The 131,011-nt window shown below is 39.0% G+C and overlaps 1 protein-coding gene across 3 annotated transcripts; it reads left to right on the forward strand.

Moving 5' to 3' along the window:
• Nucleotides 1-45,651: 45,651 nt before the first annotated feature.
• On the forward strand, nucleotides 45,652-119,735 carry LGR5 (leucine rich repeat containing G protein-coupled receptor 5). 3 transcript variants are annotated; one of them, XM_083365940.1, is made up of 18 exons: nucleotides 45,652-47,279; nucleotides 65,410-65,481; nucleotides 70,077-70,148; nucleotides 71,457-71,528; nucleotides 92,016-92,231; nucleotides 95,513-95,584; nucleotides 97,152-97,220; nucleotides 100,932-101,003; nucleotides 102,866-102,937; nucleotides 103,033-103,101; nucleotides 103,576-103,647; nucleotides 106,380-106,445; nucleotides 106,853-106,924; nucleotides 108,791-108,862; nucleotides 112,027-112,152; nucleotides 114,272-114,417; nucleotides 114,831-114,914; nucleotides 117,225-119,735. In XM_083365940.1, exons 1-18 carry the CDS (start codon nucleotides 47,074-47,076, stop codon nucleotides 118,313-118,315), a joined length of 2,721 nt encoding a protein of 906 aa, XP_083222066.1. In that variant the 5' UTR covers nucleotides 45,652-47,073; the 3' UTR covers nucleotides 118,316-119,735. The 3 variants fall into 3 exon arrangements, with proteins under 3 accessions (XP_083222066.1, XP_083222067.1, XP_083222068.1); XM_083365941.1 differs by having other exon boundaries at nucleotides 114,314-114,417; XM_083365942.1 differs by lacking the exon at nucleotides 108,791-108,862.
• Nucleotides 119,736-131,011: the final 11,276 nt, after the last annotated feature.

Raw genomic sequence — 131,011 nt, forward strand, 5'->3', positions numbered from 1 at the left:
TTCTATTCTTTCTTCTCCTTATTGAAAATTGAAAAGGGAAAATGAAATAAAACTTCACTCAGGGAGGAAGAGCTTTTTATGTTACAGATGTTTAAATTTTAAAAAAAATTCTCATATTAACATGTTACATTTTAATAATTCCATATTTGATTAAGACTGTTATAACTGCACATAGAATTTCCATTAATTTCAAATACCAGGCTGATCCATATCAAAATCTTTTACAATAGTTTTAACTGAGGAAGGAATAAATAATTTTATGTAGGTCTTCTTAATAGAAGGGAATATAATATGACATGATTAACATCTAGTAAATGTATTTTAAATACAAAAATGCATTAAAATATGCAAAGTACATATTTTTATTGGTCTGGAGATATGAGAAAATTAGACATGTAGGGGGAAATGCAGATGATTCTATTTCACAGGCCAAGATGGGAACTGTACTATCTATATATACAGTATACTAGATGTAAATTGCTTCAGGTTATTTTCTTAATGGCACCAACTGTCAAGCTTAAGTCCAAACACAACTCAGTGAATCCAATTGAGTTCAGTTGTTTATTTGCCTACATCTAACAGACATAATCTTGCCAGGCTAAAGGAATAACCTTCTAATCGAATAGATACATACTGGGAGATCCCAGGTGTGGCAACCCAGGCCCTTTTCCTCCCTTCCCCATTCAGTTCAGAACTGGACAATCTCCTATTTTGTGATGCCTCTCTGCTGGAAAGCGAAGATCCTCCCAAACCTCTTCTCCAGATGCACATTCCATCACATCTACTCCCACTTGGCTGATCTTGAAAAAGTTATGTAGACTTGAACCTAGTTGGAAACCACCAGAAAAACCCCAGAGCTTTGGTCCAAACTAGAAAGAAAGAAAAAATCCTGGAAGAAGTCAATGGCATATCACTTCCATATAGCAATAGCATGTAGATTTATATACTGCTTCATAGGGTTTTACAGCACTCTCTAAGCAGTTTACACAACATATTTCCCCCAACAATCTGGTTCCTCATTTTATTGACCTCAGAAGGAAGGAAAGCTAAGTCAACCTTGAGCCAGTTAGGATCGAAGTCTTGGCAGTGGGCAGAGTCAGCTTGCAATACTGCATTCTAACCACTGCTCCACCATGGCTCATAAAATCCAATAAAATCAGGTGGTATATCCTTACAGTCTCCAGCTGTGAAGCTGAACTCAAAGAAGACTTTAATTTTTTAACTTACTCCAGGGCTGCATTGCAGCTACCCATGCTTATTTAGAATAATATAAATTCAGTGAGACATATTACTAAATAGACATACATAGGAACAGAGATGTTTGGGTAAGAATAAAGGAGAATAAACACTCACAGAATACCAGACTCCACATAAATGGAGGGTTCATATAACCATAGACACATTTGTTTAAACTTTTGTTTACATGTTGTAAAGATTGGGTTAAGACATGCATATTCAAAAATTAACATTATACAATATTTTGGAAAATTTGTTATTCTCTCTTTAATTTGCATCACATTTTTATTTATTGAAATAAAAATGTTGTAATCAGATAATCAACTTTACATATTCAGTGTTGATGTGGGCATTTTTCCTAACCAGCACATTATTTACAGAACATTAGATTTGCAATACGGAATGTATAATCCTAATTTAAAGAAAATGTGGCTCAGAGGCTAAAGGACGAATACTGTCATAATGCAAAGTATGTCAATCTAAAGTCTAGCAATTTGTACCTCTGGGCCTTATTTTTAGAGGTTGTCACCACTTGAAAAAAGTTAGCCTTTGATTACTGTCATGACTATTTCTTCAGAATATGTGATGTATCTATCGTAAGGATGTATTACAGGCTTTTTGAAAGCCAGTCCAGCATTCTTTTAACCTCTGTCAAAAGGATCTTTGACATACCTCTTGCAGAACAGGATTGTTGAAATTGCATTATTGGCAGTGAATGTTTTGGAAGAAATCCTGAGTTGCTTTCTAATGGTTTCAAAGAATCATGAGTTCATTAACTATGTTTTTGCTTCTCTCTGAAGTTCTCATTAGACTGCTTGTAAAGGTTCCACCATTCAGCCTAGGAGTGAGATAAAAATACTGAACTCAAGAGCCCAGTATGATTTATGTGAAATGGTGATTACCAAGAAAATTCTTATGTCTCTGAAACCTCATACTCTTCATTTTTCGCAGCAACTTTTCATCACCCAGAATTTTTTCCCAATTTTAGATGTGTTTGAAAAATCTCTGTGCTTGCTAACTGGATAAAGTAAGGCTAGTATCCACAATTTATACTTACCTACCACAGCACTTTACTTTTATACTGAAACTGCATTATTCACTAAACATACACGCACATGCAGGCACATCCACACTGAACATTTTTCATAATGTTTACATAATCTCTATGACCAAAATAGTATAAGCAAGGATATAAATATTCAGCTTCACAGGTAATCCTCAACTTATGTCCACAATTGAGCCCAAAATTTATGTTGCTAAGTAAACATTTGTTAAGTGAATTTTGCCCCATTTTATGACTTAAGTGAATCACTGAAGTTGTTAAGTTAGGAACACAGTTGTTAAATAAATCTGGCTTCCCCATTGACTTTGCTTGCCAGAAGGTTGCAAAAGTTGATCACGACCCCAGGACACTGCAGCCATCATAAATATGAATCTGTTGCCAAGCATCTGAATTTTGATCACATGATCTTTGGGATGCTGCAATGGTCATAGGTGAAAGACTGTGAAAAACAGTCATAAGTTACGTTTTTCAGTGCTGTTGTAACTTTGAACGGTCATTAAATGAGCTTTTCTAAGTCGAGGACTACCTGATTATTTGGTTGTGTGGAAATTTTTTAACTAATCCTGGGTAATAAATGGACTTTTCTGTTTCCTATTTATAAACCAGCTAACAATGGGAATGTTAGGAGAAAATTTCAAAAATTGGATTGCTCCTCAAATATTAGTTAACCAGGAATGGTTTTCCCTTTCTCTGTCAGCCTTATCTATTTTCAAATGTTATAAGAATTAAATAAATATTAACACATAACCCATAGTCTAGTGGCTTTAAGAAAATATTTTGAAATATTCTATTTATAAATTGTATTAAATTTGTATACTTTAATTATTTTAGATTACAATAATAAAGAATCTGTCAGTAGATTATTATTGGAAGAGGAGAAAATTATCTAAATCCAGCTGCCTGAATTAGGCATTTCTGCTCCATGCTGCTCCATTTTTGCTGATGAAAATTATTAATTTGCTTTCTCTATTTGGCTGCCTATCTCAACTACATAACTTTGGATGGCTAAGAAAACACATAGACAACATAAAGCAAGATAAAAGCTGCAAAGCAACATTTTTTTAAAAAAAACCTTCTCGTAAAACAGTCTCCTCACAAAACTGTCACACAACACAGAACAGAACATACTTTCTTTAGTGGGTTCCAATAACATCCTGGCACAAAGTCTGAGAAAAAAGTCAGGTCTAGAAGGCCAAAAGACTTGATATTATTTAAATCTTGGGTGAGAGCTGTTCCATAGGGTGGGTGTTGTGACAAAGGTACACTTCTTGGTCCTACGAGATGATACTGCTTCACAGAAAGGACCTACATTGTGTCTGCTTTGCCAAGACATGATAAAACCGTTGGAGACAGGAGATTCTGCAGGTAACCAGACTCTGTGCAGGATTTTAAAGCTGGAAACCAGCCCCTTGAATTGCACTCAGAAGCTTACTGAAACACAGTGCAGTGCTTTTCAAGAGCAGTTCTACATAGCATACGTTATAATAGTCCTACCAGGCAGTGACTAAGATGTAGTGACCATGACCAAAGTCTTCTAACCCAGAATCAAGCATAACTGATGCACTAAATGGAATTTTGCAAAAACTGTCCTGGCCAACCTGTCACTTGCTCCTTGTAGAAGAACAACGAAAACAGGGGACAACACCCCCCCCCAGCCTCCAAATTGTGCACCAACTCTACTTATTACCAATGGAAGATCTACAGGTCTGAGCAAACCTAAAACCCATAGCCACTCAGCCTTGCTAGGGTTGAGTTGAAATGTGTTCTTCCCCATCCAGATATTAGAGTTTCCAGGCACTAGGAAAAAAACCTTGATAGCATCGATTGGGTAACCCAGAGCAGAGATATATAACTGAAAATCATTGATATACTGATAATTATCAACCCTGTGCTGACAAATGAGCTCAGCCAATAGGTACATGTGATGAAAAATCAGAGTGGGGGAAGAATCCTAAGGCACCTGTAGAACACAGAGCTAGGGCTAGACTTTTTCCCCTACCAACTGGAACTAACTAGAATTCTAAGAGGGAAAAACCAACATAAAATCATCCCCTAACTTTCAGCTTCTAAAGCTGTTTATTGGTGGAATGTAGACCATAGTTGCAGGATGGAGGGGCTTTTTTTCAAGGAAGCAAAAGAGACCATGAAGCTTAGAATTTTTGGTATGCAAGAAAAGGGAGAAGGCAGACGTCCCCTAGCAGTTTGCATGGTATGTCTAATACTTATGCAGATGACTGCTTTAGTCTGGTAAGATTTCTGTCTATAGGTGAGCAACAACAATGAAATTACACTGAAGTAACTCCTTGTGTCATTTTTGATTCCTTGGGCCTGACAGTTCAGAAGAATACCATAATCGATGGTACTGAAAGTTCTCAACAGAATAGGATAGCCCAGTTTGGAAACTGTTTTTAGCTGCTTTTAACACGATACGATCCCAACACTGGTAATTGGGACTGACAATCCTGTTAATGAGCAATGTGTTTGCAAAGTGGGATATCACATGACAATGCTGACTGCTGGGATGTTGTAATTGCAAACTGATTGCAATGTTCCCAAATTACAATTACATAACCACAGGGACACTGTGACAGCTGCAATTTTGAAGACTCATCATTCAGTGCCATCATAATTTTGAACAGTCACTGAATGAATTGAGTGGTTATTCAACAAGGACTATCCACAAATTTAGGATTGATTCTTCACATACAATAACCAACTAATGGTTGTTTGATGTATTGAGTATATTAATTTCACCCTTTCCGGTTCTGGATTTTCTAAAATTCTGAAATGCTTGATCAAGACCACATGAAGTTATCAAAATGTCAAAGGATTTTCCTGGCTACATCCCAGTAATAATTGTTGCTTCCTTGCTGTGTGATACATTTAATTGAATATCCTTATAAGTGGCAGATGTGCTCAAAACAAATTTTTCACTTTTATGATTTCATTTTTATAGATGTTGTAAAGTTGTACATTTAAAATACTTTGGCTAAAATATTTTATTATGACAATTGGCTAACATTTTATTCCCTAAAGCTGGAACAGACTGGGGTTTTTTTAAGTTATGGACAGACATGTTTTTTTTTAAAAAAGTAAGTATATGCCCATAATACAAGAAAATGTATAAGGTGTAACAATATTGTAATTTGAAATGAATGTTTGCAAGATAAAACAGAACAGTTCACATGGATTTGACTCATTATAGTTTTATACAGCAATAGGTAATTTAAAAGGTATATGAATTCAGACACTTCCTTTTTTGCCATTATACTCCAGATGTGCCAGATTCAGCTAATTGAAAGAACTGGTCTGTTCCAATAAAGTTCATTTTGCTACTCTTGCTTTACACAATACTGGCACAAATTTGTGAGGACCTCACAGTATGCAAAGTAATAGTTTCAATCTTCATGGAGTCAATATTCCCATTGACATCAATAAGATTTCAGCTGGCTATCAAAATTTAGGTCTTTTTTATGCTTTTTAGAAAGAACTTTTGGCAACAATACACAGATGGCTTCCATGAAAGAAATTATGTTTTCCTCTCTAAATGTGTTTTGAGCCTATTTTGGGATCTTGGACAAAAGTATTCTGTAGAACATCTGAAAATTTTGTACAGAATTATCTATCAGGCTATTGCTGCCAGAATTATAAAATTCTCAGTATATTTCATTGTAATTAGATAACATTTAATATAAATTAAACGAAAAATTATGATGTTATAGTATAATATTAAAACCGATCTATTGCTGAAATCCTCTGCACAACTAACTTCTCAACTATCATGTTTCCCTGAAAATAAGACCCAGTCTTATTTTGTTTTTGCCTCCAAAAGAGACACCTGGTTTTTCGGAGGATGTCTTTTCCACTCACTTCGGGCACAACAGCCCCGCCCAGCCGGCCCACTTCTTCTGCGGCCGAAGGAGCAGCTTCATTCTGCAGCTGAGAATGGAGCTCTGGCCTGCATTTCTCAGTCAGAGGCCTTTCCAGAAGGTCTCTGCAGCCAAGAACCAAGCTACAGATTCAATCCATCGCTCAGTTCTCGGGGATACAGTATCTGCTCCACTCCCCCAGATGTCTTTTATCTGGGCCTGCAAAAACGGGTTGAGGGGTTGCTGTGCTTTGATCCTAATAATTGTCCTAGGATATTTGTGTTGCTCCCAAAATTTTGATAGACAATTGTGTGGGTAAATGTCAGAAATTATAAGATTGTAAATGCTTGCAGCTACTGGAGTATGGTGCTGTTGTAAGTATTCTGCTTTACAGGACAGATTCTTTGACACTGGGATATATTGGTCAGATATGGGTTCTTCTGACCATTTCTCTGTGCTGCTTATCCCAGCATACAGGCCTTTATTACTTTATTACAGGACAGATTCTTTGAGACTGGGACATAATGGTCACCTAGGCTCTTCTGCTTATACCAGCATATAAACCTTTAAACCAACAGTGAAGCTGGTGAGGGTTTAGGTAGAGGGAGCAATAGAAGCATTACAAGATTGCTTTGAGTGCAAAGATTGGAGCATGTTTAAAAAAGGGACAACAAATAACCAACATATAAATGTAGAGGAGTATGCCATCACTGTGTCTGCATATATTCAAAAGGACACTGAGGATATCTGTGTCCTTAAAAACATTGTTGTGAGGGCTAATAAAAAAGCCATGGATGACATATGAGGTCCGCAAGATATTGATAGCATGGAATGTGGCTTTTAAATCTGGCAATATGCTGGCACTTAGGACAGCCAGAGTCCATTTGAAAAGTGCTCTAAAAAGAGCAAAGCATTGTCAGAAAGTTCAGAACTTTTTTCAGGACCTGATGAACACCAGGCATATGTGGCAAGGCATCCAGGCCATTACAGACTATAAGGTGGCTCCATATTGTGAAGGCGACACAGACTTTTTAAATAAGCTGAATACATTTTTGGAAGATTCGAGGCATCAAATAGCCTCATGTGCCCCATCCTGATGAGCAAGCGCTTAGTTTTGATGTTACCTCTGTCCAGAGAACATAGCTGAAAGTTAACATTCAGAAAGCAGCAGGCCCAGATAATATCCCTGGGCGTGTTCTTAGTGATTTGCACTTTCACCTATATTCGCTCACAGCTTGCCAAAGAAAAGTGAGGAGGGGGGATGGAATGCAAGGATAGGGGCAATTGCATCTGAACTTCGTCTGTTCCTGTGAGAGAGTGCTTCAACCCAAGAACACAGCAGGGAGGTGGACTAGCGTGGCTCGCTGGTTCCCATAACAATTTGAACAGAAGTGATTGGTGGACATAATGGACTGTAGATGGCCCACACGGAAAGGGGGAAATTAAGTATGCTAGCTTTTGCACAGGAAACTCAAGAGTTGGTTTCACTTCGTCTGTGCCTATATGGTTTATTCAGTACAGTTTATACTCTTGGTAAGTTTGTACTCTTGGTAATGTCCCAGGAGTGTCTTTTTTGGATCTGCCAACTGGACAGTTGACACTGAAGTAATATGCAGACTAGTTGGCTTGTGTTCTTACAGATATTTTCAATCTTTCATTGCAGCAGGCAGCGGTCCCATCGTGTTTTAAAACTGCCATTATTTTGCCAGTGTCAAAAACAGTCTTTGTTTATGGGTCTTAATGATTACCACACTTATATCCATCATTATGAAATGTTTTGAGGGGCTGATAAAGGACATTATTGTATCCAACTTCTCTCTAGCTTTTGACTTGTTTTAGTTTGCTTACCGAGGATGCTATTCTGTTCTCTATCTGAGCTTGGTGCACTTAGAGGAAAGAAATACTCATGTGAGAACGCTGTTTGCCGACTTCAGTTTGGCATTTAATACAATCATTCCTCACCTTCTAGTAGACAAATTGGGCCTTTTAGGCTTTAATACTCTTTTGTGCAACTGGATTCTTGATTATTTTTTGTTGATAGGCCCCAATATGTGCAAATTGAGACTAATATTTCTAACACCATTTCCTTGAGCAAAGATTCTCCTCAGGGTTGTGTCCTACGTCTGCTGTTGTTCACTTTGTTGATCCATGACTGTTGTGCAAGGTTTGTCACCAACTATATTGTGAAGTATGCAGATGATACAACAGTTGTGGGCCTTATTCAGGATGACAATGAGGGTGATTACCACAAGGAGGTAGAGGGTAGAGGGTTGGTGAACTGGTGTCTTAAATGTAGGAAAAACTAGAGATCATTGTCGATTTCAGAAAAGGCATATACAGCCACACACTCTGTATATTAATAATTCACCTTTGGAGGGGGTTAGCAGCATCAAGTTTCTGGATGTGCAACTAACAAGTAGGCTATCTTGGTGGCTCAACAGTGAGACATTGGTGAAGCGAGTACAGCAGCACCTGCATTTTCTGCATCACATAAGCACATCTTCCTTCCCCTGTCCTTACCACTTTCTACAGAGGGAAGATCAAAAGCATCCTCTCATATGGCATTACTGTCTGGTTTGGAAGCATCACTGCTTCGGACAGGAAGGCAGTGAAGACAGTGGTGAGGATGGCAGAAAAGATTATTGGCAGTTCACTTCCTTCTATCCAGGACATAGTATATAAGTGAAGCTTGAGCAGGATCCGCAGTATTGTCTGGGATGCTACATATCCTCTTCATGACCTGCTTTCCTTGTTATCTTCTGGGAGGAGGATTTGTGGTATCCGAAACAGCACATCTAGATTCAGTCACAGTTTTGTTCCATATAGCCCTAGCTTGATTTTGGGGGTGGGCCTAATATAAGACCTACCCCCCAAAATAAGCTCTAGATTTTGGCCGAGGCACACACCTAAAAATTAAGGTAGGGCAGGGGTGGAAATGTGGAGCTGCCCCATGCACCTCGCACCCACTTACCTTGCAGCCAGGCTTCTCCTCACCAGTCCATGTCTTCTGCGGCATCCCCAGACCTGCATTTTGCAGTCAGAGGCCTTTCTGGAAGGCCACTGCAGCAGAGAACCAAGCTATGGGTTATATCCATATCCATAGCTTGGTTATCGGCTGCTATGGCCTTCTGGAAAGGCCTTTGACTGTGAAATACAGGCCAGAGCTGCAGAATGAAGCTGCTCCTTCGGCCACAGAAGACGTGGGTCGGCTGGGCAGGGCTGTCAGTGCTGGAGGTGAGCGGAAAAGACACTCCCCCTGAAAATAAGACCTGGTGCCTCTTTTGGAGGCTAAAAAAAAGGTCTGAGTCTTCTTTTCAGGAAACATTGTATTAACCTTGTGAACTCTCAGGTTTCCTCTTTCCACTATGTATTCAAAATGGACAGTGATTAATATATTACATATGTGCATAGGATATGTATATATATGTATGTATATAGCATGTGTATATGTATGTTTTGTATGTGTATGGGTAGATATATGCTTTCAGAGCAGGCAACAGAATTTCATTTTTAATGTGTGCCAGTGTGCTCACAGTAAAAATGACAATAAAGGTTATCTTAACTCATCTCATCTCATCTGATGTAAAAGTCAAATCTGGAGAAAAACTGACTCCGTCCCACTTATCTGGGTGAAAGTGCCTTGGTCTGTTATAGCATTTCCAGATTTTTATGATCTGTGTTGACATCTATGGACCAGTGTGTGTCTTTCAAAAAATGTCTCCATTGTTCAAAAGCTACGGTAATTTGACTGCTAACAATTCCTTCTTTAAAAATGTCATAGTTAGACTTTGAAGAAGCAAGATTTGTATTTGCTTTTGAACACTGGTGTTGAAGAAGTCTCTTGAGAGTACCATAGACAACCAAGAAAGCAAACAAATGGATCATCAAACAAATCAATCCAAAATTCTCACTCAAGGCACAAATGACCAGGCTAAAATTATCTTACTTAGGACACATTATATGAAGATCCAGGTCTTTGGAAAAACTTGTTATGCTGAAAATGGTGGAAAGAAATTAAAAAAGAGGATGACCACCAGTAAGACCTGAAAGACCAGGTATGGGACAGGTTGGAAACAGATCATCTTGAAAATCAATTTATGTGGTCACTAAGCATCAACAATGATTTGATAACAGATAACGAAAAAGAAGCATGAGAAACATTGAAAAATATGATCATAAAAGCCCAGTTCACCACAATACCACTGAAAAAGAAAAACAAGAAATCCAAGAAGCCCCAGCATGGTTGCACAAAGATCTCTCTCATAAACTGAAAGACAAAAGGGATAAGTACAAAAAATGTGAAGAGGGACACATAATTAAGGCAGACTGTCAGCAGATAGCCCAAATCTGCAAAGACAAAGTCAGGAAAGCAAAGTCTCCGAATGAACAAAGACTTGCAACAAGTCAAAGATAATAAAAAAAGTTTCTTTCAACATATAAATAACAAGAAAAAAGTTAAGGAAACAGTCCACTAAAGAGAGAAGATGGCAGTAGAAAGTAGAGCTACTTAACTCATTCTTTGCATCGGTTTTCACGCAAAAAGAAATTATAGACCAACCTACCAAAAACATAAATGTAAAAGACAGGCTAGAAATAAAAATAAAATAAGCAAGAAAATGGTAAGCAGCCAAAAAAGCTAACAATCCTTGGTTGTATAAGCAGAGGCATAGAATCAAGATCACATTAGTACCACTTTATAAATCCTTAGTAAGACCACACCTGGAATACTGCATTCAGTTTTGGTCACATTACAAAAAAGATGCTGAGACTTTGGGAAAAAGTGCAAATAAGAGCAAATAAGATGATTAAGGGCTTGGAGACAAAAACATATAAAGAACGGTTGCAGGAATTGGGGATGGCCAGTCTAGAGAAAAGAAGGACTAGGGGTAACAAGACTAGCAGTATTCCAGTATTTGAGGGGCTGCCACAAAGAAAACAGGGTCAACTTATTTTCCAAAGCACGAGAAGACAAGAAACAATGGATGGAAACTAATCTAGGAGAGAAGCAACCTGGAATTTAGGAGAAACTTCCTAACAGTGAGGACAGCTTGTCTTCAGAAGTTGTAGGTACTTCATCACTGGAGGTTTTAAAGAAAAGACTGGACAACCACCTAAATGAAATGGTATAGGGTCTACTGCTTGAGTAGGGGGTTTGATCAGAAGACCTCCAAGGTCCCTTCCAGCTCTATTCTGATTGAAAAGCAATTTTATTGCTACACTTGAACATAATTTAGAAATCTATTTCTTACCTCTCATTCACTTTTAAAAATCAAAATAGCAGTGCATACTATTGCCCTTAATGCACTGTAGATCTGTAGTGTGTGCATCTGTGTTTCCAATACAGTATCAATGTATTTTTATTATTATTCTTGTAAAAAGTATTTTATGATTCATCATGAGATTATATCCACCCAAATAGATTTCTCTTTCAATTGAAATATGTGAAAAAAGATACTATTGACAAAATGATCTGGCTTATTTCCAGGAAGAATATTTTTTGAGCATATCCAGATCAAAATGTACAGGAAACATTTACAGAGCATTACCAAGGAATGAACTGAAGATATCGTCTTGATTCCCATTTCTCCAATCTTCCATTATTATGTGTTGGCTAACTTCCAACACATAGAGAGGGCTCCACATTTGGAAAAGCTACTATAATGTAAAAAAAAAGGCAAGGAGAAAGCATGAAAGCATCTTGAGATCAAGTGATGATAGGCTGAATTGTACCATTAAACAGAGTAACACTATTAGCTCAGGCAGGACACAATGGATAACATTAAATTAAAAGAAATACGGTAATTGATTATTGTTAAATGCCTGGAAGAGTCAGGCATCCTGTGGAGGTTTTATGATATTATGCTGAATGTGATAAAGTACCTTGGTTGATTTAGACCATTTTGATTTGGGATGTGACTCCAGCAGCAAAATTTCTTTGAATAATCAAGTTATTTTTTGATCCTTGTTTTTTCCTACCAGTATTTGAATACAATAATTAAATGGAAAGAAACGTAAGTTTATTTCACATAAAAGCAGGACACCAATTCACTGATTAGTAAATCAGTGAGAACTCTTAGGTTTATGTTCAAAAGTTAAAAACTCAGGCAAGGTCCCCAAAGTGAGATCTACTGCATATCTAACATAGATTGATATACTCTTTTCTTAAAAGCAATGAATCTGCCTCATAATTAAGCATCTGAAATAAAACTGCAGACATTAACACAAATTAATTAAAAATAGGAATATAATGCGACACGGAACGCTCTTGTATTTCTTTATCCCGTCGCTCCTTTAGACAAAGATAGAAAATATTGTCTCGAGAATATCTACAATTATTTCCCCCAAAGAGAAATACACGCAAAGCAACACTATGTAATCTGTTTCCTTTTTATTTAATAGTAATAATGTCCAGAGTATTATAGATAGCAAATAATACTACATAAGCCAATTTTAACTCGGTTTAACGATATTTTATTTTTTTTTAAAAAAATGAAAAATAGGCAAACAAATAAAATACGCCACCTTCTCTAGAGCATGCCGCCCGCGTCCTTTCTTCGGTACCTGAGCGCGCAACACTGCAACTCGCAGCTTCCCACTTTTGCTCCTAGCGGATTGACCACTACGACAATCGGTCGCCCACCCAGCTTCTTCGGAATTGCATAGTCTTGCATACGTCAGGCCGAGAAAAGCGGGAGTGCAGAGAAGTTGCTTTCGAAGAAGTATCCTTCTCGCGCTGGCCCACAGCGCCCCCTGGCGAGCTCCTCCGGCACTGCTCGAAGGGACCGCTAAGGTCAGGGGATGGTTGGCGGAGGGTTTTTGCTGCTGTAGTTAATGTCTTTTCTTTATAATGCCTGGCGGGAGTCCTTGCCACGGCGGAGGTCGCGACGATTTAGGTGCAGTTCTTTGAGCAATGTTCTCTTCATGCTTTTGGCAGCGTTGTCAGGAAGGTGGTTCAACTCATTTCGAGAGCAGAAAGAGTTAAAGCCTCTAGCCAGCGGACAGAACGAGCGAGTTGGCGAGAAAAGCAGTACCTGATGCCAATCAGTCTATTGTTTCTCAGTGACATTTTTGCTGTATCTGTTTTTCATTTTAAAACCAAAGAAAACATTTTCCTGGAAGTGGTTTCTTGGAAGAAATAAGGGCAAGTTTTCTGATCATTAGTTATATTAGTGGGCGCGCGGGGGGGGTGTCTTAGAGTAGAGTATCTCCACAGTGATCTGTTCCCCTAAAACCACAGTTGTGTGAGCTTGCTAATTTCAAACGTATTTCTTGTGGATGATCAAAGAGAATATGAAAGGAGATACGTAATTATTAAATGAGAAATTAATCCCAACCTTTAATGAGTACTAATGAGTACTAATTCTTTTAAAAATATTTTCAGTTTAAAATCTTTTTTGCTCTTTTAGTAGGTTTTTTCTGAACATAAACATCAAGTTTACATAGTTAACCACCTCTGACTTTGTTATCTTGAGAAATTACCACTGAATATTTAGTAACTTTTTTTTAAATTGTGGCACTGCTAACTAACTATACAGTTCTTAAATCCCAGAAGAGGAAAACTATATAGAATAGATTCTATGCATCAGGGGGCTGAATCTGGAGATGAAATAGAGTAAGATTGCCTCTGTGTGTCATCCCATGATGTAAGGAGAGATTCAACTTTGCTCCATCAGTTCATGGCTGTTCTCAGCACCTCAGAAATTTAAACATGGAGGTTCCTCCACATATATACATCAATGTGTTTTCCTCCTATCCCTGAGTGGTTTTTTTATCATGCCTGTGCTGCAAGACGAATATAATTGCTACCTGCACAAAGTTAATGCATCTTACTTTCTGTGCAATGTTTGGTTGTTATTTACTTGGGAAAATAAAAACACTTGCATTAGGAGAGGGCTCTGCTCTACTTTCTTCCGTTTTAGAAGAAGCAAGTGCTGTGTAGACAGCAGCCCGCCCCCTACACACACACACACACACACACACACCACTTCTCCCTTTAGGACTGGAAAAAAGTAGTATGTCTTTTCCATTATTCATGTAATGTGTTGAGTGCAGTTTGTCAATGGGCCAATTGCCCAAAATGGCAATAGTGAGAACGCAAGGAAAAGATAATGCCATTTTGGGCATCCCGGTAATTATTTCTTCCTTCCCAGTAGCCAAAAATCAGCAAAGAGATTTAACATGGGAAACACAAAGCCCCACAAGCATGCTAATGTGCATCAAGAGTGTATATGTGTATTAAAATACGACAAACAAGTTATCAGCATTTTTCTACCTTTTCAAGCAACAACCCTTCTCCCCCCCACCTCCCGTGGCCTGATTGCAGTACCACCTTGTACATTTGGGAATATCAGCCTGTTAGAAGACTTACTTCTATAACATTGATATTTGATTAATTAAGAACAAAAGGGAGATGGGACGGGATGGGATGGGATGGGATAGGACAGGCTGTAACAGCAAAATTCTGCTTTTTCTAGGAACCAGAGCAGAAATAGCCATGGAAGCACAGAATCCCCCAGCCAGACGGTGTGGTGGTGGTGGTGATGGTGGTGGTGTACTGAAATGAGCTAACTGAAGCTCTACAGATCACCATCCTCTCTCAGGGTTCTCCTCCATATGATATATGATATTTGCATATCATTGCAATCTTTCACTGGAAAATAACTCTTAGCTTCCAGATCTCTTTGATCTGGATAATTACAATATGAAACTATCAAAATAGAATGACAGTAAGAATAGCATTTCTAAAAAGCCTGTAAATATTAAATACTGAAAGCAATTGTCCCTCTTAGATTCATTTACTCTTTTCATGCCTTGTTCCTGAAGCAATGAAAACAAGACAGGTCTATACTTGTATTTGACTGCAAAATATTAAACACAAATTTATTTTTTTAAAGAGGGATCCATGAAAGCATAATTAGTTGATTATAGTTAATTTTATAAGATGCTTATAGTTAAGAAGCCGAACATGTTTTTCTCAAGAGAATTTGTATCTGTAATACCCAGATTATACTTTTAATAGCTGAATGAACAAAAATATGTTTTTAAAGTTATTTCTTTTTTTAAAAAAATCAATCGTACAACCCTCCGGAAAGAGTATCACAACATCATGTAGCTATTCCATTAAGGACTGTGCATGTTTTATTTATAATACTTTCTGGAAGCAATGTAGTTCATTGACAACAAATCTGAAAGAAAATCCCTGGGCAATTCGCAAAAATATTTACCTTTTCTAGACATCTTAGCTATTTTTAATATTTTTATGTACTGCGCCATTTTATATTTTCACTAAACAAGACTTGTGAGAAATTCAGGTAGTTAAATTGTTTCAGTTCATTTAGCAATTTTAAATGTCCATCAGTCTTCTGGAGAGGAAAATGACAAAACACTTAGAGCTATAGAAATACTGCTTTCTATACTAACATTGGCACAGCTAATGTGTTTGTGTCAAAGTAAATCATATTTCGCTTGAGAAAAATGGCTGCTGCTGTTTGGTCCTTTTGCTTTCCTTTCTAATTACATTTCATTGCAGTATAGAACTTTTAATTAAGTAATTGGTATGCTGCATTTTGTTTCTGCACATTGGTGTTCTCTTATATTACAAGGCACTTATATGCATTTCCCCAAGAAAGTTCCTGAACAGAAAACTGCAATTCCTATGTAATCTATGTTTGTTTATTTTGGTATGAATATGACTTGCATAATTGTGAGTATTCATTTCTGGTACACATAATGATATACAAATATGTGACATCAATGTTTATGATAATCTGTTCGTCTTTATTAACGTTCTTTATGCAAGTGTTTTCTAAACCATTAATCTATTTATTGTTTAGAATATATTGTTATATATTCTATAACAGTTTTCAAAAGTTGCTAGTACTGATATTATACAAAGGCTTCAATATCACACTGTTAAATTTATTTCATACAGTTTCTCAGTGCAGAATTATTTGTATTTTCATTATTAGCTATAATTTTGAGATCATTTGAAAAATATTACTTAGACTTACCTGGTACTGTAGGATGAGGAGATAGGAAGTGGCAACTTCACAGAGAGCTGGTTTTACTGAGTCATGCCATTAGACTTTCCAGCTTGGCACAAATCCACTCTGATTGCCATTAATTGTTCCAGTATTTCAGACAAGAGTTTTCCCCAACTGAGGAGCAGGAATACAAATTGAAAACTGAACTGAGCCTTCATTATAGCAAAAACTATCATCTGTAGGAGGTGGAAAATACTTGCTAATTACATTTCACTATTAAAAGTTAAACTATTTGAGAATAAATATATTGATTGTAAAATAAGACAATATTACAAAATATTACAAAAAATTTAGCCTACAAAATTTTGAATAATTTGTAGAAATATCAAAATGGGAGTATTTATTTTAGAAAATACAATAAGATTCTCTAGTGAGAAATTATGACCCCCAGAAAAAGTACTTTGAACTCAATTTCAAAATTTTGATGGCAGCACTCCCTCCTCATGGTCAAGTGATTGCATTATGAGTGTTGGCAACTGGCAACTAGCCATCTTTATAGCCATTTGCAGTGACCTGCAGTCACATAACCACAATTTGTGTTGGTTTATTTTCAGTTTTGGGCATAAAACATCCATTGGATAAAACAGATTTGCTTAGCAACCATTGTGTTCACTTAAAGACCTCATGTGCTGCCCTGCTGCTCTCCCTCTCTCTTTCACTCATACACACACACACACACACACACACACAGAGAGAGAGAGAGAGAGAGAGAGAGAGAGAGTTCAAACCCCCAAACAGGTCCTCAGAAAGCATCACGTTACACAGGTTTGGATTCTGATCTCAGCATGACAAGAGTTAGTGAGTAAACCAAGTCCAACAGGCACATATGAAGTCCAGGGAAACAATCCATGAGTCAAACAGGTCAAGATACACAACACAAGCATACAAGGGAGAGAACTGGACATATTGCTCCAGCAATGCTCAAGTCCTCAAGGTAAGTAGGCAATGATTGGTGGCCCTTCATGAGGGGTGAGGTTGCCTCTTTGCAAATAGTCTAGCTGACCAGCGTTGCACCTGTCTCCTCTCCACCCTAGTGTCCTCAGATCGGGAGGAGGTATGCACTCCACCTCCTCCTCGCTGTCAGCAGATGCTCCTAATCCTCACCTGGAACCTCCTGGTCAACTTGCTGCAGCTGTGGCTCACCTCGCTCAGCCTCAGCCTGTCACTTATCCGACTGACCCAGCTGGGCCCTGCTCTGTCACCCTAGCACTTTCCAAGCTCTGATCTGGGCCATTGTGCAACTCCATGCTTTCCTCTGATGACTCAAACTCATTCTCCTCCTCCAAATCTGCATCTGGAGAGGGTTCAGGGGTGGATCCCTGACAGCACAGCATTTTCTTAACAACTGCTGCAAAGAAAAGGTCCTAAAATTGAGTGTGGTCATGTCAAGATTCATGAAAAATGGAGGTAATTAAATTGTTTCACTTCATTTAGCAATTTTAAATATCCATCAATCTTCTGGAAAGTGCAAAAGACTCAGAGTTGTAGCAATACTGCTTACTAACATTGGCATAACTAGCATGCTTGTGCCAAATATGCTTAATAATTTTAATAATTTAAGATTGTAATTCTGAGCTCAATTACTATTGTAAGCCAAGGACTAACTATATATTAGTCCCTATTCTAAATAAAACTTCACATTCTTCACTTTATAAAATTCCCAGATAACACCTGTCCCAAAAGATATGCCTCTTTTCCCTTAGAATATGATACATGTTAAAATCCCATCCTGTAAATGATGAAGTAACAAAACTCAGCAGGAACGAGAGACGACCCACAAAAGAAATGCGATTTATTCAAAATACAGCAAACCAAGGCAGGAAAAAAGTCAGCGTTGACTGCTCACTGCACCCAACGCTGTTTATATAGCTAACCAACACAGTAACCGACACCATGCCCAACAAGCTAGCATCCGCCCACCTCCCTATATGTACACCACTCCTCCCCTTTCCCTTTTTGCCTCTGCTGTTCATCGATGCACAGCATGCCCTGTCCTTCCAGGTACGTACTCCTTAACATCTCCACCCTGAAAGTCACCCCGCCCCACCACCCTACACCATGCTAGCTGTTCCCCTCGTGGCCCCAGGTCTTGGTCTCCCCGACAGCCCATTATTGTCCCCTTAACCCCCCAGCCAAAAGGCCCCAGTGGCAAGCCATGTGTAGGCAGGGATTGGGTGTGAATCCCCCCCTATGTCCAAAGCGTCCATCCGTTGGTGGGAGAAGGAGGCCCAGAATGACAACCGTGCGCCGGTCTCCTTGCTGGTAAAACCCCCTGCGGGCATAGCGATACTGGCCGACCCGGTCTCCTCGCCTGCAGGGCCGTTCTGCGCAGGCGAGACTTCTGTGGACGGCCGAAAGTCCTTGCAGCAGCCGGCAACCCAGTCCACAGGGTCCTTTTGTGCAGGTACGGTCTCCGAGGCCACACGAGAAATCCGAGTAGCAGGCAAACCGGCCTCTCGGCCTGCCAGGCCTCTCCATGCCGGCGCAGTCTCTGGACGTGCCCGAATACACCGGCAACCGTCCAGCACAGGCGCAGTCCCTGGAGGTGCTCGAGGATGCCGGCAACCGTCTGGAGCAGCTTGGGAGCGTGTAGGTTGTCCGGGAAGGGCAGCGGCTGCCAGGCTGCTCCCTCGGCCGTTGGAGCCACTTGTCGGGTGTCTGGGAGGGGTGTATGTGCCAAAGGGGACTGTTCTGTTCCAGCCTACTACCGGCCCTGCAGAAAAGCCAGGGACAACCCCTTTACAAAAGGCAACAGGCTGGAAGTATGCCCGCCAAATTTATTTACACAAAACAGATCCAAAACAGAGCAAACTGAGCAAAACAAAATACGAACCACTAAAACAGAAGCTGCTCAAACGGTTGCCTTCACCAACCAGCCCTCCCACACATTCCCCTTTTAAACAGTTCAAGACGTGGCTTCTCTCTGCCTCCTTCCGAGGTGCCCCATTGCCTTCCTCTGTTTACTCCTGATTGACTGCCTCCTGCGTCGGGCGTCCTTGAACAGAGCCAGCTGTGGGTCATCTTCATCCATGCTGTCAGGCTCACACAGCTGGGTCTGATTAGTAACCAGATGGGAGGGGCCTGGCTGAGAGCTCTGCGAAGCCTCAGAACTGTCCTCTGCAGGGTCTCCAAACCCCTCCTCCTCCTCCTCCTCTGAATCATCCGACCCAACTGCCGAACCCACAGGCTGACCCTGAATCACAACAGGGACCCACAGGCATGGCACACTGCCCCTCGCTGAACGTCGAGCCTGCGGGGCTCGACAATACGGGCTGTCTGGGCTGTTAGCAATCCTCTTTTCAGCAAGGATAGGGAACAGCAACTTCCAGCATCCCTCATTACTAGTTGGGAGTGCTGAGAATTGAGCAATACCTGGATTGTTTCAGCAAATTTCTAAGGTAAAGATTTTGGGTCTTTTTTCTTCTCCTGTCAGATTCGGTATTCTCAGTCACTCCCTGGCTTATATTTGTCCTAGTCTGCTCCTAGAAATCTTGAAATGCCTCTAAATTCAGGGAAAAGCCATTGATATGGTCACAGGACTTCTATGGCTTCTCAGGACTGGATAGAAGTCACACTATGGAACTTGTGATCTTCTTTCATTTCTTAAGAAAGTAAAATAAGCAGCATTTATTGTTGAAGAAGTGTAGTAATCATGTTGCAAATAAAGCAGAAAATCTCCTGCTTACAACTTTTACAGAAAACGGGTTGCTCCTTCTAGCATATAATTGTTTGGTTGTTTTTTTTACATATTTTAGACCAGGGCTTTTCAACTGGTGGTACGCGTACCACTAGTGGTACACAAGTACCTGGCTGGTGGTACGCGTAGCACAGGTTGAACAGCATTGTAAAAAAAATGTAAAAAAAGTAAAAAAAAATGTAAAAAAGCATTTTTTTACTAACCTACTTTCAGCTGCATTCCATTTCTCCATTCACTTCTCAGCCTTCGCCACGCATTTGTGGGACAAAAAAAAAAGTTCCATGAGACTTTCTAACTTCTTGCGAGATCTCGCGAGAACTTAGAAAGTGTCACGGAACTTTTTTTCTTTTTTCCCGATAGTCCCACAAACACGTGGCGAAGGCTGAGAAGCAAACGGAGAAACGGAATGCAGCTGAAAGCAGGTTAGTAAAAACAACACTTGGGGGAGACGAGGGCATCTGGGCGGGGGCACCAACCTTACCCTGCATGGTGACAGGAGGGTTAACGGTGGGCGCAGGGAGGGCAGGAGGAGCTGCGCAAATCAGGCAGAGGGGAGGCCAGGAAGATTGTGAGTGCGGAGGCCGATTGTATGCGTGAGCAGGACAGATTCCGAGTGCCTTCTGAGCACAGGGCTTCCAAGCACCTTCCAAGTACCACACTCGGGACTTTCAAGTGCCTTCCGAGCGCCACATGCGGGGCTTCTGAGCACCTTCTGAGCACCCTGCGCAAAGCTTCTGAACGCCTTCCAAGCCCCCTGCTCGCGGCTTCTGAGTGCCTTCTGACAACCCCACTCAGGGCTTCTGAGCATCCTGCATGGGCGGCTTCTGAGCACAGCTCAGCTGTAGCTGCACATACCGAGCCTGGCTTCCAAGCGCCCTGCACAGGGCTTCCAAGTGCTTTCCGAGCCCCCCAAGCAGGGCTTCCGAGCACCCCACATAGGGCTTCCAAGCGCCTTCTGAGCGGAGCTTCAGGTGCTTGGAAGGATCTCGGAAGCCCTGCATGGGGTGCTCGGAAGCCTCGCGAGGGGGGCTTGGAGATGCTCAGAAGCCCCATGCAGGGGGCTTGGAAAGCGCTTGGAAGCCCCATGCCAGGCTTCTGAGCACCCCGCGCGGGGCTTCCAAAAGCCTTCCGATCCCCCCTCATGGAGCTTCCGAGCACCCTGCGCAGGGCTTCCAAGTGCCTTCTGAGCCCCCTGCTCGGGGCTTCTGAATGCTCCGTGTGGGCAGCTTCTGAGCACAAAACACAGGTGGCCCAAAAAGTCCTGCTCTCTTGCATCTGAGCCCAATACATGGGCCCATCTTTTTCCGGTTGTGCTTATAGTCAGAGATCAGGCCTCACACAGAGCCAGGCATGAGCATCTTCTCCCTCCAACCACGGCAAGAGAGCCGCCCAGAACAAGGAGGTCGGCACCAGCCCACAGAGGCACCGCCAGGGATACCTGCAGCCTCCTGCAGGCCGCGCTGACAGTGGCCAGAGTCCCGCCCCTCATGAGAAGCTGGAGAGGCAGCTGGCTGCTTTTCCTTGCTGGAAATGGAAGTGAGAAGTATTCAGCTTCAGGCACGGTTACTGAAGCTAAGGAACTGCCTTCCTACCATACTTCCACGTTCTTCACCTCTCTGCTTTGTTCCGCCGGAGAAATCCCTGTCTTTGCAACAGAGGCAGAAGCGATCGCTCTTTTGCAAGCAGGAAATCTTGCGGGTCTCCTCGCAAGGAAGAAAACCCCAGATGCGGGGCAAGCCAGGGAAAGAGTGTGTGTGTGGGGGGGAGATCCCCAGCTGCAATTCTCGTGCAAGATTTCCTGCTTGCAAAAGGGCGATCACTTCTGCCTCTCTTGCAAAGACAGGGATTTCTCCGGCAGAAGATGCCAGCAATCCAGGGTGGGGCTGTGGGCAAGGAAGAAAAACCCCTTCTCGGAGCCTCCGGGATGGGGGAAACCCCCTGTTCCACAGCTTGCCTTCTCCTTTTTTTCTGCAAGGGGGGGAGGAGGAAGGAGGAGGCATAGAAGCAGCGGGCGAGATTGCAGCCCAGCCCAGAGAAGGGGACAGAAGAGCCGGTTGGAGAATGTGTCTTTCTCCCCCCACCTCCAGAGGAAGAAGCCCCCCTTGCCTGTCCACCGCCCTGGCAGTGCTGCGCAAAACTGCCAGCCACACTACACACCCAGCCCTGGCGGGTCAAGCGGCAACCCTGGGCAAAGGAGGGGCACACGCACAGCCACCTTCAAGCATGTGCTCTCCTCTGCCTCTGCACGCGCACAGACAGGGCCGTGATGTTGCCAGTTCATTTCACCCCCAGCCGCTCCATGTGGTGAGAATGCTCCGCTGCCTGCCAAAACCAGGCTGGGGTCTGGGCAGCGTAGCACAGGACAATGGGAGGGAGGGAGGGAAGGAAGGAAGGGACAAAGATGGAAGGGAGGGAGGGAGGGAGGGACAATGGAAAGGAGGAAGGGACAGAGAGGGAAGGAAGGAAGGAAGGAAGGAAGGAAGGAAGGAAGGAAGGAAGGAAGGAAGGAAGGAAGGAAGGAAGGAAGAGACAATGGGAGAGAGGGATGGAAGGAAGACACCCAACCCAGTCCCATCCCCCTCCACCAGAGACCCACGGATTTCCCTTCCCCCACAGGCACCCTGCAACCTGAGTGATGAGTTGGCCATGCCCCCCCAGCCATTGTCAAAAAGTTGCAAAAGTTGATCACATGACCCTGGGACACTGAACGTCGTAAGTATGAATCAGTTGCCAAACATCCGAATGTAAATCACATGACCCTGGGGATGCTGCAACAGTCATAATTGTGAAAAATGGTCATAAGTCACTTTTTTCAGTGCCGTTGTAACTTCGAAAAGTCACTAAGTGAATTGTTGTAAGTCAAGGACTACCTGTACTTTATCATTGCTTTCCTCTTTTTTTGGTTAAACTTTTGACACCTTGCTGGGCGACTGGTGGTACTCGGATCTTGTCTTATCCTAAAAGTGGTACAATAGGTGAAAAGGTTGAAAAGCCCAGTATTACACTACTATCTCTTTTTAGTTTTCTTTCTGCTTGGTTTCTAAACTCCTTATCATCCTAGTAGCTCTGATCTTGCTCCAGCTTGTCCATGTTCCTTTTAATGAATTATGACCAGAGCTGGCCACAATACTCCATGTATGATCTAGCCAGTGCAGACTACAATGGGACTTTATGATCAGCCTGTGGTCTGGACACTGTGCTTCTTTGAATGAAGCCAAAGATTGCATTGACCTTTTTAGCTGTTTACATTATAGTGCTCACTCAAGTTTAACATCATTAGTACTCAGAAATCCTTTCCACATACTGTTGTTAAGCCAAGTTTCCTCAAAACTTTATATACACATGGGATCTTTCCCTATCCAGTTGCAGGACTTGACACTCATAACCACGGTTTTGTTCTGTTGAAATTATTTTGATTTTGTCCTCTGTAATGTAACTTAACTCTCTTAACTTGTATTTGTACATCAGTGATTTGCATATTTGTATATCAGTGTATTTTGTATATTTGCAATTTGTATATCAATGATTGCATGACTTCTGTAGATGCCATACATTAAATAAATACATTAGCTTGGAGGTAATTGTTAAATATAATAAGGTTCCCCACCATTTTTTCTTTTAGGGGATTTACTGGACTGGAGACACTATCCTGGTGATCTCACTCAACATTTCCATCCAGATTGCAGTCTTTGGGCATGTTGCAAATTAATCAGAATGCAATAACATCTAGAATAATTTTATATACAAATTAGTTAATACATTTCTATTGATTTACTGTTTGATAAATATATGATTATAGCCTAAATCAAGAATGTTAAAATTCTTCTAAATAGCATTTTAATATTGTATCATAAATGATTCGATAAACTTGCACTGCTCTTTAATTTGGATTCTAAGATAGTGTTTTAAAATCTTTCCCTTTCATGACATATAATAGTGCCTTTGAAGCACATATGTTAAAATTCCTTCTAAAAAGAAATTTAACTAACCCTGATAATTATATGAACTCTGATGGACTCAGTAACCTTGCACATAATGATAAAATAAATTAGATGTATTTAAAATTTTGCCTTCCTTGCCAAATTAAGTCCACTGATCCTTAAGTGATTTGTACCATCACTCCCTCAATTTGCAGTCCATATGTATTTAATATATATATATATATATATATATATATATATATATATATATATATATATATATATATGTATGTATATATAAAGCAATGCAATACAAAGAAGAAGGCAAATTTCAGATTTGCAGAAATAGTTCAAAAACAGAGAAAAAAATAAAAAATTTACATGCTTAGTAGACATGCAAAGCTGTCTTATTGTTAAGGGTATTTTGTTTTGCAGTATTCCAGTTTCCCAACATTTTTTTAAAAGTAAGATGGGGCTGGCTACCCAGACAGGAACCTACAAGGATGTTGACTGGTTTCAGTGGTGTCGTGCACAAAGAATCAGGACCTTTTATAAGTTTGCAACATAGAAGACTTTTTCAGGCCTACACTCAAGAATATGATCAACTAAAATTCAACACAAAATTGGAACTGGATAAGGGCCAACAGAATTCAGGAGGGGTTGGACTTGGAACACTTGTGTGAATGCTATGAATCTAAACTGATAATGAGTAGAACTCCGCCCCTCAGCTCCTCTTGCTCTTCTCCTACACGTGGTAAAGATTGACTGAGTCAGACAGACTGATATCTCGGAGTCCTAGTGGACAATCACTTAAATATGAGCCAGCAGTGTGCTGCGGCTGCCAAAAAAGCCAACACAGAGCTAGGCTGCATTAACAGAGGGATAGAATCAAGATCACATGAAGTACTAATATCACTTTACAATGTTTTGGTAAGGCCACACCTGGAATACTGCATCCAGTTTTGGTCACCATGATGTAAAAAAGATGTCGAGACTCTAGAAAGAGTACAGAGAAGAGCAACAAAGTTGATTGGGGGACTGGAGGCTAAAACATATAGGGAACGGTCGCTGGAATTGGGTATGTGTAGTTTAACGAAGAGAAGGGTGAAGGGTGACATGATAGCGATGTTCCAATATCTCAGGGGGTGCCACAAAGAAGAGGGAGTCAAGCTATTCTCCAAAGCACCTAAAAGCAGGACAAGAAGCAACGGATGGAAACTAGTCAAGGAGAGAAGCAACCTAGAACTAAGGAGAAACTTCCTGACAGAACAACTAACCAGTGGAACAACCTGCCTCCAGAAGTGGTGAATGCTCCAACACTGGAAGTTTTTAAGAAGAGACTGGCCAGCCATTTGTCTGAAATGGTATAGGGTTTCCTGCCTGAGCAGGGGGTTGGACTAGATGACCTCCAAGGTCCCTTCCAACTTATTATTATTCTTATTATTATTATATCTCCAGGCAACATTGTAGTGACCACCAGAATGTGACATTAAAGAGAGCCGGCTTACTGGAACACACTATTCTCTTTCCTGCAATATTATGCTACAGTTCACCCTTGTATTTTTATAGCATGAAAACCAGGTGATGTGTTGTATATAGGAAGGTCTTTGAAAATAGTTCTTTTTCAGAATGTCAAGCAAGATAAAAGAAAAGACAAACTTCTGCAGCCATCTTCCAGAATATTCCATATATCACACTTAAGAAATGCCTTTTACATTATTAAAATTCCAATCATTAAACCCTTCATCATATAAATAAAAATAATCTCCCAATTATTCCATAAAGTTGAAGATTATCCACTATCACCAGATTCCTGTTGAGAATAAATGGGGGCATTCAGTGAATTTTGTTTGTTGTTCCAATGATAACAATGCCTCATTTGAGAAGATTAAGTATATATTTACCAGACACAAGGCTCAAATAAGGCTAAAGAAGAATCCCAAATACATGTAGTACATGTATAATTTTGTACTAGACCAACTGCACCTTGGAAAGTGATCAGTAATGCTTTTAGACTATATCCATTTGATATATTTATCAGATCTGGCAAAGCATCTTTGCTTTGTTTGAATCATCAGTGAATTTGGAAAATGTTTTCCGAAGACATTAATGTAACATATGTGCTGGACGGTGAATATTATTCAAATGCATTTCGGAGTACCAATATTTTCACTCTGGCTAGAAGTGAAACTTCTTTACATATAGTTGGGCACTGTAATGCCATCTGCTGAAAAGGAACAGATTTTTGAATTGATAAAATAATTCTATTCTTACTCGATGCTTGTATTTTTGCTTCTAACCCACCACTTTCTTTTAACAGATGAAATTATAAAAATCGTTCTTAATAATAGTAGAAAGTAATCTTCTAATTTACATTTTTTCATTGCTTTATCACTTATTTGTTTTGCGTATCTATTGTAAGAAAAGATAAGACAATAATAATTTCCTTTTGACAAAAAATAGCCCTATATAATTACATTCCACATACTTCACCATCTTTTTATGGTATGTTTGGTTACTTTGTGCATGTCATGGATGTTTTAAATAGTTTTTTCATATTTTGAATATTGCTTAGAGTTGTGTCGGGATATATAATAAATAAATCATTTTCATATTTGAGGCTGTTCCATTCTAGTGCCAAAAGTTTGTGTACCAGCATAATAGTGCATATCATCAACTTTATACACACTATGCTTTAGATTCAAAAGCAAAAATATTGCTTTGAACATGCATGAATGAGAACATAACTCTGTCTGCATCTTCTTAAACCAAAGTCTTTTTCACCAAATTATGTTACATTACAGAGAACAGCTGTGTAATCCTGGAAAAAGGCATAGATGTTTTTGCCTTTACATTAAATTGAAGGATAGCAAGCCTATATTATAGGCCCTAGCATCAACATAAGTAAGAATGTAAAAAGATGAATAGAATAGAATAGAATAGAATAGAATAGAATAGAATAGAATAGAATAGAATAGAATAGAATAGGGAAGGGACCTTGGAGGTCTTCTATTCCAGCCCCCCTCTCAAGGAGGAGAACTTATACCATCTCAGGCAAATGTCCAATCTCTTCTTAAAAACCTCCAGTAATGGAGTACCCACTGGTTAATTGTCCTCACTGTTAGGAAGTTTCTCCTTAATTCCAGATTGCGTCTCTCTTTGATCAGTTTCCAACCATTGTTTCTTATCCTGCCCTCTAGTGCTTTGGAAAATAATTTGACCCCCCTCTTCTACTTAAAGTCATAAAGCGGCTAAGTACAAAGTGGTACATTTGCAATAAATTAAAATCATCATTTTTAAGTAAGAAAAGGCAATAGTAAAAAATACAATAAATATTATTCTAGCAGTTTAAAAGACAGACCACTGGAGGAAGAGGAAGAGGGAGGAGGAGGAGGAGGAGGAGGAGGAGGAGGAGAAGAAGAAGAAGAAGAAGAAGAAGAAGAAGAAGAAGAAGAAGAAGAAGAAGAAGAAGAAGAAGAAGAAGAAGAACCACCAAACCAGTGTTGATTCCCAATTAGATAAATCTTTTCCAGAATAATCTGTCTCAAACCTGATAAGAACATGTTAAAATTAATTGATGATATAAAACTCCTAGAGATGGGCCTCTGATATGTTGTAGTTAAAATGTCATGTAGCTTCATAGTGAGCAATTTTGCTCCAGAAGATAATATGTTTTAAAGATGAGTTTAACCTTTGTGACCTTAAGTCTATGGAAGGAAGATATTCATTTTTTTTCATTCATGCTTCTACCACTGCAGGTGTCAAAATCATGTAATATTTAAAAAATATAATACAATTACAATAGGGAGAAAGCAGAACTATTTAACTCGTTTTTTGCATTTGTCTTTACACAAAGGGAAAAAACAGTCCAACCTACCAAAACCAGTGCCATAAAAAACAGAATAGAAATGCAAGTTAAGATAGGCAAAAAAAATGGTAAGTGAACACCTGTCCAGCCTAGACGAGTTCAAATCACCAGGACCAGATGGATTACACCCCAAAGTTCTCAAGGAACTGGCAGACGTGATCTCAGAACCACTGAATTACATTTTTCAAAGATCCTGGAGCACTGGGGAACTACCAGAGGACTGGAAGAGAGCTGATGTAGTTCCCATCTTCAAAAAAGGGGAAAAAATAGATCCAGAGAACTACAGACCTATCAGCCTGACCTCAATACCTGGGAAGATTCTGGAAAAGATAATCAAACAACAAATCAGCAAACACCTTGATGCAAACAAAGTCATCGCTAAAAGTCAACATGGGTTTGTCAAAAACAGATCATGCCAGACAAATCTTATTGCATTATTTGACCAAGTGACAAAATTAGTGGACCAGAGGAATGCTGTAGATATAATTTACTTGGACTTCAGTAAGGCATTTGATAAAGTAGATCACAACCTACTACTTGATAAGATAGAAAAATGTGGGTTAGATGGCATCATCACCAGATGGATTCGTAGCTGGCTGACAGGCCGTACTCAGCGTGTGGTCCTCAATGGAACGATGTAAAAAAGATGTCGAGACTCTACAGTAGAAAGGGTACAGAGAAGAGCAACAAAGATGATTGGTGTAGTGTATTCCTCGCTGGAATGACAGCTGTCAAAGGCCGCTTCACATGGCCGCACTGACAGCTGTCAGAAGGCCGTCGGCCCCAACACACATGCGCACCCCACCGTTGACACTGACAGCTGTCAAAAGCCGTGCATGCGTAGTAACAGCCGCGAGCTGTCAAATACCCGGCTAGGATTACCCGAGTTCCCAGCTGAAGCGCCAGCCAGCTGACGGGGTTCCCCGGCTCAGCGGCGCATGCGCTATCACTAGGGAAATATCAAAAGCTGCCAGCTGATCATTGGGCACGGCCCCTCGGCGGGAAAACACCCGTCCCTGATTTGTTGTTTAGTTTGACAGTTGCCTATATAAAGGCTCGTTGTTCCATTTCACCCTGTCCGGGCTGAGCTAAATAAACGTTTGAACTGAAGCCATCGTCTCCCTCATCAATGCTTGAGATTTTGCACTTGGTGATGAGGGTGGGATCGCGGTACAACTGAGCTGAAGTCACGGCCAAGAAGGAACTCCGTCCCAGCCGCTCGATATCGCTGAAGTCACGGGCTAAGTCACTGGCTGAGGGCAGGACAACCTTCTTAGTGCCACGGTACTGCTGATCCAACATGGCAAATCTCGGTAATGTTAGAGAATTCGACGTCCGCCACCCTGAAGGCTGGGAGTCACATTGGGGCCAAGTCAAGGGGTACCTCGTTGTGAATAAAATCACCAAGGACCGCCACAAGGCCGCTGCGCTCCTATGCCTCAGCAGGCCAGCAGTGTATGATATTGCCGTGGGACTCTGCAGCCCAGACCCGATCGCCACAGTGCCGTACGCTGAGCTAACAGATCGCCTCAGCAAACATTTCATGCCCAGGCGATCAGAGCTGTATTGGCGACTCCATTTCGCCCACCATCGCCAGTAACCAGGTGAACCTTCCACTGCGTTCATCACCAGGGTCCGGCACACCGCTCAAAAATGCCATTTCCCGGACCTGGAGGACCGCATCCGGGATCAGGTCATCGCCGGCCTCCAGAACGAACGCCTCCAGAGGAAACTTGTGGCAAGACCCACAATGGACCTCGCGGAGCTCACGCTTGAGATAATGGCCTATGGGGACAGCCACCAAGAAGACCCCCCCAGTGTTCAGTGACAACCCCGGCGCCTCGGTCCATCAAGCCTGCGAAGCTGACCAAGGACCCCCGGAGACTGGCTCCGGAGTAGACGCAATCCTCTCCCAATTCAATCGGATGGCCACCGGTCGGGAAGGAAACCGTGGACAGAACAGACCAGCGGGCCCCAGCACGAAAAAACCCCCGGAAGGCAACAGGGCCAGATGCGCAAGCTGTGGCGGGGGCCACGCGAGAGCCACCTGTCGATTCAGGAACGCGAAGTGCCATGGTTGTGGAAAGACCGGCCACATCCGTTCAGCATGCCACAGTCAAAACCGGAAGACCCTCCACAAGCTTGACGAGATCCCCGCAGGTAGGATCAAGTCCCCCCGCCATCCCCAAGGGTCTGTAGGGTCCGTACTCTCCCAAACCAAACCCACCGCCACACACTTCATTCGTGCTAAGGTCAAGGCCTGGGTCAAAATTCAGGGGGTCCCTTGCAAGATGGAGGTCGACTCAGGGTCTTCCGTCTCCATCCTATCATGGGACACACTCCAAAAAATAGCATCTAAAAGCAAACGCCGCATCCCTTTGCAACCATCAAAGGTCCTGCTAGCAGATTTCCAGGGCGCTCCTATAGAATTAAAGGGACAGGCCAACCTAAAAATTCAAGAAATTCAAAGGGAACCTTTTAGCCCAGATAACCGAGCACCCCCGGACCAGCCTTATTGGGTTGGACTGGTTTGAAGCATTAGACATCCGCCCAGAGGGGACAAACCGCATTCAACCCCAGTCATTAGAGGGCGTCTGCAAAATCTTTGCAGATGTCTTCGATGGAACTTTAGGCAGACATACCGGCCCGCCTGTCGACCTCAAACTCAAACCAGAGGTCAGGCCAATCAGAATCAAGGCTAGAAGGGTCCCCTTCACGCTAAAGCAAAAAATAGATAAAGAATTAGATCGCCTAGTCGCCCTAGGAGTCCTAGAACCCACTGACAGTGGAACATGGGAGACTCTCATAGTGACGCCTGTCAAACCAAATGGGGACGTGAGGATCTGCGTGGATTATAAGGCCACCCTCAACCGCGCACTGAACCCCCACGCGTACCCCGTCCCCGCTGTCAGGGACGTCCTGTCAGAAATCTGTTCAGGCTCCATTTTTGCGAAATTAGACCTAGCGCATGCATTCCTGCAGCTCCCTGTCAGCAGAGAGACTGCAGACGCCCAAACTATAGTCACCCATCGTGGGGCGTTCAGAGTGAACTGCCTCCAATTTGGCATATCTGTGGCACCTGGAATTTTCCAGGAGGTCATGGAACGAACCTTAAAAGGGATTCCCGGAGATGCTCATACTTCGATGACGTGCTCATCACAGGAGACTCCGAAGGTATGCTGGCAGCCAGGCTGCACGAAGTTCTGAGTAGGTTCCGTGCAGCCGGATTAAAGCTAAAATGGGAAAAATGCTCTATCGGGGTCCCCTCTACTGAATTTTTACGATATTCACCCTACAAATTCGAAAATCCAAGCCATCAGGGCTGCCCCCACACCCAAGAATAAAACAGAGCTCCAGGCATTCCTGGGGCTCCTGAACTTTTATCACGCTTTCCTGCCTGGAAAGGCGATGATCGCAGAGCCCCTCCATAGATTGCTGGATAAGGGAGCATCCTGGCAGTGGACCGCTGCTCACAATGACAGCTTTACAAAACTTAAACAATTACTGTCAAGCAATACCACCATTTCGCACTATAATGAGAACAAACCCCTATGCATCGCTTGCGATGCATCCCCATATGGAATCGGAGCGGTACTAAGCCATATATCTAACGACGGCACACAAGCCCCTGTAGCATATTACTCAAGGACCCTCTTGAAGGGAGAACGCAACTATGCCCAAATAGATAAAGAGGCACTGGCCATAGTAGCTGGAATTAAAAAAAATCCACGATTATCTCTATGGCAGGCCCTTCACCATTTACACGGACCACAAGCCTCTCCTTGGGCTGTTCACGTGGGACCGCCAAACTCCCCAAATATTGTCCCCTTGCATGCTGCGATGGACTACTTTTCTATCCGCATATTCCTACCAACTGATCTATAAACCAGGCAAAGACATGTCCAATGCAGACGGCCTCAGCAGGCTGCCCCTGCCCCAAATAGACCCAGACCCAGACCCAGCAGGTCACATCCTAGCCATTCAGGAACTCTCAGAATGCCCGGTGACAGCTAAGGACATCGTGTCCGCCACTGGCAGGGACCCGATACTCAGCAGAATTCTAGCATGGGCATCATCAGGCTGGCAATCTATGTGCCCCGGCCCCACCTTCCAACCTTATTTCGTAAAACGTCACGAACTTACCACCCATTTAGGCTGTATACTATGGGGCTGCAGGGTGATAGTGCCACCATGTCACAGACCCAAGGTCCTCCAAACCTTGCATGACGGACACCCTGGCATCATAAAAATGAAAGCCTTAGCACATAGCTACGTTTGGTGGCCATCAATTGACAAAGACATCAAGGCACACGTAGCTGGCTTCTACCTGTGCCAGCAAACCAGACCAGCCCCTCCCCATGCCCCTATTCATAAATGGGAAACTACAAAAAAACCCTGGTCCCGCATCCACGTCGACTTCGCTGGCCCCTTCAAGCGACAAGTCTTTCTCATTATTGTTGACAGTTTCTCTAAGTGGTTGGAGGTTCTCCCGGTTTCTAGCACCATGACAAGTGCCACCATCCAGGCTCTAAGGGGGTTTTTCACGACACAGGGTCTTCCCGACATGATAATCACTGACAACGGGCCTCAATTTACCTCCCGTGAATTTCAGATCTTCACGACGAACAATTGTATTAGACACGCCATGTCGGCCCCCTTCCACCCGTCGACCAATGGCCTGGCAGAGGTCATGGTGAAGACCACCAAGGACTCCCTCCGAACACTCATCTCCGGAGACTGGCACCTTCGACTCGCCCGTTTTCTCCTCGCCCACCACACCATGCCCGTATCTACCACCAGTAAATCCCCCACCGAACTACGCTGGGGTCGCCGGCTAGTGACACGACTCGACAGGCTCCACCCTGACAGACCTGCAGCCGAAAAGACCATCAATCCGCCTTCAAGGACTTTCACTCAGGGACAAAATGTCTGGGCCCGCAACTATGGGGGAAGGGATAAATGGACTCAGGGGGTTATCCTAGAACAAACCGGCCCCCTCTCCTATACCATAAACATCGGGGGGGCTCACCCTTCGCAGACACACAGATCAGCTGCACCCCAGGGCACCTCTCAACACCCCTCCGAGGCCGATATCAGAAGAAACCGACCAACCTGAAAGTGATCACCCTGTTAACCCCCAAACACCCCCCGATCCACAAAACCTGCCCCCAGAGGGAAATTTCGCGGCAGACGAAGAGCCACCACTCCATCGCTCCAAAAGGACCCGACGACCCCCTGCATACCTGATGGACTTCGAGTGGGCCGGAGGCACACCGACAAACAACCAGTTGTAGTTAAACATGTCCCAGTTCCACTGTTCTATCAAGGGGGGGAAGGGGTGTAGTGTATTCCTCGCTGGAATGACAGCTGTCAATGGCCGCTCCACGTGGCCGCACTGACAGCTGTCAGAAGGCCGTCGGCCCCAACACACATGCGCACCCCACCGTTGACACTGACAGCTGTCAAAAGCGGCGCATGCATAGTAACAGCCGGGAGCTGTCAAAGTGGCAGCAGCTGGGAGCTGTCAAAGTCACACAAGCGCAGATCCACCAGCCAACTGACAGCCGCTAGCTGTCAAATACCCGACTAGGATTACCCGGGTTCCCAGCTGAAGCGCCAGCCAGCTGACGGGGTTTTCCGGCTCAGCGGCGCATGCGCTATCACTAGGGAAATATCAAAAGCTGCCAGCTGATCATTGGGCACGGCCCCTCGGCGGGAAAACACCCGTCCCTGATTTGTTGTTTAGTTTGACAGTTGCCTATATAAAGGCTCGTTGTTCCATTTCACCCTGTCCGGGCTCAGCTAAATAAACGTTTGAACTGAAGCCATCGTCTCCCTCATCAATGCTCGAGATTTTGCAATTGGGGGACTGGAGGCTAAAACATATAGGGAACGGTTGCTGGAATTGTGTAGTTCAACGAAGAGAAGGGTGAGGGGTGACATGATAGCACTGTTCCAATATCTCAGGGGCTGCCACAAAGAAGAGGGAGTCAAGCTAAAAAAACTATGGATATGTAACTTAAAACTACTTCTTTGTTGTTATTGTTATTGTTTACCCATACTCTGCTAGATGTTTTTGATTAGATTCTTCCCAAGGACTGGAGGCTAAAACATATAAGGAACGGTTGCTGGAATTGGGTATGTCTAGTTTAATGAAGAGAAGGATGACGGGGGACATGATAGCAATGTTCCAATATCTCAGGGGCTGCCACAAAGAAGAGGGAGTCAAGCTATTCTCCAAAGCACCTGAAAGCAGGACAAGAAGCAATGGATGGAAACTAATCAAGGAGAGAAGCAACCTAGAACTAAGGAGAAACTTCCTGACAGTTAGAACAATTAACCAGTGGAACAACCTGCCTCCAGAAGTGGTGAATGCTCCAACACTGGAAGTTTTTAAGCAGAGACTGGACAGCCATTTGTCTGAAATGGTATAGGGTTTCCTGCCTGAGCAGGGGGTTGGACTAGATGACCTCCAAGGTCCCTTCCAACTTATTATTATTGTTGTTGTTGTTGTTGTTATTATTATTATTGTTAAATTGAAACTAATTAAATTGAAATAAATTTTAAAAGCAAATAGACAAAAAATAAATAAGTCCAGATAATAATAATCAGTTCATTGGGCTACTCAAACATTAATTATAGAGTTCTAATTAGATTGTTGTCTCTTTTTTGCCTGCCACTTTTGTTAAAATCTCGTATTCAAAAAATATTTCCCCACCATGGATGTACTTGATTGAACAAACATCCTTCTTGTGATTGTGGATAAATACATTCATAGAGGCAACTGTTAACCATCGATCAACAACTCTAAGCCATTTGGTGAGGACAAAAGTGCAAGGCAGCCAAAATAAGCAGATACAATCAATTGGCACTCAATATTCACTGGCAGGCAAAAACTTCTTGGCGGGCACAAAAGGAACAAGAGGCTTTAACTGTAACCTTAAAACTCAGGATAAATTTCCAAAATCAGGTTGTTCCTTCAAAAAATGTACTGTTTCAGATACTTATAGATGTAGCTCATTCTGTGAGTGGAATGCTTGATGCACATCACAAAAATTTAGCAGGCCCATGTTGGAAGGGTTTAATGGAATACATTGTCTCATAAAGGAATGGATTTAAAAGCCAAAAAAGCAGTGCCTTGAATTTAACTTGGAAAATGATAACTACTCTTTTTTTTTTCAAGCAAACACTTAGAGATCGTCTTGAAACACAGACTTTTATAGGGTTTATGTTGCAATAACTGTAGAGAGAGGCTATCACATCATCCAAAAGAATATAAACTGGTATGTTCTTTCTGCTTCCTCTTCCCTTAAAACATAAAAAGAGGCAAGGATGATTAAAAATGAATGCTAAAGGTTAATGAAAGTTTGAGTGAACAGTGCATTTTACAAATGGTTAAAATATGAGAAGCTTCTTGAATAAGCATATATAACATATAGTCAGTGCTTTTTTTGTAAAAGAAAAAAAAAGGTGCTGGAACTCACACATGTCATACAACCCACCTTGCCTACCCTGCAAGGTTCCATCCAAAAAAGGTGCCGGAACTCCGTTTTGAGCGTTCTATGAGAAAAAAAGCCCTGCATATAGTTATGCTTTTCATCCTTCTTTCTATTGATAACTAGCACCTTATTCTTTTCCTCATCCTCTTTGGCCCTTTTAAGTTCCCAAATCCAGAAATCAGCAATTCAATCTACTTTCAACAAAAAGTTTTACACATGGAAAACATATTCCAATGAGTACCAGTGTGTTACAGTTGCACTATTGTCTTGTTTTTGGTGTTTTTTTTTGACATTTTCACAGCATAATCTACTTTCATGCCAACAGGTCCTGAAGATGGCATGCTACTGTTTTTTTTTTCTTCTTCTTCTGTTAACCCAGAAACAATGAGAAGAACCAAAAATCACTGTCCAGCTCCGCACTGCGTCAAATTTTTCCCTCTACTTTAAAAGGAAATATAATCAACTATTTTCTCCCCTCACACCTATGTACTTCTTGTGGAATTTTTACAAATTCAAGGCAGCAAACATATCCAACACACCTTCTTCCTCCTATTCTCCCACAACAACCACCCTATGAGATGAGTTGGGCTGAGAGTGACTAGCCCACAGGTCGGCAACCTGCGGCTCTGGAGCCACATGCAGCTCTTTGAGCCGTCCCATGCGGCTCCCAGGCCTCCTCCCTCTTTTTTTTTTTTTGAAAAAAAAGTGGCACTAAAAAAATTAATCAATTTAAACTTCTCACAAAAAAACTGGAAAAGTTTAAATTGATTGGTTGGTTTGTGGGACGGCCCACAAACCGTTTGTGGGACGGCCCACAAACCGTTTGTGGGACTACCCACAAACCTCTTTGTTTTTTTAACTGCACTTGGCAGAGTGGAGGAAGAGACGGGAGAACTAAAAAGGTGAGTAGGGTGGAGTTTTTCCCGCCCTTCCTTCTCCTCGCCATGGGAGAAGGCTCGCTAGCAGCCTCGGCAAGAAGGAAGGGACGATTTTCTTTCCCCCCCTTCTCCCTTGCCATGGCTAGCAGCCTCGGCAAAGAGAAGGAAGGGGCGATTTCCTCCCCTTCTCTCTGCGAGGCTTGAAACAGTTCCTCCATAAACATGTAACCGAATCATTACTTGACTCTTTCACAAAAACTAATACATTAATCTCTAGTTTGCACATTAGTTTCTAGCTTCATAAAAATGTTCTGCCCTTGGTTTTCCACTAAGGAAGCAAAGAAGACATATCCAAATTTTAAGGGTTTTATTTAAACTTCATTTGTGAAGCATGTAACTTTAACCTTGATAATCATAAGCAGCTAACATTGCTTTTTCATTTTGTGCAATTACTGTATTAAATTTGTATGTATATTTGGAGCCAATCTTGAGCTGACTTTACTACTTTTAATTCCTCCCTTCTGTTTATTGTGATATTTAGTTGTATAGCTAAAGCACATTTATTCTTAAAAGCTTTTCCATTGGTATTTTGGGTCACTGGACCTACTTCTTAACATCTTAAATCCAAATGTTATATGATTGATATTTTTATTAGGTCCAGTTTTCAAGTGTTTCCATAGCTATAAAATTCCTATCTTGTGAAGCTTCTAGAGCAGACCTTAGGAGCAAGTTACCACTATTATTGCAGAGAGGTTATCCTTGTTTGGGATTGTGGTCTTGAGTTGGTAAAGGGATTTCTAGAGAGCTGCAAACCGAGTATTTTATAAGGGACTTTATATTTCACACAGATTGTGCAACCCTTTAATAAATGTTTCAGACTCTGCAGGGGGAGCTCCTCCTCTCCCCCTGCTCCCCCAAGAGATGGAATTGCAGCTTCTCTTGCTTGGTGGGCTTCGGGAGTGGGGCAGGAAGACCCTTGGCTCCTTCCCTCCCTCTCTCTCCTCCTCCTTCTCACCCTCTGCTCTTGGATCAGGCTGTGAGGCTCGGCTGGATGGCTTTGGGTGGTCCTGGCAGCTGACATGGGATCTCTGTGTGTGCGTGTGCGCGCGCACGTGCGTTGTACATAGACCGGAGAGGCGCACAGGCCGGCGTGTGGGTGGGAGGCCCACGTGGTGTATATTTCTTCCCCTTTTTCCCAGCCCCCCCGCCCCCTCCTCGATCTGTAAAGAGGTTCCGTAACCCCGTGGGGATATTTGGGTGTTTTTCCCCCTTCCTCTCTCTCTCTCTCTCTCTCTCTCTCATCTCCCCTTCTTGGTGTCTCCCCGTTCTTCTCCGTCTGCACCCCCCTCCCCCGTGCTCGGAATCCTTCAGAGAACCCCTTCCCCATCCCCTCCTTTTCAGATTTTCAAAGGTGTATTTTGTTTTTTTTCCCCTTATCTCTTTGATTTTTCTGTTTTTCTTCTTCTTTTGCTTATAAATGAATAATAACAGTCACCAAATGGGAGGGGAAACGGTCTTGGAGCTGCCCACAGCCACCTGTGTGCAAGGCTGGCTTTTTAAAAAGGATTTTACCTTAAGAACCTGGGTAAGGAGGCGCAGGTGGGGCTGCCAGCCCCAAGGACTCGGGTAGGCAACCTTGGCTCTTTCATGACTTGTGGACTTCAACTCCCAGAATTCCTGAGCCAGCCATGCTGCGGAGAAATGGAGAGGTTTCCATGCTGGCTCAGGAATTCTGGGAGTTTAAGCCCAGGACTCATAAAACAGCCAAGGCTGCCTACCGTCACAAGGAGAAACCAGATTCACTTAACAACCTGAATACTAATTTATCAACTGCAGTGATAAACACGCACCAGAGAAGTGATGGGAAGAGGGGGGGGAGCACCCTGTTTCTTCTTCAGGCAAAAACTCTGTGCTGAAGCCGGATTGGGGAGGGGGATGATGAGGAGGAAGAGCTGTGATTGACAAAACCCCACTCTTTGGGAGTGGGGGCGCAGGATGGAGAGGAGGGCAGCTTGCCTTGGAGAAGGAGGGGGGAGCCAATTTTAAAGGTTGTCCAGCTAAAAGGGAGCAAAGAATCTGGGCTGGAGTGCCTTGGAAAGGCGAGCAGGCAGCGCATCTGCACGGGCTGGTTGGGCTTTCTGCAGGTTTTGCCTGCAATTAAGGCAGGGTGAGTTTTTTGGCTCAGGGGAGGCTGGGGGGAGGGGAAGCTGCTTCTGGGGGGACATGCCTGCTCACATAAGTGCAAATGTGTTTCTTCTGCATGGAAGCTGCTTTGCTGAAGGTTATATCTTCTTTCTTTCCTTCCTCTTCTACCACGTTCTTCGCCTCTCTGCTTTGTGCCGCCTCTGGGGATGGAGGGGGAAATTTGCTCTGCACCTTTTCCGTGTGTGTGTGTGTGTGTGTGTGTGTGTGTGTGTATGTGTGTGTGTGTGTGTGTGTTTGAAGCCTCCGTTTGCCTGCCTGGCAAGGCGGGGGAAATTTGCTCGGCCTCCTCTCCGGTGTATGTCTTGCTTAGGTAAGCTCCACTTTAATCAAATCCTGTTCTGCGCATGTGCGCGCACGTGCGCATGCGCACGCGTATTTTGCGGCTCCCAGGGGTTTTTTAGTGAGAGAACCGGTTCCAAGTGGCTCTTTCACCGATTCAGGTTGCCTACCCCTGGACTAGCCCAAAAATTACCCAGCTGGCTTTCATGGCCAAGGTAGGACTTGAACTCATGGTCCCTGCTTTCTAGTCTGGAGCATTAACCACTAGAACAAACTTGTACAAATGATACAGGAATTTTAATAGCTTGATTACAAAGAAGGACAACTCAGAAATCCCTGAATTCTGTACACATTTTTGGATTTAATGTATTTTTTTCTGGGGGTTTATCTTCAACCTACCCCTTCAAAACCTATGGGCATTTATTATATTTTTCTCTCTCGATATAACAAGACTAATGCTGTCATTTCTCCAAATGAAACTTCCGAATCAAAACACACCACTATATGAATGAGGAATTTCAACATCATGTCCTATTTCGGATACGTTGAAAGGTCTCAGATATTCTACCCAAAGTCTGCATTAAGTCTGCATAACTCACTTTTATTGATTAGTTAACTGACCTTATCGAAGTGGAGGTCAACATCTATATGTAAAAATGTAAAATAAAGATATAAAGATATAAAATTTATCGAGAACATTCACATTTGTTGAAATCTTTTCAACCATCACCTGTCTCAAAGGACACTGTGGTCAATGATGTCAAAAGCTGTTGAGATTTCACTGGAAGCACTAGTAAGGGCAATAGTCCTTCTTCAATTGCTTGCCTATCAGAAAAACCAATGTTACCTCTATGGTGTGACCAGCCAGAAACCTAATTGAAATTGATACAAAAACTAGTTTTATCCAGGTGCACTTCAAATATTTGGCCACCACCCTCTCAAAGTCTTTGGCCAAGAATCAAAATTCTGATGATGGTAATTCTTTTTGCCTTCAAGTCATTCTTGACTCTTCAGTTTTCTTGGAAATATTTTCAGAAGTGACTTGACATTTTCTTCTTTCTAGAGTTAAGAGAGAATCACTGACTTTGTGCCTAAGCAGGATTATCATTCACATCCTTCTGATTTATAACCTGCTACCTTTAACCATTAAGTAAAGTAGCTCTCAAAATTCTGATACTGATATTGATCTAAACTTATTAGAAAGAAATTGATCTAAAGATAGTACTGTATCTTCAGGATGAGATATACCACAACTCCCTCAACTGATTCTTTTCAATCAGTACTGCCAAGAAGAAACTGCATCTAAAGATGAGCAGTAGTACAAACTTGCCCAAATAATCTATCCTTATCCTCAAGAAGCACAAGCTGAAACTGTTTCCACAGCACAGGAAAACCACAGGTGTGCCAGCTTCCTATCTACTATCATTGCTAATGGTTTATCTATAAAAAAGTTAAAAAGTTCATAAATGTTGCTACCTATAGCACTAGAAGACCAGTCCCACAGGCTGCTTCAGTTCTTAAAATATTTTCCTAGGTAATTTCCAGCAGAAACATGCTCTAATGAGTTCTAAGTAGTGCTTGGTCATGTTTATTTTGTGACTTATGCCACCAACACTCTTATGTATGGCTGCCTGCACATTTCATCATCTATATTTCCTCAGTAAACTTTGGGTTGGAGAATCATGGTTGGGAAAAAGTGTCAACAGATGGCCAGATTCCAAACCTTCATTCATCCTGTCTTTCAAAGAGTCTGTTCCCTTATTTTCTCAGCTTATTTGATGAATTTTTAGTTAATTTGATAAAATAATCAAGATACACTGAGACAGAGATCAACGAAGATAACTTATTTCTATATTTGTTACAGTAGCATATACATATATAGGTACGCGATGGCTCAGTGGGTTAGGACGCTGAGCTTGTTGATCAGAGGGTCGGCAGTTTGGCGGGTCAAATCCCGAGTGCTGCATAACAGAGTGAGTGCCTGTTACTCATCCCAGCTTCTGCCAACCTAGCAGTTCGAAAGCACATAAAAAATGCAAGTAGAAAAATAGGGACCACTACGATGGGAAGGTAACAGTGTTCCGTGCGCCTTTGGTGTCTAGTCATGCTGGCCACATGACCACGGACAAGCGCTGGCTCTTTGGCTTTGAAACGGAGATGAGCACCAGCCCCTAGAGTCGGAAACGACTAGCACGCATGTGCGGGGAAACCTTTACCTTTTAATAGATATATACATACACACACACACACACACGCACACGTACACACACACACACACACACACACACACACACATATATATATATATATATATATATATATATATATATACATTTGCAATTAAGCATGCAGTTTCTTGATTTCTTTTATTTCTAGTACTTTATAAAACAAGTTGTTTTTTATATATCAAAGAAGGATATCTTAAACCAGGGGTGTCAAACTCAATTTCATTGAGGGCCGCATCAGCATTGCGGTTGCCCTCAGGGGGCCGGGTGGGTGTGGCCTGGGTGGGCGTGGCCTACTGGGTGGGCGTGGCTAGAGTGTGTATGGCCTACTGGGTGGGCGTGGCCAACTCTACATCGTTCGCATCAAGTGTGCCTATGGGGGCCTGGGCAGGAGTGGGACAGATCTGAGGGTCTCTGGCAGAAGGAGGGTCTCTGGGCCAGGGCCAAGGCAGTGGGGGCCGTTCCCTCACTGTTTCCAGGATGGCTTTGCGGGCCGCATGAAACCACTTCGCGGGCCGGATCCGGCCCCCGGGCCTTGTGTTTGACATGTCTGTCTTAAACCAAAGCCCAACTTCTTAACTATATCACTGACCATATTATTTGGCATTCCCCCAAATAGCCTTACCAGCTTGAACTGATAATCTTGCTTGAGCAGGAAATAGAATGACTCATGGAATAACTCAATGAATCAGTCACTTTGTTTAAGAGCCTAATTCTGATATCAATGTTGGTACTATGTTATATAAAATCATTAAATAAAGTGTATAGTCAAATGTATCAGTCTTCTGGATAACAGGTTCACATTCTCAGGTTGTGAAATTCATTGATCGTGAAACTTTTTAACATGATGGAATTTCATTTTCTTCAGCCAGATAGGCTATCTTTTGGTAACTCACTACTTATACTAAAACATTTTTTAAAATGATGTGAAGGAGATAGTGCCATATCACTTAAATGGGTGGGGGGAGGAGTTCTATATTAAAGGATTTGAGGAGTGGGCATTTTTAATTTGGAGCTTACTTAATATCTGGTGTATCTGCTTTGTGAAGACAGATAATTCTGACCCCTAAATTGAGGGAATTAGATAAATATTTCATTCAAAATTGTCAAATTATGAGAACAGATGTGTGTGTGTGTGTGTGTGTGTGTGTGTGTGTGTGTATAAAATTATACCAGACAGGTATCAGTTTTAAAAATTAATATAATTTTGTAAACTCAAGCAAATAGGAAAATGGAAATTAGTTCCTCATTTCCCACTATGCAGAGTTAAAACTGGTTTATTTTTCTATCACTTAATATGTCGGTCAGTATATTAAATGTAGGGGCTCTGTGTCAAAAGTAGGCAAACTTTTGGTTGCCAAATGCTAAGCAACATAAGGAAAGGTAGAAGCTGCAATTGATGGTGCATCATACATAAGGGGCATGGCTATGTTACATATGTGATCAGGGCTAGGGTTTTGGAAGAAGTTCCAGGTTTGGGAACTTTGTTTTATTCAGGTCTGATCTGTAAATATAAGATTATGTCTTCAATTACTTTCATGTGTTTTGTAGAACTCTGGCCTCAGAATGCTCATTTTCAGCAACTGTCAAAATGTTGCAGCGGTCCGGAGGCTGCCTGAGGACTTAGATAAAATAAATTAAAGAAATGACAGAGGTGAAGTAATCTTGACAAAGATGAAATGGAAGATATTAGGGAGCAGCAGAAATTTGGATGAGACTTGTGGAAAATGTAGTTATTGGGAAATAGGGAGCATGGAGTTAAAATCAATAAGCTATTTCCATACTGTCGCAATTCCCATTCTTTATTTCCTGAAAAACAGTTTGAAGATGATCCATGATTGCCTTCACTCCTGATACTGCAGAAACACAGAGCAAATGGAAAACACCCTTTTCTATCCTGGGCTGCTGCAGGTCCTTCAGAAACACGAATCTCCTCAATCCCAATCCATGCAAAAAAGAAATAATTACTTGCATTCATAAATGTTCTGCATGCTTATTCCTTTGTGTGCATCTGTGTGATCATATACAAAAGAGTTCTAGCAGTTCCTAAGAGAGACAATTGGAAATTCTCAAGCTATATTGAAAGACTAGGGGCCAGGAAGCACACTGAGTCATGAGGTCCTCTGAATGCAGGGATGGGGCTCTTATTTCTAGTTTTACTTCTCACCCAAGTATTCCACCGTTGAGCAATAAATAAATTTGATCAGTTCTTAAATACAGTCAGTGTCATGGATCGCAGACATTTGGATCTGCTTTTGAACTGTCACAATTCTTGATGAATATACCCTTAAAAAAGAAAAATAAAACATTAATTTCTGAGTTGCTTGTTGATATTTAATCAGTGTTGCTCTTTAGTCTTAGAGCTAACAGTTATGTGTGATGAATTGATTCAGGTCTGTGTGGGCCTGATCTAGAACATCATTAAATAGTTATGTAAACAATCAAGTTAACTCCAAGTTTCTTTTCATCATTCAGGACACATCTTTTAGAAAGCCCGTAACTGCCTTAAATTTAAACACTGGTCCCTCTTCTTGGCTTTTCTTTCTGTTTTTGCAGCCTATTTGCACATCGATCTTTCTCTATCTCATTCTCACACACATTCAGACATAAAAGCAATCCAAGATTCTTTTTATTTCTGTGAGATCCCATTCAACCTATTTTATCTCTACTGTAATTACTCTGGTTTTTAAATTCCTAATTTCAGAGCCTCGGCACAATTATTATTATTTTTCTTGATCTATTTAGCAGTCTCCTTGTCTAGAAAAGTTATTATTTTTTCCTTAAAAAAGGACATCTTGCTAAAGACAAAAGAAATACTTGTGTATTGCAACAGTAGTCAAATGATACCATAAAATTCTTTGCCAGTTTGGATACTGTTCATGCTTCACAATTGGATTCTTTTCCACAACAGGGCTGTAGATCAGACAGTTTGAAGGTTCATAAGTTTATTGGCAAAGTGTGACTCTTAATTAGAGATGAAGCAGAAATTTCTACTGTTCCTTTTCCCATCAATGAACAGAGGAAGGTACATGTGTCTCCTTAATTATGTACAGAGGTAGAGAGACCATACGAACCAAAATAATTCCCAAAGCTTTTTCTAGCAAGTCCACCTTATAACCAAAACAAAAGTACAATCATAGTGGAAAGTCTGAGTCAATGTTTTTTGGGTAATATTAAGCAAGCATAAAAATTCAAAATATACAAGAATGGTCACATTTAAGTTCCTCTGCTGCCATGGAGAGGAAGGGAGGGACGGACTAGTTTTTTTTTTCCTAAAGCTCTGTTGCACATGCCTAAATTTGGATCTAGCCCAATGTCCTATTTTAGAGTAGTAATTGTGATTTCATATATGGAATGTGTTGAGAGATCTTACATAAATGAAATTCTCAAATAACTTGAGGGGTCTAGTTTAAAATACAGATATTTGACATGCAGCACAAAATAAATAATTCAAATCCAAACATATCCTGCTTCTAATAAGATAAAAACAAACACAGTGCTTAAATTCTAGGGCTAATATTTATATTAGTGGCAATTAAATAACATCATGTTAATATTTCATACTGGCCTCCTAGCTAATCAAACACATGCATGCAAAATAAATAATGTTCAAACAAAATATATTTTCCTATCTCTCAAACATTAATCAAACATTTATCAAAAGGAAGTAAAGATATACACATTAACTCATTATTTCCTTAGTAAAAAAAAACCTATGGATATGTTACTTAAAACTACATCTTTGTTGTTATTGTTATTGTTTACCCATACTCTGCTAGATATTTTTGATTGGATTCTTCCCAAGGACTGGAGGCTAAAACATATAAGGAATGGCTGCTGGAATTGGGTATGTCTAGTCTAATGAAGAGAAGGACGAGGGGTGACATGATAGCAGTGTTCCAATATCTCAGGGGCTGCCACAAGGAAGAGGGAGTCAAGCTATTCTCCAAAGCTCCCAAAGGCAGGACAAGAAGCAATGGATGGAAACTAACCAAAGAGAGAAGCAACCTAGAACTAAGGAGAAACTTCCTGACAGAACAATTAACCAGTGGAACAACCTGCCTCCAGAAGCTGTGAATGCTCCAACACTGGAAGTTTTTAAGAAGAGACTGGACAGCCATTTGTCTGAAATGGTATAGGGTTTCCTGCCTTAGCAGGGGGTTGGACTAGATGACCTCCAAGGTCCCTTCCAACATTATTATTATTATTATTATTATTATTATTATTATTATTATTATCATCATCATCATCATCATCATCATCTAGGATAGCTTGTAAGAAGATGTCAGGGAATGCTGTAACTGAGGATCAGATGATCACGGCAGAGCAGCTGTGGTACTGAAATGGCAAGAACTTTCCAAAATTTCATTTCCACAGGAGTCACAGCATTCTGTAAGGTAGCCCATTTGAGGTACCTTGGTTGGAATCATTTCATCCTGTGGTGCATTGTTTTGCCCAGATAAAGGTTACATATGTGTTTTGGTAATATGTAGATTTATGGAAGCTGAAGAAAGTTAAATAAGATATTTCAATTTAATCACCAATGATAAACAGAGGATATCTGCATTCAAAGTGTCACTCAACCATGAATTTCATCTTTGACCAGTTATTCTACCTAATGTATCCCAAAATATTGTGTCAATAAAGATAAAGAAAGAACCATGTTGAATTCCAGAAAAAAAACATATATGTGGTAAATAAACAGTGTAATATGAAAGATTAAGACGCATTTTAGCCAATACAGTATCAATTAAAATGAAGCAGTATTTTCAGGCTTCAAACTATAATTCCTAATTAACTAAAACTGTTTAAATAGCCACAACAAATTTCCATGTCAGCTATGTAGTGGAAAACACTTCAACACAGCAATTCGGAAAGGTTCATAAAAGTATTGAGACTAAAAAGAGCAAGTTAGGCCATAGAACTCAACCTTTTGTTCTGTCAGGAATCAAAATGAATGCAAGTGGCTGCATCCAGCCTGTGTGCTTTGAACAGAGCCAGTAAAGGGGAAGTCTACCACTCCACTGCCTTGGTGGAGCAGTGGGCTAATGCCTCCTTAAGTAACACCAGCTGCCTGCAATTAGTGCAGGTTCGAGTCCCACCAGGCTCAAGGTTGACTCAGCTTTCCATCCTTCCGAGGTAGGTAAAATGAGGACCCAGATTGTTGGGGGCAATTAAGCTGACTTTGTAATAATGCCGCTTGGGGGGGGCAAAAGCCCTAATAAGCAGGCATATACATAGAATGAAGGCTATTGCTAAGCACATTGATTTGTGCTTCTTAGATTGTAAGCCGCCCTGAGTCTTCGGAGAAAGGCGGGATATAAATGGGATTAAAATAAAAATAAAAAAATAAAAAATTTCAATCGAGAACCCTTAGGAATTGTCTCCTAATATTCGTCTAGTGGCCTTCTGTAACCTGGATCTTCTTGGATGACAGAGCAGGCTTCTTCTGTAGTGCACCTGCTGAATTCGCGCCACCTTCCAACGTCCATAGACGCAACGCCTCTAATCGAGTGTGCTCGGAAACTTGGCAATCCGAGTAAGCCCAAACTACTCCAGGTGGCTGCAGAGATGGGTGGGGGAGCGGGAAGAAAACAAGCTTTTATCTCAACCGCCTTAATTGGGCAAATGGCCATCGCCTCAGAGCCTTGAGCTGCTGCCAGCCAAACCGACCTTTTCCCGTTTGGCACAAAAAGCCGCCAGGGAGGGAGGGAACCTGCTCGCTCTGCCTCTCAGCGTCCCCAACTTGTTTTCGCGGGTTCCAGCGACACGAACCGCGAGAGCGCCAGCAGCCCTCCCCTGTCCCTTCCCGGCTCCAGCCCTGCTCGCGAGTTTTCGCTGGCTGAAAGGAACACAACCTCTCCAGCGTCGGCGGGAGCTGCGAGCGAGCAGCGAGCAGCGCTGTGGGGCTACGTCAGCAGGGGCGCGCGGTTTAGACTCCAGCTCTTTAAAAACGGCGTGTAAGCTGAGATGCTCCCATAGAGAGCCACGCGCGCCAAGAGTCGTTTGGGCTACGGCAGCGGGCGGCCTTCCAGCGCAAGTTCACCCGCAGCTGGGCTTGCCACGCGCGCGATCCGACAGCCCTCGCGCTCGAGTTAGGCTTGTCCCGAAAAAGCTTCAGACCCATCGCCTTCGCCCCCTCTGCCCTCCGGAGTCGGCACGCGCTCCGGCTGGTTAGCTAGTTGGAGGCGGGGGGGGGGGGGGTTTGTGTGGAATGTCAAAAGCTCCTTCCACTTATAGAAAAGCAATTTTGCAGCCGTCGCCGTTTTGTCCCCGCGCTGCTTTGGCACCATGGACACAGCCGCGGTTGCCGCCGTCCCTGCCCGCGTGTTGCTTTTCTTCAGCTTGCTCGGATTGCCATCCGGACTGGGAACGCGCCAAAGAAGCTGCCCGGCCTTCTGTCACTGTGAACTAGACGGGATGCTTCTGCGGGTGGACTGTGCCGACCTGGGCCTCGCAAGTGTGCCCGCCAACCTCAGCGTCTTCACCTCTTATCTGTAAGTACAGAATAGCCGAGTTGGAAGGGATCTTGGAGATCTTCTAGTCCAACCCCCTGCTCAGGCAGGAAACCTTATACCATTCCAGACAAGTGGCTGTCCAGTCTCTTCTTAAAAAGTCTCCAGTGATGGAGCACCCACGTCTGAACCTTCCGCTGGTTAATTGTTCTCACTGATAGGAAATTTCTCCTTGGTTCTAGGTTGCTTTTCTCCTTGATTACTTCCCATCCATTGTTTCTTGTCTTGCCTTCTGGTGCTTTGGAAAATAGGTTAACCCCCTCTTCTTTGTGGTAGCCTCTCAAATATTGGAACATTGCCATCATGTCACCCCCTAATTCTTCTTTTCACTAGACTAGACAAACACAATTCCTGCAACGGGTTCTTCATATGTTTTTAGCTCAAGCCCCCCTAATCATCTTTGTTACTCTTCTCTGCACTCTTTCCAGTATTTCTACATCTTCTTATAATATGGTAAACCATATTATAAAATATGGTATGATTGGCTCAGAAGGGAGCAAGGAGAGGGAGAATTATTTTTTGAACCCAAGATAAGGGGCAGATGCTTTCCCCAACATAGTTCCTTCGGATGTCCTGGACTACACTCCTCCATCATCCCATTAAGGATATGCTGGTTGGGAAGGATGGAGAAGCAACAGTTGGTGGAACTTGGGATAGAAACTTCATAGTCAACTAAATTCACCACCCAGCAAAACTAATCAGCACAGCACAAGTTATAGCTAGTTCACTAATCAGCATCCCTCTACTGTCTCATCTGGTGCTTTTTGATCATATCATCCATGACTTGTTGCATGCATTGAGTGTTAGCAAAAGTAAACAAGGAGGGAGGGGAGTGGGCATAAAATATATCTATGTCTTTGCATCTGGTATAAACTGACTCTAGTTGGTAGGCTAGACACAGTTAAAACACTGTGCAGCAAAACCATGTATGGAAGTACCAGATATGATCCAAGGGGATTTTCTGCTACAGATTGTGTAGTAACAATGTATGGAAAGTATGAAGAATCTGGATATCTATGATTCCATCGAATCGCTGAACTCGGATCTATAACACTCAGTGGGACAATCTCAGACTAAATAATTAGAGAAGAAATTTGCTTAATTTGGGTTATGTTTTTTTTTTATATTCAGAATTGATATTGCTGAAGGATCATGGAGGGAATGGTGTTTATATATATATATATATATATATATATATATATATATATATATATATATATATATATATATATATATATATAGGGACGCGGTGGCTCAGTGGGTTAGGACGCTGAGCTTGTCGATCAGAAGGTCGGCAGTTTGGCGGGTCGAATCCCGAGTGCCGCGTAACAGAGTGAGCGCCTGTTACTCGTCCCAGCTTCTGCCAACCTAGCAGTTCGAAAGCACGTAAAAAATGCAAGTAGAAAAATAGGGACCACTGCGGTGGGAAGGTAACAGCGTTCCGTGCGCCTTTGGCGTCTAGTCATGCCAGCCACATGACCACGGAGACGTCCTTGGACAAGCGCTGGCTCTTCGGCTTTGAAACGGAGATGAGCACCGGCCCCTAGAGTCGGAAGCGACTAGCACGCATGTGCGGGGGAACCTTTACCTTTATATATATATATATATATATATATATATATATATATATATATATATATATATATATATATATATATATATATACTAAATCTATATTAAAATTTCTCTAATTTGCTTGGCAGTGCCAAAATCCATGTCAGTGCCAATTTAGTGAGAAACTGCTACCAGCAGTATTATCTTGATATGTGTAACTAGATAATCCTTCTATATTCATTGTATTGTGCAAACAAATTTGAGAGCTTAATGTCTGGACATTTAGGTGGTAGCACATAATACTTTTTTTAAAAAAAAGAATTGAAATAAGCTTCATTGAAAGAGGATTAATTTCTTGCCTCAGCTCTATATAATGTATTACTTTCCAAAAAAAATTGGTCATCTGTTTATCAAAAATGGGATAAAAGCCATTTGCAGACTTTACTGAGATGTAAACTACATATGAAGTATTCTTTTTATAAGTAACCAACATACTTTATATATAGCAATTTTCTTCAGTTTAGTGTCCTCTGGTGTGAAATTACTTCCAACTTTTATGGAGGGTGCCAGTTTGAGAAAGCCTAATATATAAAGTATGTAAAAAAATAACCAGTTCTATAAACATGATTACACCTGCTGGATATTATCTTTACTAGGCCTTCCAAGTTAAGTATTTGAATGACATTATTTAATCTTTAATCTTGAATGATAGAACAGGTGTATATAAAAGAGAATAAATGCTGCTGAAGTATGAATGGGTAAGGAAAACAAAAGCAGGAATGAAGCCTTTTTGGATCTACTATGTAGAATCTATTAAGTGTATGAATAAACTCATGATCAAAAAAATATTTTAGAAAAAATGAAGATTGAAGTAACAAAACATAAAATTTACTTATTTGTGAACTACAGAGCATTGTACTAATTAGGTGGGTTTCACATTTTTGCATCAGTTATATGAATCCTCTTCACTGAAGTTCTGAATGCGGTTTTACAGTTTGCAACATTATCTGGGACAAAGTACCCTTAAACTAGTGAAATTTACTCTCTAGTAAAGATGCAAGAGATTATAGTTATCTTCTCTCTTTGATCTCCTTGTAAAATACAATCATTTAATGGGATTCATTATGAGTAACATTTATATGTTGAAAGCTCATGAAGTCTTTCCCAAGCATATACTAAAAACTCATATATGATTTTGAATATATCTTTTTAAAATTTGCTTGGCAACTGTACTGCAGTGGTTTGCTATTGCCTTTCAGGATGCTTTTCAACTTTCCAGTCTACCCGTAACCCTGGTGTTCCTTAATCCAAGTACTAAAGAGGCTTAATCAGTTTAGCTCCTAAAATTAGCTATCTGCTTGTAGTTTATTTGTCATCGTCTTTTCCTGTTTTTTTTTCTTTTTTACTTCCTAGCCTTATATGGAGTAAAATTAATAATAAGGAACATCAGATGGATTGTATTTGCTAATACTGTGAAATTCAATAGGCCTCAAGATTCACTTTATCTAACTCTGAATAATGAATCCCAATGTTTCCAGAAGGAGATGTGGAGTATATTCTGTTAGAAACTTCTGTTAGAAAGACCTAAGATAGTGTTACATTTTATGATCATTATATACTGTAACTCCTTGATTCTTGAGACTCCTTCAAGAGCATGCAGATACATGAAAGCTGATCTTCCAACCAGAAGGGGGTGCTGTAACTCTACCTTGAGAATTTTAACCCATTGACTTTTAAGCTGGTCACTGTGATTATATTACAAAAAATATACTTATAACTAAAATCTGTTGATATATTTAAAATCATAGGAGTAATTAATAAATTTGCCTTTTCTTTCAACTAAATTTACAAGACATTTTATTTTATTCCCATCAGAGTGGGACTGTTACTAAAAGAGACAGTTTGGTCTAATGATTAAGGCACCAGGCTAGAAACCAGGCTGTGAGTTCTAGTCCTGCTTTACCCATGAAAGCCAATTAGGTGACTTTGGGTCAGTCATTCTCAGCCCATGTCAGGCTTGGGTGACAAGCTGGTCGATCAATTTCTGTCGCAAGTAAATGGATCAACAGTCAGTTGATCTGAAAAAATGCTGACCCTTCACTTGAGGGAAAACGCTAGGAAAAAGAAGACTGTTGCAGTGCTATATAGTGTTGTATATTATGCATACTACTATATTGCTACAGTATATTAGATATTATATACCATATTATATATTTTGACTTCTATCCATTTTCTATTCCAGTTTTGACATTCATTTGAAACACTGTTAGGCATAGCAGTGTTTTGCATAGTGAAGTTCCTTCATTCAAAATGGATTGTGTGTGTGTGTTTAAAATACTTTTTGTTTTGGTTATCTTTTTGGAGGCATTTATACTCTCTTGAATTAATCATATTTAATGTATGATAATAAATGATTATAAATCTACCATAAGCAAAATTTTAAAATGCTAGAAATAGGTGGGGCTATGCCACTTTAGTTATTAATCTACTGATGTCTTATATGCAAGTATGTTTAAGAACTCTTCATTTGTTTTTACACTGAGAAAAGTATTCTTCAGTTGTACCAATATCCTGTACCTGAGACAACTTACTTATTAATGTATACCTTGATTTGTGTTAACTGCAGACATTAACATTAACATTAACATGAGATCATACTTAGGACTACTGAATCGTTCTGTTTATAAAGGTTTCTGCATTATGAAAATGAATACATGAAATTGCTGAGACAATAGAAAATAAAATCGTCTTTAAATGATACTTAAGTGTTTATATGTCTGAAACCATAAAAAATAATGTTGGTTCTAAATTGTTACTAGCACAAGTAATGATTTCCCATGATGTCTAAAATAAACCACTGTATCATCTATGGTTAAGTGCTATGTTTCTGTGTTATGAATATAAGATGACATTAATAAGGATCATTTAATTATCTGCCTTTTCTGTCACCATTTCCAACATGGCATATGTGAAGAATTGTGGTTGTTTCATTTATATTACTAAACTGGGATATGTATTCGGAATATACAGTATACAGCATTTAAGTTTATTAATAGTAGATTACCCAGGTTATTGTCTGATTTCCTGAGAGTTTGTAGGCTACAATCATAGCACACTGACTTCTGATTTATATTAATAGGACTGCAGTTTCTGAAGATTTGTGACATATTTAAAAAATATGTCACATGCGTGCTAGTTGTTTCCGACTCTAGGGGCCGGTGCTCATCTCCGTTTCAAAGCCGAAGAGCCAGCGCTTGTCTGAGGACGTCTCTGTGGTCATGTGGCCAGCATGACTAGACGCCAAAGGCGCACAGAACACTGCTACCTTCCCACCGTAGTGGTCCCTATTTTTCTACTTGCATTTTTACGTGCTTTCGAACTGCTAGGTTGGCAGAAGCTGGGACGAGTAACAGGCACTCACTCTGTTACGCGGCACTCGGGATTCGACCCGCCAAACTGCCGACCTTCTGATCAACAAGCTCAGCGTCCTAACCCACTGAGCCACTGCATCCATTGTGACATATTATATAGCTTGTAAAATGCTATTCAAACTTAAGCATTTTTATATGTTTTGGGGGTTGTTTTGTTTGTTATTATGAGATCAAGAGGAAGTAAAAAGTTCATAGACATGAGCTAAAAGATTTGTTTCTGTTATATTTGCAAATACCAGGTAATATAAAAACCATTTTTATCTTTATAGATAAATGTTAAGAAATATGATGGTTTCCCATTCACTTTACACTTAAGAGCACATGTGGGATATTCACCCATGTTTATACAATGGGATTCAACATGATGTGATTAAACTGGTCACCTTTGTTTATAGTTACTGATATTACTTCCCTTGTTTATACATAACACTAAGCCATATTTCATTTGGTTTTGACTTAGTAATAGTCCATACCTAGAGGGGAAAAGGGTGTTGTTGTTTTACAACAAATCAGAATTTGAAACCAACTAGGAAATAGCCAAAGAAGTCAAGATTATCTCTAAGATTCATCCTGTTTGTTTTTTATTTATTCAGCAAGCCTGAAGAAAAATAAAATTCTGACTTAGCATTATGTATGAGCCCAGTGAATATTTTGTCAGCCCTGATCTGGTTCACATATAACACACTTAGATCCTTACCCACAGATCCTTCCTTATATCTTGAAACAATGCATTGTCCATAGCCTAATCTGTGATCCAGTTTAAAAAAGTACAAAACAAATGTGGGGAGGTCATTCTTCATCTTAGAACTAATTGTGCAGACAAAGTCAAACTGAAGTTTTCATCATTGTTTACAGGTCCATTCTTGTGTTTAATTATGGGTGATGAAAAAACAGTTAGATTCTAATAAAGAATCTCTTTTCTATGCAGATTCTTCTTCTCCCATAAATCTATAGTGCTCTCTTCTCTAATCATCTGCAAAATTGATTTTCTTTTTTTACTTCTGCCAATCCTCAGAAACTTCACAAACTTAGCAAAGATTAAAAAAAAACAAAGACATAAGAACCATAATAAGGTTGTGCTATCATAAATGTAACATAAACCAACTTTCTACTAATCCATGTATCACTTTTCTAATTAAACTATCCAAGTTCTTGGATGAGAAGCAAAATGTCTTCAAGGAAAAACAAAGTCCAGTTGCCTTTTGAAAAAGTACCTTTGAGACAACCATGACCTAGATGACTGAGAATCTCCATGGACATTAAACTATGTTGTTTTCAGCCATAATAAATGGAACAAAGGTTGGACTACATTAAATCCAATAAAAGTAGTCAATTTATTTCATTATCTTAAAACTACTGTGTTTCCCAACTATCCAAGAAGGCAAAAAAATACAGAATAAAGTAATAGATTACAACTTTCACTATATACTATAAAATACAGAGAATATTAAGATTTTACCTGCAATGGAAAGGGGAAAGGTGCTTCCAATTAAATAAAAATAATTCATCTTAAGCTACACATAATATAATATTTGCTTAACTGGATTTCTTTGTCGGAAGCATTCCCAGACTTCTTTGTTCTCTGCTCTTGGCAAATTGATTGATTGACTGATTGGTTTACCATATTTCTTAGCCACCCATCTCCTTCAGAGGGGCTTAATTAAATATGCCTCCTCCTTAAGATGGAGAAGTTTATATTGATAGAAATCTAAAATATCTGCTATGGTGCCATTAATGAAGATAGAAGGATGGATTGATAAATAGAAGACAGATAGATGGAAGTATTGGATAGAATGGAAACAAAGCTTTTATAAAACAACAAAGTACATTTAAATTTCACTTTCACTTTTAAGATAGACAAAAACTATAAGAAAAGTAAAAGTTAAATGAGAAATAAACATCTTGTGGCTCAGAATAACATTCAGTCTTAAACGTACACACATTCTCATTTTAAAAATGTGGCGCATTGAGTTTCTTTTCATAGCTCTGAATTGGGAAACATACGAAAATAGGTGTTATACAATTTACAACCACAGAAAAAAATAATTCCGAAGATCTAATCCCATCCACGTGTATAATTTCTATAGCCGTATTATGTAAGCCCCCTGTCCCTGTAGTTCTTGCTGTACTTCCCAATCATATCATGGGGACAAGTGGAGACAATTGTCTATTCACAAATTTTAAATCTTGAGAGTTCTGATTTTTATTATACACGAAGGACTAAAAACATTTCTTCACAACATTTCTTACACTATTTTTTTTGACCTGTGATCTCATCTTAGCCAATTTAATGACTATAATAGTTTTTTCCAAAAGTGAAAAAGAAATGCAAACCTTTTTCACCACCAGACAGCCACATGTTAAAACATATTTTTCAGTTTATGCCTTTCCACTAAAGCAAACTCCCTAGCTTAAGACCACCCAGGAATACTTTAAAAACCTATATGACATTAATGTTGGAAAAGTATTTTATCCCCAAAAGCATGAGCTACTAACAAACAACAATAGTTATTTATTTTTATGCAACCCATAGTTTTTAGGTGTGATGGAGATATTGTACTATAAAAAGCATTATTAGTTGCGCAGCCTTATTGCAAATTACATTTTGGTATCTTACTTTTTGTTTCTATTATATCCGAATTACTGTAACAACAGCAGCAAAATATTGTTTTGTTCTATTAAGTTTTATTTGTAAATATAATACATTTATCAATATCCACATCATCGCTATTATGCTATTGCATTGTATATGTATCACAAATTTAAAATGCTAATACTGAGTTAATCCTCATTCATTAATAACAGGGAATTTGCAAACTTAATTTATAACAGAAAAGGAAAAGAAGAAGAATCATGGCTCACCCAGAGTAGCTGATGAATTTGATAAGCAAATACCACAAATGCAACAATTACATAATCACTGAGCTGTGGTTAGCATAAATAAAGTTAGCCTGATTGCACTCTATATTCAGATCCTTCAAAGATCTCTGAGCTTCATATCAGCTTACTTACTAGTTTAATTTTGCATTCTGCCCAAATGTTGTCTATAGTTTCTATTCTTATATTATTAACTATCAGTACCTCTTTAATATCTGTGCTTACTAGATATAGTCATAGGCTTTTTACTTAATGTTTTATACCAAAACAGTATAAATACAATCAAATGATGCATTAAGTTTTGTTTTCTGAAACTTCACTGTGAATTCAGTACAAATGTTTCTGATATAAATAAAATCAAACTGTATTGTTTGTTTATAGTCCAGACAACTTAGTAGACTGTCTTGTAAATTCATTTAACTCATTAGATTTAAATCAACAACCAAAGTTTCTCTGGCTAGCAGGATTAATGTGTTGTCATGAGTGGGACAGCCAAGAGTAAACTTTTTTTTCCAGTGCTAAAGGGTTTTTTTTCTTTTTCTTCTTCTTCTTCTTCTTCTTCTTCTTCTTCTTCTTCTTCTTCTTCTTCTTCTTCTTCTTCTTCTTCTTCTTCTTCTTCTTCTTCTTCTTCTTGTTTGATGGTGGATTAAAGAAAATAACTTCATGCTGATATCTTTGAATATGGAATATACAATAATTATATTAAAATTAAAATGTAACAATACTCAAATACATGCATCAGTCTACATAAGACCTTTTAATATTTTATTGGGAACAAAACTATAATTGTCTATCCATTGTTCTGAATAATTTTATTTTAAATGCCATGTATTTTAATAATTTAAATATGAATATGAATAAAGTAAATATGAATAAGAGGAACATGCAAAATAATTTTGACCAGCATATTTTAATAAGGCAAATAAGTTAATGTAACCAGTAAAGTAAACCATTATTACATTTTAACCCATTCAGATAGCTTTCAAAATCTATTTTAAAGATGGGGGGAAATGCATACAAAGCCAGAATTGAGAACACAGCAACAGACAGTAAGTGCAAAAAAGCTGAAGTACAAAAAAGCTGAAGAAACAGTAGACCACCTAGTAAGCTACTGCAAGATTGCTCAGACTGATTACAAGCAGCGGCATGATAAAGTAGCAACTATGGTTCATTGCAAGATCTGCAAGAAATATATAATTTGCCTGCAAGCAAGAACTGGTGGAACTATAAAATAGAGAAAGAAAATGAAGAAGTTAAATTGCTCTGGAACTTTAGAATTCAAACAGAGATGCACCTGCCACATAACACCCTGGACTTAACAATTGTCAATAAGAAAGACCAAAAAATCTGGATAATTGATGTGGCGGTGCCTGGAGGCAGCAGAATAGGAGAGAAAAAACTGGAGAAGATAACAAAATACAAAGACCTACAAATAGAAATAGAAGAAATGTGACAAAGGCAAGTAAGGGTAGTACCGATAGTAATAGATGCCTTGGGTGCAATCCCAAAACAACTGGAGCATCAAGTGAGCACAATTGGCATTGACAAATTTGTCATCGGTCAATTGCAAAAGGAGCAGCTTCCATCCTGCAATGATATCTGTAACACCATCAAAAACGTCTACATCTGCCTATCCCAAGTCCTTGGTAAGGACTTGATAGATCGACAAAAATGTCAATGCCAGTATGATCATCTGACTGACTACGCAATGATCATCATCAACAACATCAATAACAACAACAGTAATAATTAGATACGGATGATTTGAGAAAAAAATGATATACTGACAATGATTTTTTTCTAAAAAAATAAAAAGGTGCCGCAATTCTCATCTTGGCAGGCGCAGGAGGCGGGGGGGGGGCGCTGCTGTGATCATGGGTGCGAGGGGTGTTGGTGGCAGGCTGCCCACTGGGGCCGGAGCCAGCATGGCTGGTGCTGTGGGAGCAGGGGGGCCCGCTCTATATGGTGGGGCTGTGCGGGGTGGGCGGTGGAGGCAGGGCGGGCCAGGTGATGCAGAGCGGCCACTTAGGCGCGCAGGCCGAGGCAACGGTGGTGCAGGTCCAGCACCAGGTAGGCCACCAGCCTGGCTGATACGGGTGAGCACAAGGAAGGAGTGCACATGGACCCACCTCCCACTCCTTCTCCTCTCTTACTTACCTAGTTGAGATGGTGTAGTTGGGCAGCAGGGAGGGATGCAAAGTTCCTGCCAACTCGCCTTTGCTGCAGACAACTTGCCGGTGCAATGTTTGCCGGTCAGGTCTTTTGGCACGTTCAGCAGCAGTTCCTATTGGGTTTCGAAAGCCAATAGGTTTTTGAAAGCCAATAGAGGGAGTAGCATAGCTTGTGCAAAAGCTTTTTTTGTGTGTGTGCAAAATGCCATTCTGAGCGTTCTATGAGAAAAAAAAGCCCTGCTTTTATGTTTTAATCTTATGATTTTAAAAATATTGTAAGTTGCCCCAAACCTCGCCATGTGGATTGCATACAAATATTATATAATCGGTAAATAAATGTAGAACATATGTTAAATATACATCAAATGATAATATGCTTCCCTATAAAGTCAATTCTTGCTCAATGACAGACCAAGGAGTTAACTCAGAAAGGCAAGAGGAAAATGTAGAAGAGGTCTGTGCAACTTGTACAAGGGAAAGGTCCACACTGATAAATTAAAAATCTTTGTGGTCTGCAAAGGAATGGTGGTGGGCTAATCAATGATTTGGTGACTAGAGGAGCATCTACAGTGTTGGAGCTCGTGGTCATGGTAAGCCATGGAGGCACTAGGCAACATGACTTTCAGGGCAGTGGTGGTGATTTTATTACTTTTTTTTTAAGTCTGTGCTCTGTCCATGGGTGCTTGGTAGGCTGCATGTACAGGCCTGGTCTAGAATTTATTTTGGAGCATTCAACTATCTAGAGCAGGCACGTCAAACTCATTTTGTTTGAGGCAACTTCTTAGAAAAGAATTGCCATTAATTTGTTTTAATAAAATAATTTAAATCAGTTTTTCACTTGATTTCAAATTAAATGAATTATATTGGTTGACAATGAGATTTTTTTTAGTACAATTGCCAAATGCAATAAACTGGTTTTAGGTATATGTGTGCACTAATTATTTCAATACCAATACATTTTAACAACATTCTATTTATAAATGAATGTAAATGCAAATTATACAATTTTTTGTGCAAAAATAAAACAAAAGTAACAGATTTAAGAGCTGTTATCATTAGTTATCCTTAGATAAAAAATAATTCCATCATCCAAAACTTTGTTATACTGTATTTAACAAACAGATGCTTTGGGATTAAAAAAAAAGACTGGCTACATTTCATTGTGTATCACCATGGCATTAAAACAAAATTTGAACAGTGTATGAAAAATAAACGTTCCCTAAACGTCTGCTGGCTATATCTATACATTTTCCTTGATAGCACTCTATTGCCTTCTTTTTAGCCTTTTTTCAACTTCCCAGCTTAAAAAAGGCAAGGCACCGGGAGCTGAAAGTTACAGAGACTGTTTAAGCAGGTTTATTTATTTATTATTAATTCAGTTTATATACCGCCCTATTCCCGAAGGACTCAGGGCGGTTTATAGGGCAGAATTTAAAAACAATACAATATAAAATTAAAATTAAATTAAATTAAATATAGCCCCAAAAAGTATAGCAACCTGTTCACCCTCTGCCCTTCTTACCCTCCCACTTTTAAATTAGCCTGTACGGATTGCATTTCATTCAATTTGAGCCATCTGAAGGCCCGTCGCTGCAACGCCTTCTGCTGCTCTGCAACCTGGCTGCCTGAGGAAAATTTGGCTCTCTGGAACAGTTTCCTTCAGCTTTTTTTTTTTTTTTGGTTGTGCAAACAAAGGTGCCAGAACGCCGTTCTGAGCATTCTATGGGGAAAAAAGCCCTGGATATATCACATATAATTGAAGATGTCATTTAAATTTCAAAACCATCAATAACCCATTGAATATTTAAAAGGAAACATTTCCCCAGTATAGAAAGGGCAGCTCTAAAATATCTCATTTATCGTTCCTCTTCCCTACTTTTTTTCCCACCCCGATAATTTCATCCATATCCATCAATAGCTTCATTTCATAATTGAAACACTAAAATGATGTGATTTGAAAAAGGGAGAATAAGTTCCCTTTTAAATTCATTGTTTAACTGATTTTGCCAATCCACTATTGTGTAACAATGTGAACTGAGTGGAATAGTTGCTAAGAAAAGATTGGTATCCTGGTTAACTTTTGAATAATCTTTTTTGATGTAGGTTTTTAATGTAGGAGCTGAAAATGCTAAAATAAATGGACCAATTGACACATATTAGGCCTGGCTTCTTGTTAGCTTTTGGATGCAATTTAGAGTGCTACAAATTTACTTATGTTCTCAATAGGAACCAGAAAATTAAGTAATTGTTAAGTAGTGCAATTGTTAAGCAAGGCATCATATGACCACATTTGATTTTACATCCTTTTTTGCCAGTCATTAAGTAAATCACTATGAGCATTAAAATAGTATCACATGACCACAACTGCTGGCTCCGCATTGACTTTGCTTGTTAGTCATTAGGAGAGGACTAACTGTAGTTTTAGCCTATGCAGCCCTTTACAGCCTACTGCTGGGTTTTCTGCAGGACTAAATCTCCTCAAGCTCAACAATTTTGATTATGCTGGAAAAAGCACCTAGTTGTCCCTCACTTTGGGGAGGTTGGTGGGGAGGGCAAAGCCTGGAAGCATTGTTTGTCATTTTGGGCAATGTCCTCTGAAATAGCCTCTTGTTGGGGATCTACCTGTCTCCAACATTATCTTCATCCCAGAAATAAATGGGTTTTTAATTTGATTCTATGTTATGCTTATTATTTTGAGTTTCCAAACATTTTCAATAATTGCAATGAGAAATAATTGGATTAATAAATAGCAAAGGTAAGCTGGGATATGGATGAGGTCTTCCTAGGGGGTTTTGAAGAGAGGGACTGGCTTAAAGCAGGACTAGAATTTCCATGCTTCTAGTAAAGCACCTGGGACGCGGTGGCTCAGTGGGTTAGGACGCTGAGCTTGTCGATCAGAAGGTCGGCAGTTTGGCGGGTCGAATCCCAAGTGCCACGTAGCAGAGTGAGCGCCTGTTACTCGTCCCAGCTTCTGCCCACCTAGCAGTTCGAAAGCACGTAAAAATGCAAGTAGAAAAATAGGGACCACTATGGTGGAAAGGTAACAGCTTTCCGTGCGCCTTTGGCGTCTAGTCATGCCGGCCACATGACCACGGAGATGTCCTTGGACAAATGCGGAGCTGGCTCTTCGGCTTTGAAACGAAGATGAGCACTGGCCTCTAGAGTCGGAAACGACTAGCACGCATGTGCGGGGGAACCTTTACCTTTACCTTTTAGTAGAGGACCTTAACCCTATACCACAATGGGTCCTTTGCTAAATTACTCCCTTCTTTATTTATCCTGCACACTCACTATCTTAATCTATTCTATAGCTAAGAAAAGATTGCTAGTACCTTCATTGTTAGCCATCAACTGTAAATTATTTTCTAAATATTAAATATTAATCTAGATTCTTCACTTTTTCTTTCTATTTTATATTGAATTATTTAAAATCATTTTTTATTTACAGATATAAAATGATTTTATGTTAATATCTTAAATTGTTAGTGTTTGACTTTCAATTGTAATTCTGCCTGTCATTTCTTCCAGTTCCGCTATTCTTATAAAATATTTGCTATGTAAAGTGGCAACAATATATACATTCTTGTTTCATACACTTTTCTACCGTACTAGATCTACTTTATTAAGTAGAATTTTTTTTATATTGTCCTATTCTCTGCATTCTGCATTTGTAGATTTAACTCACTGACTACATGTTCCTCTGCCTTTTCAGAAAACTTCATTTATTTCTCTTTATGGATAATCGAGTGTATAACATTTTTCACAAGTTAACATCCTGAAATTGTTTGGGCAATGTTCTTTTATACTTTCACAAAAGCTGTCCTTAAAAGTGGAATTGTTGAACTTTTCAGTTCATAGAATAATGAGCATTTGAATGGAAAATGAGGATCTGCTAAATCTTAACTTTTCTTTAAACTTCTTCCTTCTTCTCAGTTCTATGTTTCTGCTAAAATGTTTTTCCTAGTTTTCAGCTGTACAGCAACAGTGGCTTGGCACTATTAGTTTTTTTTTGTGCCTGGTTATAAACTAGACTTTGAATCTATCAGCTTGTAGTTGAAAACTGCTTGGATTAAGTAGTAAGTAGTTTTCTACTTACAACAGTTCATTTAGTGACCATTCAAAGTTACAACAACACTAAAAAGTGACTTATGACCATTTTTCACACTTACGACCATTGCAGCAGGCCCATGATCATATGATCGAAATTCAGATGCTTGGTAACTGGCTAATATTTACGATGGTTTCAATGTCCCAGAGTCATGTAATCAGGTTTTGTGACTTCCTGACAAGCAAAGTCAATGGGGAAGCCAGATTCACTTAACCACCCTGTTACTAACTGAACAACTGCAGTGATTCACTTAACAACTATGACAAGAAAGGTTGTAAAATGGGGTAAAATTCATTTAACTACCATTTAACCACATAAATTTTGGGCTCAATTGTGGTCGTAAATAGAGGACTACCTGTGGTAACTTTTGTGGAAAATGGAGACAGGTATAAAATTAGTTTCTCGAAGGACTGAGTAGTGACATAAAGGGTTCTTAAAGTGCCTCCAGAAATAATGGCAGCACATACACTTATGACCAAATCTTTCCAGACCCTTACAACCTGTGGGACTACAACTAAACAATCATATAGTCTTTATTTGAAAAATCAGTTACACTGAATGTAAAATTAATTTATATATTTTTCTCAAAACTAAATCTTGTCACCATTCATGATTTATGTCCCGCAGGCCATTGACCAAATACAATGTAAGTCTGACACTTGAATTTTCTTTTGTTAAGTTTTCTTGATAATTTATTGCTCCCTATATTAAGTCCTTTGATTTTTTTCTATTCCTGGTCATATTAGGCATACCAATCCAGGAAGTGCCATAGTCGATGTATTGGTTTTGTTAGTTAATACATAGCCAATGTATTTAATAGCTGAACAAAGGCAGTTTGTGCTTCTGAAGCCACCTTGTTTTTGAGTGATGATTCTCATACTTTAAGGAAACATGCAGCATTTTTCAGAATAGGTTGCCTACTTCTGAAAACTATATCCCAAGGACTTCCATTTTGTCTAGATTTTTTCTGTGTTTATTGTCCTCATTCAACAGTATATTTCCTCTGTGTACTGATCCAGCAGCCACAGATCGTATTTAATTCTGATGACAATGAGAAATAGAACTCCTATTGTCAGTATATAATAATGTTGTCGTAATGTTGCATACAACTAGTGTTAGTGCTTTCTTATAGATTATGAAACATGTGGAGGACACAATACAACTATATGAAATTCCAGAATGTAATTTTCAATCTAATAGGATATCATGACTGATAAAATCCAAACTTGCCAAGCCTTGAAGGCCAAATCATTCTCCTTTATCATTTCATTTGGAGACTAACCTTTAGAATTTCATCACCAAAAATAAAGTGTCCTAATAATTTCTTAACTGATTCAGTGCTACCACTAGAACAATTGCTTCATTTTATATACAACTAGTAGTTAACCAATAAGGACCTTTTCAAGGATGCTCCATTATATTCAGCTTTCTCTTAGGTATCTATTTTGTTTTTCTGTAAACATGAAAGTCCTTGTTAAGCAGTACATTTTAGATTATTTCCTTCCCAGCCCAAAGATACTGTCATAAACCCTGGGTTGTTTTTTTTTAAAAGGTATATGTTATATTTAAAATATCTGTTATATTTATTTTAAGCTATACAGAATTAGAAAAACAATAATTTGATAAACAATATGGTAATATATATTTAAATATTAAAATGATTTTTCAAGTGTAAAATTAAAATGTTATCTTTTGACATTTTGACAAATAGGCTATAAACCAAAATGTCGTTTGTGTATATGTTGTTAACAGCAGATAGACAAGTCAAAGAGACAAGTAAAGGGCTCTAAAATGATCAGAATCGTGAAATAAGCTTAGAAAATTATCAGTAACCATATAGTTCTTTCAGTATCATATGATCATGACACCCTAAACCAGTCTGTAGCCCAGCTGTTGTATTTTGTATGAAAGGAAAATCCAGATGCTTTTATGGACAGCACACTACAGTCTAGACAAGATTTAAATAATTAAGGCATAGAAAATTGTTTCCTGATCAGAATATATCACTACCAACACTGGATGGAGCATAACTGTAAGCATTGTTATTTATTATTGTCAATTCTTATTATTTTTAGTATGTTTTGATTTCTGGAACCCATCTGAAGTCCCTCCAAATTGGGACAGGGATAAGTCATATTATAAACAAATGATTGTTATGTAAATAATTAACCCAGCTGCTAAATTCTACTAGAATTTCCTTTCTTCATTCACTAAAATAATGAAATTATTTCAATGAAACCAGTAGCATCAAAGAATGGGAAAAAGGTTTTTAAAAAGCTGCAAAGCCACTTATCACATCCATAATTTCCAGCCACCTGCAATATAATTATTGTTCCTGTAAAGAATTGCTCCAGATATGCTCTAATGATTAAGATGATGCAGTGATGGTGATGGAAGAAATAACATAGGGGCTGCAGTAGCAAACCTTGCTGAAGATATTGCTTATTTGTACCAATAAATTTAACATTTACTGAGAAGAGGTGAGATAAAATGGTGGATCAATTGGTTCTTTTGGTGGGCTAGGACCCTCAATGAACACTTATGGTATCCATTTTTTAATGTTAGTAATAACTGAATGCAGGTTTGTAGTTAAAAATGCATGTTTATTGTACATGCATATACACATATACATACACACAACTGGACCCACACAAACACTTTTAACAGTATTTTATTTTGCATTGTATCACTCAATTGTACTGATCAGGCAAAAAACATTAGAAGAGTTCTCCTCAAACAAAATGAAAAGCACAAGGCCGAATTTTGCAGCATTATGTGCCCATCATGTCTATGGAGATTCTCAATTATCCAGGTCATGGTTGTCCCAAAGGTGCTTTTTCCAAAAGCCAAATGGATTTTGTTTTTTTCCTTTGAAAAAGTTTCACTTTTCATCCAATAATCTGCTTCAGTTGTGTGCCCATGGATTCTTGCCCTAAATGGGCAACACCTACTTAATTGTTTCTTAAAATAGAGTAGGAAAAGCAGTAAATTCTTAACAAATCAATTAGACAAAATATTACCTACAAGTAAACCTGAGTCACATAGAAAAAGTTATTGGTTTTCTATGACATGAACTGTGCAGAATCCCACTAGGAAGTGTGGTATATGTCAAAGAACTATTTTTACAGATTGGAATAGTAAGATAAAGCAAAATATGTAGTTACAGTACAGCTTGCTTAGGTGAAATTGACTTTATCTTAAAATGTAGATATAATAAATACTTTAATATGATGCAAAATCTGTCTTCTATGGTAATCAGTCTAAGATAGTGCCTGCAGTGGCTCACTTGGTTAGAATGCTAAATCAGAAGACCATTGAGAGGTTGACAGCTCAGCAGCTTAACACCCGAGAACAGGAGCTACGTGATGGAATGTGCTTCAGTCAATTTGTCCCAGCTCCTGCCAACCTAGCAGTTCGACGGCATGCAAATGCAAGTAAATTGAAAGGTACCACTTTGGTGGAAATATACCAGGGACGTGAAAGGAGTTCCTTGGGCATCCCCTGGGTAACGTGATGTCACCGGCTAATCCTTTTAACCTGGAAGCACCTTGAAGTGCTTCCTACATGAATGTAGTAGTAGTATCAGCCTAAGATATCTTATCCCCAAAAAATTACCTGTGCTAGCATTTTAATTTCTTTTTGTCTTCTTTTTCCTGCCATGATTTCTACTATAATTATATAACAAAATATATGTATAATAATATAAAACATATTTATAATAATAACAAAAACAACATGTTAAAAAGGAATGCTCTAGCATGTTATATTTTATATTTAAAATATTACATTTAAGCTATTTGCTTGCATGATATTCCAGAGAAATCATTGAGGTTATCTAGGATAAACAACTGAATACTATCAGTTCTGGGACAAGAAATATTTGTACTTATTGTTATTTACATATTCCTTAAGATGTATTATTTATCAGCTAAACATTGCAGTTATATATTTTTTTATTTTTTCCTTTGCAGTGACCTCAGTATGAATAATATCTCTAAACTGTCCTTGAACTCTCTGCATAAACTTCGCTTCCTGGAAGAGCTGTATGTACCACTGTATCCTTGACTGGCATAGCTGAAAATTAAATATATTTCTGGGATTTTCTCTACTACTTACTTTGAATATCAGTTAACATGACATGAAAAAGCTGTGAGTTTTGACACATAAGGGAACATTTAGTTAAAATGCACTTACCGTACCAGTCCTATTCGTGCTGGGTAAAATGTTACCATGAGGCTGCAACTTTTTTAAGTGAAGACAGAGCTCCACAAATTAATTTTGTTAACAGTTGTTTAAAAAACCGAATTGCTATTTGGATATACTTAAGCAGCAGGATATTAAAAGTTTGAATGCTGGCTCATGTTTATTAAAATGGCAAGTAAAGTTATAATCAAAACCAAAGCCCACTGACTGTCAAGGACGCTTGCATTCATATTTCAGACTACTAAGTCATCTTGTAATCACTTTTAATTACTGTTTCCTTACACTTTAGCTTTTAGCATCCCTCAAGGCTAACTGTGCATCACAGCACCCTGTGTAGCTTAGGTTTCTCATTCAGTGATTTGCTCACTTAAATGAAAAAAATGCTCTAAAACCAAGTTAATCAAACACAGCATCACAAAGGGAATGTTGGAAAGCACTCAACAAACATAACATATGGTTACAGTAATCAAACATAAAATTAGAAATTTGAAAATGATATCACAAGTATTCTGGATAAATTCAGTAGACAGAACCAAATTTTCTCATCTCTCTTACAAATTTTTCTCTACCCTTGGACATTCACCAATTACTTCTGTAAAATTCTGTATGCCGTACATAGAAATGTCTTCGTAGCCCATATAAATACTGTTCCTATTAGGAGATAGCGGGTCAATATGCCAAACTTCCATATGAAGATCCAGTGTGTATTGCTGAAATTTTATTTATAGCCTTAGTTTATATAAACTGTTTGGTGGTCTTCAATGAATTGTTTATTTTACAAGGTTTCTTCCCTTAATGTGTGTGTGTGCATGTGTGTGTGTTTTGTTATATATGTATGCATTAAGGGTGTTCTGTATTTTAAATTTTGTGACTTGGTCTTGAGCTGTAAATAAACAAATATAAATACTGTACATAAATAACCAAAGTGTTTCGACCTGAGCTCATGTTTCTTCACAATTCTATAGTCTGTGATCCCTAATTACTGATGAGTCACAAAAAAATCTATAATTTAAAAATATAATCTTGTTTATAAGAAACAGATGTATCATATTCTCATTTCCCTTTTAAAATGCCAGAATTAATTTTTATTCACTTAAGAGAAGAGTGCTATTGGAATTACCTTCCCTCATTTTAGGTGTTTTGTTTTGGATCTTTCTCCAAATGGAGTCTTGAGCAGCTGGTATTAAATAGGCACACAATCCCATTATAATACCATTTTTAACTTTAAAATACATCAACACCTTCACTGTCTTCTATGAACCCTTAGGAATATTCCTGGGTGAAACCTGGCCATTTGCTGCAACCTTAGGGATCTCAACCTAGTATATTCTATTATTCTGCAAAGTCTTGCCAGTCACTCCTACAACTGCATATGAATACCATGTACTGTAGAACTTGCAAGCACAATTATTTCTACAGTTTTGAAGGAGGAAGCCAGCAGTGTTATTGGAGCTAGTCATGGCACTGTTGAGAAAAACATATCTGATTTCTTTTCTAAGGCTGAAAAATCACCATCTCAAACAAAAGCAGAATGGGCAAATCTCCAAACAGTTTTTTGGGTACTGCTATTATTCAGTAACTACAACAAGTGCTATTAGTAGAATAATACAACGATAAATTCACTTGAGAGATTTATTCTTTCTTTCCTCCCCTTTTCCAAAAGAATTATTTGGCAGCTGGTTTCAGATAACAACCATTGTGCAGAGAAAGTGACAAATGTTCCTTAAAATGTAATTGATATAACTAAGTTTCATGCCATTTAAAAAAAAAGTGGGATTAAGAACTTGTGTTCTTTTTAACATTTCTTTGACCATCACTGAGAAAAAACTTTATATTATACAACATTTTGTAGCGAAGTACTAGGTTAAGTAAAATAGACGATTACAATTTCCAAATAAAGAAAAATGCTGGTTTATAAATACTGAAAATTAAAAAAAACAAATATTACTTCTTATTTAATTGTGATTTCATAAACTGCCACTTTGAAAATGGAAGAAATGTATCATTGTGGAAAAAAAGTCTGGTTCCAGCTGGCTTGCCATCTTCCTTATATTGTATTTAAAGGTATCTCAGTCTGTAATTATAACATATGAAATAAGGTTGTAATGGCAAGTGCTGTCCTGTAACCATGATATTCTGCTTGGCAGAGTGTGGGAGAAGGAAAAAAGCTCTAAACTATGCAGACAGATTCCAGGAATTCAACATTAAAATATATCTAGGATTGATCCAGGCTGTTTGGGAGTTTTTCAGGTCTTTGTAAGTCCTGTTTGGTGCACAGCAGCCCACAGTAAAAGAGCAGAGGTGAAAATGAGAAGCATTCTGTCTGTTTCTCCCTTCTTTTTGACAAAGATTAATGGGGATAAAAAGCTCCAGGCTGCTGTAGTGTTTTCAGTGACTGCTTTAAAATGAATGGCTTGCTTGATCTCAATAGCCTGGACAGGTAAGAATTCCCAGCAACAGAATAATGGATTACTACAAACTCCAGCAGTGCAAAAGGTGTGGGGGGGGGGGAAGGCAAGCCTTCTTTTGATGCAGTGCACAGATAGGGGAGAAAAAAGGAGCTCAGCTTTTAAAATTAATTAATGTCATTTGATCAAACAGGTGCTAATTCAATTTTGACCTTGGGAAACTTTACCATGAATTAAAAACAATTATTCTCATTTCAACATGATTAAATTAATATGCAGCATATAATGTGAGTCTATTTTTATATATAACCACGGTTTTAATGCAGATACCAGATTTTGTTATATCACAGAGAGGTTGGAACCAAATGAAGGGACATCTCCATGTAATCTGTATTGAGCTCTGAAACAAAAAAAATGGATATAAATCTAATAAAGATTTGTATAATATGGTACATTTACTGAATAATCAATAGAGAACTTTAAAGATGTAGTTCAGTGTGATTTGGTTTTACATAATTCATTGTTTTCTAAAGAATTGCTTATGACTTTTTGGATTGTGAGAACCCCACCATTTATAACTTAATAAAGCATGTTTAAAGCTAATTATGGCTTCAATGAAACTTGTGAGCTCAATCAAAATGCATTTTAATTTGAATGAAAGTCAACCATTATGTTTCTCATAATACTTGAAAATTATGTGAACGATACATATTATTTGACAGCTATACAAAATTAACTAATAAATGCTGGGATCCTGTGCCATGATTCCTGATAATGTGGCCTTTAAATGAATCCATCTCAAAACTCATCAGGTTAGAGACTCTTACCATTATTCTTACAACAATTATGGCAACCTCTGGATTGTGAAATCATACTTAACCATTCAAGGGTTAGGCAGAGATCAAGTTTATTCCAATAAATTTGGAAACATTCTGGCATAAATTCCAGTGCATCCAAAATGTTTCTGGGTGCATAAAGCTCTGAAGAGTAGACATGAAGAATATAAGATAACCTTTATTGTAATTTTTTTACTGTGGGCACAAAGGCACACATCAAAAATGAAATTTAGTTGCCTGCTCTCAAAGTGAAACACATACATGACACACCTAAACATACTATATACAACATATGTATAGACCCACACCCCTACATATACATAACAAATAAATATTAAATACTGTCCATCTTGAATATATAATGGAATGAGGAAGCATGAGAGTTCACAAGGTTAATGCTGTATGGAATGAAACTACGGCTGAATCTGGATGTTCTGCTACGGATACCATGAAGTCTCCTCCCAGAGGCTCTCCTTTTGACATAGATAAGCCAATGAGATAACTAGATTAATGTTACATCAACTGTAGGAATAGGCATTTGAAAATAACAAGACAGGCCAAGGGGGCAGGTTGCAAACCAGAGTTCTATTTTCTAGGAAAGGAAACAACTAGGGAATTATGAAGGATCAGCTGTAAGATGAATGGCAATCCAAATCCAAAGCAGTGTTGTTTACATAAAAAAGACAACACAAGAGCTGATTGTGAGGTTTTAAAATCAGATTATTTTTAATTTTATCTCTATCTGCCTGTTAGATAGGAGATATTTATATATTGGTTGCAGCTCATTTGCTTATGTTAATTCAAAGCTGGTGAAGTTTCTACTTCAGAAAAAGTGCTACCTGTGACTATGTTCGTGTTTTGTGGAAGAACTATAAAGTTATCATAATGATATACATCTAGTAGACCATCGACAGCCTAGAATGTTTAATTATTTGCTACTGAAGCAGAACAGATTGAACAATTACATAAACTAGATTTATTGAGGCAAACTACATTTGCCCAGCTGCTTGTAAATGGACTGTATAGTTACAGGATGTTTTGCACAGAACATTAATTATGACAAAACAGAGCTCTTAAACAACTACTTCTGGCGCTCTGATGGTTCCAACAGTGCTGTCTTGAACATTTTAACATCCAAATTAATTCCACATGAGATGAAATCTGTTTATCTTTTATCTTTTAACCCTGTAGGCGTTTGGCAGGAAATAGCTTGACATATATCCCCAGAGGAGCATTTGCTGGACAATTTAGACTTAAAGTATTGTAAGTAAATTATAGTATTGTTTTATAAATTTTAGGCTATGTTTTAAAATCTGGGAATTTATGCTAATTAAAGCACATTGTATTTAAAGCTATAATTTATTTTGATATAATTCTTTATAATAAAAGATATCTTCACTTTCTTAAAGAATTTCCCAAAACCAATTTACTCATGACATTAGCAACTTTGCACAATGTCAGAGAAAATTTGATTTTATATAAATGCTTCTTTAACTTCTAACAAAGGATATGTTTTAGTTCCCAAAGAAAATTCTATTGATAATTCTACTGATGAAAACATTTTTATTTCTAGTTTCATTTTTGCTGAGGAAAATAAAAATGAACACATTAATTACTATAAACATAGTAACTATTAATATTTAGTTGTATCTTTTTTCTCTTTATCGTTGCAATCAATCTAGAAAAAATATTTTTGCTTAAAGCTACAGAATATGTTTTTCACTTTCCTAGGATTGTCATAATTTAGTTTATGTATGAACCTAAACTAACACAATAGGGGAAGAAAAATCATGCAGACCTAACAATTACAAGCATCTTGCATTACTAAAGATTATCCCATAAATTGCATTATATAATGAATTTGATACTTGGTAAATGCTATATCAAATGCAGCATTCAGATCTATCTCACAAATCTATCATAGCAGATCTTTGAAGGGACCAGTATTCAATTTTCTGGGTGGATAACAACAAAGAGGCAATGGTTTTGTCTAGTTTTTTTGTTTTCTTTTGGAGTGTTTATTTTAATCTTTTGAGTAAAATAAAAATTGGATTTAAAAAAACTAGGTTCTGTTTTCTAGCTGGGCAAAATGCCCTTATAGCCTGCCTCAAGTTTCCCTGGTCAGCAAGGTAATATTTTTATGGATCACTTTGTCTGACCATCAGCCTTCTAGCCTAGGTAAATACTATGCTGAGAAACCAGTTGAGTAATTACAGTCTTGTTGTATACCCAGCATATCCAGCTAATGGAAAGGTACCTAATTAAAATCTTACAGCTTTGTAGGATAAGTTAAATTGAAGGATAAAGCAGATGCAATTTTTTAAATAGTTTCATGACAGTGGAAACTTAAAACCTAGGTTTCTAATATTCTAATTCTTGAATAAAGTTTACATAACATTGACACTTGTGTAATATAAAAAACAGTTATTGTATCTAAAATTCAGGTTTTGGATGGCAGTAATTAACAAGATCTTTCTGTGGAAAGATTAATGTAATTTATATTTGTAGTTCTAATTAGCATAAGACAGCAAAATTAACTTTTTTGTTCTCCTATTTTATGTGCTAATGTAGAATGCTTCAGAACAACCTTTTAAGACAAGTTCCTTCTGAAGCACTTCAGAACCTACACTCTCTCCAGTCTCTGTAAGTATACACATATTTGTTATGCCAAGTTGTATTTTTTAGAATTAATCCCAAAATATAATTATAATTATTCAAGCTATCTTCAGAACTGGAGCCTCCATTTGACATATTTGAAAAGTGCTCAGGTGGCAAAAAGTTACATTTGGATCCTTGAAATTCTGACTATTTTCTGCCGACAATAGCAGGAAATATATAAACACAAAGAAATATTTGTGATGCTCTACCTTCTTCCTGGCTTTTTGTTTAGCCTTGGTTTTGTTCCCTCTCATTACAACAAAAGGAAAGATATCTGTTCTATGTTTAGTCTAGCAATAGAGTTATCACTGACAGAGCTTTGCTGCTTCAGTTTGCGGAACCACTCTGACTCCATAACTTTATTCAGCTGCCTCACTTTATACATGTGGGTGTAGTGTCCCAATGCAATACCTATAAAGAGACCATTTTACTGCAGGCTAAATACTGCGGTGGCTCAGTGGGTTAGGACGCTGAGCTTGTCGACCAGATGGTCGGCAGTTTGGCGGGTCAAATCCCGAGTGCCGCGTAACAGAGTGAGCGCCTGTTACTCGTCCCAGCTTCTGCCAACCTAGCAGTTCGAAAGCATGTAAAAATGCAAGTAGAAAAATAGGGACCACTACGGTGGGAAGGTAACAGCGTTCTGCACGCCTTTGGCATCTAGTCATGCCGGCCACATGACCACGGAGATGTCCTCGGACAAATGCTGGCTCTTCGGCTTTGAAACGGATATGAGTCAGAAACAACTAGCACGCATGTGCGGGGGAACCTTTACCTTAGATAAATATCATTCGAATCTAGGAAAGATCAGAGAGCTGGGGAGGTATAGGGCAGGGTAGGAGAATTGTTTAGACACCAGTTGCAGAAGAATCCTGTTATATCTCTTCTTTGACTTCCCTTAATCATGGCATTTCTGCCACAAGGAAAACTTGGTGGGATAGAAAGTTGGAGGTATTAATTGGATTTCTTCTTTGAGAACCTACTGTAAGTCTTACAGTTGCAGCTGTAGAGTCAAGAAATTGCAAAAAATATAACATTGGAGCTAGAGCGCTAATAATTCAACTCAATAAACAAAATTTCATCTGAAATGGTAAAAATATAAATTTCATCTGAACTATAAGGGGTATATTTTTCTCCCAGAACTATGCTTATTACTTAAATAATGTAAAATTAAATAAATATTAAATAAATAAATAAAAATTTATTTTTCTCAATATTTTGACCTGTAACAGATATAATTTTTTTCAATATGGTAAATCCTTTCATTTAAATGTAGTGACCACTACTCTATGTGTGTAGTGTGCCCCCCTGTTGCCACTATAGATGCCTATGCATGTACACTTTTAATAAATTTTATTTTTATTTACAAAGTTAAAATACAAACTTCAATAGAAAAAAGGGAAACAAAAACAAAACAAGAGAAAAAATATCCATAAAAAACATACACATGAAGTGCCCAAGTTGAACACTAATAAATATATTTCAACAATAATAATTTCCCCCCTTGCAAAACAGTTCTACAATCTATTAACCTCTACAGTTCTAGTTGCCCAGCAAATTTGACCTACCATCTACCTACTGTAAAAAAAAAATTAAAAACCCAACCACAATACAAAACTTCAAAGCCCTCTATTAACAATCTAGTATTGTATTTCACACAGAGAAAGTCCACAATGGCTTCTAATCTACCATAAACTATTACAGTCATTATTTCTGATCTGTCCAGGGTCAAATATCTTTGATTAATAAAACTTTCCTTTAAAATTATAACTGGGATCTTTCCAAACAATTGCATCTAATTTCTCAAAGTCATAGATCTCTGTTGTGAATATCCCTGCAGCAGTTGTTTTCAGAAGGTTTTTGTACAAGTTGAACCACATCTCTTAACAGTTGTCTTCTGACTGAATATAATAAGTCTATTGCACAGTCTCCATCAGTTTTCTTAATAAAGTCCTGCTCATCACTCATCCATGCTGCCATCTAAGCTTTTAAAATTCATGCCCCTTTCAGCCTTCTCCAACAAGCCTGCAGTTCTCAAACAAATCTCCTTCTCCTTCAATACTATCAGCAACAAATGAACTTCCAATCCACCCAATTGCAAGTCTGATTTAGCTGCTGTTACTTGTATCTGAATGTCATCCTTAGGTTGATTTATAATTGTTCTTAAATCATCAAACCTTTTATCAAAATTTTCATTCAGCGCTTATAATTTGAAAAGCATTTTTTTTGAAGGAGGCTTTCATATTAAATTGATCTGGCTCTAGCTTTTTATGTCTCTTTTTTGTGCGCATTGTAAAGAGTATATAATGTGTAATGTTAAATATACTTAATTTATTATTTTCATGTTCAATATAAACCATATTTCTTTTATAGCCTGACTTTCACAACAAAACATAGGCAATTCCTTTCAAGGACAAAAGTAGATGTTCCATAACAAAATGACCACAGTAAAAATTAAAACAATATTTCCCATGATGGGAAGTAAATAGAAAAGAAAGGGAAAATTCCAATCTCTTTAGAAAGAAAAAGAAAAAAGACCAGAGATGTATACAAAAGAAAAATAAAATGGCAAAGTTCTTTTAAAAGCTAGGAAAATACAAAATCCTTGCAGTAGAAATCTGACTCAAATGTAAATCAAATCAAATCATTTCCATTACGAAGGAGAAAATTTTTGCACTGTTGGTGTCTATGCAGCAAAAGCAAAAGTGCTTCATAATTCCAAAGCAAAACAGTAAAAAAGAAAGAAAAAAATTACATTTTATGTCCAGCAAAGGGGTATAAAATAAATCGGCATTCAACAAGACAATGAATTAAAGATGTAAGTCAAAAGCAAAAAAACAAACAAACAAATGTTCAAAAGCTGATGTTTAAAACTGAGGTGCACACACAAAAAAAGTGTCAGGAAAAGACAGAGACTCAGTCTTCCAACTGCTCATATCAAGAATTGCAATCATCTAGATTTCTCTTCCCTGGCAAGTACATAGTTATCTGAGGATCATCTTGGGTCAATCCTAGTTGTTGTTGTTAGTTGCAAAGTCGTGTCCGACCCATCGCAACCCTATGGACAACGTTCCTCCAGGCTTTCCTGTCCTCTACCATCTTCTGGAGTCCATTTAAGCTCACGCCTACTGCTTCAGTAACTCCATCCAGCCACCTCATTCTCTGTCGTCCCCTTCTTCTATTGCCCTCAATCTTTCCCAGCATTAGGCTCTTCTCCAGTGAGTCCTTCCTTCTCATTTAGGTGGCCAAAGTATTTGAGTTTTAGCTTCAGGATCTGGCCTTCTAAAGAGCAGTCAGGGTTGATCTCCTCTAGGACTGACCGGTTTGATCGCCTTGCAGTCCAAGGGACTCGCAGGAGTCTTCTCCAGCACCAGAGTTCAAAGGCCTCAATTCTTTGGTGCTCAGCCTTTTTTATGGTCCTAGTTACTCCCATTCAAATCTGGGGAGCCTGCTGCCAAAGGACTGGCTTTGGCAGTAAAGTCAGCTGTTTGTTGGCAGGAGAAAAAGATCACCCTGGTGCTCAGCACGTCATTTTCTGGAAAACTCCTGCTTTTATAATTTTAAATCATCAAATTGAGAATAGTATGTGTAATTATTTTAATATTTTGTTTCTGAGTTTAAAAATAACACTTTTACATTTAAAATAATCTGTGGATGGCTAAAAATCACAGTTATGGATGTTTATATGTGATGTCAAGCCTTTATTATCAAATTTAATTTTTTAAAGGAAGGTACTATCTGAATCTGAAAAGATTGGGCAAGAAAATACTAAAATAAAAATGAAACTTAATTCTATTAATTATGAAGTGGAAATTTTGATTATTTATGACAGAAAACTTCAAAGTCTAACATTTGCCACTAGAAGAAAATGGACTATAGTAATGATAGCTCATATAAACAATGGGTCCTTTATTGAGGCAGAGATACATAAAACTTCAATTCCATTTCTAAATAACTACTGTTCTTTATTCTTGGTTTAAATATCTTTCCAAAAAGGTAGAAAAGTGAAATAAGTAAGTAAGAAAACAGAGGAGTTGGGGACCCTAGTTAAGCACTGGTATTTGGTAACAGAATTAAAATAAAAAGAGAATGAGAGTGGTCAGGCTGTAGATAAAGTAATACATTCATGTGCAAAATAGCTACTATCCATTGGAAAGAAGATAGTGGGCAAATGCACCTCTTCAACAAAAGAATTAGAACCATTTATTTTGTTGTAAATGAGTCTGAAAAAGGTCTGTTCAGATTCTATTTCTTATTCTGTATATCTAGTAATTTTCTTTCCATAGTCTGCTTCTAGTCTTGGTTTTCTATTTAAAAAGTAATTCAAACTTTTGTTCCTCTTTTTTAATTTTCAACTTTGAAACTATGGAGAAAAAGCAGTTGTATAAAAAGTAATTAGATCAATTTACAAAATAAAAAAATATTTAAGAAATAACAACCTTCATAATTAGTATTAATTTGATCTGAATATTGTTAGCCAGTTTTTCTAATTTAGTGATAAATGAATTTACTAATGTCTTCTTGTTTTTGTTGTTAGTCGTGACGTCATGTCCGACCCATCGCGACCCCATGGACAACGTTCCTCCAGGCCTTCCTGTCCTCTACCATCTTCTGGAGTCCATTTAAGCTCACGCCTACTGCTTCAGTGACTCCATCCAGCCACCTCATTCTCTGTTGTCCCCTTCTTCTATTGCCCTCGATCTTTCCCAGCATTAGGCTCTTCTCCAGTGAGTCCTTCCTTCTCATTAGGTGGCCAAAGTATTTGAGTTTCAACTTCAGGATCTGGCCTTCTAAAGAGCAGTCAGGGTTGATCTCCTTTAGGACTGACCGGTTTGATCGCCTTACAGTCCAAGGGACTCGCAGGAATCTTCTCCAGCACCATAGTTCAAAGCCCTCAATTCTTTGGCGCTCAGCCTTTCTTATGGTCCAACTTTCACAGCCATACATTACAACTGGGAAGACCATAGCCTTGACTATACTCATTTTTGTTGGCAGGGTGATGTCTCTGCTTTTTAGTGTGCTGTCTAGATTTGCCTTGGCTTTCCTTCCCAGGAGCAAGCGTCTTTTAATTTCTTGGCTGCAGTCCCCATCTGCAGTGATCTTGGAGCCCAGGAAAATAAAATCTGTCACTACCTCCATTTCTTCCCCATCTATTTGCCAGGAATTGAGAGGGCCGGATACCATGATGTTGGTTTTCTTAATCTTAAGTTTCAAGCCAACTTTTGCACTCTCCTTCTTCATCCACAACAAGAGGCTCTTTAGTTCCTCTTCACTTTCTGCCATTAGAGTGGTATCATCTACATATCTTAGGTTGTTGATATTTCTTCCGGCAATCTTAATTCCAATTTTTTATTCATCTAGCCCTGCCTTTCTCATGATGTGCTCTGCATATAAGTTAAATAGGCAGGGTGACAGCATACAGCCTTGTAGGACTCCTTTCCCAATTTTGAACCAATCAGTGGTTCCGTGTCCAGTTCTCACTGTTGCTTCTTGACATATAGGTTTCTCAAGAGACAAATAAGATGGTCTGGTACTCCCATCTCTTTAAGAACTTGCCACAGTTTGTTGTGATCCACACAATCAAAGGCTTTAGCATAGTCAATGAAACAGAAGTAGATGTTTTTCTGGAACTCCCTAGCTTTCTCATTATTCTTTCTAGTGTAAATATATCTTTTTTTCCCCCTGAAACTATTTACTTCCAAATTAATTTGTTGTATAGCATGAAACAAATTGTTTTTATACCTTGAGTTTTCCAGCTTCAGACTGCTGTAATGCTATCATGGTGGAAATATGCAGTCATCCAGTAACACGTCCTAACAGATTGTGGGCGGTAGCTGCATAGATTCTGCATCTAGTACAAATAAGGGCAGTTTGCATGTAAAAGCCCAAGCCACCTGATGCTCTCTCAGAAGAATTTTGCTTAATGTGGTATATGCAATGGTTGTCAAGCTGTTTATTTTCATTCAGTCTGCAACCCAGACTACAAAGAATTGTAATTGGTTATCATGTTCACTAGTCTGCTTATTGTCTTTTAACTGAAATGAAACATGGCTTTAAAAAACATTCTAAAGCAACAAGCATACTTTCTTTGCTTTTGAGGTAATTTGTATGTTTTAAGACCATAATTTTGGTAATTTCTTCCAACAATAATAAATGTGTGTTCTTATAAACAAAAGAAACATGTCAAAAATCAACATACCAGTTGTAGCAGCACCTTTAGTCTTGGTGTGCAACATTTATGCACGTACAAAAGGAGTAGAGTAGCTTCTGTCACACTGCCACAACTGCCATCTTGACTTTTTTTAACATCACTGAGGATACTGCAGCTTACTTTCATTTCATATTTGTGTCATATTACTACATTACAGGAATCTTAGTACAACTCAGCAGAACATGAAGATATCAGTGTATATTTAATATTATTTCTTAATGAAAATAAAAATAATTTTATTGTCTAGTATTGTTTTCAGTATTATTTTCTTCTGCCCGGGCTGTACGGCAACAATAAAATTCTGCATGCATAGCTCTGCTCCATCTTCATCTAAAAGCCTTCTTCAGACTGTATTAACATACTGTCAAAACAGAGCCATAATTATTATGGTACTTTTGTATTATGGTCACTGCCATAGAATTTAGGGCATACCACCAGGTTCCATAGGGATAGCTGTAACCTTTAGTGGGGTTATGACACATCTTGCCTCTGCTTGCACCACATCTTGCCTCTGCTTGCACCAAGCTTTGCATGCTCTCCTTTTCCGAGGCACAACCCACTGCATCGCCTCCTCAGTATTGGCTGGCCATCCAGCTCAGAGGCAGCTTCTTTGAATTGCTGGCGGCGGGCTGCGAAGCCCCAGAGTGTGCCGGTTGAGGGGCCAGCAGGCTGTGGCTGCTGACAGAGACCGTCGGCCCCCATGCGCTCACTGGCCTCTGTGTGTGGGGGCTGATGGTACCAGGCAGCTGCCGCCCCAGCCCCTGCCCTGCCTCACCTCACCCCACAGGAGGAGCCTCCTGCTTACCGCCCCACCAGCCAGAGACCCCCTGGATCTCCTCCAACCCAGCCCACCCCCCCTTCAGGCATTCCTCTCCACGAGCAACATTGAGGTGACCACACCCACCCAATCTGCCATGACCACCACAGCCACGCCCACACGGCACCCGGCAATAAATAAGTGGGTTTTGTGTTGCACTTTGGGCACTCGGTCTCTAAAAGGTTCGCCATCACTGGTCTAGCTTTTAAGTGCTAACTGAGCTCTACAGGAAGTCTGACAGCTAATGCTTACAAAGACCCAGCATCCTCCATTTTGTTGCACAAGTTTCTACAGTACAGCTAATTTTTGGAGATGAATTTTGTTTTTCCCAGTTCAAAGGAAAAGCTGCAGAAAGGTCTTCTTTCCTTCTACACTTCAGCCTGAAGTCAAAGTAAGGTTTCAGAAGGGATAGAGATTGGAGAGTAAAGGTGAAGAATTTAGTTTAGCAGCTAATTGGGGTGGGGGAGAAGGGAAGATCAACAAGTCTGTCTCTTGCAGCTTTTTAAACTTTTGTTTATTGAAGAAATGTGGCTTTCTGGGGGAGGGAGGAGGAGGTTAAATAAGGGAAAGTTTCTGGGAAGCTTATCCTGAAGCTATCACATTTCATGCCAGGGCGCACCTTCCCAAAACCTTGCCAGAGGCAGGAGAGGTTTGCAGCTTTCCAATGGTCAGCCGGTCAGTGACCAGCTGATTGGCACAGAAAGCTCTGACAGCAGTGACCATGTGCACAAGGAATGGTTGGGGCCTGAAAATGACAGCTGCTTCTAGGAGGCATGGAGAACAGGCCTGAGCACTGTAGTCCCATCAGGGTGGGAGGGAGAGAAGAGGCAGGAGGGCACTGCAGCATCCCCCCTTTGGTCTGCTGTAAGGGTGAATGATCCCAAGGCTACTAAACTGACATCACTTTGAAATAGAGCAGTATGTAGTTTTTGAGTGTTGGTCATAAGTTTGAACTATCATGAAGAGGCCTGTCATTTCTTGAGGACTACCTGTATACTACATTATTTTGGACAATACAAAAGTCTTAGATATCAGCTAAGAACAACTCCTCTTTTGAGAACACATATTACCATTATGACATATTATTCACTGTTTTATAGTGTCTTACTTTCATGATTGTGGCCCATACAAGCATTGCAATGCTGTCGTACAATATATCAATATTTTAAAGTTAGATACAATATTCATATCTAGGATTAAAATACTGATCTTGTACTAACTGTTCAGGGATATATTTTAGTAAGCTATAGAATATATGGTCAAAACATGCACAATATGTTATTAATATTATGCTGGATTACATTCCTTAAATTGCATGACTTTTTCTTGAATGATATGGGCATTTTAAGTGACTTCATGTAATATTCCCTTTTATATGCTATCTATAGAACAAAATAAAATATTTTTGGATTCTTGAATTGCTTGTCTTTGGAGCATAGCACAGCTTTTAAACTATCCAGATGTTAGCCATGTATTATAAATTGCATATAATGTATTGTTTATGAGTTAATGGATTTAGTTTTGAAAGTGCCAAAACTTTGATCAACTCAGCTAAAATAACTGAAAGAAAACTTAAGATTCCATTGCATGCGTTAGAGATTGGCATGCTTTATTTACATTATGATAGGAAGCACAATCACTAATTATATATTTTACTATCTACAAATTGAATAATGGCTCTTAAGAATAAAATAAAAGATCAGATAGGAAACTTTTGTGGCAGTAGATTTTAAGAGTACTTTATAAACACTTTAACTGAGTTATGTATTCTATAATACATTCTACTGTAACTTCTTAGCTTGGTATTTTGAATATTAACTGCTAGATTTCAACAAAATGTTAACTTTATTAAATTTTTATTGACGTACAGTATATATTTGTCATAATCTGTTTTTTTAAATTTAAAAGATGAACATCATGAATATTAATTTAAAACAATTGTATACAGATCTAAACTTTTTCCTGTCTTTTTTTTAGATTTGTAGACAAACAATTTAAAATCTATAAATATTTCATATCATGTATAAGGAATTCTAAACTAAGATCCCAATTCAAATAATATTGGCTAATTTAGGAGAGTGAGTGTTAAATAGCGGGTTCTTTGGTGCAGGAATGAAGACAAGGAACTGAGTACAAGGTAACTCATAGTTTATTTCATGCAGAAACTGTACTGGGGAAATGGCTGCAACTAGCTGCAATATATAGTCTAGCCCTTAGGTGGCAGCCAATAGGTTTGAATCAACCATTGCTGCCTGGAGATAGCCAATTGCAGCACAGGAGACTTGTAGTCTGGGTTGCTGGAGAGCCGTTAGCTGCTCCAGCAACCCACGTGGTATTCCTCAAGAGCCCAGTACATAACACCCCTCCTCTCTTAGAACAGACCATAATAACACCAATTAGTTTCAACAATTGTCAAGACTCATTATCCAAGCACACTAAAGTAAAAGTGATAATAATAAAATTAATAATGAAAAAACAATGTGGGTTACAATGAGATTAAACAACGTCTCAATGAACAGGCTCCACAATTTGCACTATTATGCAGTTATACCATAGCACTAGTTTAGTGGCAACAGGTTTTACAACAATATATAGCCCTTTATTTTACAACGTAATCTGCAAGATATGAAGGAGTCTTGTGTGCCCTAGAGGAACGTCTCGGAGTTCCCATCACTTTGTGGTCTACCAGCTTACCCAGTGGGCTGGGTAGACTTGTGTCCCTTTGTGCTCCTGAGTCAAGGGGATTCGATGCGCTTTGGCTGGCCTCACCAGGTTGGCCCACCCCAGAGTCAGACTGTTCGGCAGAGTAGACACAGCGGTTGCTGAAGTTTGGTTGGCTTGCTCCTTCAGGGGATCCATGTTGCATTCCAGGGCTCCCCACCTCAGTTAAGAAGGAAAAGTCCTGATAGTCCATGTGAGGACTGGCTTAACCGCAAGTTTGAGGACCTTGGGAGGGACTTATGATGCAGTCCTCACTTAGTGGCCGTTCTGGAAACCATTTCCTGAGCTGATCAATGTGTCATCTGACAACTCGCCCTCCCTTCAACCCCACTTCATAAGATAGGGGTCCGGATGCCTTGGTAATTTGACCAGGAACCAACAGATTCCCATGACCATAGTTCCTGGCCCAAACCCAATCGCCCAAGTGCAGCCCCCTCGGGGGTTTTGGTCGAGAGGCTTCTGCTGACACTATCTGGATGCAACCTGTCCAGTTTAGTGATCAAACGCCTCCCCCAACATAGCAGTGCAGGGCGTAGCAGTGCAGGGCGTAGAATGCTGGCAGGGTAAAAAATCTGCCAGTTTGTGATGCCAGTCACCTGTAACAATGCGCTTGAGTGCTTCCATCATTGTCCTCACCATGCGTTCAGCTTGACCATTAGAAGATGGATGAAAAGGCACGGACGTTGCATGTCTGATGAGATTAGCTCTAAGGAAGGCCTGAAATTCAGCAGCAGTGAATTGGGCCCCATTGTCTGAAACTAAGACATCTGGCAACCCATGTGTGGCAAAGAGTTTTCTCAGCACCTGGATGGTCTTAGCAGTAGTCATGTTAGGAACTGGAATTACTTCCAGCCATTTGGAGTGGCTATCCACTACTATATGGAAGAGCTGTCCCTGAAAGGGCCCAGCGTAGTCTATGTGAACCCTAGACCAGGGAGTGTGCGTTTCCTCCCACCTGTGAACTGGAGCCTGTGGCATTTCAGGCCTAGATTGCTGGCATGTATAACAACCATGGACTTGAGCCTCAAGGCCACCAGAGGTAGCTTCTAGCTAAAGCTTTCATTCTGACAATGCCTGGATGGCCTTCATGTAATGATTGTAAAACCCTGTCTCTTACGGAAGTGGGAATTATGACTCTGTTTCCCCATAAAATGCAGACTTTATGGGGCAGATAACTCATGCCTCCTGACAAAATAGCTCTGAAATTCTGAGCCTGGACTTTTATCCAACCAACCCGTGTATACCCATGACAACACTCTACTAAGTATTTTATCTGTGGCAGTTTCAGCAGCAATGTCCCCTGCATGGAAGGGAAATTCAGGTATGTCCTGTTCTACAAGCTTATCGATTTTTAAATCAATTTTATGTTTTAAGGCAGGGGTCTTCAAACTTGGCCCTTTTATGACTTGTGGACTTCAACTCCCAGAATTCCTCAGCCAGGCATGCTGCCTGAGGAATTCTGGGATTTGAAGTCCACAAGTCATAAAAGGGCCAAATTTGAAGACCCCTGTTTTAAGGCAAAGGGGACCCTGCGAGGCTTAACCCTGATTTGAACTATGTTGGGATCTAGCTTAAAAGAGATAGGTGGGCCTGTGTATGTTCCTAGGGTTGAATCAAAAACATCTGCATATTCCTCGCATACTGACGCGAGTTCTGCAGTTTGTGTCCGGTTTATGCCAGTAATCTGAATACCTAAGGCATCAAACCAATCAAATCCAATGAGACTCATTCTCTGGCTCCCTACTACTATTACATCCAGGTGCCCCCCAAACCCTTTAAACTTTACCAACAAAGTGGCTTCTCCCTTAATTTTAACGTTAGCATTTTGAAAGTCCGTTAGGATTATATCTGAGGGTCTTAGTTTTGCCCAATTGTTACTGTGCCTACACACAAGTTAAAAGTGTCTTGCGAAATAATTGAGACTGCAGAGCCAGAGTCCAATCCCATCTTACATGGAACTCCTTGTAGCTCTACCATGAGCTTAAGTTTGGGTTTGAGGGGGCGTGGAGCCCCAGTACGGCATACGCTTCTGCAGCTTCTGAAAAACCCCACACTAACTGGGCCCCAGTACCTCTCCTAGTCAGTTATTCCAACTGGTGTTTGGGTGGTCGGTCTCTCTGGCGGGCTCTGCAAACCACTGCGATGTGGCCTGTCCTTCCGCAAGCTCTGTACGTGGCTAATCAAAATCTGCAATTGGTGCAAAAATGGTTGCCGCCGCACCCCTTACATCTCAGTAAGAGAACTGCCTTGTAACTGTCCTCTCGTTGCTGGCTATTGCGGTGTTGCACGTTGGGTTGCTTTTGGAGTCGGTTGATTTCAGGTTCTTCTTCCTCAAAAGATTCTTTGGTGCGTTTGGCATCCTCACGGTGACTGTTTCTTCAAACTTTGTTGATTTGGCGGGCTGTACTGTTTACGCCCCCGGCAGCTTCGGCAGCCATCACCTCGTCTTGTGCTTCAGAAAACGTTAAGTTTGGCCTAGCAAAGAGTCTCTGCTGAAGCGTTCTGTCCCGTAGGCCGCAGACGAGCTGGTCTCGTAGTCACTCTTCTAAATTTGAAAATTTGCATAGGCGTGCAGCCTGCCTTAGGCCCGCTATGAATTCTGAAGCTGATTCACTTGGTAGCTGCACTCTTTGGTCAAACTTGAACCGCCAAGCCATTTCAGACATCTTGGGCTGGAAATGCCCGGTTAGCTTCTTTTTGAGATCTGCATAGGAGAGCGCTTCAATTGGTGTCAGCGCTAAAAGGTTCTCAGCCAAATCAAAAGTTGCTGGGCCGCACACGCAGAGTAGCATTGCGGCCTTGTCCTTCTTCCACGATCTGATTGGCCCTGAGGTAGTTTTCTACTTGCGATAAATATGATGGCCATTCCTCCAGGTGTTTCACATTGAATTCTCGCAGTTTTTTGACCTTTGGCATTCTCTTGCTGGTTCCTGCGTTCTTCCGAATCCTGCTTCCAGGCTCAGGGAATGAGTCCACTGAGCACGAGGTCGCTAGCATAGCTTGCTAGCCAACCTTGGGGGGGGAAATGCCTTTTCCCTCTGGCGTGCACTGCCTTTCCCTCGTAGACTTCAACTCTTTATTCAGTGAAGCAGGATCCCATCCTCGTCACCACTGTTAAATAGCGGGTTCTTTGGCACAGGAATGAAGACGCGGAACTGACTACAAAGTAACTCATAGTTTATTTCATGCAGAAACTGTACTGGGGAAATGGCTGCAACTAGCCGCAATATATAGTCTAGTCCTTAGGCGGCAGCCAATAGGTTTGAATCAACCATTGCCGCCTGGAGATAGCCATTTGCAGCACAGGAGACTTGTAGTCTGGGTTGCTGGAGAGCCGTTAGCTGCTCCAGCAACCCACGTGTTATTCCTCAAGAGCCCAGTACATAACAGTGAGCTCATTTGAATACAGTGGGGCTTTTGTGTAAATGTTCTTAGAACAGTTTGATATAGCATTAAGGCATCAGGCTAAAAACTGGAAGATTGTTCTGGTCCTGCCTTCGCAACAAATACAGCTGAGTAACCTTGGGCCAGTCACACACTCTCATCTCTAAGAAGCAGGCAATGGGAAACCACTTCTGAAATCTTGCCGAGACAACTGCAGGGACTTGTCCAGTTTGTTGTAAAAAGCAAAACTGACTTAAAAGCACAAAAAAAGAAAATTGTTCTTACACCTGTTCTACGAATATTACTGAAAGCATAAGCTTGGTCATGGTTGTTATTGTGGGATTCTAGTTATGTCCCTATTCCTGTAGAGCACGGGTGTCAAACTGGTGGCCCATGGGCTGGATGTGTCACGCACAGGCCACGCCCACCTTGGCAAGGGCAAAAACCATCACAATATATCACAATACATCACATGACATGATCGAGTTTGACACCCGTGCTGTAGAGGATCTTGATGGGAACGTACTTTCCTGATTCTTCTATGAATTACCGTATTTTCCGGCATATAAGACTGGGCGTATAAGATGACCCCCTACATTTCCTGTTAAATTATAGGGTTTGGGCTATACTCGCCGTATAAGACTACCCCTCTTCCAACGCACACCAAATAAAAATTAAAAAACATCAGATTTGATTTTAATATGGTAATTTTAATTCAAATGCTTATGACATGCAGGTACTTAGTAGGAAAACTGTCACTTATAAACATAAGGCTGTTTGTCATCAAACATGTAAACATAAAACAGTGCAAGTGGATTAAACTTAATAATAATAATAATAATAATAATAATAATAATAATAATAATAATAATAATAATAATAATAATAATAATAATAATAATAAGAAGAAGAAGAAGAAGAAGAAGAAGAAGAAGAAGAAGAAGAAGAAGAAGAAGAAGAAGTAGTTGGAAGGGACCTTGGAGGTCATCTAGTCCAACCCCCTGCTAAGGCAGGAAACCCTATACCATTTCAGACAAATGGCTGTCCAGTCTCTTCTTAAAAACTTCCAGTGTTGGAGCATTCACCACTTCTGGAGGCAGGTTGTTCCACTGGTTAGTTGTTCTAACTGTCAGGAAGTTTCTCCTTAGTTCTAGGTTGCTTCTCTCCTTGACTAGTTTCCATCCATTGCTTCTTGTCCTGCTTTCAGGTGCTTTGGAGAATAGCTTGGCTCCCTCTTCTTTGTGGCAGCCCCTGAGATATTGGAACACTGCTATCATGTCAACCCTCACCCTTCTCTTCGTTAAACTACACATACCCAATTCCAGCAACCGTTTTCTATTTTCCTAATTCACTTTTTCTAATTCACTCTAAAGCTTTCCCTGCGCAGAGCCTTAAGTAACACCAGCTGCCTGCAATTAGTGCAGGTTCTCATCCCACCAGGCTCAAGGTTGAGTCAGCCTTCCATCCTTCCGAGGTAGGTAAAATGAGGACTCAGATTGTTGGGAGCAATAAGCTGACTTTGTAATAATGCTGCTTGTGGAGGGGGGGGGGGTGAAAGCTCTAATAAGCAGGCATATACATAGAATGAAGGCTATTGCTAAGCACATTGATTTGTGCTTTAAATTGTAAGCCTCCCTGAGTCTTCGGAGAAGGGCGGGATATAAATGGGATTTTAAAAAAAAGACCAAATGGGAGATCCGCTCCAGGTTTTCCAGCCAGCCCACCCAGTTCCTGAGTCAAATGTGTCCTTAGAGCTAAGCTGCTGCTCTGGCTACGCATTCCCCACCTGCCTTTCAAGTTGCTCTTGCATTCCCCACCTGCCTACAGCTGCTCTTCAACTTTAGAAGGAAAGAAGCCCAGACCCCAGCCTGTAAAAAATCACAGACTGCAGCTTCTACTCCAATTGGTCCTGCTTTCCCTGCGCAGACTAAATAGAAGATCCGTTCCAGGTTTTCCAGCCAGCCCTGTCCCTAAAGTTTCAGCACCCGGCGTATAAGATGACCCCTGACTTTTGAGAAGATTTTCATGGGTTAAAAAGTCATCTTATATGCCGGAAACTATGGTAATTGTCCAAAGTTAATCAAAAATAGCATTAAAGTCTTCCTGTTAGTAGTAGTATAAAAAGATAATAAATAAATCCTAAATAAGTAATGACCAAGGAACCCTCAATAAATAATGTCTTGTATAGGTAGAAGACAATTGCTTCAAAAATGGTCCCTTGCAGAGTTCAACTTTAAGTTTCAGAGCAGATTGTGTTACCTCCGATACTTGAAGCAAAACACCCAAGTTTTCAGTGCTCTGCCTTGGACAGATTAGTTGTTTACCCAGACCCTTCTCTAGATCAGAGGGAGAGTGCTCTTGCAATTAAACTAAAAAACAGTGCTTGAAAGGTAGAAATATATGGGTTTCTATGTGACATGTTCTTTATCATTCTACTTTGTAGCAGAAAGCTATCTGCTTGAATGGTTATCTAGTCCAAGTACAGTTTTAAATTGCAGAGCTGTGAGAAGGGAGCACTTTCAGCAACTTTGGCAGCTAAGGCATACTGTTTTCCAATATAGCTGGATGTCCATTATATATCTTTCTGAGGAGGCAGACTCAGTTGTTAATCAATGAAACTCTGGAGAGCAACTCGGAGTAATGCTTACAGGTTAGTTAAATGGATGGCCAGTAGGAAAGTGTAGAAATTAGCCCAACTCACCTCAAAGGGCTATTGTGGGGAAAATATGCGGAGGAAGATGTTTTGGTTATGTTTGCTGCCTTGAGTTATTTGTAAAAATAATAAAGATTGGATACAAATAAATAAAAAAGAGGGGAAGATACAACAAAATCAGATTTGCAAGAGTCTGTCATTATAGCCAGTATCAATAAAGTAGTCTTATAATCTAGCCTAGTGATATGCTGGAACAAGTTCACGCAAGATGCAGACATTCCTTAGTTTATTATCTAATCTTAGATTATAAAATTGATTTTTCATAATTCAATCCATGCTATAGATTATGCCATTATTATTTTTCCCAAATATATTGTGTGGACTATGTCCATGTTCATTGTATCTTTTATCAGCAACAACCCTGAAATTATAAAAGAAAGAATGGCAAGATCTAGGTCACATACAAGGCAGTTTTTAATCTTGCTGGAGGAAGAAAAACATGTGAACTGATTAAAGAAGAAAACAAAACAAAATCAAAAAAAGCTTTAATCAGTGTAACTGTCAAGCTAATGCAACTCTAAAATCCTTGGTTTACACAGAAACATCACACAGACAAGAAATTTATTTCTGACTAAACACAAGGAACTCCACATTTTCTTTTTAAGTATATTTTATTTGAAAGCACAGCACAAAATATATTCCTTTATTTGAAAGGAAAGATTCAGGCTGGATATTTCTAAACATTTCCAGCTTTTCCAATTTGTTGACAAAATGTGAATTATTTTGGAGCTGTGTCCCTGTGGCTTGTCATGTCAGTTATTATATTGAAAAATTAGTTAAAAATGCTTTGACACTGAACTTTATGAATTTGTTCCAACTGACCTTGTCTCAGTTATTTGCCATTCTAGCACATGGTTATTTGCCTTGTGCAATGCTAAAAAAACTGTAGCAAAAGACCTAGCATTTATGTGCTTACGAATAAAGAATCTGCTTTAAGTAAAGAAATCAACATGCTTGTCTCAAAGTCCATTTTCTCTCAAATAGTTTGCTTTCTGCAGAATTCCTCATAAAATGCTTGCATGTATTTGTTACTTTTTAATTCAGTGAAATGAACATTTAAACATATTTGTAAATTATCCTTTTCTCTGCACAGTTTAAGTTAATAAAATTAATCTACAAAGTTTCATAATTGTTATATCTAAACCAATATTGTGGCTATATTGTCAATCAGTCACTGTCTTCAAAACATTTCCACTCTTTTTATTGTTACTTTTCTTTGGTTTTCTTTAATTTTTTTATTTTGAAGTAAAGAAACATGAAGTTTAGTTTCTCTATTTTTAATTGGTTCATTTTCGGCTTTGTTTACCCTTTAATTCAAACTACAATGATTATTGCTAACAATAATAGCATTACAATTATTGTTCATAAAATAGGCTTTTGGTTGAGCATCACCTTTAGTTTTCATGAAATTGTCTGACCGCCGGCGCCGGAGACAGCCTTCCCGGGCTGCCCGCGGCTCAGCTGAGTGATTTTCGCCCGAAACAGCGTCGATCAGCTGTTCGGGCGAATTTGAAGCCCCCTCCTCGGGAGAAGAGGAGGGGGTGAGCCCCCAGGTAGGGGTCGAGTTCTCCAGGGCCGCCTGAGCTTTGAGCTTGGGCGGCTGAAGGATTGAGCTCCCCCGTAGCCTGGGCTGCTCCCAGCTGGCCAGCGTCTCTGCTCCGGATTTTATGGAGCAGAGCCAGGCGTCTGTGACCATCCCTGCCTGAAGGAAAGACTATGAAAGGAAAAGAGCAGGCAGAGCGGTACAAGAGGGAAAGATGAAGAGGATTGTTTTGTTTTACTCTCGAGCTTGATGGACTTTTTCTAAAACTTAAAGTGAAAGTGCGTCACAACTGTAAGTAAAAGATGGCGGCTAAACCTCCTCCTAGAACTTTTCGGAGTGCTGGAAATTCTCCGGTGCAACAACATTCATTATTGCAGACGCTGCATTCTTCTGATGTATTGACATTGAAGGATCTTGAAAAGCATACCCAGTTAATTTTGGAATCAATGGGTGTTAAATTTCTACAGATGGAGGAGAAATTGCAGAAATTGGAGGAGAGAATGGAAGAGAGGATGGAACAGAGATTTAGAGAGATGAAGGTAGACATTTTGATTTCAGTGCATAAAGTAGCTAAATGTGTGGAAGATCTGGATGAAAAAGTGGAAGATTTGACTCAAAAGAATGCTATATTAGAAGCAAAAGTATTGGAAATTGAAGATTTAAAAGACAAATTGGATAGTGAACTGAGTCTGGCTCAATTTTACCAGATGCAGTTTGCTGTTAGAATTAGAGGTTTAAAAGAGAATACTAAGGAAGATCTAAAGCAGCTGGTCTCAGAGGCTTTTGAGGTGGTATTGAACCAGCCAGCATCTGAAATAAAACAAGGCATGGACAAAGTGTTTCGTGTGAACTCGTGGATTGCTAAACAGAGAAAGCTGCCTAGAGATGTGGTGGTTTATTTCCTAAAAAGGGAAATTAGAGATGAAGTTATACAAGCCGCCTATGATACTAAAGTTGTGATTGCTGATCAAGAAGTTCTGGTTTTAAAAGAAATTCCTCCAAAGATTTTAAAGAGAAGGAAGGACTTTATATTTCTTGTGCAAGAGCTCAAGCAACGAGATATAAGGTTCAGATGGGAGATCCCACTTGGCTTGAGCCTGACGTATGAAGGCAAAAGGTATTGTTTGGTTACTGTGAAGCAAGCGCGTGATTTTTACAACAATGTTTTAAAAGCAACCCCATCAATACTTTCGGAAGTTGCAGAGGGATCTGGAGAAGGAGAATATCAAGAGGATGAAGATGGACAAACAGATGAGAAGGGTGTAGGAGGAGATCAAGCCACAACTCTTTTGGATGACCCTAGAGAACAGAGGGTGACGCATGCTGCTTTAAAACGTTCAAAAAAGATTAAAAAATAAGACTAGCAGAAATTTATGGAACTTTCATAACGTACTTACAGTTAAGCAGTGGAACTAATGGACTAAATTTACTACATATTTACAGTTAAGCAGTGGAACTAATGGACTAAATTTACTACAGAGGAAATGGAAGAAAGTTTTATGGGCTAATGTGGGTTAATTTGTGTAAGAATTATCTATTATAGACTATTTTGGTTAGAGATTGATTAGGATAATAGGGATAGGTGTTTGTGGTGTCTAAATGAGAATTTGTTTAGAAAATAGAGAATTGTGGAAGAATGTAGATAGTGGAGGAAGGTTTGTTTTTTTTTAACATGAATGACGCTAGTTTTCTTTTTATCTTAGTTTTCTATATATATTTGATATTATTAAGGATTGGTTTATTTTATATAAGCTAGAGAGTGATGGATTTTAGAGTTTATAGTTGTTAGTATATGATTGTTTATGATTGTTTTTTTAGATATATACCTTGTATTTAGCTCTGGGAAGTCAAGGGGGGGGAAGGGGGGAGGGGGGGAAGCAGGGGGGAAGGAGGGAGGGAGGGGGGGGCAAGGGGGGGAGGGAGAGGGGGAGGGGGGGAGGTAGGGGGGGAGGAGGGCAGGGGAAGGGGGGTTTTTTAAAGGAAAACTGTATTTTAAAACTTTTCAATAAAAAAAAAGAAAGAAATTGTCTGACCATTATATTCACTTGGCCTAAATGGGCTATAATGCCAGTACAGGATTGGAATTCCTGATCATGTCTTTATCCTGTATAATTTTTTTTTGTAAATAATGGTAGCAAAAGATGCTAAAATTTGAACGAAAAGGCCATGGGACCTGTACACAACCATGCCAAATTCTAGGTTTCCATTCTGTTAAAGTGTTTGTGTCATTTGCTTCTTACCGTACTGAGAGGTTACAGCTCCTTTGATGGCTGAATTCTGCAAAAGAATATGTATAGTCAAGTCTTTGTGCTATACATTTCTTTTAAATCTTGTAGAATTCTGAAGCAACATGATATTAACTTCTTCTAATGGCATAATCCTCAGATGGTTTAATGTTAGATGATATATTAGCAAGCAAGCATCAATTACGGTAACATATAATATAAGAAAGCTATGCTATCCACAATTATAAAGGTAAAGGTAAAGGTTCCCCTGCACATGCGTGCTAGTCGTTTCCAACTCTAGGGGCCGGTGCTCATCTCTGTTTCAAAGCCGAAGAGCCAGCGCTTGTCCGAGGATGTCTCCGTGGTCATGTGGCCGGCTTGACTAGACGCCAAAGGCGCACGGAACGCTGTTACCTTCCCACCGTAGTGGTCCCTATTTTTCTACTTGCATTTTTACGTGCTTTCGAACTGCTAGGTTGGCAGAAATCCACAATTATACACCATATTAAACCAAAAATATGTTTGTGGTTTATCATGTCATGTGAAGCCAGCCTTTGGTTTGATTTATGGATTAGACTATTATGTGCATTCAACGAGTTATAGTTTATGAATGAATCATGGTTGAACAACCCATGACCTAATACAATGAATTACCAGATCTACAGTATACAATAGAGTGAGAATGACCACAGAATTAAAAAGAAGTTACAGAAACAGAAATTGAAATTAGACTATGTAAAAAAAAAGTTTCAGTAGAACTGATTATAATTAAGATATTTTTATAAAATGCAGAAAATACTACTTTTGTCTTTCTAAGTCCATCTATTTTTAATGACATTTTATGTTTATGTTTTCTCTTAGACGGCTTGATGCTAACCATATTAGCTTCGTACCTCCCAACTGTTTCAATGGCTTGGTGTCACTCAGATACCTGTGGCTAGATGATAACTCTTTGACTGAAATTCCAGTGCAAGCTTTTAGAAGTTTGCCAGCACTGCAAGCAATGACTCTTGCACTCAACAAAATCTACTACATCCCAGATTATGCTTTTGGAAATCTCTCCAACTTAGTAGTGCTGTAAGTTTCTATTTGACTTTAGACATAAAATTTAATTAATTTTCAAGAACTTCAGCTACTGACTTCATGAAAGTATGTGTTTAATATAAACCTAGTTCTTTTAGTAGAGCAGCAAATATTTAAGTCCAAAACCTAGTTAATGAAGCCAATTGAATGCTAATATGAGGTAAAAAAAATCCTGAAGCTGAAAATGCTGAGGTTTATCTTTGTATTCTATTTTTGTATATTTTATTTTGGCAATATGTTTATTAAAAAAAAAGCTTTCTTGCAGTTTAATCCTGAGATTAGTTGCATTAGAAAGTAAATATTTTGGGGTACAGTAGTTTTGCCATTTTTCTACCTTATTTCAAAATAATTGTACCCTACCAAAAAGTTAACGTAAATGTGGAGAATGGAAGAATTCCAACTGTTAAATGTATTGAAATTGATGTGATCCTCCCACTCCCCAAGATAGTTAGGTTGGGTTGCTGCATTGGCTTGGGTCAGGGATATTAACATTTTTTTAGTGGACTGTCCTGTCTGCATATTAAAAAAAAGTGAGAATGGGAGAAAAGTTAAAATGAATTAGTTAAAATGAAAATATATTAAGTATAGTAACCATGATTTCGCTCCATGTATTTAAAGATTTACCCTTCTGTTGCATAAACATTTATAATTTTACAGCAGTTCTACTTTACTGGCAGAAAGGGGGATATACATAAATTGTAAAACTAAGTAGAAACTTAAAATATTGAAGAAATGTGAGGATTATTATAAGAATCAAGTATGGTATTGAAGACTTTTTACGTTTAAGTTACTTGTAATCTCTGCACACCAGGGTTAGGTAGTATTTCATCATGCTGCCTGAATCTACATGCATTGGATCTGCGGTACATAGTCTTGTATAGAAATCAAAGTTCATTCATTCATTCATTCATTCATTCATTCAATTTCTATAACTGCAGTTCAAAAACTATATTACAATTAAAACAATAACATTTTAAAACAGTGCAAAACATTCAAAATCAATATTCATAGCAGCTTAGATACTTGGCCGGTTAGCAATATGGAGCACTTCATACATTCAGTACCCCAGGCTTGGGAACACAGCCAGGTTTTTAGAGCCACACAAAAGACTAACAAGATTGGGGCAATTCTAATCTCTGATGGGAGGATGTTCTACAGAGCAGGAGTCACTGCAGAAAAGCCTGTCTTGTAGTTCCCACCAGCTGACACTCTTTAACTGATGAGATTTGCAGCATACCTATTCTGCTAGATCGATTTGGACGTGTAGAGAGTCATGGGAAAAAATGTGATCCCCAGGTAACCCCTCAGGTAACCTAAGCCATGTAGGGCTTTAAAAGGTATCAACCAACATCTTGAATTGCACCCAGAAAGAAATCAATAGCCAATGCAGCTCACACAGAAGTAGGGTTACTTGTGCTGTATATCTAGCACATTGACTATCCATGCAGCTGCATTCTACGCCAGCTGAAGTTTTCAAATGCTCTTCAGAGGCTGCCCCATATAAAATGTATTGTAATGATCTAAACAAGAGATTACAATGGTACGAATTACTGTGGATAAGGCCTCCTGATCAAAGAATGGATGCAACTGACATACCACCTGAAGGAGCACAAAGGCTCCTCTAGCCAAGGCTGCCACTTGTTCTTCAAGCAGGAGCTGAGAGTTTAGACGGACTCCCAGCTTGTGTACCCGGTTTCGGAGGTAGTACAACTCCATCTGGAACTAAAGATAGAAGAACCTTGTCTCTGGAGGATCCAAATATTGACAGCCACTCTATCTTGCTAAGGTTAATATAAAGGGACTCAGGGTGATATGTGTGATAAGACATGATTCTGATTTCATATCTCACATTGGTTCAAAAATACAAAAATAGATTCTTATAAGTAATAGGATCCCTTATGTGATACTTTCTTTAAAACGTTCTCATTTGAGGTGTAGGATATAAGAAATATTTTTAAAAGTAAATGTATAAAGAAATATTTGTTATTTAATAACGGTATTTCCAGGTGGTTCACATTCAGGCACTTGGTGATCCCCATAGCCAGATATTTAGTTATTTGTTCTTCACTCAGTTAACAAGAGTAACATGCAAAATAATCAATGATAATGTCTGGTCTCCTTTGCTGTCAACCTCCTATATGATACGCCATTTCTAAGGTAGCTAACTGGAGGGAAGTGTCCTGGTGGTCTTTGTTTCATTGGCTTTTAGTATGTTTCAAGGGACCATAACAAATCATACTTCTGAAATAAGTAATTTGGGGATGGATAAGGATAACACGTTTCTGTGGGGTAGCCACTTTGATTTGGGGGAGTGCTAAGTAGTTCTTATTACCATGAGAATGGCACTGGAAGAAATCTGAGCTTGTGGTAGAGTCATCCTTGCTAGTATAGACAAAAGGGTATTGGAAAAACTAAGAGTAATCGATAGGGGAAATTAATGCTAACGATGCTTTACAAGTTTGAGAGAAACAACCATACCTTGGAAAATATTCTAAAACCAGAGCCAAGGAAAGCAATGGCAAGCCATTTTTGTGTTGCTATTACTATTTGGACATGTGACTATAACATTTAGGCAGTTATGGGTGCTGATAAAACTTCAAGGTTGAAAAGCACTGTAAGGATGAGGATGAAGTTTCCATGAGTACATTTGAAGATTATAGAATGGCTATGCTAAAGCTGCAAAACAGTGCTATCATCACATTACGGATTTGTAGTAGAGTAATAGTATCTACAAGAGGAACTAATAAAAACTGTTTTCTTGAAGTGGTGATCAGCAAATAAAAACTCACATATTTTGGGCAAGTAGTATGATCAGATGATGAGCTAGAAAATATTTTACCTTGACAAACCTAAAAGAAATATTAAAGAACATTAAAGTGCATAGACAGGAAGATAGAGATTACTGAAATGTTACTATAGATAAGTAATGTAAGCATCTGTACACAGAATGGGATTTGGTCTTCACTGAAGAGCACCTAAATTAACTTTGAAAAGAGCAAGAAAGCATTTAATCATATGTTGAGGTGTAGGTAAGAAAAGAACATGAGCAATATAAGAAGAGAAGTCATGAAAATAGAACTTGTTTATTTAAGCAGATTAGGAGCCAAATGAAAATGCAAATAGATGAGCAATTGGTAGAATGTATTCTGTACTATCCAGATGTTTGTAAAATAACTTTCACAAATGATGGGAAAGTAGGGGTAACTATTAAATGTTTTCCTTTGTTCCTTTTCTATACATAATTTTTTCCTCATATTCTGAATGGTCTGCTTCAGGCATCTCCATAACAATAGAATCAACTTCTTGGGAAAGAAATGCTTCAACGGCCTCCATAGCCTAGAGACTTTGTGAGTATGCCTTTTCCAGTGTTTCCACTGACATTCTGCAAAACATTTTTTAAAAAAGCCTAAATAAAGATTTAGAAAAGTTCCTAATATTGACTCTATTGTTAAATTCTTAAAGATGCAATCCAACCCACGCTTAAATGGAAGCCAATTTTTCTCATTTTATTTTCCTTTAATTTATAGGATTGCTTTGCTATGTATTAGCTTTTTTATTTTGTAGACAATGGGCATTTGAAAAAGCTAATGAATATGCACTAAGAGAATAATCAATATCTCTCTGTTGGTTAATTAAATTTTTGATCAATCTTTGAAAAATTTGGCCCAGATTAAACTATAGTTTTGTTCATATTTGCAAAAAACAAGTTTCACTTATGTAGTAAAAACATTTTTCTTATTTTTCCTTTAAGGTTAATTTAGTAAACTGACATGAACTTTAAGGATGATAGAGCATAACTTACTCTGATCAACTTAATCAAAAATAGAGATCTAAAGTTGAGGAGGGCAGATTTATCAAGGAGAACAAAATATTAAGTAAATGCAAATATCAATTATATTTATAAAAATTCATTAATGGCCATGGGTCCAATCTATTTGAGGAACCATGTCACCCCAATGAGACTGGCCCATCCAACCCATGATGGCAGAGGAGGCATACCATGAATCCTGTCAGCCAGTTTGGAACATCTTATCCCCTGAGATGAGACTGGTTCCCACCCTCCTAACGTTTTGTAAGAGCCTTAAGACCTCACTCTGTCAGATGTCTTGGACATCCAATGGGAAATCTTCATACTGGAGGTGGTTGATTAATTTAAATTCAACCGCCTTCCCTCTCCCGTGTGTCCAGCTCCCTTCTTTGCCAGCTTGTGTCCATAATTTTATCAGCTAATGTTTTTATCTGCTATGTTCTTACAATGGATGATATTAATGTTTTTCAGAGTTGTTGGGTACGAGATGTGTGGCAAATACATTTTATAAAAAAAGAAAGTTCTATAAATGTATAAATCTAAAAGTGTAGTACAAAACAGATAAGCTCTTTCAAATATGAAGATTTTGTTGTTAGTTGCGAAGTCACGTCTGACCCATCGCTACCCCATGAACAACGTTCCTCCAGGCCTTCCTGTCCTCTACCATCTTCTGGAGTTCATTTAGGTTCACGCCTACTGCTTCAGTGACTCCATCTAGCCACCTCATTCTCTGTCGTCCCCTTCTTCTTTTGCTTTCAATCTTTCCCAGCATTAGGCTCTTCTCCAGTGAGTCCTTCCTTTTCATTAGGTGGCCAAAGTATTTGAGTTTCAGCTTCAGGATCTGGCCTTCTAAAGAGCAGTCAGGGTTGATCTCCTCTAGGACTGACCGGTTTGATCGCTTTGCAGTCCAAGGGACTCGCAGGAGTCTTCTCCAGCACCAGAGTTCAAAGCCCTCAATTCTTTGGCGCTCAGCCTTTCATATGGTCCAACTTTCACAGCCATACATTAGAACTGGGAAAACAATGGGCTTGACTATTCACACTTTTGTTGGCAGGGTGATGTCTCTGGGTAGCATCTGACGAGTGCTGTTTTTTTTTCTAATTCAGAGATTTAAATTACAACCATCTAAATGAATTTCCCACTTCTATCAATATCCTCAGAAACCTGAAAGAACTGTGAGTACAGAATTGATCTTTAGCTCCTCAGTTTCCAGTGTTCATTTTGATTCATTTAAGTCCTGACATATTTATTATTGCAGTTCTACAGTAAAAATCACTGCCTATTTTTCAGAATATACATTTTATTTCAGCTTTTGTAGATAGTTTTTTAAATTGGTAATTCTAGTTGTCTGAAATGAAAATGCAGGGATAAATTATAAAAAAGCAACATACTTCCCTTCGTCCAGTGCGCTCCCACAGAGAGGGCCTCCTTAGGGTGCCGTCGGTCAAAGAGTGTCGACTGGCGGCCCCCAGGGGGAGGGCGTTCTCTGTGGGCGTGCCAGATCTTTGGAACCGTTTACCGGTGGAGCTCCGGACGGCTCCCGACCTTCGCTCCTTCCGACGTGACCTAAAAACATATTTATTTGAACAAGCCGGCCTGGTCTGATGGGTTTAGGGGTATTTTAACGCTTTGTATTAATCTATTGAATTGGGCTGTTGTATTTAATATTTCTTTTAATTTTTATATATTGTATTTTATTGTATTGCCCTGTACACCGCCCTGAGTCCTACGGGAGAAGGGCGGTATAAAAATTAAATTAAATAAATAAATAAAATAAATAAATACTCTGATACATTGAGGCTATCTGTAATAGTGGAATATTTGCTTAATGTCCTAGTACAATTTTAGAATTGTAATGCAATATCCTTACAAATATTAAATTAGATTATTGTTAAATATTAAAGTCTTGAAATAAGTGCATTAAATAATATAAGTAGATTAAACAGTAAAAACATCATTTCTAGAGAAATTTACATTGTTAAACATATTTGTTTCTCTGTTATGGTTTGTAGTTTGAAAGATAAATTATATTTTGCCAACCGAATCTGCTTTCTAATATCTGGGGATGGCCAAATTGGTTCCCCTACCTCTTCTTCCCCATGTCATTACTTACAATATACACCAAAATGTCCTGCTAAATGTAGTGGGCAATAGAGCAGGGTTCCTTTTTTCTATCGAGAGCAGGGGAAGAGTAAACATAGTATTTCCATTAGCCCACCGTGTTTTCCCAAAAGTAAGACACTCTATTATTTTCTTTTGAGCTCTGAAGTAAGCACAGTGTTTTACTTTCAGGGAGGGCTTACTTTTTGCTGCTACCAGCACCAGTAGGTCGTGAGCGCATGGGGGGTGGGGTGGGAACTGTGCATGGGTTGGAGAAGCAACACAATGGCAAGAGCATGGTGGCGGACCAGTTGCTTCCCTCCCCCTACCAGACACATGCCGAAATCGCGCAGAGTAAGGTTGCCGTGCCTGCCCCTGGCCAGATGCCATCACCTCCCTCAAGCGTTTTCTTACTAACCTGCCTTTCAGCTGCATTCTGCTTCTCTGTTCGCTTCTCAGCCTTCACCCCAGACTTTCTATCTTCTCGTGAGATCTCAAGTTAGAAAGTCTGATTGAACTTTTTTTTTACTGGTAGTCCCACAAATACATGGCAAAGGCTGAAAAGCAAACAGAGAAATGGAATGCAGCTGAAATGCAGGTTAGTAAAAAAATGCTTGGGGGGGTGAGGGTATCTGCGCGGTGGCGGACAGGATGCTGAGGTGGGGGCCAGCAGGCTGACCAAAGCGGCAGGTGGAGCGTTAGAGGCTCGGGGAGGGAGGGTACTGAAGTGAACGGTCGGGCCATTGGCAAGAGCAACACGGTTCAGCGGAAAGCGGCCTCGGAACAAGTTGGGCAAGTAAGGAAAGAAATCCTCACTTCCCCCAGGAATTGCCTTCCTTTACTTATCTGACTCCCAGCCCCATGCCATTTCTCCTTCGCGATCCACCACTGCTGCATGCAGGGAAACAAAGTTTTGGGGGCGGGCGGGGGGGAAGGATCAATCAATTCCAACTTCTTGCAAAAAAACCCACAAATCTCGCAAAGTTGGGCACCAAAACTGGCCATTGGCTGCCTCGCGCGTCATGCCCAATGCTGCGCCCATGGGGCCACAGAACAAGCTGGGCAGAGGAAGGGAACCAGTATAATGGCACGTGGCTCAGAAGGGGAGAGGATCTGCCAGGCCTCATGGTAACAGCATTGGGTGCGACACATGAGGCAACAAACGACCGCGGATGGTAGCAAATGGCTGCATTGCACCAAAAACAGCCATTTGCCAACACCTGCCCAATGCTGCAGGTGGCGGTAAGGAACCAGTATACTGGTACCGTGGGTCAGATCCCCCCCTTCCCCATTGGCTTCGCCTCATCACAGGCAGGCTGTCCGTGCAGGCCCTTGAGTAGGGCTTACTTTTGGGAGACAGCTTATATTAGACCCACTCTCCCCCAAAAAGCAGCTGGGGCTTACTTTGGGGGTCAGGTTTACTTTCAGGGAAACACGACAGTTGTGTGTGACTGGCAATGCTTACAAAATCTCTGCTATGCAAGGGCCTGAGTTTGAGATTGTTGAAATAATGTTGTCCAAGTTTTTTTCATTCACACAGAATCTGTTAAGGGGGAAAAGTTTAAATAGCTATACACTTCCACATAAATACATATATAGGGAGAAATGCATATTTGTGAGGTTAGAAAGAAAAAGCAAGAAAGATGGTAAATTTGTCTAGGTGAAAAAGATATCTTGGGTAAAACTTGATTTTTTTTAATATTGTCAAAATCAATAGGAAATGAATAGGAAACTGATATAAATGGAATTAAAATAAATAAAAATAAATAATAATAGCATTTTAAAAATATGTATAGGTTTCTGCAAATGCTGACAGCCTTGTACTGTTTCATTGTTCATTTTCACTTTGTTTTCCTACAAATACATTGTTTCTTAGGCAATCAATTTCCAGAGACAGACATTATATAGTCACTAATAGCAGTCCAAACAATGAAAAAAGTTTAGTGAACCATGCAATATTTCAATTAAAACTTGAGTGACTTCATTTGTACCTCAGTGGAAAAACAAATATTTCCCATGCAATCATTGTTATTTTTGTTAAAACTTTAGTCCTTCTTTTGTTCTAGTTCTAGATTGTTATGCAAGTAAATAATATACTTCAGTTAATTTGGAAATAATTTGCTTACTTCTTAAATGACAATATTTACATTATCATTTAACAAAACTCTCATATGGGAATGTTATGAAAAACCATATGCCTTGAGACTTGTACATCTGTTCATATACATTAATGTACTTGGAAGTGTTATTATTTGGTTTGATTGTGGTTATTGGGGAGAAGTAATAATGCTGCAAGTAAATTAATTTTTGCATATTATATGAAACATTTGAAAAAATGATAATATTGCTAAAAATTACTTTTATTAATCTAAGCATTCATTTACTGATCTTGTCAATTGGCAGCATCTGATTGGGCTGGGAAACTAAGCAGAGTTGGGCCTGTTTAGAACTTGGAGGAAATACATCCTGGAATACCAGAGTTTCAAGTGTACCGGAGTATATTGAAAGTAAAATGAAAACAAAAACTATTTACAAAGATGCAGTGCTTTTTTTGTAAAAGAAAAAGGTGCCGGAACTCACACATGTTATACAACCCACCTTGCCTACCCTACAAGGTTTCATCCAAAAAAGGTGCCGGAACTCCATTCTGAGCGTTCTATGAGAAAAAAAGCCCTGTAAAGATAACCTAATTTATTTAGAATAACTTTGTCTTTGGGTAACTCTAAACAATTTTTTGTTTCTATATATTGTGGGCATGTACTCTATTTCTGTTATTTCCTATCTAGCGGATTTCATAATAACAACATTAGGTCAATACCTGAACAGGCATTTATGGGCAACCCATCACTTACAGCAATGTAAGTTATAAAAGTTTACTTTTTTTAGAAACTTTTATTTCTTTTTCTATTAACTACTTTATTTCATTATAGATTAATTTTTTTAATATTTTAAATGATATGTTGTTTCTCAAATATTATTAAATTCTACCTTCCTTTATATATGCTGTATTGAATCTTTAATATGAATCTACTCATTGGTGCCATCTGCCATTTTCTAGTTTCCATATTCCTTAGTTTGATAAGCCATTCTGTACTCGTCTTACCACATTGCCAGCTGAGGTAACAATTACATTTGTTCCAGCGAGGCCTAATGAGCATAAGTTTTCTGTTCTAACCATTGGCATGTATCTATGTAATACTCCTTTACACTGAACTTAATTTTGAATGCAAATGCTTATAAAAATTCCTGATATAACTGTAACATATTTCATTTTACTAAGCTAGAATGTGCATAAACTTTTTGGTCCCCAGAATACATTTTTTTACTGGCTGTTTTGTTATGTTAGTATATTACAGAAAGAACTGATTATTTGGATTCACTCAAATTAGTGTTCAGCATAGTCAACTTTGTGGATAATCAATGCTGCAGAAGCCACTTATGTTTTTTTACATTTATATGAAGCTACTATATAAAGTCATTCAAATTCTGGGTAAAAATGTTATCTATTTCATAGACAGTTATACTTCTTGCCTCTATTTTCTATTCCCCTGGAGGCAAGAGAAATCCTTAAAGGATGCCTAACAATAGATGGGGAAAAATAAAACTTAACCTAGATTAAGATTTTGGACCTGAAGATTAAGAGAGATGTTTGCTCAGTTTTATTTTTAAAAATGATTTAGTATCTATAATTTGGGAAGCAAATAGTTCTGGAGATAGGCATTCAGTAAAAAGATTGCCAGCAAGGTCATAAATCCTTTTATGAAAATATCCAGTAAATTGCATCAGAATTTCAAGAATTAAATCTTACAGTGTTAAATTCATTTTCTTCACAGCCATTTTTATGATAATCCTTGTGCTGGACCAGTATATAATCAGCTGGTCCATTATTATAGCTAGCTTAGGAATTAAGAACTGTGTTAGAGTATTTAGCATTTACAGGGTTAATGTTGTATCATTGAGAGAACTGTATGTAAGAACTTTTAGCATTTACAGGGTTAAACACCGGTTCCTTAAGAGATGGCTTCTGGGAAATGTAGTCTAGTTGTTAGTCCTAAATCTTATCTAGTCAGTGGGAGAAGTTTCAAAGTTTATTGCAGGACATCCTGGCTACATGCCAGGTTGCAAAGCCTGTTGTTTTAATGAACCATGCTGCATACATCGATCAGCATCTGTAACAATGCTTAGCAGTGCTTAGCTGAGATGGAGAAAATCACTCCCTTTTTATTCTACAAGAATGAACAAATATGTAACATGAATATGTTTTCACGACCAGATGTCTTTACTGCAAAATGTAAGTCTTTGCTTAAAATTCCTGGACAATAAATATTTGTTTTACAATTATTTTCGTTGAGTTAAACTGTCTGGAATCTAGAACTACAAAGCATTTTAGTTCTGGGAGCCAGAACAGTAAAAAGGGAGTGGTTTTCTATTCCCCTGGAGGCAAGAGAAATCCTTAAAGGATGCCTAACAATAGATTGGAAAAAATAAAATTTAACCTAGATTAAGATTTTGGACCTGAACATTAAGAGAGATGTTTGCTCGTGTTTATTTTTAAAAAATGATTTAGTATCTATAATTTGAGAAGTAAATAGTCCTGGAGATAGGCATTCAGTAAAAAGATTGCCGGTAAGGTCATAAATCTTTTTATGAGAATATCCAGTAAATTGCATCAGAATTTCAAGAATTAAATCTTACAGTGTTAAATTCATTTTCTTCACAGCCATTTTTATGATAATCCTATCCAGATTGTGGGAAAGTCTGCTTTTCACCATTTACCTGAACTCAGAACCCTGTATGTATTTATACCTTTAAAAGCACATGAGCTCCAAACAAAAATTCTTTCACTCCTTAAACCATAACATTAATATGTTGTGTTTGTAATTATAGAACATTAAATGGTGTTTCAGAGATGACAGAATTTCCTGATTTGACTGGGACTACAAGCCTGGAAAGCTTGTAAGTATTGGATCTATAGTTTGCAGTTATTTTAGATGTCCAGTTTCTTTAAAGGAACTGTCCTTCAATCAGTAATTTATTTGTAGCCCAGTGTACAAAATCATTAATCCTAATTTTGTGATGGATTTGAATTAGCTTACGATCTAATGTATATATGCTTATTGAGCTGTTAAGCTTTTTGGCTGGCTGACTTACTCACTGATTGCATAGTGGAGAATCAGGTGAATCTATAGGTTCCTGATATGATTTTCTTTTATCACTCAGCCTTATCCTTGTAGTAATCCTCTTAAATGTATGCACATAATATTGATTACAGATTCGGATATGCTGTTCTTCAACAGTGAGAGAATTAACACTTCTTAATTCTTAATTCTTATGAATTAGACTAATAGCACCAAATAGGACTTCAGATTAATCTGCTATGGACTATTGCTATTGTAATTATTAACTATTTGAAATTTCTTATCTTAATAGGATCCTTACAGGAGCTCAGATCACAACTCTTCCAGAATCAATTTGTGAGCATCTCCCTAATCTCCAAATACTGTAAGTATAGTAGAAAGAGGATGTTAAATCATGCCACTGATTCAGAGAATACATAGAATATTGATTACAGGGAGGTTTACAACTCTCTAAATGATAAATCATCAATAGTATAATGACTTCTTAGAAAGGGAAATCTGGGTTGAAATTAGCCATACATTTACTATATTAATTTGAATAAAGAATCTAGAAACAATGCTCCCTAACTTTGTACTGTCCAGATGTGTATTGGTATTGGGAAAGACCTTATAAAATGGGGGGAAGAGGTGCTGCCTAGGGAACAGACAGATAAGAGATAGCATAGGCTACAGCTGGAGAGTGGACAGGGACTCACTCAAGTTTCTCAGTCAGCAGGAAAATTATACTTTCAGACTTGCAAGATTCTGTTAATGTATCTTTACAATGAAGTAGAACTAGCTTAGCTTGTCCTGCCTTCTATGTGATCTGCCTAATAAGCCTGACAAGATGTGACACATCATAACTCTTAGAAATTCCCAGGAAACTTTACCCATTTGGATGGTGTTATTTTAGGGTGACATGCTTTTAAAAATCAAGTTAATATTATAGGGTAGAAGAAAATATTACTAGAATTGGATAAGTCTGGTAGATCAAGATAAACAATACTGTAAACAGATCAGAACTGATTTATAAGTGTTTTAAGGGGAAAATTTTAAGAATGTGTACAATCATAATTTTAACCAGTTATTTACATTTCTTCCTATATTTCAAATTATTTTTAAAAGTCATCAGTTTTTGGAAAGCACCCTGGATGACAGGAATATCCTATTTTCTTCACCTTATATCAAATTCAGACTTCAAAATCTTTCTACAGGACAGGATGTTTTACTGAAATATGTTTTCTTTACATGTTAATACATATTTACACTGAAACAGAGTACACACTATGTTCTTACTTAGATATGCTATTAAGGAGTCTACATTTGCAACATAATGTTCTGTAACGTTTTTTCTCTCTTACATTTTTTCAGTTTGAACATTGAATAGTAGCTCTGAGAAAGCTCTTTTCTTATAATGATTAACCAGTATATTGTTGCAACTTTCAAGAACTCTATGGAAGTAGTTTAATCACTATCAAAAATAATTCTGTCTCATTCTTTGTGAATCAGCCAACTATATTTTCCGTATACCATTACATCATGATGAATGTATCTGGTACTAGTCTGCTCAGTGAACATTCTAGCTACACTAATTATAACATACACGCAAAGTATGTTACAAAGTAGCTACAATTCTAAGAAAAGAAAATAATTTACTGGAACTACATTAATTATTGTTAGTCAGATGTCTCTGTATTATTGAAATGCCTCTTTGCAAATATATAATACCATTAATCTAAACTGATTTGAAAGATAGATAGATAGATAGATAGATAGATAGATAGATAGATAGATAGATAGATAGATGATAGATAGATAGATAGATAGATAGATAGATGATAGATAGATAGATAGATAGATAGATAGATAGATAGATAGATAGATAGATAGGCAGGCAGGCAGACATGAGAGAGAGAGAGAGAGAGAGAGATCAGCCATTTGTACATGTTACACATTTATCTGTCTAATGTATTGATTGGAGTTACTCCTTCCTATTCACCTGTCCCTTAGTCAACAAGATAGCCAAGTCTCAATTAATAGATGTGGATTGGCTTTCTCTGTGAACTTAGATGCATCATCTCAGATTGTTCCTTGCTCTGAACCACATCCTTCCTCAAATCTTTCCGACCAAGATATAGAGATACAATAATAGGAGTTCCTTTCTTTAATCCACTTTTCAGTTTTACTGCATTGGATCATTTTTGTAGCTGACCTTGGATTGCATTCTCCAGGTGTTTCTTTATGGCTTCATGCTTCTGAAATATTTATCTGTATGAAAGTTTGCAGGGCTCTATAAGTATGGATTTTTTTGGTGTTTGGTATGGTTTTTTATTTTCACTTTCAACTCATTAAGTAAGTCTCTCTTTCATTAGTCTTTTCCTGGATCTTATTGGAAAGGAAGGGAAATGTAAAATGTTTTCATTTGTATAAAAATAACTGCTGTTTAACAATGTTTATCTAAAGAATTTGAAGTATGAAAAACCATATTTATCTTTTTAAAAATTAGTATAGGAATAAAATCTTACTGTTTATGGCTTTAAAAGGAAACAATGGACTCTTGTTGTTTACAGAGACGAAAGTCTTATAAAGTGATAGAAGATTACCCTACACAAAGGAATACAGGATACAAATCCATTTCCCCTTTTCCTTTTTACAATTTTTGAAAATTACCATGGGTTGTTTTTGATTAGTTATATTATACTATAAATGAGTCCAGATGTTTCAGTTATTCTGTAATCTGTTAGGTTTTGGCTCAGAACATTTGAAGGGCTTTTCCCCCTTGTTATGATTGATTTTCAAAGTGACTTCTAGTTCCCAAAGAACTTTTCACTACTCAAGATATAGCCGTTCTAAAGGTCAGATGCAAGATTGCTTAATTTAAAGTGTAGTCTGGGAAGCTTATTAAATTTCCCTTTGGTTGCTGCTAAAAAAATGGGATTGTCCTAAAACAAAAGAAGTAGATTATATAAACCAATTTTTTTAAAAAAATATGTTTTATAAGAAAACTGGATCTAGTATTCTTCTAATAACAATCTTTCTGCAAAAGAAGTTGTAAAATAATTTTTTAATTTTTAGAAGAACCATATGCCTTTTTGGATTTCTACATTTGTTTTTCAGAGATCTTTCATATAATCATCTAGAAGAATTGCCCTGTTTCACAGCTTGTGAAAAACTTCAGAAAATGTAAGATTTCTTAAATGCTTTGTATCTGTGCCCAGAAAGAGCAAGATTCCCTATCTTTTCCAGTACAAAGAATTTATATGTGGATGTTTACTTTTATTCAGAATTTGATGTTTCTAAATTAAAATATCCTACCAAACTGTTCACTGCTTGGGCATGTATAGTTGAGTATAAGCTCTGTGAGGAAAAACAACAACAATGTTTTGAGCTTTATGGCAGAAAAGTGTTTGAGAAAGTGCCGGAGTTTAATATTGGAATTATTCTTTTTACCTTATCTGAGGCAAATTTTAAAAAACAAGATTGCAGTATGCTAAAATGTTCAGTAGTCCTGAAACTTACTCTTGAATTTGGGGCATCAATAGAAATTTTCCTAAAGTTTTTGTCTATAAATTCATTTTTTGCCATTTCAGTGCTTTACATCACAATGAAATATATGAAATCCATGTGGGTACATTTCAACAGCTGGTAGCCCTCCGTTCTCTGTGAGTATCACCATAAAAATAGTTCTTTACAGTACTTGATATTGAGAGGCATGGAAGCTTAAAAGTTTTGTGTTTTTTTCTGTTTGATTGTTCAAATTGCTGCATTTGATTTGCAAAAAGGAAACAAAGATTCTGACATTGACAGTTTGCAGTAATGAATTCACACAGCCATGCATCCAGAGAAAAAGCATCCTTGAAGTAGATTTCTCTTACAGACACCACTGAAGAATAAACAGTTTAAATTATTCATGTATAAAACCTTTTGAATAGATTTTGAATCTAATGAATAGATTACAAAATTGCAGAAGAATGACTAGACTTTGTATTGTAAGTTTTTTATTATTTTTCTCTGTAAATTATTTCAGTTTGTTTTTCAATTGAATTATACAGCTTACGTGTTATATTAAAGAGGGAAAATATTCTGAAGTGATTTTTTTTACATCTCTGAACCCTGGCATTTTAACAGTGTGTGTAGACTTTTTATGTCCACTGTATGCCTATAATAATGTACGTGCTGCAAATAAGCAGGTATATAATAGAGGTAGGGCCAAAAAATGTGAAAGAAAATGTTGCAAATAGGAGCAGATTGGACAAAATGAGAAACAGAAACAGTGGAACTGGCTTATTGAAATACAGTCACATGCAGGCGTGCACCTCTGTCTGTCACTGATTCTCTTGCACAGTTTAGTAAAGATAATACTAGCTGTGAACCATAATTGCAGATCATAATCTTGATTCTGACTACCAAGTCAGATAAGTAAGCAGTACTTAAAAGACATTTCCAGTTCAGAGAGAAAGGTGATTTAGTAGATGAGAAGTGTTCTATGAGCATGGATGTGTGAGAGATGAAAGGAAAATGATATGTCATGGGTGTCAAACTCGCCACCTCACATGACATGTTGCTACATATCATGATGCTTTTTGCATTGCCAATAATGGGGTGGGTGTGGCTTTGGTATGATGAAACCAGACCGCAGGCCGGCAGTTTGACACCCCTGCTCTACATGATTTATAGGAACAGTATCACCATATTGCAGTTAGGGCAGACATTGCCCATCAATTCCTGATTTGGTAGGGAGGGAATAAAATAGGGAAAGAATGCATACATTTGATTGACCAGCTTAAAATTTGGTTGGAAATATTAAATTTGACATTAATAAATTCTTACTCAGGGGGAAACGGCTTTACATCATTTAAAGATTAAGGGGACTTTCATACTGTTACTGTTTCTGCTTTCAGTGCTTCAAAAGTAGTTTAAGACTGAAACTCAAAGGTAGATCTGAGACTCTCTGCTGCCATTAATGTAGCAAAGCTGAGGAGAGAACAAAGCACAAAGATTACTGCCTTGCCCCAAGTCGCTACGCAATAAACACACACTCACATTCACTCAAAGCAAAATGAAAACAAACTGCTTACATGCATGAACATTGTTCATGCATATTTTCATTTCATTTGCAGTCAAGCTATATTTCTATTAGAATAACCTGCTTTAGTGGTTGAAACCCAGGAACAGAAAAATGAAATGAAAAATGGGGAAACATAATCCCACAAATTTTGAAGAGCTGCAGCATCACGAGAAAATGGGCAGCATAGAAATATTAATCAATTAATTAATTAATTAGCATGGATTCAGACGTGTTCACTATTTCACTTATTCTGGAATAGTGATATCTTTGTAGATCAGTGCCTTTAAAATCTGTTCTCACCAACTTTTGTGACTTTCAAACCATTTCATCATTAATTTTAGGCACATTTTTCTCTGAAAGTTTAAAATCAATTATTGGAAGCAATGTCTTCCTGTTAATATTTTAATAAAAAGATTCAACACTATGCATTACTAAGCATATGACATTTTATTTCTTGTAGGGATTTAGCTTGGAATAAAATCTCTATTATTCATGCCAATGCATTTTCTTCTTTACTATCCCTTATTACAATGTAAGTATCTGATTATATTACTTATTTTAATGTTTGATTCTATGATCATAGAAATATGGGTAGAGGTAAAGTAGAAAAATCTAAATAACTGTAAAATAGAAGAACAATATAAAAAGTAATCAGTTCTTTCTTTCTAACTGAACAATAAATTTATAGTTCTACACTGCAGTGCAGCAACAGAATCCTACATCAGAAAGTGTCAACATCAACTTGATATTTTTATGTTTAAATTGTCATTGTGAGTTGTAATTAAATTGGTACCCTCCTTATGAAGATTAAATGGGAGGAATCTTAGGACCGGTTCCATGAAGAGAGGTTTTTCTGCCAACCGGAGGGGGCATGGTTTCATGTACTGCCTGCATCCCGCAGATGGGGCTTTGCTTGTTTGCACAGACTGGTTTCTGGCATGCTGCGGTCCGGTGCCAGTCCACGAACTGAGGATTGGGGACCTCTGTAAATAGGGCAAAACTGAAATGCTTTAAATTAAATGAAATCTTTTATAGTCAAACAAGAGGTTGTTTCCAAAAATTCCCTTCCTCTTTGTGTTAGAATCTCCCTGCTAATGGTAGAGATATTTTATATCTTATAATCGACTATAGGTGGAATGCATAAACATTTCCTTCCTATGAGTGCTCAAACATGTACTTGTTAAAATATTGAACAAGAACCAGGAAGAATACATTTTTAGTCCACCCTCAGCCATTAAGCTCACTAGGTGATTTGGGGAACAGTCATTCACTCGCTCTGCCCAATCATACTCATGTAGTTGTTGGGGAGAAAAATCTGGAGGAAGGCCTGTTATGGATCACTAATGTGGAAGAAAGGTGTGACATAAATCCAACAAACAAATACATTGGAACTTTATGTTTCTTAAGATTTAAAACTCTTCTCAAGTCTGGAGCAAAGTACACAGTTTTAAGAATCACCGGTCCTACATTGTTCTTGCTGTGTAAAACCCAGCCCAATTATTGCCCTGACATGAAGGTGGAGCTGTGAGCCGTAAAGCAAGCATTACAATAATGGCAAAGTTTGGGAGAGGAGAGAAGGAAGAAAGGTGAAGAATCTCTAGTATAGTTTTCATCTATCTTGCAAGAATGGAGGCTTACTGGAATGGGGAAGAAATCTTGCTATTTTCTCTTCTGTCCAGCAAATATGAAAGGAAGCTTGCTAGAGAGGAATAAAATTAAGCAGCAGAGGTTACTGGTAGCTATAGCAGCTGTGTAGAGTATCTTTCACAGGGTTGCTATTTCTTTCGAAGCCTATAGAAAATAAAAAAAGAAATTGTTTGCTGGGAAGGGTTTTCTCAGCAGATCATCACGGTCCCTCAGTTTCCTTCTCCATGCAAAAGCATTGTAAAGTGGTATTAACACTTCACATGATCTTGATTCTATCCCTCAGCCTAGAACTGTATTGGCTTTTTTGGCAGCTGCAGCATACTGGTGGCTCATATTTAAGTGATTGTCCAGTAGGGCTTCAAGATCCCTCTCACAGTTGCTACTATTGAGTAAGATACCACTTATACTATACCAGTGTATTTGGGTTATTTTGCCTAAATATAGAACCTTACTTTTTTCACCATTGAATTTCATTTTGTTAGATTGCGTCCAATGTTCAAGTCTGTCAAGAACCTTCTGTATCTTAAGCCTATCTTCTAGAGTGTTGGCTATTCCTGTCAGCTTGGTATCTGCAAATTTGATGAGTTCCCATCTATCCAAATCATTGATGAAGATATTGAAGAATACTGGGTCTAAAACAGAGCCTTGGGGTGCCCCACTGCATACTTCCCAACATGTAGATACAGTTCCATTGAGGACTACACGTTGAGTGTAGTTGTTCAGCCAGTTACGAATCCATTTGGTGGTAATGCTGTCTAACCCACATTTTTCTATCTTATCAAGTAGTAGGTTGTGGTCTACTTTACCAAATGCCTTACTGAAGTCCAAGTAAATTATATCCACAGCATTCCTCTGGTCCACTAATTTTGTCACCTTGTCAAAAAATGCAGTAAGATTTATCTTGAACAATAGATGGAGGAGTTGGCTGGGAAGATCTTTGCATTACTGCAACTTGTGTACAGTTTCAATGTCCACTATGTGAAAGACTATTTGGAAGTTTCAGTTGGGTCAGTACTGCAGTGGCCTAAGTAATCATGGGCTATATTATATATCCCATCGTCCTGTGCGCGCCCACAGGGAGGGGCTCCTTAGGGTTCTGCCGGTTAGAGATTGCCGGCAGGTGATTCCCAGGGGGAGGGCGTTCTCTGTGAGTGCGCCCGCCCTTTGGAATGAACTGCCGATGGAGCTTCAGACTGCCCCCGACCTTCGCTCTTTTTGCCAGGACTTAAAAACCTGGTTGTTCGAATTGTCTGGCCTGGACTGATGGATTTTAAATTTTAAAGTATTTAATTAAATTATCTTAAATTAATTTTAATTTTTTAATTTTATTGTTATTAGGAATTGTGGGCTTTACTAATTCAATTCTATTTTATTCTTTTTGTACTGTTTTAATTGCCCTGTGAACCGCCCTGAGTCCTTCGGGAATAGGGCGGTATATAAATTCAACAAATAAATAAATAAATAAATATTTGCAAAATAATATCCTTTATTAAGGAAGCATTTGCTTCCACTAAGCTTCTGGATGTTATTAAATGTGCTGTTTATCACCTTTTAAAGCCTTATATGTCTCAGAGCCTGGATGCCTCTGACACTGAGTCTGCAGTTTGATCTGGGAGAGAAGGCTTATTGAAGCTTAGGGTCTTTAGGAATATAATGGCATAGAAACTGGGGACAGAAAGAAACTGTCTGTCTCTTAAGAAAGTATTACTTTAAAGTGTCCCAAGTGTTATAAAAACTGTTGCATGTGAAAACTAAAAAAAAATCTGCTATTTCCTTGGATTCTTTTATTTGCAGTGGACCTTGTAAAGGCATGGCTATACATTGTTGTGAAACAACTTTAACCGTAAACCCAGCTATGGGAGGAGAGAGAGAGAGAGAGATTTTCACTGAGTCCAGATAAATTTTTCTGAAAGTGGAATATATATTTGTCTGGAATAATATTTCTGTTGGTTTAAAAAGATAAAAAATATTCACATATGGGGGGGGGGAAATCCTGTTGTAGCATTGTAAGCTGTTTTTTTTTGTTGTTGTTACTTTGTTATTTTGCAGGGATCTGTCATCCAACCTTTTGTCTTCTTTTCCTATAACTGGTCTACGTGGCTTAACTCATTTAAAATTAACAGGAAATTATCCACTCCAAAGTTTAATATCATCTGAAAACTTTCCAGAACTCAAGTGAGTACCTCATTAAAATTAATAGGGCACAGTTGTTCTCATGTGCAATTGAAGGAGTGTGACTGTATAATGTGTGCTACTTCTTATTCAAAGTCTTTGAAACACAACAGTCAAACTAAGATATATATGGTAAAAATTATAGCCATAAAATATTCTTGTTTATCTTGAAAAAATGTAATTGTTTTTGAACATCTTGATAGCTGCTCATTCTAAAATAAACCTGTTTTTCAACAGTACTTCTGAATATATTTATACTTGCAAATACTTTGTATATATTATATTGTATACTGGAATGCTTCCTCTTACTTAAATGTTGTTTCATAAACTACAAATATTTTAGAGTGGAAGAAATATAGCAATGCAGGGAGGGGGAAAGGGGAAAAGGGCTTATATCAGACATGTCAAACACAAGGCCCAGGGGCCGGATCCGGCCCGCGAAGTGGTTCCATGTGGCCCGCGAAGCCATCCTGGAAACAGTGAGGAAACGGCCCCCACTGCCTTGGCCCTGGCCCAGAGACCCTCCTTCTGCCAGAGACCCTCAGATCTGTCCCACTCCTGCCCAGGCCCCCATAGGCACCCTTGATGCGAACGATGTAGAGCTGGCCATGCCCACCCAATAGGCCATACGCACTCTAGCCACACCCACCCAGTAGGCCACGCCCACCCTGGCCATACCCACCCGGCCCCTTGAGGGCAACCGCAATGCTGATGTGGCCCTCAATGAAATTGAGTTTGACACCCCTGGCTTATATAGTTAGCTCATTTTTTTTCTTTACTTTCTTCCTATCATTTTCCTGAAAGTGCAGGGCCCACTTTTTCAGATCAACATAGTGTTGATCCGTTGGTTGTAACAGAAATTGGACAACATGGCTAAGGGAGAGTGACTGACCCAAAGTCATCCAGCAGGCAGGACTAGAATTCTCAGTCTCCTAGTTTTTAGCCTGGTGCCTTAACCATTAGATCAAACTGACTTTCTTATATAGTTACATCACTCTTAGAAGTAAAATACTTTGTCATATTCACTTAATGAAAAACAAAACTGTCATAATTCAATCAACAGTCACAGAGATTGTTCATGCTCTGTTATTTTGGGCAGGCTGTTGGAATCTAAGAATATATAACTAATAGCTATATTTTAGAACTGTCAATAAAGACACAGGATCCCAAAGCATTACAGTGTACCTTCATCCAGAACCAATGATGGATATTTAGCTAGCATGGAAAGGTGCTTTGTACATCTGCCATAACATCAATCATCATCAAAGGAAATGTGTTCATAAATATTGGGTGATGGATGCCAAACATCACAATATTGTGTGATCATCAGAAAATATGCTGTTCTTAACAATCAGCAAATGATAATGCAGTGCAGTTATTTCTCATTGGACCAAACCCCCACTTCACTTTTTTCTTTTAAACCAGACATGTCAAACACAAGGCCTGGGGGCCGGATCCGGCCCGCGAAGTGGTTTCATGTAGCCTGCGAAGCCATCCTGAAAACAGTGAGGGAACGGCCCCCACTGCCTTGGCCCTGGCCCAGAGACCCTCCACCTGCCAGAGAGCCTCAAATCTGTCCCACTCCTGCCAAGGCCCCCATAGGCACGCTTGATGCGAACGATGTAGAGCTGGCCACGCCCACCCAATAGGCCGTATGTACTCTGGCCATGCCCACCCAGTAGGCCACGCCCACCCTGGCCATACCCACCTGGCCCCCTGAGGGCAACCGCAATGCTGATGCGGCCCTCAATGAAATTGAGTTTGACACCCCTGTTTTAAACAATCTCTGTATAGCATTAAACCTTGTGATTCTCTCAAACCCGGGACACCTTCATCCTGTGTGAGAAAAAGAACACTCACAACACTAGCACCAAAAATGAAAAGAATAATGACAACATATACACAATGTTCTGAAGCATAGACAGTTTTGGAAGAATGAGTTAACTAAATTTAATATATCTGTCAAGAATCCTGAGTTGATATTGATTCACTGTAATATTAAATACCAGTTTAACAAAAATGATTAGTGTGTACTGAGATAGGCTTATATATGTAAACAGTTTGGTCTACATCAAAATAATAAAATGAATGTGTTTAACCAGACATGTCGGTTATTCTTTAGAGTGATAGAAATGCCTTATCCTTATCAATGCTGTGCCTTTAGAGCACATGACAACTACTATAAAATCCAAAATCAATTGAACAAAGCTGAGAACGGCAGTGCTGATGAATTTCAAAAGAAAGACAGTAGCAGGTTCCATACAAACGGTAAGCACTGTAAACATGCACTAAAGCATATTTTTTAAAAAGGATTTGTTTAGAATTAGGCTATCATAATTGATGATCAAATAAATATATGTCTTTTCTAATTTTACCATTTTAGTGCCTGAATATCAATATAACATGTCATTAATCCCTGTAAATCTATATTTTAATTTTTTATTGTAATCAGGTTGCAAAAAACTTGTGGTAACAAATTTACATTTCTGCACTGTTTACATGGCTTGATAATAAAAGAGTTATCTTAAATGACTCTTGAAATTCTATAATTCTAAGTACTTATGAAGAAGAGAAATTTGATGTTTAATTAAGGTTTAAAAGCTCTTAATTCTCACTATAACTACATATTAAATATTGTTATCAAAATTAGTGATTAAATACTGTGATTTTCCTTCCTATAGATGAATATGATTTTGAGGATTTTTCTCTTGACTTCAATGATGATCTGAAAACTCATCATTTAGTTCAGTGTTCTCCTTCTCCAGGTAATAATAAAATTGTTTCAGTAGAATTGTGAGTGTGTATTTATGGGGGGAAAAAATCCTGTGAAATTTTATTATACTTTCTAAGGGGAAAAAACCTTTTAGAAGCTACATGGAGTACCTGGGTATGCCTCTGTAGTACAGGACATATACTCATTTCTTATTCATTTATTTTTTTTTAAAAAAAATGATTAATTCCTTGGGAAGTATTATTTGTCTAGGCTATATAAAAAGCAAACCAAAACACAATGACATAAAGCATAAATTAAAATGAATTTAAAAGCCAAAATTAAAAAAACACTGTACTTAAAAATGAATATAGAAACAGAAGTTCCAGAGAATTAAATAGCTGAAAATAATTTAAAAAGTCTTCATGTACCATTGAAAACCTAGTCCAGTACTGCAACTTTTACTATCTGGAAATTTGACCACCAGGGAATTAGTCAGAATGTCCAAAGTACAATGCTTGATATTTCGGGACAACTGAATTCCTGGACAACTATTACCTAACCTTTTCCTAGTATCTACTTGAAAGCAGCGTAAAGATAAGATTAGTTTGCCTTTAGTACATTGTAAGGAATAAAATAAAAGCATCACCTATGCTATTCCCGTTCAAGAAACATTCTCAAAAGGAAGAAAATAGCAAAAGATGAAAAAGATAACAAGTTTTACGTCTAAGAACTTAACTTCAATTTAGAGTCTCAAATAATGGGGCAGGAAGGGATCTACTGGTATTTCAGCAAACCAGCTGTGCTGGATTTAGAATATTATTAAATATCTAATGATTCTTCATCTAATTTATTTTACTTTTAATTGTAATTTATTTGGTTTGTTTCATGATATATGGTTTTGATATATAATTCAGCCAAAAAACGTATGGGGAGAATAAAGCTTGAAACTGTTTGTCACCTAGAGGTGACTCTAGGATGCTTGAAAAAACAAGATAAAATATAAAATATTAAGATAATAAATATTAACAAAATTAACAAAGAAGCACAGAAAGAAGCAAGGTGCAAATGAGGTAGAGATAGAATCTTCTCTCTATCCATTAACCACCTTCAGTATGACATGCTCCCATAGGGTCCCCAGGACAAATGGCAGAGCCAGATTTTAACGCCCCTATGGAAGGTAAGAGTGTGGTATGTCACCTTGAGGGGAATAATATTCCAGAGGGCAGGAGCCACAGCAGAAAAGATTCTTCTCCTGTATCCCACCATTCAATTCCTTGACTGATGGGGTCTGCACCATTCTCCTTCTGCTGGTGTGGGTGCAGCAGGCCAATCCCATTGTAGTAAGATGGTTCCTCAGTAACCTGTTGCCATAAAGGGCTTCAAAGGTAATGACCAACTCCTTGACTTTGACCCAGAAGCAAATTAGCAACCAGTGCACCTTGCACAACAGTGGTGTTACATGGGCCCCAAGAACTATGCACATAGCTGCATACTGTGTCAGCTGAAGCTTCTAAATAGTCTTCAAGGGTAGCCCCATGTAGACCATATTGCAGTAGTCCAGACATGACGTGACCAGGGCCTGAATGACAGCATAAGATCCAGGAAGGGGGGCAACTGGCTCACAAGATGAAGTTGTGCAAAAGCTCCTAGCCACGACTGCCACCTGCTCATTTGAGTAACAATCTAAGAAACCCACAAGTTGCCCTCAGAGTCTGCCTGGGGCAGTGCCACCAATCCAGAACTAAAGATGTTAAAGTTCCAGATCCTGAAACCACATTCACCCAAAGCCACTCAGTCTTATCAGGGTTCATCCAAAGCCTATTGTCCCCCATCCAGACTCCCACAGTCTTCAGGTACCATAGAAGAGCAGTGACATATTATTGGGTCACCAGGGATGGAGATATAAAGTTGAGTATCATCAGCATTCTGATGGTACCTCATCCCAGGATAGTGGATAATTTCATCCAGAAGCTTCATATAGATGTTAAAAAGGAGTGGAGAGAGTACTGAGCTTTTGTGGTACACCACAAAAGAACAGCCTCTTACTCCCTATCAGTACCATTTGGACCAGCCTTGGGGAAAGGGGACAAACTGGTGAAAGACTGTGCTGCCCAGCACCAGATCTCACAGCCGACCTCAAAAGATATCTGAAGGCCTCTGACAGGTCAAGGAGAGTAAGTATGGATACACTACCCCATCCCGCTCTTACAAAAGATCATTGACAAGTGTGAACAGTGTTGTTTCTGTCTCACTGATTACCTTCACTATAGTGTATTTGTCAGTGCAGTTGCCACAAAACGTAATGAAAACTAGACATAGCTAAGCTTACCATGACTTTACTTTTTCTGTATTTTCTTTGTAGGACCTTTCAAGCCCTGTGATTGCCTCTTTGGTAGTTGGCTGATCAGAGTTGGAGTTTGGACCTTAATAATTTTAGCCTTTATTTGTAATATATTGGTGATTGCAACAATCTTCCAAGTTCCATTGTTCATCTCCTCCATAAAGTTTATAATTGGACTAATAGCTATTGTAAATACTCTTATGGTTGTGTCTAGCAGTGTGCTTGCTAGTGTGGATGCATTAACCTCTGGAGTCTTTGCTCAATATGGAACTTGGTGGGAAGATGGAATTGTTTGTCATATCATTGGAATTATCTCTGTCTTTGCTTCAGAGGCTTCTATTTTCTTGCTCACCTTAGCAACTGTTGAGCGTGTGTTCTCTGTGAAATATAGAACAAAATTTGAAACCAAACACACTCTAACTAACATAAAAATAGCCATCATCTTTTGTTTTGTACTGGCTTTAATAGTTGCTGTGATTCCAGTGCTCAGTGAGAGTGAATATGGAGGTTCTCCCTTATGCATACCACTACCTTTTGGAAGACCATCAGGTGTCGGTTATACAGTAGCAATGGTCTTAACGAACTCTTTTTGTTTTCTTATAATGACAGTAGCATACACAAAACTCTACTGTAGTCTGGACAAGGGAGAAGTGGACAGTATTTTGGATTGTTCCATGATCAAACACATAGCCTTATTACTTTTTATTAACTGCATTCTCTATTGTCCTGTGGCCATCTTATCATTTTCATCGTTATTAAACCTGCATTTTATTGGCCCAGAAGTCATCAAACCTATACTTTTAGTGATTGTTCCCCTTCCTGCATGTCTAAACCCACTTCTCTACATACTTTTTAATCCTCATTTCAGGAAAGACCTGGGAAGCTTTCAAAAGCAGTCATTTGGATGGAAAACATCAAAACATGCTAGTTTGCTCTCTGTCAATTCAGAAGATGCAGAGAAACAGTCATGTAATTCAACCCAAGCTCTAGTAACCTTTGCAAGTGCCAGAATATCATATGATGTTGTTCCCAGCAATCCAGTAGTGCCATCATCCTGCCAATTAAGTGAAAGCTGCAACCTTTCATCTATCACATTTGTCCCGTGCCACTAACTTCATTTCAGAGGTATTGGTGAGGTTTACAAAAAAAATAATTACAAAATAGATGAATGTGCATGTATTGCTTATAAAGAGAGAAGCAACCAACTACTCTTATTTTATAGGAAATAAAACTGAAATTGTGAAATTTCAGTACGTACCAAATATTACCTGGTTTTTGAAAAATGCACATGCTGGTATCCTGAAAAATTCGAAAGACTGGTAGCATTTATGCAATTGACTCTGAATTTTGCAAAGGGAGCAAGGAGGAGGAGGAGGAGGAGGAGGAGGAGGAAAGCAAATTCTAAGGAAAGTTTCCTTCTGGGGATATTTTTGTTGTAATGCAACTTCCACTCAACTACTGAAACTAGAGAGGGAATAATACGGCAAAAAATCCTACATATAGGTAACCCTCTATAACCAACTGCTTTATTTAGCGACCATTCAAAGTTACAACAGCATTAAAAAACAGCTTTGGACCAGAATAATATGGGTAGTCCTCAATTTATAACCATTCCTTTAGTGACCGTCCAAAGTTACAACACTGAAAAAAGTGATATGATTGGTTTTCACAGTTAACAATTGTTGCAGCATCACCATGGTCATGTTCAGTTGCTTGGCAACTGGCATGTGTTTATGACAGTTGTAGTGTCCCAGAGTCATGTGATAACCATTTGTAACTTTTCCAGCCAGTTTCCAACAAGCAAAGTCTCTGGGGGAAGCCAGATTCACTTAATGACCACATGATTCACTTAATAACTGCAGTAACTCAACACCTATGGCAAAAGTCATTAAATGGGGCATGACTCACTTAATAACTCTTGCTTAGCAAAGGACGTTTTGGGCTTAATTGTGGTCATAAGTTATAAAATCTTATATTTTGAAACAGTGAAGCCTGGAGCTGGAAGTCTATTCTTCAAACCATGTCAAATTAGAGATCATCTGCCAATTCTTGAAAACACATCTTACTATTTTATTTAATTTTTTCACAGTGGTTTGGTAATATGTAAATTTTCTCTTGTGACTGCATTTACATTTCTATACAAATTTAAAAAGTGAAACAAAACCATTTAAGAATTACTTTAATATTAAAAATAAATAGCAGATAACATAAATCAGAATACAATGCATAATACTGTTAAATTGCTTAAAAATAATTCAAGGATAATTTGGAAATATTAAAAATCATTTCAGAGAAGTTTTTAAAACACAATATGTAAATATAGAATTATTTATCTTTATAGTGAAATCATACTCAAATATGAAAATAAGGCATGTAGTTTCATGTTGCTTTAATTACTAGATTTCTATTTCCAGCTCATATCTGTTTAAATTTGTGATCTGTAAATATGTAAATTTCTGCTGATTGTAAATACTGTTGTTTTTTTCTACTGATGTTTTAAACATGTAATTTGTAATAAAATTTGCAATAACTCCAGAAGGATCATTTAGTGCTTTAATTCTCAGACATATTTCGCGGCAATTCCAGAATATTCTCCATTATTCTTGTAATTTAACTGCAAAATGAAGTTTGTAAGGTTTCTTTTTCCATCAGAAGAAATAATACAAACTTTCTCTTAGTATAAACTTGTAGATTTTTACAGCCAATATTTATTTATTTATTTATTTATTTATTTATTTATTTTATTGCATTTATATACCGCCCTTTCCCTGAGGACTCAGGGCAGTTTACAGGGAGTTAAAAATCAACCATACAAAAGTTAAAACCCAATTTAAAAAATATTAAATCAACCCTGTACTATTAAAAACCCCAATTAAAATGAATGTCTCCTCAGCCTGGGCCCGAGAGCTCAAAGAGCCAGGTCTTCAGGCCCCGGCGGAATGATCGGAGGTCGGGAGCAGTCCTCAGCTCCACCGGCAGCTGGTTCCAGAGGGCAGGCGCCCCCACTGAGAAGGCCCTATCCCTGGGTGTCACCCGCCGGCAATCTCTTACCGGTGGGACCCTGAGCAGACCCTCCCTGTGGGAGCGCACTGGGCGAAGGGCGTTTGATGCCGGCAGCAGGTGTTCCCTCAAATACCCTGGACCCAGGCCATGTAGGGCTTTATAGGTGATAACCAGCACCTTGAATCTGCTGGGCAGTGTTAAGTTTCAGGGTTATGATTGTAGTCCAGACAGATTTCCTCCTGGTAATCGTGCCTGGCATCTTCAGAGGCAAGTTGGTCTATTGGGCAACTGAGCAGGGACAGATTCTCCTATCTTTATAAGCAGATGACCTGACTTTTGATTGGTCTTTAGCTGAGCTTGTTTCAGTTTAGTGCAGGTGATTGGTCTTCACTAATGTGCTGATCAAGTAAACACTATCACATGTATATAAAAAAAATTTCCTTAAAGACACCACCAACATATGCATTACACTAGTATATTGTTCACCTCTATGGGGAGAATGTTTTCTAACAAGTACATGACTGGAAGCTCTCAGAAGCAAGAAAACATATCTTATTTGTTCCCTCACATTTTTACTTCAATGCAAAGACTGCACAACAATTCTAAACTTCCTGAAAATGAAAAGAATTTTCAAGGATCCACAATCTCATCAGATATACAGCCACATTGTAGTGCTGCCCTGCTCAATTGCCTGTGGTCTACATAACAGGTCACCTTGCATCTGAACATGTAACATTCCCTTGGTTTAGTATATTCATGGATATCTTCAGTGCAGGGAGATTGACTACGTGTGCATAATTGCATCTTCTAAATGCCTCAGTTTATATATTTGTATTAGACATTATGTAAGCATGTAATTGTATTGACATGAGATGATATCATTTCTGTTCAGATGTGTATTTCTAGGCACTAGAACAAATGAAAATGTAAATCTTTTCCCTTTGCAAAAAGCCCAGATACTCTGCAGGAAGTCACACTACAGTACATAATATTTTGAAAGCAGAATCTTAAGTGCAGTAATGATACAATTCAGTTTCTTTCGGTCTAGAGTTTTATTCTGGCTATGCTATCTATTTCAGCTGTAGTCCTATAGTTCTCACTAGATGCTGCAGAGGAAGAATTTTCCTTTGGGGTAAAACAAGTGCCCAACCTTGGGGTTTATATTCTTAGTTTTCTTAATATCTGTGAAGTGAACATTGGCCAGTCCATGCTTTTTTACCTCTAGAAATCTTACGCTGAAGTACAAAAACAAAGCATTTCAGAATACTATTAGTTTCCGCCTAGCATCAGTAAGACAAATAAGTTAAAGAAATAACAAAATAAGCCATGCCCTTTGGAGTAAAAGTTGTCTACACACCTCTGTCAAAGAGGTTAATAACCTAGAATCTTCAAAATGAATAATGTTGCTTGCGAACAAATTACTGAGTCCACACTGGAAGCACAATAGAACAATTTTATCAGATTTGGAATAGGAACAGAACAAACGGATTGGTAGCTTGATATGAAAAAGCATGCCTTTTCTGTTACATCCCCCTGCCCTCTGGAATACTCCCTCCTGGGGGGCTGACAGGTCCCCACTCTAACCTTCCACAGAGCCTGGTGGGCACAAGTGCATGTTGCTTGTGCAAATGGAGCTGCATGCACATGTGTGCTTGCCCGCCGCTCGCGCAGAACCATCCCCTTCCCCACCTTACCGATCCACAAAGCCGGAAAGCTTGGAGAACTCTGATGTATTGTATGTTTTAAATTTCCTCACATCATACAGCATCACAGTCTGGTTTGGAAGCATCACTGCTTCAGACAGGAAGGCGGTGCAGAGTGGTGAGGATGGCCAAAAAGATCATTGGCAGTTCCTTCCCTCCCATCCAGGCCATAGCACAGAAGCGTTGTTTGAACAGGATCCATAAGATTATCTGGGACACTACACATCCTCTTCACAACCTGTTTTCCTTGTTACCTTCTGGGAGGAGGCTTCATGGTATCCGTAGCAGAACATCCAGATTCAGCCATAGTTTCATTCCATACAGCATTAACCTTGTGAACTCTCAGGATTCCTCCTTCCGTTATATATTCAAGTTGGACAATATTTAATATTTTATTGTTATGTATATGTAGGGGTGTGGGTCTACACATATGTTGTTCATAGTATGATTTAGGTGTGTGTCATGTATGTGTTTCACTTTGAGAGTAGGCAACTAAATTTCATTTTTGCTGGTGATGACCTAAAGGTAAAAGGTAAAGGTTCCCCCGCACACGCGTGCTAGTCGTTTCCGACTCTAGGGGCCGGTGCTCATCTCCGTTTCAAAGCTGAAGAGCCAGCGCTTGTCCGAGGACGTCTCCGTGGTCATGTGGCCGGCATGACTAGACACCAAAGGCGCATGGAACGCTGTTACCTTCCCACCAGAGTGGTCCCTATTTTTCTACTTGCATTTTTACGTGCTTTCGAACTGCTAGGTTGGCAGAAGCTGGGACGAGTAACAGGCGCTCACTCTGCTACGCGGCACTCGGGATTTGACCCGCCAGGCTGCCGACCTTCTGATCGACAAGCTCAGCGACTAAATTTCATTTTTGCTGGTGATGACCTATAAAGCCCTAAATGGCTTGGGTCCGGATTATCTGAGGGAACACCTGCTGCCGACTTTAACTCCCCATTGTCCTGTGCGCTCCCACAGGGAGGGCCTTCTTAGGGTACCGCCAGTGAAGGATTGCCGGTGGGTGACTCCCAGAGAGAGCGCCTTCTCTGTGGGTGCGCCTGCCCTTTGGAACCAACTTCCTATGGAACTTAGGACTGCCCCCGACCTCCGTTCATTTCGCCGGGACCTAAAAACTTGGCTCTTTGAGCTGTCTGGCCTAGACTGAGGGGTTTTTAATTGGGTTTTAAAGTTTTAACTTTTGGGCTTAAATTTAATTAATTGTTTTAAATTTATTTTAACTTTTGTATTGTATGGTTTTAATTGCCCTGTAAATCGCCCTGAGTCCTATGGGAATAGGGCGGTATATAAGTCAAATAAATAAATAAATTAATAATAATAATAATAATGTGTGCCATTGTGCCCAAAGTAAAAAATGACAATAAAGATTATCTTATCTTATATTCTTATATTCCTCCCATATTCAAATTTGGGGGCTGTGAAGGCCATTCAAAACCTTTATTCTGAGCTAGAAAAGTTCTGCAAAGTTGGGGGGGGGCTGAAAATAAGAAAGCAAGAATTGATTCTAAGCTAGCAAAAGGAAATATTTGAAAACTGCTATTCCTGCCAAAAGTGGCGGTATAAAATTTTAACCAAAGAACTAAGCATTTTGTCATCATCAATCTGAAAACAACCATACATAAAGTTTGTATTCAAATTTGTAGAGAATTTGAAGACATTCAACTTTCCTCTTGAGAAGGCCCCTATCTTTTCACTTTCTTTCTGGGCCACTTTAAAATGTTAATCCAACATCAGGTCAATTATCAAAGAAATAACTTCTTCTCAAGTAAAACGTTTGTTCTAGTTTTGAAATAGTGGCTATTTTGGAAAGAGTGTCTTGGTAGTATCCCTTGACATAGAACAGCTTGGTTGGCATTTTACGTGTGATTTTCCAGGCTTTGAAAATTGTGAGTATTAATATTTTTAACTGTAATATTTAATAACATACTAGCTTTCTGTGCTTTTTTATTTTTCTGCTGCAGACTTTTATATTTGAAATACATTTTTATTTTTGTTTTTTTAAGTATGGTGCTTTCATTTCACATTGGCTGTATACTGAGTAATAAGTTACTCGGTATATATCAATGCTATATTAACAATAAAGTTATAAATTTTTTCAGCACATACAATATTGTTTTTTCAATGATGAATGTGTTTAAAAATGAAATAACACTTGCAAGAGTATAGCTAGAAATTTTCTACTGTTTCCTGGGAAACAAAGGAAAACTCTTAAATGCTTCTTGGTCAATTTTGCTCCACATCAACAGGTGCAAATATGAAAGGATTTTATGATCTGAGATGACACTCCCTTCAGTGGAAAAGTAAATAAATCACAGAGCTCTTTGCCAACAATTGCACAAAGACTGATTTCAGTTACCAATAATCTTGCTTTATTGTACAAGATAGGCAGGAGTTAATATATCCCCAAGTGCAATAAGTTCTAAAAAAAACTTTGCCCACCAAATCTTTCTACTTTACTTGAAACCCAAATCAGGACACAGCCCTTTATTTAAGAATGTAAGCCTGAATTATCTTTGGCAAAGAAAATCTGTTTTTGAAAATTAGCACTTGATTTTTTTCAACTTTTCTACGACTGTGAGTTGTTTTCTCCAATGACTTAAAAATCAAACAAGAAAGGATTAAGTGATCTTGAAAATGATCTGAATTTTTGTTTCTTAGATTCTACTATATTGTACAGGAGCCAAACATAATGTATGTAGGAACCTTTTTCTATTTTTGGTAAAAAACCTGAACGGTAATATAGCTCCATTTCTTAGAATATCTTGTCACCTTGCACAAATTTTGGTGTGGCATGTGGACCTGCTTTTACATTACCAACAATGCTGCAAAGAATAGCATTGTGACAGGTCTACTGTTCTGACTTTACCTTTCCTACCTGTGCTGATTCTGTAATTTAAGCTGATTGAAATGTGATGACTACTTTTTTCAGGCAGATCCTTTTATGTGATTATCAAACTGAATTTTTCTCTTTTCTCATTTTTTGCCCAATATTAATACTCCTCCCCCCATATCGTATAGGGTTAAATTTGCCAGCATACGAAGAACTAGCCCATGTAGAGATATATGCCTAATGTCATATTAGTTATTTGTAACCCACCTTTATCATTTTTACAAATAACTCAGCAAACATATCCAACATACCTTCCTTCTCCTATTTTCCCCACAACTCCCCAAACCCCCATGAGGTGGGTTGGGCTGAGGGTGGCCCAAGATCACCCAGCTGGCTTTCATGGCTAAGATGAACTCACAGTCTCTTGCTTTTTAGCTTGGTGCTTTGACCACTAGATCAAACTGGCTACAGTATTTGGCACCATGTCAGACCTCATTATCATGACTAGTCCCTGAAAAAATATACAGAGCCAATTTGGTCTAGAGCAGTGTTTTTCAACCACTAGTGTGCCGCGAGATGTTGCCTGGTGTGCCGTGGGAAAAATTGAAAAAACACTGATCTAGGAGACAGCGGTGAGAGGAGGAGGAGGAGGAGGAGGAGGAGGAGGAGGAGGAGGAACAGCTGCGGGCGGAGTGGCGCTGCAAGACTCTCTGGCGGGGAGCACTGGGCACCGGAGCCTTGGCTAAGCTGACGGCCCTACTTCGCTGGAAGCAAAAGCCCGGGAAAAGAAGTGGGCTCGACCTCTCTAGGCACCAGGGCTCCACGGCAGCGTAGCTCCGCCCCCTTCTCTGGCTTCGGAGGGTCTCTTGCTGAAGAGAGAGAAGCTGGGGAGAGGCGACCGGCTCGCTTATCGGAAGAGGACGGACGGGCGGCCAGCCTGGCTCGCCTGAGCTGTCGCGTGGTTGGTTGCCTGCAACGTTCGAAAAAGCAGTCGGCTGCCTGGCTCCGCTTTCTTTGCTCACCGCGACCCCTCGCCCCAGCCCGAAATAGAGGGATCTGACCGCTTCGCTCTTGGAGGCTTCGCTTGCGTCTGAAAAATTACACGGCTGATTTTTTTTAACCTGTCCTTTTGATACGTTGCATAATAAAATGTCCTTTGGACCAAAGCAATTAAAAACCTTTAGGGTCCCCCCCCTCTGGAGTGAAGTGCTTTTGATGGTAAAGGTGAGAAAGAAAGAAAAAAGGAAGGGAAAAAAGGAGAAAGGGGGAAGGGGAAAAGGGAGGGAGAAAGGAAAAAAAAGGAGAATAGAAAAGAAAGAGAGAGAGAGAGGAAGGGAGGAAGGAAGGAAGGAAAAAAAGCAGGAAGAAAAATTAAAAAGAAATGCAAGTAGCTTCCAGTTTCCACAACAAGTAGAAAGCAAGAAATTGAGAGAGGGAGGGAAAGAAAGTGGGAGAGAGAAAGGCAGGAAGGAAGATAAAGAAAGAAAAGAGAGGGAGGGAAGGAAGGAAGAAAGAAAAGAAGAGAAAAAAGAAAATACAGAAAGATAAATTAAAAAGAAATGCAAGCTTTCCTTTTCCTTCACAGCAAAAACAAACAAAAGCCCCAAAATAAAATAAAATGAAATAAAGAGGCGAAGAAGAAGAAGAAGAAGAAGAAGAAGAAGAAGAAGAAGAAGAAGTTGGAAGGGACCTTGGAGGTCATCTAGTCCAACCCCTTGAGAACACAGGCCATCCTCGACTTACGACCGTTCGTGTAGCGACCGTGGGGAGGTCCAACGGTGCGGAAAATGGTGGAGTGCCTCATGATTTTTTTCATGAAACAAGTGTGCCTTTGCCCAAAAAAGGTTGAAAAACACTGGTCTAGAGTAAGGTGCTGGCTTAGAAGCCAGGAGACTATGAGTTCTAGTCCCGCATTAGGCCTGAAAGATGTCTGGGTGTCCTTGAACCAGTCACTTTCAGACCATCTCACAAGGATATTGTGCAGAAAATAGGAGGAAAGAGAAAGGTTATGTTTATGATGTTATTTATACAAATAAAGGCAGGATATAAATAAGTAAAAATACACTTTTCCAAGGATGTTCTATTATCCAAATCCTCCATTTTTATTTTATAATTCTAGTTTTTTAAAGTGTATTTTGGTATCTTCAAAATACTTTTTCAATATCTTTTCTACACTACCAGAAACAAACCAGAAATTCTAATTCTGTTAGGAATGCCAAAGGTAAAATCTGAAAGACACCAGAAAACACATCTGTTTTGTGAAATTTAATCAATAAAATTTTTATCCAAATTTTCTTAGACAGCTTTCAACCCAACTAAGATACACATAGAACAGTTTCTGGTATTTATTTCTACTTACAATGGGACTATACTTATACTAGCTCCCTTGCTAATAATCAATTGTATAATTACCTTTCTCTGGAATAGCATCCCTTGAGAGATGACTTGGTACATTATTGGGATTTTAAACACCTTTTTTTTTAAAGACGACCTTTGAATGTAAGATGAGATTTCTCCTGTGTAGGAATATACCACTCTACGAGTAGTTGACTTCTTGTAAGTAAATTACAGGGGAACAGTGAAGGAAAGTGTAGCATAGAATAGGAAGCCCCAAGTACTGCTCTCTACTGTCAACACACTACTTCAGGATATGTTAGGAAAGGCGTACCAGTTGTGCTAAAAAATCAATTTCAATTAAAATTGATATGTATTAACTACAGTATATTACAAGTCGATTGCATTTTTTTGCAGCTGTTGTTGTGGATGATTGGTTTTGAATAGTCATACTTGAAGGATCACCAGTCCCCAGTTACATCTACCATCCTAGCAGGTCTGGTAGGAGTATTTCTTCTCCTAAGGCAGTGGTTCTCAACTGTGGTCTGCGGACCACTGGGGAGTCATGATGTCATCACATGATGTCTGCAAAAGCTTGAACAAATGTTATGATTTAAACCTTGAGTTAACTCTTGGTCTTCCGGGCCATGGTCCACAGCTCAAAGAAAAGGTTGAGAACCGTTGTCCTAAGGCATTCCATCTGACAGGACTCAGCATGCGAGTTTTATTCCATCTATGGATTATAACCCTGAGGTGAGATTGGTTCCAACTCTACTTATTTTCTGGAAATCGCTTAAAAGTGGGGTTTTTTTCCCAGCAGACTTAAGAATACTGTGAAATGGCTACAGTGAAGGGAAAAAATATTTGATCCCCTGCTGATTTTGTACATTTGCCCACTGACAAAGAAATGATCAGTCTATAATTTTAATGGTAGGTTTATTTTAACAGCGAGAGACAGAATAACAACAAAAAAACCCAGAAAAACACATTTCAAAAAAGCTATAAATTGATTTGCATTTTAATGAGTGAAATACGTATTTGATCCCTTTGCAAAACATGACTTAGTACTTGGTGGCAAAACCCGTTGGCAATCACAGAGGTCAGACGTTTCTTGTAGTTGGCCACCAGGCTTGCATACATCTCAGGAGGGATTTTGTCCCACTCCTTTGCAAATCCTCTCCAAATCATTAAGGTTTAGAGGCTGATGTTAAGCAGCTCGAACCTTCAGCTCCCTCCACAGATTTTCTATGGGATTACCGTCTGGAGGCCACTCCAGGACTTTAATGTGCTTCTTCTTGAGCCACTCTTTTGTTGCCTTGGCTGTGTATTTTGGGTCATTGCTATGCTGAAATACCTATCCACAATCCATTTTCAATGTCCTGGCTGACAGATTTCTCACCCAAGATTTGACGGTACATGGCCCCATCCCATCATCCCTTTGATGGGAAGTTGTCCTGTCCCATTAGCAGAAAAACACCCCCAAAGCATGTTTCCACCTCCATGTTTGATGGTGGGGATGGTGTTCTTGGGGTCATAGGCAGCATTCTTCCTCCTCCAAACCTGGCAAGTTGAGTTGATGCCAAAGAGCCTGATTTTGGTCTTATCTGACCACAACACTTTCAACCAGTTCTCCTCTGAATCATTCAGATGTTCATTGGCAAGCTTCAGACGGGCCTGTACATGTGCTTTCTTAATCAGGGGGACCTTGTGGGTGCTGCAGGATTTCAGTCCTTCACAGCATAGTGTGTTTCCAATTGTTTTCTTGGTGACAATGGTCCCAGCTGCCTTGAGATCATTGACAAGATCCTGCTATGTAATTCTAGGCTGATTCCTCAGTTCTCATGATCACTGAAACTCCACAAGGTGAGATCTTGCATGGAGCCCCAGACCAAGGGAGATTGACAGTTATTTTGTATTTCTTCCATTTGCGAATAACTGCACCAACTGTTGTCACCTTCTCATCAAGCTGCTTGGCAAGTCTTGTAGCCCATTCCAGCCTTGTGTAGGTCTACAATCTACAGTCCCTGACATCCTTGGACAGCTCTTTGGTCTTGGCCATGGTGGAGAGTTTGGAATCTGATTGCTTGCTTCTGTGGACAGGTGTCTTTTATACAGGTAATACATTGTATAAAAGACACTTGGGAGCCAGAAATCTTGCTGATAGGGGATCAAATACTTATATCACTTATTAAAATGCAAATCAATTTATAACTTTTTTGAAATGTGTTTTTCTGGATGTTTTTGTTGTTATTCTGTCTCTCACTATTAAAATAAACCTAAGAATTAAAATGATAGACTGATCATTCTTTGTCAGTGGGCAAATGTACAAAATCAGCAGGGGATCAAATCATTTTCTCTCTCTCACTGTATAACATATTTAAGATCTTGAAGGCATTCTCCCCTGGTTTTAGATAATGATTTTGATTTTATTGTGTGCTGCCAAATGTCACATTTGTGAGGTGGGGGCAGCTATATTTGATAAATATTCAGCAATAGTTCCTTCAGATTTAGAATTTTTTTTAATAGGATTTCACCATTGTTATATACTACTCAAAAATTGCAAGTGTGTACTGGTGCTGTTCCACTACCCTCTCTCAGGCTTGAAAAAGTATTTTCCTTTGTTCTCTCTCTTCCATTCAACCTGTGCTTGAAGTCAATGTTTATGCCCCCCACCCCACCTTCAATACATACCTTTTGGGGTGATGGAACTATTAAAAATATATGGACTCTTGATAGCTTTAGTTAAAAAAATCTGCTCAAGTGATACTTCACATTATAATCACCAGTTTTTGTGAAGATTTTTATTCAGGAGGAGGCTTAATTAAGGGAAACAGATACTTGAAAGAGTAACATAGTTGGGACTTAAAATATCCAAACTGAATTTGGGCATTCTTCTGCACCAAATTCACTTTGGAAACATTACCAATTTTATACATGCAGGCCCAGTTTTAAATGGGTTCCCAATCAAAATTATAGTATTTTGTGAGGAGACTATTCAGACTGGTTTCTCTGGGAACAAACAGAAATAAGATGTCAAAGGTTTTATAAAGTAGGCTCAGTTGCCTAAAGAAAAGTTACAATTCTTTGTATTTATTAACCCTAACTGTTGCATTCACGTTTCCGGTAAATACAATTCCATTTATGCACATAATCTTAATTGATGGGATAATCTGGATAAAGTCAGTTTAACTGAAGTATATTTGTTGAATGTTTAAATTAATAAACAATTGCCAATAAACAAAAAGGACTATACTTGGATCATCAGGCTATGAAACAAAGGACTCTTTTTCTAATTATAATTCCATGCTGAGTATACCAGTACACTTTGTATATCTCCGTGCTGGTGGGATGCAGGCAAGCTAGTAGTTTGCAAAGTAATGTCTAGAGATTTTAGTTGCATTGAACTAAACAGCATGAGCACACTTCAATAAAATTAGACTTTGGTTCCATTTGTGGTACACTGGCCCAAATGGGACTCTTAAGGAATGATGCATGTAAGCATGGGTAATACATCTGATAATCTGCAATGCACTGGATATAAAGTTGCACTGCCCCAGTTAGGACCAGTACAATACATAATCTGGGGTGGGTGGGTGGGTCCTCCTAAGACTCTCAAGACGAGGTGGCAATTGTGACTAAGAGGGCCTGTTCCTGGAACAGAACCTTCTGCTCACAGTCACTCATGCCTTAGTTACCTCCAGATTGGACTATTGTAATGTGTTCTACATTTGGTGGGTCCCAGGCGGCAAAAGCCTTCTCTGCCATAGTGTCCATCTTATGAAATATTCTCCACCCACCCACCCACCCAACATTAGGTTAGCTCCATTCCCTGAGAGAGAATGAATTGAGAACAAGGGGAAGAGGAAGACAGTGCTGGAATTGGTGGCAGCCTCAAAGACAGGATTGAGGAGCTTAAAAATGTATTTAGT

This window comes from Vipera ursinii, assembly GCF_947247035.1.
Source record: "Vipera ursinii genome assembly, chromosome: 6".
Classification (NCBI taxonomy): domain Eukaryota; kingdom Metazoa; phylum Chordata; class Lepidosauria; order Squamata; family Viperidae; genus Vipera; species Vipera ursinii.

Excerpts from the sequence above, each read along its gene's own strand:
- LGR5 (XM_083365940.1), top strand. The coding sequence starts at position 47,074 with ATGGACACAGCCGCGGTTGCCGCCGTCCCTGCCCGCGTGTTGCTTTTC. Across the intron at positions 95,585-97,151 it reads CTCCATAGCCTAGAGACTTT|AGATTTAAATTACAACCATC; the intron begins GTGAGTATGCCT and ends TTTCTAATTCAG. Across the intron at positions 103,648-106,379 it reads CTCCCTAATCTCCAAATACT|AGATCTTTCATATAATCATC; the intron begins GTAAGTATAGTA and ends TTTGTTTTTCAG.